Raw genomic sequence first — 144,179 nt, 5'->3', positions numbered from 1 at the left:
TTCAAATATGCAAGCACAAGGTACAAAGAAGCTCACTGCAGCATTATTTATATAGTGACAAGCCAGGCCCAGCCTACCTGTGGAGCAATCTAAGAATGATTAAATAATGTTATAAATATTATGCAGCCACTAAGAGGGGTGCTTCTGAAGAATTTTTAATGACTACTAAATGCTCATAGAAATAAAAGTGGAAAAGCCAGCCTCAAAAATACATGTAAAACAGTGTCACATTGGGTAACTGTGTATGCACATCTGCAGAGAAAACAAAACTCTAGGGAAATGTATCATGATGTTTACAGTGGGGTTTCTGAGGGTGGAAGGACTTTACGCCTGGTTTTTATTTCTTGATATTTTTTGGTGTCACATATTATTTTACATTTGAGGAAAACATTAGGTCATAAAGTCAAAACATTTTTTAATAAAGCATCTTTTAGGGGCAGCTGGGTGGCTCAGTCGGTTGAGCGTCCGACTTTGGCTCAGGTCATGATCTCATGGTTTGTGAGTTTGAGCCCTACATCAGGCTTGCTGCTGTCAGCCTGTCAGTGCAGAGCCCACTTTGGATCCTCTGTCCCTCTTTCTCTGTTCCTTCCCTGCTTGTACTTCCCCAAAATAAATATTGAAAAAAAAAAAACCAAAAAACCAAAACTTAGAGAATCTTTCAGAAGACACACAGTGGACTAACAGAAACTGAACCTTGTGCTTCCTAAATTCCTAGGTATTTTCTGTGGCTTATTTATTTATTTTTTAGCCCGAAACAATGCCAAATAGCAGAGACAGGTGTTGCTACTCTTCAACTTAGTTTGGAAAGAAAAACTGAGAAATTTCTTGGCTAAAACAAAACCAACCAACCAACCAAACCCAAAAACGAGAGAGAGACAGAGAGACAGAGAGACAGGGAGGGAGAGAGAGACGGGCGAAGGTCATGGGGGAGGACAGCAAGGGTTTCCTAAGACACTAGGCCACAATTTGGCACTAACTAATCATAACCGTTGTTTTCACAACATCGGGTAGAAACATCCTTGGCCTATAAGAAAATGGAAAAGAGCCCTCTACCAGTTTTTTTTGGGAAGAAGTTTAAAAAAAAAAGAAATCTGTGGTGAAAGAAAGAAAGAAAGAGACAGAAAGGGAAATAAAGAAAGAGAAAGAGAGACAGAAAGAAAGAGAAAGGGAGAGAGAAGGAAAGGGATAGAGAGAAAGAAAGAGAGAGAGAAAGGGAGATAAAGGGAGATAAAAAGAGAAAGAGAAGAAAGAAAGAAAGAAAGAAAGAAAGAAAGAAAGAAAGAAAGAAAGAAAAACTACCAAAAACAGCACATGAGGCAGGTTCAAATGGACAAGTAACAGAATTCCATGAATTCCCATGCGTCTGCACACAGAACCTTGCTAACGCACCTCCTGTTTTGAGTCCTGCACCTAATGAAAGGTTACTAGGAAGAGCCACACTCTGAAAGGGCCCGGAAACCTCAGGGGCTGTCAGTTTCAACTGCAGGCCACCTAATGCCCTTCACCAGGGGCCCAGGTACTGCGCTCTGCCTGGGGGCCTTGCCCCAGCTGTGTGCTCCGGAGGCGAGGGGGAAGGCTTGTAGGAGCTGAGCTTCGGCCTGAGATGCAAGATTAATAAAATTAGGATTATTTATGATGCTGGAGTGATTTAATAATATTTTTCAAGAACCTGAAGGATTTATGTCGAGGTACTGCTGTTTTAGTAACTAAACCCTTTTGGATGGACTCCAAGATAAACTAGTCTTGTCTGGCTTCCGCCCCGAGCCCCTCCACCTTTTTCCAGTTTCTCTTGGCAAAGAATCTCTTCTAATTCACCGGAGGGTGATGGGCAAGGAGATGACCTTCCTGGCTGCTTTATCTGCCCTTGTCCCACCTCAAAATGCCTCTCAGCTTTTCTTTGTCCCTTCAAATCTCAAAGGAAGAATCAAGAGGGGAGGGAAGTAACATTTGCTGAAGGCCTACTACATGCCAGGAACTGGCAGATACATTACCTCATTCAATTCCCACAAACACCTTGTGAGGTAGGCATAATTATCCCTATTTTGCTTGTTAGGGGATAGAGGAAATTTATTCTTTTAGCAGCTGGTGGAAGAATTCCTCTTGGGGACAGAACCATCTTTGTGGGGAAATGCCTTAATCAGCCTCTTTGGGCTATAAAGCAGGGATATGGGGAAATGTGTGGAGAACTGGGGGCGGGGGGAGATCGGGTGGGGGCTCCTTATTCAGAAAGAAGAGACAGAAGCAAGAGGAGAGCAGGAGGAGGAGGGGAGGAGCACAATACACTCCACTCTCAAGAGTATTAGCTCTTTAAATCTCTAATAAATATGCTAACCTCAGGAAATGCTTGCCGAAAGAGAATTCTCTGAATGGGATTGTTGGCACTGGGTGAAACTGAAGCCCCGTGTGTGTGTGTGTCACCTGAATTGGGGAGAGGTGGTACCAGAAGGATTTGTTTCCTAAATCAAAGAGTAGGAAAGCCCCCACTTGTCATGTGAGCTCCATCAAGGGTTGGGGGACAGGGGCTGAGGCTCAGAGAAGTCTATCGAGGTTACTAAGGTCACACAGCAGCGATGAATACATGCATCACTTGCCGAGAAAGAAATGAATCCAGGTGTGTTTATTGTCAACCTCCTTTGTTTTTGCTCTATTCTACATGCAGCACTAAGACAGGTGACCCTCTCCTCTCCAAGGTCAACTGTTCCACTGCTGTACTCCATCCAGTCCTAGTCATAGCAGTGAGTGTTTATTGAGTGCCTACTATAAGCCAACCATTGTTGCATGCACTTGCTCCATTCAGTCCTCACAACATCACTCTACACTCTACATTCGAGTATAATTGTTCAGATTCCAGAATATGAGAATTTCTCCTTAGAGAAGGGAAGACACTGGCTCAAGGTCCCCCGGCTGTAGATGGTGAAACCAGACTGCTTGGTTATCTCATCTCATCCCTTCCCCACCTCCATCAGGTATAAGTCCTCTAATTAATCTATCAAATTAACTGATTCTTTCCCCACCACCCCCTGGGCTGCACCCAGTGGGGGGTGCACAGGTAGCACAACACTGAACACAGAAGTCACTCTGCTGAGCTCAGGTCAAAGTCATTCTCACAGCTCAGGCTAGTAGGGTTACTCAGGGCTTGGCAAACCTTTTCTCCACAGGGCCAGACAGTAAATATTTTCGACTTCATGGGCCGAAAACGATCTCTGAAGGCAAACTACTCAGCTCTGCCTTTGTAACATGAAAGTGGCCATAGACATAAAGGAATGAGCATTGTTAGGTTCTAGTAAGACTTCATTTATGGACACTGAAATTTGAATTTCATGTAACTTTTACATGTCACAAAATATTCTTCTGATTTTCCCCTCCAACTATTTAATCAGGTACAAACCTGGGCACCTGGGTGGCTCAGTCAGCTAAACATCCAACTCCTGACCCTGGCTCAGGTCACAATCTTGCAATTCGTGAGTTCCAGCCCTGCATGGGGCTCTGCACTGACGGCGTGGAGCCTGCTTGGGATTCTCTCCTTCTCCCTCTCTGCTTCTCTCTCAAAGAAATAAAAAAATATATAGATTGTTCTTTAAAAAAAAAAAGAACAACAACAACAACAACAACAACAAAAAGGTAAAAACCATTCTCGGTGTAAGAGGCACATAAAAACTGGAGGCAGCTGGATTTGGCTTATAGGTCACAGCTTGCTGACCTCTGGTTTTAGTAAATGCTCCCTCCTCTGGGGTTCTGCGTCCAGCTGGGCCTGCATCCAGGCCAAACAGCCTGTGGGCTGGGCTTTGATCCTTCTCTCCCCTCGCCTATAAAACCACACATGTTCAGTTCCTGAGCTTCCGCACATCACTCTCTCATTAGGAGCACTCCTCCACCTCTATAGTTTCTTCCACTGAATAAGAAGAAAGGTGGTCTGCTGTCCCTGAAGGAGGTGGCCATCAGATAAGACAGAACTGCCATTACTTACATGATAGGTGAAGCTAAGCCCCAGGGCAGGTGAAAGGAGTGTTACCCTAAGGCTGTGACAAGGCTTGGGAATAATATGCTTCAAACAGACGAATATCCTAGAAGGAAATCTCCAGGGAGGGTGGAGAAGATGTTGCCAAGAATGTGTCTCCAAGGAAGGAGTCTTGGAGCCCAAAATGGGAATCTCTTTCTCATCCAGAAGGCCACAAGACAAGAGAACAAGGGATGGAGGGCAGGTGAAGGACAGGAATGAAATTCAGTCCACTGCCAGGGGACAGCATAAGTCCAGAGCGGGGAAAAGTGACTAAGAAGCACTAAGGAACAACTGAGGATGATAACTGCTAACATTTATTAACCATCTGCTATGCTCCAGGCACTATATTGCTGGGTTCTTTACATATATTATCTCATTTAACCCTTTTAACACTCTGGTAAAATAGACACTTAAAAAAATTCTCCTTGCGGGGCACCTGGGTGGTTCAGTCCGTTAAGCATCCAACTCTTGATTGAGGCTCAGGCCATGATCTCACAGTTCATGGGTTCAAGCCCTGCATCAGGGTCCATGCTGACAGTGTGGAGCCTGTCAGGGATTCTCTCTCTCCTGTCTCTGCTCCTCCCCTGCTTGCACACATTCTCTCTCTCTCTTAAAAATAAATAAATAAACTTAAAAAAATAAAATAACTAAATAAAAATGCTTTAAAAATCTTCTTGCATTTATTTAAAAACACAAACAAAAACAAATATTTTTGTGCATCTTCTATGTAGCAGACACTGTGTAGATGCTGAAGACAGATGAATAAGCAAAAAAAGACCTTGTACCTGCTCTCACAAAGATTATAATGTAGTACAGAAGTTGGCAATTTTTTGCGATAAAGAAGACAATAAATATTTTAGGTTTTGCAAGTCATAAAGTCTCCACTACAACCACTCCACTCTGCCACTGTAGTACAAAAATGGCCACAGATAATATGTAAATAAGTGAGCTTGTTCCTGCTCCAATAAAACTTTATTTATCAAAACAAGGTGCAGGTTAAAGCTGGCTACAGTTTGCTGATCCCTGGTGCAGCAGTAGACCAACTTAAGCAAATAATTTCACAAATAATAACCATGAAGTGCTATCACATAAAAGTTCCTGATAATAGAAAAGCCTATAATAGGAAGGAGTTTACCTATTCAGGGAAATTAGAGATTTTCTAGAGGGAGTGGGTTTAGATCTAAATGTAGTGATTACTGAAGAGGACAGCAAGAACTATTCCAGAGGAATCAGTATGTGCAAAGGCCCTGTGGTAGAAGGGAGCATGATAAACACAAGCTTGAAATAGAAGGGTGATGTGGTTGGAGCAGAAAGAGTGGCTGACTATAAGATGAGGCTGAAAAAGGCACATAGGGGCCAGACTATGGAAAATCTTATGGATCTTACTAGGGAATTAAGTCTCTAAGTACAGAAACTATGGCATAAGAAGTTAAGTAACATGCTTAAGGCAGTATAGCTAGTAAACAATGAAGCTAGAAGCCTACTCTGTTTACCTCCAGACCCAACTTCTGTATTCTCTTTGCTTACTTTGGTTTTATGTTTGCCTGTGTTGTTACAAATTCCTTTTATGAAATTCCAAAATCTCTTGGCTAAATTAAAAGGAAATGGAATTTTGTCTACACCTAGGCTGGAAGGCTAGCAAAACCCAGACATCAGCTGAAAACCAAAGTAAACCTGGTAGAGGAGTCCTAGTTATAGAGAAGGAAGCACTGGGGATAGCTGTACGTCTATTCTCTTTCATCTCTAATGTCCCCTTACAGGGAGCCTGATCAAATTGTTCTTAACACTTAACGTCAATTAGTAGTCTTCAGAATCTTGCCAAATTCCTTCAACCTGCTCTGATGTCCCTTCTTTTTTCCCTTTTTTTAAGATTTTATTTTTAAGTAATCTCTACACCCAACATGGGGCTTGAACTTGAAATCCTGAGAACAAGAGTCACACACTCTATACCAACTGAGCCAGTGACATGACCCTCTGATGTTCCTTCTTGGTCTAGCTCCTGCCTGCTCTGTCATCACCACTTTGTCACCCTTCCCTTTGGGAAAACTGCATGACTTGATGTTGCATGAAAACTCCCCACTCCCTCTTCAATTCCATACAGTTCCTTCTGCTGGAAGAGCCAGGCCACCCCTGTCCTTTTGTCAGGATACCTTCCCTTCTTCAGGACTTAATCCTCAGGCTTCCAGTTCTGCAGGAAGCCTTCCAGGCCTATTCTGCACCTAGCCTGAATGCTGTGTTCCTCCTCTGTTCTCACACAGTTTCTTGTGTTAATGGTTAACATATCCTAACCTACTGTTCATGGCCAGCCTCCCTCACTGGACCCTGAGTTTGTGAGCTCTGTGACAACAAAGAACTTCTCTGGTAGATATTTAGCATTTTCTATGTAGAGATTGATTTGTTTAACATCACTTTCTATATGGAAGTTAACTTGCTTAACTTGTTAATCTTCTTGCTTCTCTGCCTCCTAATTATTTTCATATTTCTTCTTTGGAAGTCCCAGAATCCCAGTTCTCGAGGTGAGGTCCCTGGTCCAATAGCATCAGCGTTACCTGGGAACATACTAGAAATGCAGATTCTCAAGCCTTCCTCCACCTCAGTAATCAGACACTCTGAGGGGTGGGGACCAGTATCTGTGTTTTTCATAAGGCTCCAGGTGATTCTGATGGTCTCTAAAGTTTGAGAACCACTGCCGTGTAGGAAGTTAGTGCTCATTTAAAGTTTCTTAAATAGTACCCAGAAGACAGTCCCTTCAGTACCCTGAAGCTAGTACCCAGTTATTTTCAATCTGGAAAAGAAAAAGTAATTGAGGAGATGACAATGGAAACTTTATTAGACTGGATTTTTAGAAAAGGAATTTTTCTGACATGATACTTCAAATACATAATTGGTTCAGAGAAGGCTTTCCTTCATATGCCTTAAAAATAAGACTCCTCCAGGGGTGTCTCAGTGGTTCAGTCGGTTAAGCGTCCGGCTTCTGCTCAGGTCATGATCTCGGATGTGAGTTCAAGCCCTGTGAGTTCAAGCCCCGCATCCAGCTCTGTGCTGATAGCTCAGAGCCTGGAGTCTGCTTCAGATTCTGTTTCTCTCTCTCTCTCTCTCTCTCTCTCTCTCTCTCTTTGGCCCTCCCTCGCTTGTGCTCTGTCTCTGTCTCTCAACAATAAATAAAATGTATTAAAAAATTAAAAAAAAAAAAAAAGACTCCTCTGTCTGGCTTGGGTGTGGTTTTGGCAGGGGTCTGAACAAGATAACCCTATTAGGTGCCTTCCAGGGCTCAGGTTCTCTGCTTCTAGGATTTTCTATACACTGTGAAAGAAATATAAGGTATGGGGCAGGGCATTATTAGTAGGGGATCTGGGGCTTTCAACACACAAGGAAGTATATGCTTTTTTTCCCCTTCCTAAGTTGAGTCTTTGCCAGTCTATACTCATAAAAAGAGATGACCAGGACCTTTCGAGAATGGTAATTGTTTGTTTTTAGGTCATAAAAATGAATCCTTGCTTTGTTTTCAAAGGAACACGCTCTTCATGCAATCTATACAAACTGAATGACAAGTAGGTGAGGCCCAAGATTGGGAAGATAAAACTTCATTTGTTGATTTTTGGCCGAGAGCTGAAACAATGGGACAAAGGAGTGGCTTGTTGGTAGAAGCTCTATAAAACACAATAATATTAGTCATGTAAACAGAAGAAAATAGGAGAGGCTTAATGAGATAAATTACACCAAGCCACCACATTAGGGATTAAAATATTCTGATAAAGCAAACACTAAAAGGACCAGAAGAAAGGATAAGGGGAAGAGTGATAACTTTAGATTTAGAAAACAATGGGTCCTTCTATCTAGGGAGCTGACAAGAGGAGTTTTCAGAGGCTGCCTGAGCTGACTGAGCGCCCATTAAGATCCTACTTTTCATCCAAAAAAAAAAAAAACCTCTACTCAAACCACTGGCAGACAAAGCCAACACATTCTTTTCTTCTCCGCTTCCCTATTCTTTTTTTTTTTTTCCTTCACAATTGCAAAGCAATCCATTTTGCTATGTAAGTCTGTGAAGGGAATAAAAGCGCTCACAGGTTTCTCTCTATTTGCATTCGCTAGATTTGTTGGCCTGACTTCCAAAGTGTGAATCGGCCGTTGTTCTCAAGCTCAGAGGATAAGAGCCAACTTATCAATGTTTAAGATTGCCCATGTACCTGTGTGAACAGCAACTTTTTCATAACCGTTTTTATAAGGACATTTGAACAATTGAAGTGTAGTGCATGGATTTGTGCTATTTAAACTAATAGCGGTGCCAGGCCTTGAGTGGATATTACATATTTCTATAGCTGTCTTTATTAAGTGTATGTCAATAACTATGAAGTAGAACTTTTCCCAAAACTTGGAACAGGTAAATTCTCACTAGGTCACACTACCATAAACTTCTTGGCAATGGTGATGAACACAAGGGTGCCAAAAGCCAGTGAGTGTTTAAAAAACAGTGAATAGTAGTAGCTGTAATAATATTAATATTAATAATAATAATAATAATAACCAGGCTACCAGACCTGCCTCCAGGCCAAGAGCTGACATTGCTACTGTTAGAGATAAGACTCCAACTGTGCTTTTCAGAAATATTCTTTTTGAGTGTCAAAACTTGAACCTATGGGGGAAAAAAAAACAAACCTGAGCCTATGGGGAAAAAACAAAACAAAACCACTTGGGCCTAGGTATTTTCACAATAAACTTCTGATGATTTGGTTGTTTTTATTTATTTTTATTTATTTATTTTTAAGTAGACTCCATGCAGAACGTGGGGGCTTGAACTCATGTCCCTGAGATCAAGCGTTTCATGGTTTACTGACTGAGCCAGCTAGGTGCCCCTATTTGGTTGCTATTAAAAGAAGTGTTATGTACTTTTGTATTGTTATTTTTTAGAGAAAAATAACACAAGGGAGGGAGAGGGACAGGGAGAAAATCTTAAGCAGGCTCCAGGCTCAGTGCAGAGCCTGATGTGGGGCTTGATCCCATGACCCTGGGATCATGACCTGAGCCAAAATCAAGAGTTGAACACTCAACCGATTAATGCACCTATGTGCCCCAGTATATATGCATTTGTTGTGGAAAATATTAAAAATATTAAAAATGCAAAGAAAAATTAAAACAGCATTGATCATAAGACCTACATAAAACCATATTTTGGTTTATTTCCTTCCAGACTTTTTCTGTGCATATATTAAAACATGCATACACACACAAATACACAAAAGTATCATCCAATTCAATACCATACTATGATATACTACTGCATTATGTACTTTTTCACTTAAAAATTATACACATTTTCTTGTCAGTAAAAATCTTAAAGCACAGGTTGTAAACTGATAGCCAATGAAGAGGTCTGATTGGCTCACACAGTGGTCAACCAAGTGCAGCTGAGGAACAGCTAAGCCTGTGAGACAAGGCTGTGCTCTCTACTTTCCTGAAGTCCCCACTACTCTATTGTTCTCCATCTGAGAGTGGTAACTGCGATTTCTAATTTCACTTGCACTCTTTATAAATAATAATAATAATGACAGTCTTAGAGGAACGTGAAATAATCCTTCTCTTCTCCATGTCTGCACTTTACATCCAGACTACTTCACTCACTTCTGTTACTGCTTAACCCCCAGGTGTGGGATCCTTTTACTAAAGCATGTTTTATAAAAGCTTTAGAAAATACAGCATTATGTGACTTCCATAATTTATTGAACCAAATCACTGCTGCTGGACATTCAAGTTGTTTCCAGTGTGTTGATATTACCATTAAAAGGGACATCCTTTTACATAAATGTAAAAAAGAAGTTCCTAGAAGCAGAATTGGTTCTGAAGGGCAGAAATACTTTCATTCATTTTTGATATATACTTCCAAATGCCTTTCAGAAAAGTTGCACCAAATGTAACAGGGGGTGACTTTGCTTATTTCCTGTTCTCTGTGCCATAGCATTACTATACATTTTGGTAAAAGTAGTTGCCAATTTGGGGAGTTAAAAGTGGCATTTCAGGCATTACACTAAGTGAAATAAGTCAGAGAAAGACAAATACTGCCTGAGCTCACTTATACATGGAATTTTTAAAAATGGCATTTTAAAAAAATAATAAAAATAGGGGCACCTGCGTAGCTCAGTCAGTTGAGCACTGGACTCTTGATTTCAGCTCAGGTCATGATCTCATGGTTTGTGAGATCGAGCATATTGGGATCTGTACTGACAGAGCAGAGCCTGCTTAGGATTCTCTCTCCCCTCCCCCTCACAATACATACATATATACATACAATATAATAAATATAATAAAAATGGCATTTTTAGGGGGTCCTGGTTGGCTCAGTCAGTAGACCATGTAACTCTTGATCTCGGGGTCATGGGTTCAAGCCCCATGTTGGGTGTAGAGTCTACTTTTAACAAATATTATTTAAAATTTTTTTCTATGTTTATTTATTTTGAGAGAGAGCGAGTGAGAGCATGTACGAGCAGGAGAGGGGCAGAGAGGGAGGGAGAGAATCCCAAGTACTGACATGGGGTTTGATCTCATGAACTGTGAGATCATGACCTAAGCCGAAATCAAGAGTCAGACACTTAACTGACTGAGCCACCCAAGTGACCCCTGAAAAAGGCATTTTTAATATGTATTTCATACTCATTTTTTCATATATAGCCAATTATATTTTCTTTTGGAATTGCCTATTCATGGGTTTGCTCCTTTTCTACTAGGGTATTCATAATTTTCTTTTTTTTTTTTTAAGTTTATTTATTTATTTCTGAGAGAGAAGGGGCGGGAGAGAGAGAGGGGGAGAAAGAATCCCAAGGGGGCTCTGCAATGACACAGGGCTCAATCTCATGAACCGTGAGATCATGACCTGAGCCAAAATCAAGAGTGGGATGGTTAACTGACTGAGTCACCCAGGCTCCCAGGTATTCATAATTCTCTAAATGGATTATAAAAGTTTCGTAAGTTAATGATATTATTTTACTTGGTCATATATGCTACCGGGTTCCTCCAATGTTCATTTTAATGTTTTGTGTGTGTGATTTTCTTTCACATGCTGAAGTATTTAACATTCATGAAGTCGAACCTGGCAATACTGTGTTTCCTTCTTTTGCTTTTATGCTTACAAAGTTCTCTACCTCGTGCCTGGGTAAAATTTGACATATATTTTCTTCTGTTCTTTTACATTTATGCTTTCAGTACCCTCTTGCCCTCTCAGCAACATTGGCCAGGGCTCTGTAGTGAAACTCTGCTTCTTGGTTGTGTGGCACCCGTATCACCCAGAGTTACCTCTTACTTCTCATGCTTCTCTAATTCTTCCCAACTTCCCATAATAGCTCCTTGCATTTTCACAATCCTTTAAATATTTCTTAGACTGATATATGCTTCAGAAAACACTTAGGGGTGGGGGCCGCCTGGGTGGCTCAGTTGGTTGAGCTTCTGACTTTGGCTCAGGTCATGATCTCTGGTTTTTGAGTTCAAGCCCCATGTCAGACTCACTGCTGTCAGTGCAGAGCCTGCTTCGGATCATCTGTCCCCCTCTCCCTGTGCCCCCACCTGTGTTCTCTCTCAAAAATAAATAAACAATTAAAAAAAAAACTTGGGGAGTATCATAAAAATGCATTTGTTCTGCTCCCTGAGGTAGGACCCAGAAAAATACATTTTCATCAAGCATCTGAGAGAATTTTTCTGCAAAGTGATGAAGGAACTCTTGGGCCCTCCTACCAATCTGCACTCTGTCTATATCTGTTTCTCCATGTCTACACAGAGCTACATCCACATCCATATCTGTGTAGTACCCACTGAACATCTCCAGCTGTCTATCTCCCAGGTACATCAAACTCCATCCGAAGCACAATTCACTACCTCTCTGCTCAAAACTGCTCATCCACTAACAACAAGATGTTTCCCTGCTCCAGATCTGAATCAGCCATTTCTTCGAGGATATCTGATATCTTTTATTGGCTAATGGTATTTAGAAACTAAGATCCGGGCACTGTATACCTCCCATTATCTTGCCTTACTTTGAACTGTTCCCTCGGGACACAGTTCCAGCAGTGAGATTATTGGATTAAGGAAGATGAAATATTTTATGGCTCTTGATTCGATATTGACAAAGGTACAACCAGTCCATTTGTGGGCCCTGTTGGGACCATATATCTTTACCTCTCCACCCCCAGCTTGTGTCAGTTGCAAATATTAAAGCAGCAGCATTCCCTAACACTGTCTTCCTGATAGAAGTTTGGGGAAGAGTTCTGACATACAGCTCCTATCTCTGTCTTCTCTAGTCTTCCAGGGATCTTTGCTGTTGGAGAGAACAGACACAACTCTGAACAAGAGCCAAATGGGGAAGAAAGAATTAGCGGGGCAAGTACCCTAACCAGCTCCCACTCAGCGCTCCTTCTCTAAGTCAGTGCGTATCTCATTCGTAGAGGAAGATGGGGCCAAGGCCAGAACCTGTAAGAAAGGCTTCCCACTTGCATTTACCTCCTTGGTCTAAGCATCTTCAAAATGTACTGGGAAGGCTAGCCTCAGGATGGCAGTGAAAAACAGAGATGAATAGTAATAACATCTACCAAAAATGTGTGGTGCAGATTAGCATAGTGGAGGGAACGGAGGATGGAAAGAAAGGCATTCAAGAAGAGGGTAGAAAGGGGGCAGAATGGTGACTTCTCCTAGACTACCGTAGAGTTATCGTTTGTGACAAGGAGATGAGATTCCCTCTCCTAAAGTACTACCAGGCATGCCCTCCAACCACGTTTACTCTCCCTTCCCTGATGTAAAGTCCACATTTGCTCACCCAAACTAACTCCAAAAGACACTACGAAGCTCTTGGAAAGAACAAGACTTGCTATAAGCTATCTCAATATCCTTAAGGACTAGAAGTGAAGAAAGAAATGCCAGGAATACAACACTGTATATTAACTATCCTGGAATTAAAATACTGGTCAGGGTTCTCTACAGAAACAGCACCAATAGGCGATATATAGTGGGAGTGAGTGAGGGAGAGAGAATTAATATAGGAAATAGCTCATGTGATGATGGACGATGAGAAGTCTGCCTGCAAGCTGAAGAACCAGGAAAGTCAGTGTTGGAATTCATTCTGATTCTAAAGGCCCGAGAACCAAGGGAGCTGATGGTGTAACTCAGTTGGAGGCCAACGAGAGGACAAGGATTGAGACGGTAGGAGGGATAGTGGGAGTGGTGATGGTGTAAATCCCAATCTGAGTCTGAGGACCAGCAGTACTGTCAGAGGGTAGAAGATGGGTGTCTCAGCTCAAGCAAAGAGAGCAATTCACCCTTCTCCTACCTTTTTGTTCTATTCAAGCCCTGACCTGAGCTGACTGGATGATGCCCAATCACATTGGTGAGGGCAATCTTCTTTACTCAGGCTGATTCAAATGCTAATCCCTTCCTGAAATACTGCCACAGTTACACCCAGAAGTAATGTTTTACCAGCTTTCTGGGCATCCATCCCCCTTAGTCTAGTCAAGATGACCCATAAAATTAACCATCACAGGTGATAACAGTACTGACTTCAGAGTCATTGTGAAGAATAAATGGATTCCTACGTAAAGCATTTAGAACAGTGAACTCAGGAACAATAGTTAAAAGGTGACAATGATTTCAGCTCAGGTCATGATCTCCTGGTTCACAGGAACCCCAGTTTGGGCTCCGCTCTGATAGCACAAAGCCTGCCTGGGGTTTTCTCTCTCCCTCTCTCTGCCCCTCCCCTGTTCACCCATGCTCTCTCTCTCTCAAAATAAATAAATAAACATTTAAAAAAAGAGAGAAGGTGATGATAATGGCAATGACAGTGGCCACTAGGAAGGTGCCAAAAGGCATCTTCCTTCAACCTTCCAGTACTAAAATTCCCTCTGACCACTGCTATAATTTGAAAGTGGTCCCAAGACCATGTTTCAGGAGCTGGACCATGGACCAAAGTAATGTACTGCTAAATCGAACAATGATAGCCTATCCTGCCCCTTTCTCCACCCAATGCAGACCAAATTAAGTTAACAGACAGAATTTTTAAACTTATATTCTCATCCTATTAGTTTTTACACCTTCAGTGCCTAGTGAGTGTTTGGAAGGAAACAATTATTATTGGAAATGCTCAGAAATGGACACCTAAGCCTAGCTCGATAGCCAGATTATTTTTCATGAAGATGTACTCACTGTTTGTGTTCTAGATTGCATAGGTTTAAGAGTTATTTTCTGCTAGTAAAATTAGTCTTAATTTGTATGAGAGAATGAAATAGGTCAGAATTTAGTTTTGCCCTGGCAAGAGGATAGTAGCATCAAGGTTCACTGCCAGCTCAGAGAATCTGGGTCCCCAAGGTGAGGTACTAAAGGCTTCCTGAGCCATCTCCAGGCACAGAGCTCCTCTACTGGGTACAGGGCTCACTGACTGTAACACTTATTTGAGTGTTAGCATGTACTGTCTTACAGGCTTTTAAATTTTTGTTAATTATTACTCATTATTTAAAGTAAAAGTTTTTATTTCCCAGTAGTACTTATGCTCTCTGAAAGAAGAACCAACTTTTATATAGTTCTTTGTGTCTTCAGTGTCTAGAAGGGAGGCATATTTTTTGTGTATATCCAAATAAACACATTGGTTAATAACCTTTTACCTAGAATGGATCATGCTTCGAAACATTTAACTTCCATTAATCACCCCCAAAGTGAGACGTGGGGTAGCTAAATCTTAACAGTTAAGGGAAAATGTCCACCTACTAAGGACCAACAGCCCATAGTATGAAGTCTGAAGGTGGAGCTTCATGAGTCAGGCATTAGCCCCTAAGAGCTGTTGTGGCTGGGGAAAAAAGAAAAAAAGAAAAACACACAAAAAAAACAACCCGCTCCCCCAAGGAAATGCCACTCACTTTAAAGGCTGGCTGGAGGCCATCACTACCAAACTGTAAAATGATTTGCACTTTTCTGTGTAATATTTGAAGAGGCTGTTTCTCTACTCATTCCCTTTACATATGGAAGAACTGTTTCTTTTGCTTTCTATACAGACCACTTAGCTAAACTCAGTGAAACTAAATTCAGCTTGAGATTCTTATTGGGTATCTGTTGAGACTGCGGAATTATTCAGCATGCTATCAGAACATTTTTCAAGAAATGTGAATGATAGGGTTCACGGAAGGAACATTTTAGGCTCTTTTTGCACTAGAAATAAAGATTCTCACCATCAACCTCTTCCACTCACGATGAACACCCCCTCCCCACCCACACTTTTCCCCAACACCATCTTGGCTGCCATACTCAACCCAAAAGGATGATGGAAATGAGAATATTTCATGCCTAGAAAAGAATCTTCTAATTCTAGCCCAGTGCAATTATGGACCTTCCAGTCCATGCTTGTCCTAATGTCTGTGAATGTATTATTATGTGAACACATGTATTGAAAAACAGGGGTATATTCTGAAAGATCTGCTTGAAGATATTGGATAACACTTAAAGGACTGCAAATTCTTGATATGCTTCTCCATTTGACACTGAAGGAATTCCTATTGAGTGAAATGTAAGAAGAACTGAGTACCACCTTCTCCTTGTTCATTATTCCTTCTTCATCTCCCCTCCTCCAATCCTGGGATCTCAGTACTGTTCACAGAATAAAGACAGGCTTTGTTCTATCTTCCCAAACAGAAGTTTTCCTGAAATGGCTGCCATGGGGGAGGGAAACAATAGCTATGTAAAAGCTGATAGAATTGGTGTACAGGGGCGCCTGGGTGGCGCAGTCGGTTAAGCGTCCGACTTCAGCCAGGTCACGATCTCGCGGTCCGTGAGTTCGAGCCCCGCGTCAGGCTCTGGGCTGATGGCTCGGAGCCTGTTTCCGATTCTGTGTCTCCCTCTCTCTCTGCCCCTCCCCCGTTCATGCTCTGTCTCTCTCTGTCCCAACAATAAATAAAAAACGTTGAAAAAAAAAATTAAAAAAAAAAAAAAAAGAATTGGTGTACATACACAGCAATGTTAAGCATACTGTGTTTTATAAATCATAAGGCATAAGGTTCTTTTTTTTTTTTTTTAAGTCTAATTGGAGTAGCCAAGATTGTTTACTTGATGGTCTAATTTTTCCTTACTGGGAACAGCCAAACCTACAGAGAAAAATCCTTTTTTTTTTTTTTTTTGTCTCTCATTCTTCTTATAAACAAAGGTTTTATATTTCAATTTTTCCCATCTTTCTAAAGTAGGCAGGCCTGATTTCAAATGAAAGATTTCAAATGAAGAAAGACACATAGAAGAGGTCCTAAACAGTCTCTTGGTAGACAGAGAATTGTTGAATTTAAAGATAATTGAGTTTGACTTCTACCATATAACAGCAACCCATGGCCATTAGGATTCTTACTTAGACAGGGCTCATCAATTCTCACTAAACCTTATTCACAGATTTGAGAGACCTTGGCCACCGCTAATAAAATAGATGATGTGAAAGGGAAGTCTCTGGGAGGAAAGTGGAAGTTCCCAGTTCAAAAATAATCCTAGACCAGATCACACTCCTAAAAAGAGTCCCATTAATATCTAACTGACTTCCTAATTTCTGTATGTATTTCTCAAGGTTTTTCCAATGTACAACTTCATATTCATTGGGTGAGATGGCGGGACATTCAAGAAGAGCATACTTGAGACCTAACTCCATTAAGCTCTCACTGGTTAGCTACATTTTTTTTCCTTATTATATTATCTAAATTGGGCAATCCAAGGCATTTGGCCACCAAAAGTAACTGTTTTATGTTGTGATGAACTGTTGTTCATTATTTTTCATAGCCCTTCCGCCCCAAATTCCATTTTTATTTCCCAAAAGATATGTGTATTATTGTTATTTCTTCTTGGGTATGAAACAGCCTATGAATGTAGTGGGGGTGGGGGGGGGGCATTCAAGGTCAATGGCTCCTGCCTTTTCCTGAGATCCACTTACCCTGTCCCCAAGAAGCACATGATGACGTACTTCTTGAGCCCCAGAGGACTGGGCCATGACTGGACTAAAGTTCCACAGAAAACACCTTTGGAATCCATGCTGCACAGTAGCAAGCGTGGTACTTCCCGAGCTCCGCTCCGAGGGGGTAGGGCCTTCATCAAGCCCCAGGCAAAGAAGGGAAAGGGAAGAAGGCTGTCAGGGCCAGCCACGGTGTTAACTACTTTACTGCGTTATCTCAGGTCATCTCTTTCAGTCTAGCAACCACCAGGAGAAACCTGCGCTATCATCTGACTTAATAGGTGAGGAAACTGAGGCCCAGAGAGGGGAAGTGGTTTGTCCAAGGTCACACAGTAGGAAGCTGACTGGAATTCCATTTCAGGACCCCCTGTCTCTGAGCCTGGTACTCTGTTACACATTTGTTAAATTTTTGTTTTTGTTTCTAGGGTTGGGGGTATGTGTGAGCAGGGAGGTAGATGAGGGGTACCATGGATGTGGGGGATGGGATGGGGATGCAGAAAGGAAGAAAAGGGCCAGCGGAAAAGGGAATGACAAAAGAATATGCAGGAAATTCCCTGAAGAGCTTTGAATCCTACTGATTTGGAACTGTGACTAACTTTAAGGCAAGAATTATGATTTATCATTGTAAAAAGTGTAAAGGAAAGAACAATCTTGTCCGAATGTTACTGAGTATTGTTTGGGGTAATGACTTTCGATGAGCCTGAGGTGTTAATTGAATTAAAACATTCCATAGCTGTGATGGTTCATCTTAGGTCAATTTGGGCCAAGGGATGCTCGGATAGCTGGTAAAACATTACTTCTGGGTGTGTCTGTGGGTGTGTTTCTGGAGATTAGCATTTGATTCAGTAGAGAATAAAAAGGAGGAAGGGCAAACTCTCCTTTTTTCCTGAGCTGGGAGGTGAAGCTCCTGGTTCTCTGGCCTCTAGTTTCCAAAACTGATACCAGGAGCCCCTCTGTTCTCAGGCCTTTATACATGAATTGGATTATACCCCTGGCTGTCCTGTTCTCTAACCTGCAGATAGCAGACAGTGGGACTTTCTGGCCTCCATAAAGTGTATGTGCCAATTCCTAACATCGGTCCCCTATTGCTTCTTTTTCTCTAGACAACCTTCACTAACATGACTGTGTAATTTAAAGCAGTGTTGGTCAACCAGGTGTTATATGCTTGTGGCCTGTGTATGCATGTGTGTGTGTGTGTGTGTGTGTGTGTGTGTGAAAGAGAGAACTAGACAGAGATTTAAAAAATGTATTTCTTACTATGGTTCATGGTCAAAGATACTTGAAAGCCATTGATTTTAAGAAGGCTTTGGAGGATAGAAATAAATCCATTTACATTTGATAGGCCAAATGTTTCCAGACGTGTTATCAAGGCCCCAACTGTATGTCTACTGTTACCAGCACATCTCAAATTACTATTAATCACAGAACTATCTTGGTCTCCCTAATTTTGTAATTTTATTTTTAAAAGTGTTACCATTTGTGAAATTGTATATAAGAACAAGTTGCTCTGCTGTTCTAATTGAATGAAGACTTACAGTCTCCCTCATTCCTCTGCTCAGTTGGCTACTGAGCCTGCCTTTATTTGCTGAACTGCAATTTGGGGTATGGATTGGGTGCTGCCAGAAAGCGCACAGCTGAAAGTGACTGCATTTCTCTGCTGGCGGGCACAATTCCAGAGCCCTGAGGCAGCTGTTAGCTCTGTTTGCAGGAATATAAATTCTTTAAGTATCAACCTTACCTCCAAAGTGCCAAGAGAAATCCTACCAAGCTTGTGGGCAAAAGACATATAAACCTTTTTCTATCAGTAGGTCAATGAGGGATGTAATCTAGTGAGAGGAGAGTGAGAAATGGCACTGTGAAAGGGTAACTAAGTACTCAGCTGTGGGGTAGTGGCTCCTAGTGAGCTCTCCCGAGTGCCAGGGTTCAAAACCAGCCCTCCCAACTGTGACTCTGTACTCGGCTGTACTCGGCTTCAGGTTTCTTGTTCCATAAAACATGGATAATGATAGTACTTGCCTCATAAAAATGATGTGAGGATCAAATGAGGTAACACAAACAAGTAAAGCACTCAGAAGAATGTCTGACACATAGTAAGTGCTCAATAAACAATGGAATGTATACACAAATTTAGGAAATGAATAGGATGAGAATCCACTGTAAAACTAACTGGTGCACAACAGAACGGAATCCTATTAACTTAACAAAACTGGCAACATATACATAACATAAAATGTATCATCTTAACCATTTTTAAGCATAGTTTAGTGTCATTAAGTTCATTCTCACTGTTGTGGTGCCCTCCCCACCATACATCCGGCGGACTCTACAGCTTGCAAAATTGAGATGCCGAACCTATTAGGCAGTAATGCCCCATTCCTTCCTCTCCCCAGTCCCTGGCAACTTCAACTTGACTTTCTGTTCATGAATTTGGTTACTCCAGACATCTCATGTAAGTGGAATCATACAGTATTTGTCTTTGTGTCTGGCTTATTTCACTTAACATAATGTTCTGCAGGTTTGTCCATATTGTAGCATATGTCAGAATTTCTTTCCTTCTTAAGGCCTGTTGACTTTTTAATCTATCAGTTGCTTCTTTTCAAGTTTTCTGAAAATAAGATGTCAATATGACAACCCTCCCCCCCAACAAAGACAAATAACTTCTTGAAACACTCCCCTGAGTTACCTGGAGATACCTGTCTCCATAGAAATGCTAATTGGAAAACCAGTTTTCTTAAGAAAGATATTATTCCTTGAGGCAGGCTGTTTACATTAATCAACATTCCTGTAATACTTGTCAGTGTTTTGTAACACTTTTTTCAAGTGCCAATGGTAGCTTGCCAGTTCTTCTGAAGTGTGGAGGCTGAGAATGGGGGAAACCAGAATGGTAACTCTGTCCCCTGGGGGCTTTTTCCATCAGAGTGAAGCAGTAATTTTTATCATATTCATTTTACAGTCATTACTTAGGTGGATGGTGGCTAGAAACACTGGATGGACTGATTTGTCCCTGTGTGAAAAGTCCCGGTGTCCCTGTATTTTCCTATTTTGCCTCCCTATAAGGTACTCAAGGTTTTCATTGAAAGTCATGGATTTCATCTGTTCACACACAAACCAGAATCTGCTTACCACTGTCACAGAAAGTTTTCCTTTCAATAAACATAATGGTGATAGGAAAAACAAAAACACGCTAAACAGCTACAATGAAAGAAAAAGAAAAGATAGAGGGGACATTCCAACTGCGGACTCAGATAATTCCTTGTCACTCTTCACGACTTTCTGGGAAACTCCTTTTAACGCATCATAAATATGTGCTTCTGTGGTTTTAGATAAGCATAACATCAGTGTCTGGGATTTAGTGCTATTCTCATTTCTTTCATGATTAATATTTAAAGGTTAGCATAGAACAATCATATGTTTCAGCATTAAATTTGAAAATATTAAGGAAATTTCAACATCAAACCAATAATTTATAAATTTCACTGTGAAGCTCAAGTGATGAAACAGACAGCAGAACAACTATTTATAATGGGAATTAAGAAATTAAAACAGGGATGCCTGGGTGGCTCAGTTGGTTAAGCATCTGACTTAGGCCCAGGCCATGGTTTTCATGGTTCTTGAGTTTGAGCTGATAGCTCAGAGCCTAGAGCCTGCTTCAGATTCTGTGTCTCCCTCTTTCTCTGTTCCTCCCCTGTTAGCACTCTCTCTCTCTCAAATATAAATAAAGATTAAAAAATAATACTTAAAATTTATTTGCTGCTACCTTATTTTTAATATATAAAGTTTTCTTTGTTTTATAGTAGATTTTCTGGTGATTCTGAGCTTGATGGCCCACAAAACGATGCATTTAAGGATTACTAATGTAATGTGCTAATTTATTTAAAGATTTCCATTTTATATTAATTGATTGCTAAGGTTCATTTGAGACTGTAGAGAAAACAAACAAAAATAAAGTAACATAAATAATAAAAGAACTAAAAGATCCAGAGCAGAGATAGTGGGTAATACTTCGGTTATCAGTATGGCAGCTTTTCCATGATCAGAAAGAAAAAAATACACACCATTTTTTCTCGTACTTTTTAAAACTGGAAACATCATGAATCAATCTTTTCGGAATCCCCTTTTTAACACATGAAGAAAAAGGTGTAACACTGATCTTGAAGTGGTTTTCCCATCTTTTATCATGAAAAATTTCAAACATACAGAAAAGTTGAAATGCTAAAAGGGGTAGCTACAGGTTCTATCCCTACATTCTGTGACTGCAGACCCTCATCAAATTTGCTTTTTCTTTCTGCACACACACTCGTTATTTGTGGTTGCAGACATCACTTGAAGTTACATGCCATGCATCTTCTCAGAACAACATCCTCCTATACAACCAGAATTTTCTCACATCAAGAAAATTAACCATAGTTCCGTATAACCTAATATCTAGTCCACATTCAAAGTGCCCAAGAAAGTCTTTCCTAGTTGCTGGTTTTCTTTTTTTTTTCTTTCTTTCTTTCTTTCTTTCTTTCTTTCTTTCTTTCTTTCTTTCTTTTTTGAACAAGGAGACAATAAAGATTAACATATTGCATTTCCATGATTATGTCTTTGTTTTTAGGGAATACTCTTCCCCATTCCCTTCCCCACACCCATAATATTGACTTTTAATTTTTATTTATTTATTTGTTCTAAAATAGGCTCCGCATCCAACTTGGGGCTTCAACCTAGTACCCTGAGGTGTTTTTTTTGTTTGTTTGTTTTTAAGTTTATTTATTTTGAGAGAGAGAGAGAGAGAGAGAGCAAGCAGGAGAGGTGCAGAGAGAGAGGGGAGAGAGAATCTCAGGCAGGCTCAGCACTGTCGATGCAGAGCCAGATGTGGGGCTCAAACCCAAACCAACTTAACCAACTGAGCCACCCAGGAGCCTCCAGGCCAGTTATCTCATGAAATGTCCCAACATCCTGTACTTATGCCACATGATTTGTTCATCTAGGCATAGAATTTCCAATCTAGAGACCTTGAAGCCAACTGGAATATTGCCTAGGCTTCTAGCTCCTTATCTATTCCCAGAGCTCACCCGCCTTCCACCATGAGGAACACGAAGAGATCAGAGATTAGCTGAACTCCAGCTTCAACTCCTCAAAAACAATTGCTAGTGTCAGGAAGAAAAGTTATTTAAACGATACTGCCAAAGCAAAAGCTTTTAAGGTCAAGAGAGAGGTGTCCCGGTTTCATGTTGATTTCCTAGCAAGTCCAGGGCCTGCAGCAAGGTAGGTCATCACAGACAGCATTCAGGGGTCAAGGTTGGCTCTTGTGAGGTGAACGTGTCAGAAGGACCAGCAAAGGTGCTTCCTTTAACTACTTTTTTCTTTTTTTCTTTTGACTCTTCAGCTTCTGTTGAGCTAAATGGTAAACTGAAATTAAACTTTTATCGGACATTGGAATGGGCTAAAAGAGGCAGGGGCTTGCTAACTTCACTGAGACACACTGGTATGTTATGGTCTGAGCTCCAGGAATTATCTGATCTTGCCTCAAAATACTGTCTTTGCTTTTCAAGGGCAGCTCCCCAAAGACTTGGAACGCTCTGACGGAAAGGCCCTCTGCTTGAACTATTTCAAGGAAAACTAATCGTGAATCTATGAACACATAGGAACGTGCCATCCATGGACATAAGATGGAAACAGGCCGAGGGGGCATGTGTATGTGGGAGAAAATGCTCTAGTGGGGTTTGTATCTGTGCTTCCATGACGGCTTATGGACACAGGCTATTTTGGACAGATACCTCTCTAGAAATACAGACTTAAATAAACAAAAGTTCAGCCTCCACGGAGGTGGTGTTCTTCTGCAGGCCAAGTGTTTTGAAAAACGTGACTGGCCAGCTAAGAAGTTTATCCGCCTGGTGCCTCAAATTCTCAAACAGTTTATTTGAATACCATGTGAATGGCTAATCTCCTACAAGTTTTGGGGCTTTAACAAGGTAAACAAATGAGTGGCTGTGAAAGTAAACACTGCATTTCCTCTCAGGCTCATCCTTGGCTCCAAAATTCTGTTCCCTCCAACCCTCCCACTAGCCCCAGCTTTCCCCTTCCCAAGCTTGGTCTCTTGTACCCTGTGCAAGTACTGAAATTGCAAAAGAGACATTTTTAATTATAAGTACTACAGTAATGAATTCAAGTACACTCGTTTATCATAAAGGGCTTTCCCATCTGTCTCTAAAGTATACTTAAAAAGGCTGTGTATTTGATAACATTAGCACCAAGCATCTTCCACATGTTAATGTTCAGCGTTTTAGATGTTCACTTTCCCCCACTCCCAAAGACAACATGGTGGTTCCAGAAAAGGCACATTGATCTCCGTGTTTGGGAGTGCCTGTGTGGTCTCTTCCTAATTTATTTGTACTCTAATCCTCAGGGATAGCATCCCAATCCCCATAGGCAAAGGGAGATTAGGGAATGGGGCTGTCTGCTACTCCCCACCCTACCAGAGAAGGAAAACAACTTCCTCAAGTCCCTCAAGTTCATCTGGCCACTGTACAAATTGTTCTTGAGCATGGAGGGTTTCCAAAAGCCCTAATTAGCAACTCACAGCAAACATTTCTTTGCATTAGCTAATGATCCGGCTACACTTGTAAGCAAACAGAACCAACATATCTAATCAATGCTGAAAAACCAACCAAATGCCTATTAAACATCTGGATGTAATTTTCTAGTTAGAACAAAATGAAAACATATGCAGGTTCCTTTGATCTGCATCTTAACAAAGAAATTGTTGATAAAAAAGCATACTGGTCAGTCAATGTGTCATTTTCATAAACTCTGCTCGTTTCTCTTCAAATGCTCCCAGTTTAATTTAGTTGGTTTCCTGCAATCTCTAATTTTACCATATTGTGTGAAACCGCAAGAGATTCTTTGGATGTGATTTTATTTGAGGTTTTACTGCTGCATGGATCTGCTACTGATTTTTTTTTTCTTTCTTTGCTTTCTCTCCTCCATGCCCCATGCCCGTACTGCCCTTTTCTTTGGTAAAGAGGTGGGGGAAAGGGTTATATAGCAATGCTGAGAAAATTTCTTTTGGACCCTACATTCTCAGGTTTAAGAAAACCCTCAGTTAAAAAAAAAAAGGCAGATGAGAAAACATATAAGAAATAATTCACAGCTATAAGAGAAAATAACAAGTGAACTTTAGATATTATTCATTTCAAATAAAAAAGTAATAGATTTAAAAGATGCATAATTTCTATGACCAGCATCCACAGTGTTTTCTATTTTGTCCAGAATCTATACTATATACAACATCTAGTTTTTGTAATGACTTGTGCCATTTCATGAGTTATGAAAATTTGATAGTCAGCAACAAATGAATGGAAATATACCCATATATACATCAACGATAAAATAAACAATCTGGCAATCTTTTTGTTTCTTTGCAGAGGATAAAAAGGGGATTGTTTTTTTCAGAGACAATTTTCTGTGGAAGCACAGTACTTAATATCATTTTATGTTAAAACATCACCAACATATGAATATGTTAAAGGTAAAAAAGACTATGGTTAGCAGACTTTAAATAGAAGACTAAAATTATAGATTTCATGAGTAGGATTATTTTCTTCTAAACAGGCTGTAGACAATCTGCACATATATCATTTAAAACATAAGATTAAAGCTACTTGATTGTTTAAACACCATCATTTGTAATGCAGTTTGATGAGAGTTTTGTAGTATAATTATTACAGCATGACAATCACAGAGGAAAATATGACCTTGAAAAGGGGCCCAGCCTTCTCCCTCTGTCAAGGAGGATGGGATACACTCAAAAACCAACCATCTTTATGCACACAATTAAAGGTCTTCCAATTTTAAAATCATTACTCTTTCTTTTTTCCAGATACTACATTATAAGGAATTCAGAAGGCTCCTGTCTCAAAATACACCGTTTTAATTTCTCTGTTTAAACCTAATTACCAGTGTGTGCCAGTAAATCAAAGTAAAGCTTGGGTAAGCCAGGGAGAAGTCTCAGTTGTTTCAGTTGGACGAGCAGGCACAGGCATATTTGTGGCATCCAAGTTCTTTTTACACAGTCCTGAGGCTGATTATGGGATGAACTGACCACAGACTGGCCCACTCAAGAGACCAAGTTTTCGAGGGAACGCAGGTTGCCAAAGTCAAAGCTTAGTTGCCCATGGATCATATTATTTCAAAAAGTCCTATATGTGGAGCAAGCCTGCTTTGAGTCATCAATCAATCTAACTCAGGAAAGTGGGGCAGTGCTTGCTTCCTTTTCATTCTCCAAGTTAGCAAAATGAATATAACCCCCTCCCCAAACCCACTTAATGAGAACACTGGAAAACCGCATGCCGAAACTTGTTTAAGAATTTACTATGGCCTTGTACAAGCTGGCTAAAATTGCTCCTTTAATTTTTCATTTATAATTGATATTTGGGATTGATGCAATTATAGACAAATCAATATCATACATATTTAAAATCAACTCCAACAGTGAAATGTATTATCTAAAATGATTCTTTTAATATTTCAAGAAAAAGGTCTCTGAGAAAGCAAACCTTCGAATAAAATGTATTTCTGTTTAAATAAATGCCTTTTCATAAGTCTCTTGAAAGTAAAATAATGAGGACACGGGGGCTATTAATACCAAAAACGTGTTAAGTATATTCCAACGTAGGATCAATGCTTGTCGATGTGTCTTTCTTATAGAAGAATTCACCACCATTTGGCTACAACACCGTTGTTCATTCACCAATCGTGTGTGTGTGTGTGTGTGTGTGTCTGTGTGTCTGTGTGGCAACAGCTCAACCTAACTATTCTTTAAACAAAAATATAAATGCGGCAATACTGAAGGTTTTCTGCTGGGTGGTATATTTGGAGAAACAGACAAAAACCGGAGATTTACACAGTGTGCCCCGTTTATTTAAAATCTCAAAAAACCTTTTAGGTCAAATTCCACTCATAAGAATTTTAGCCATGTCATGCACCCAACGCTTCCCATTTAGCTCCTTACGCAGCTCAGCCCGGGGAAACCACCCGAAGCATGGGGCTAAGAGTGGGCAGGACAGGTTTCCAGGTCAAAGCTGGTTTATCCCATTGTCTCCCTTTGTTTCTAGTAATTGGAATCAGACTCGTGCTCAAGCTGCTGAGAGGCCCCTAAAACTCTCAGCAGTCCCCTACTCCAAGCCCGCGAAGTCCATACTTTGAAGACAAGGACCAGAGATTTCGAACCCGGGCAAAAGCCTCGATTTAAGACTGGGACGCGCGTGCCTTACCCCGGCAGTAACTTAGGTATCCTTCCCGCCAAACGAAAACAGGCCAACCTTTTTGCAAAGTCCTTTGAAAGGCGCCAATAAAAGCCAATCTCTACCACGTTGGGTGCAAAGAAGGGAGTGAGCACTAAAATTAAAAGCCTAGTCTTAGACGGCCGGTGTACGTACGCCAGCCAAGGCGCTGCCGCATTTTCCACCAAGTGCACAGTCCACGCCTTCTCACGAAAAGGCAGCTCAAGGAAAAACAATCCTCAGAGAAATTTTTGAATGTGACCTCACTTTCAAAAGAGAAGCATCAAACAAGGGGCGAACACTGAAAGACGCGTTTGGCTCGAGCTACCACCCCTCCCACCCCCAACTCCCGCACCCCATAAGAAACTACGCGGTTAGTTGAGTTACTTTCACTGATATTTTAGGATTTCCATTAAAGGGAAAAGTGAACAAGTGGCAAGATTTTTTTTTTTTTTTTTTGCAAACTCGAGCCCCCAGCTTCCGCGACTACACACTCTCTGGGCCCTCCCGCTCGCGCGCGCTCCCGCGCGCTCCCTCGCAGGCCCCACGTTACTTTGATTGACAGCCCAGCCCCGCCGCTCTCCTTCCCACCGACCTTCCCATCCACAGTGCCAATCTCCGCGTCTCGCCTCTTCTCATTGGTTGGTTTCGACGTCCCGCGGCTCCTCCAGGAACAGTTCCTCTCCGAGCCCGGGAGGACGCGGCTGGCGGAGGAGGGGTAGAGGGGTGGGAGGGGAGACCGAGGAGACGGCGGAGATGGAAGCAAACGGGGTAGGAGAGGAGGGGGAGGACGGTCCGTCCGGTGCTCTGCTGCCATAGGCTCCGGGGACGCGTCGCGTCAGCACCCCACGTTGGGCGCGACGCGCGCGATTGGCTGGCGACGCTTCCCTGCTTTCTCCCCCCCCCCAACTCCCCCCGTCACCGCCGGGCCCGCGTCCCCGCCGGCTCTGCGCTCCCGCCCCCCGCCCGCGCGGGGCTGGGCGGGGCCGGCGCTGGTTAGCTCCGGAGTGTGAAACCGCGTGTTAATGTAACCGGCGCGAGAGGCGCGGGCGGCGGCGGCGGCTGCAGAACAGCAGCAGCGGCGGGTACCCTGTGCCCCGCGTCCCTGAGGCGGCCGACTGCGCCACCCCCACTCTCTCACGGCCGGGCGGGACCCGCGCCACCATCCCGGACCTCCGCCGGCCGGTGGCGACCTAACCCCCGCCGCGACTACTCCCGACCCGCCCGCGGAGTTTGCCCGCCGGGTAGGGAGGCCGAGCTTCGGAGCGCACTCCTGCTTTCTTCCCCCATCATCTCGTGGATGTCGCCCCCCCGGGTCGTGAGAGAACTTTGCAGCGGGCTGGAGCGCCCTTTGCGGAGCAGCAGACGAAGGGAAGGAAGGAAAGAGGGCCGAGGAAGGGGCTCGGAGGAAGAGTCCAGAGCGGCCGGGCCGGCCGTGCGGGGCGAGTGCGCGCGGGGCGCGGCGCCCTGATGCGCCCCGGGATCGAGGAGCAGCGGGCGGCTGCGGGACTACCCTCCGTGGAGTAGCCCCGCCGGGCCAGGAGGGTTTGTGCAACCGGGGAGAACACCGAGTGTTGGTCGCACGGGGCGTGCCGAGCCGCCTCCCGGCGCGCCCTCCGCACTTTCCCCGCCTCATCGTCATCCCGCGCTCCTCCGCCCGGGCTGAGGCTTCGGAGCGCCGGGCGCGGAGCCTCTGCCGCTCCCCGGAGCCCGCGAGCGCCCGGCTGAAGGCGCTGCCCGGACCCGCAGCGGTCGGTCCTTAACGTCGCCAGGTTTGTTTGTGTGGTGTTAGCCGGGGGCGCCGGGCCACCTGCACCTCACCCGCGGTCGGCGCCGCGGGGAAAACCCGGAGAGGAGGCGGACCGGGGGAAGAGCGAAGAAAAGCAGTCCGCTTGGATTTGTTTGCCCCGGAAGAGTGCCGCGCACGCGGATCGCCGAGAGGAGCGCGGCCAGAATCACCGCGCCCTCACCTCCCCGCCGGGGCGGCCGAGGCCCGCGGGTTGGATCGCAGCCCCCGCGCCCTTTTCTTGGGGGCCGGCGTCACCGCGCAGGTTCTTGGTGCAGCCGGGCCTGGGGCGCCCCGAAATGTGGCCCTGAGCGAGGGAACCCGCAGCGGCGGGAGCAGGAGCAGCCGGGCGCCAAGTGACCGGTGCGCCCCGCCGAGCGCGCCTGCGTGCGTGGCCAGCGCGCTCCCCGCGCTCCTCGTTTCTGCCTGGCTTCTCGGCTAAATTTTCCTCGGCAGGATTAAAGTTGGAAATTGAGCGGAGAATCGAGTTGTCCGGAAACAGAGCTGCGGCCGCCGCCAGAGCGATGTTCCCGCAGAGCCGGCACCCGGTGAGGCGCGGCAGGGTGCTGGTTGGAGGGTCTGGGCTGTGGGATAGGGGGTGGGGTAGGGATGGGCGCTTTTCCCGAGCTGGAGACGGGTCTCTGTTACATTTCTGGAGGACTCCCTAGCCTCTAGGGGTGCAAGGCTGATTAGGTCCCCTCTTGGGCTGGGGAATGAGCTGAAACTCTCAATTTCCCCCCTTTACTATGGACCCCCTCGAAGTTGATGTCTAGACAGGGCGGGTGGGGGCGCCCGGGGAGGCTGGGGTTTCTTTTTCGAAGCGACATCGCCCCCCCCCCCGCCTCCCTGTGGCGGGTAGGGCGCCCCCACCCCTTTGTTTCTCGTCTCGCCTATTTACATGTCAATGCAGCCCCCGTTCCGGCGCTCCTGGAGATGGCCCCGGCGATTCTGGGAACGGGGAGCGTTAGGGAGTTGTTTTTCTACTCTGATCCTTGGGGTCATTATTGCTCCCTTGGGGGAGGGGGCGGTGTCCTCGATGACAATCTGGCCGGGTGTTCCCCGGCCGCCCGGGAGCCTCTGTCGTTCCAGCCGGGCGACTTGGGCGCACGTAACCGCGACCCGCCCTGAAGCCTGGAAGAAGCTCTGAATCTCTTTGGAGGCTCGAGCACCGGCGAAGGACCACTTCCTGCCTCTGTAAAGTGCGGAGCAAACTCGAGTTCGGGGCTCCGTTTCTTGTCATTTCTAACTATTTTTTATGTCCCACCCACTTCTCCGTTCTCTGACTTACTGTTTTATCTATCTGCCCCCACCCCCGTCCCTCGGTTCCCCTCACTGGTGGCCCCCAGACGCCGCACCAGGCTGCAGGCCAGCCCTTCAAGTTCACTATCCCGGAGTCCCTGGACCGGATTAAAGAGGAATTCCAGTTTCTGCAGGCCCAGTATCACAGGTGCGTGTCCGGCCGCGCTGGGCGAGCAGTAGCCCGGGGGCAGCCCGGTGCCCCTCCTCGCCCTGCCTGGTGGCGGTGGCGGCTGTACTTAGTACTTGCGTCCAGGCGGTGGCGTGTGGAGTCGCAGTTAAGACCTGTCATTCAAGTTACCCCCTTTCCAGGTTCTTCCCGGGCCGCCTCTTCTCTAGTCTCCTCCTCCTACCATTGTTTCCCTTTTGCCCGTTTGCTGCTGTTCCAGGGAGTCTTTTCGAGTATTTAGGAGTTGCATGAGAACCGTCAATATTTGCACTTCGTTTATTTATTTTGCAACAAGCTGAGCTGAAACCTTGGTTCAATCGATGCCCCAGCCCTGGAGTGCAGGTTTAGGGAGGCAGAACCAATGTTGAAATCGCTCTGCTATACTAAAGGATTGGTTTGTCTGAGGCAAAGTCCATCATGGAAGGCTAGATGCTGGTAGCTGTGCCCATCATTGGTGGTGAAGATGGGGGTGGATATGTGTAGGGTAAAGCTTCCCTGCTTTGGCGTCATTCTTCCTTGGTTTGGGTAGAACAAGGGATTCCAGTCTCATTTATATGCATTTTAGGTTAGTCTCTTCACCTGATGAGACCTACTTCAAGAGGTTCATAAATGAAAAATGGTTTAAAACACTTGTCCATAGTGAATTTTCCAGAAATGTTATTTTCTTTCCTTGTTTCTATGAAGTCTTAGCTGATTAGCGCTAAGAGATAACTGTAATGACAGTTTTTATTTTTGTCCTGCTTGAGAAAAAGCACACAGACACTTGGGTGTGAATTTTCTTCTTTTGTCAGAGGCTTTCTGATTATTGACCTTTTGTCTGCTTCAAGATAATTATCTCTGGAACTTGAGGCATACCTGCCCACTAGTGTTTACCAAGCAAGGAGGACTTCAAAGCACTTTATTGCAGCAGCTACTTAACATATTTTGGCAGGGATTTAAAAACCAAAGGTTTTAAAACGGACCAACAATTGTAGAAGTAACTTTATAAGTACAGTTTTCAAACCTAGAGACTATTTGAGTTGGCAAAGGTAGTACAGTCTATGTCTGAGGCTGAGAATTGTGCAAAGGCCAGATTTTGGTGGAGTCCAAAGGAGCAAACTGGTGTGGGGAAGTAGGAGGGAACAGATGACCAGGAGGAGGAATTGGTCTTCTGGGAAGATCAGAGGTTTTTTTTTTGACAGATTCTTCATTCTTGGCATCTGACCAGGTATACACTAAGAAGGAAAATAATAGCTGAATGGATACCCTATACTGTTCACCTTATCCCTTTTCCCTATTAAATGCAAGGACAAAGCTTTTGGATGTTTACCTAGATAGTTTATGGCTTTTCCACATTGGTCTGTGTTTTTACTTGAAGTGCAAATATGTGAGGCAGATGTTAAAACAAGTGACATAATGTTTACATTAAGTTGCATGTTTTGTTTTTGTAGCCTTAAATTGGAATGTGAGAAACTGGCAAGTGAAAAGACAGAAATGCAGAGGCACTATGTGATGGTAGGTATCAAAGATTGTCCTTTTTTCCTTTTTATGTAATATTAGCAAATATGTGTTCTTAACGTTATAAAACATGAGTTAACGAAATGCTTGATTTTTTTCTTTTTGCAGTATTATGAAATGTCTTATGGATTAAACATAGAAATGCATAAACAGGTAAGCTTTAGTTAAATCAAGTTGAAATGAGAAATTAGTGACGATTCTATAAAACTGGCTTTATCCTCAATAGTGGGAGGATTTGTATGCTGGTTTTCTGCCTTGGTTTCGCTTCCTGTGAATTGGTGACAGTGTTTTGCAGCAAGGGTTGCTTCTTGACAATTACAGAATCTTTAAATGACTAGATGAGAGGTGCTTTGAAAATGTGAACCAACCTGTTTACAAACTGATAGAAATTGAGTCTTGAGTTGACTTTTCCACCTGGATAGATTTATTCTTCTCTTGAAAGATCTGGGTATCCTGTAGCATTCTGGAATTCAGAATAGCTAATGTTTTTTTGCTAGTTTGGAAAGCAGTGTGGTCTTTTGGGGGAAAGAAGGATATTTGGGAGTTCCCTAATCAGGTTAAAAAATGTATGACTAACTATGGGGTTCTCTTTTATGCTTTGGGGTTGCATAAAATGACACTCAAGGTTAGTGGCTTATTAGCAGACATCTTTTTGAAAAATTTCTCAATTGATGCGGATTTGGAGGTGAAAAAGCATTCTTTTATGGCCACAGCATATGTTGGGAGTTGCTTCAGTCCTAGTGGTTTTAAAAGCATGAAAAGATTAGTGACTGGAAAGCTCTAGCTATGACTATGAGTTTGCAAGTTCCCATAAAATTCACACTTATGGCTACTATAATGGTGTATAAAAAGAGTATTGAGCTGGAACAAGGCACTAAGGACCTCATAAGAGAAGAAAAGCTAAATGATTGCTCAGCCCAAAGGACCCTCGATTGAGTAGTCATTGTCTGCCAAAGAAAGCATTAATGGCAGGGTGTAAGTATTCTGGAGATATGCTGACATTCACTTTTTCATCAAGACGCTGGTACAATAAGTCTTTTAGAAATCGATTGCCTCTTAAAAAATTATCATCAGATGAAGTTGCACAGTTGGACACATTTCAAAGTGCAACAATACAATTCTTACTTGATGTATATGTGCTATTTCATCTCAAACCCTTGTTTCATTAAATTAAAGAGCATGGCTGACCGGCTGGGGCACAGTGGAGAAATTGATTAGTTCAGCCTTCAGATCTTCCTTATATTCAAAGACTTTCATTAAGCAAGTGTGTTTCAGAGTTGAATTCTGCTTTTGTAACTCCGCACTCTTTGATTTTTAATTCATCATAGATTTCATAATGTTAAGTTACCGTCTTGTACAGTAGATCTGTTCTCAGATATGTTTTTGGAAAGAGATAGTTAAGTTCAAGGCCTTTCATTAATAATATAATTGGGCCTTTAAAATGCTGATTTTATTCTGATTTGCAAAGTTGGTAGCCTAGATTATGTTGGGCTTGTGCCTTTGTTTTTTGTGTGTTTCAGTGGCTAGTGTCTGATTGAGGCAGTTGTAACTTGTTGATAGTAATTGGGCAAGAAGTTGTATGGTCATTTAAATGAATTATGCAAATAAACTGGGTGAAGAGTTGTAACCTGCCACTTTTTTTGTAAGTTACCCTAAAGGCACATATTTTGCTAACAAATATCGTAGAAGGGTAAGAGGAGACTGAGTTTTTTCTTAAACTCATGAACTCAAAGAATTTAATAACTTCACCAACTCCTTTACAAGGAAGCACCACCTCCGTATGATGTTGTATGCTGGTGCAGGATTTATTGGGGAGGTAAAGGAGGTGTATAATTCTTCTGGGTTCCTGTAGGTTACATGACCTCTTCGTTATCAAGTAGGAAAAAGGAAGAAGGGGTGAAGAGGGTCAGGAGCCCCATGGTGTGAAAATAGGTTTCTAATGAGTTTCTATACTCTACTGGGCATTTGTGGGTGTATATTGTCCATCCATGAGCCAGTATGCATTAATAATATGCTGTGTGTAATTGGCTCAGTAATTTGAAAAATGTGAAAAGCTGAGAGATGCCATGTTCTTCATGGTAGGGTATTAAGTCCCCTGAAATTTAGTTTATACTGTAAATGCTGACAGACCCTTAACTAGAGTGGTGTGCAAAGCAGTGCTATAATTCAGTTTAAAGTGGCCTTACATTTGAAAAACATCCTTCTGAATGTCACACATTAATAATAAGTTCTGAGGAGGCATTTGGTGCAGCTAGTAATCATAATTCTTATTAAAACTGGTGACGTCTGGCCCCCAGGGTGTAGCCAGGCTCAAATTGATGCTTTTTGCCGCCTGATCACCAGCATGGCCTAAGTGCTCATTATATTGTAGAGAGAGCCTTTGGAGCTCTCATTAGATTTGACAGGAATTCTCTCTGGGGGGAAACTGGGCATTAGCGAGACTCCTGACAGGCTGGAATTAGTCCTGCTTTATGGCTTATAACCAAATGCTAGCAAGGCATCATCAAGGGACACAAAAAATTGTCATTTCTGACAACATCTTTGTTACTGGAAAAAAAAAAAAAAAACACAGCGATGGGGAAACTTTCCGTGGAGAGAGCTTTAATGTTGTTAAGATTTGTCTGCACTGTGACTACCGCTCTCTCTCCCCACCTTTCAGCGGGTTTGTCGACAGAGTGAGTTGTAGAGATTTCAGTGTCAGATCTCACCACCGACTTTTCCGTCTGGAAGTTTTAAAGTGGAAGTGCGTCCAAATCGAGAATGGTATAATTGTGGTTTCCTTACTTGGTTTTGTGCCCATGGTCCATGTTTATGTTGTGTCAACACTTCCTGATAAGCCTTCCCCTTACTTTCTCTGTTCCCATTTGTGTCTGGTTACTGAAAAGTCAGCGGACTAGGGATGGTAATGGGTACTTAAATTTGTTATTGTAGCGCTAAGACAGTTTTTTGGGTTTTTTTTGTTTTGAGTCTTTTATAGATCTCTGCCTGTGCTTCCTTCTCTCTCCAGGTAGATCATAAATTTTAGGTATATCTCTACAGGAGAGGTGGAGACATCTCATGAAAAATTGAGGCAATTTGATACCACCGAAGTGTTAGGGTGCGTTAGAAAATAGCAGGTTAATGTGAATCTAGTTGTTTTGAGGGCTGTGGCTAGTGTGTTTGGCAGTGTGATCTTTAAAGTTTTGTTTTCTGTCATGTGGTGTGTGGTATTACCTCATTTGATAGTTTTGGAACAAGATTCACTGTAAATACATAAGCCTTATTTATTCTACTTGTGTATCTTTTCAGCGTGCTGATGAAGCCATGCCATAAGTTGTCTTTAGTGGTGTGAATTTATATAGCACTTAACAGTTTTGAAAAGTGATTAGCCCCATCCTGTGATGAGGTATTTTGGGTAGGTGTTTTGATCTGCCTGCAGCTCTGGGCCTGTGTTCAGAGTGTGGGATTTGTCAAGCCCAAGTTTCTGTTGAAGCTGGATTTGGGTCACCTCGTCCCTAGAATTTAGGGCTTCATTCCTTTACCCACCCCGCTGCCATTGGAGGATGAGGCTAGTGATGAAATCACCTTTAGGCCTGTGTGGTGGCCCAGTCTGCCTGGCTGCGTGTCTCTCCTGTTCTCTCGCTCTTTGTGCTGACAGCTTCATGATACACAATCACATCGGGCCTCGGTGCATGTTCTAGGAGTTCGTGAAAATCAGCAGTACTGAGTGGTCTGTGGAGGTCACAGCCATGGGTCGGTAGAAAGTTGTAGCCAACCGAGCAATACTGTCTGCAGGTTAAAATATGTCTAAGAACAAAAGAAAATTTGAAACTGTTGTCGGGACTCCTGGTTGAGGCCGAGCTCACAGCCAGCGAGTGTGATCAGTCACTTTGTCTCTCTGTGCCTCTCTTCTTCTGAAGAGCGGGCAGAGTAGGCATTCGGGGCTCTCCAGGGCGGCCAAGAATTTAAAAATAAATGAAAGGACTCGCTCTGGAAGGAAAGAGGTATTCTGCAGTGCTGGTTGTGGGGTGGGGAAGGAGAGGAGAAAGAGAAAAAAACAGATGAGAGCCTAACCAAGCTCCATGTGATGTTGCAGCCAGCGTGGTGTCTCAGACCACGTAAATTTCGGAGTGACAGTGCTTCCACCGTTTTGATATGTGCTTTAAAGTTTCCCTTAAAAAATAAATTGTTCTCTGGTAGTGTTTTAAAAGTGCTTAGGTGGCCCTGTTAAGGGTTCACCTGTGGGTTAATCCCTTAGATGTGACTTACTATTTGTCTGCAAGTCTTACCTTTCTTCCTGCTTTTTAACCATGTGTGTTCTCTGTCTACTGTTCTCACTTTGAGATTTATTTTTTCTAAGTCCACGTCTCAGAATGGGAAAAGACTAGCTGGAGTACTTGCAGTCAGAGTTAAGCTCCACCAGGTGTTAGTAACCTTGTGATACAGCAGCTGTCATCAAGACTGAAGTGGTCCCCAACTTTACTTCAGTAGCCAGGCCTGCCCTTGATAAGCATCAGTTAAAACAGAGAAAGTTCCCTGTGTATTTAGAACCCACATTTTGAGGCACAAGGTTAGCCTTTGTTTTTTTATTGGCAATCAGGGCGATTCCTCCCTACTTTCTGTCACCCTGCCCGACCCCTTCAACAATCAACTAGTTCACGGTTTCTCTTCAGAGCCTGGACTAGGGTGAGGTGAGGTATGCACTTGCCTTGGGCACAGAATTTAAGGGAGGGTTCACAAAACATAGTCCTTAAGATAAAAATATTTTTAAAATTCAAAATTAATGCCAAAAAACTATGAGGAACCAGGGGTGCCTGGGTGCTTCAATGGTTAAGTGTCTGACTCGATTTCAGTTCAGGTCATGATCTCACGGAACCCCGTGTCAGTCTCGGTGCTGGGCCTGTAGCCTGCTTGATTCTCCCTCTCTCTCCCTCGGCCCCTACCCCTGCAAAACGACAACCCAGAAACAAACTCTGTGAGGAACAAAATATGTGATCTTTATTTAGGATGGCCCTTGGTGTAAAATACAGTTCATTTAGGGGACTTTGATTAGTGACTGGGTGAGTCATTGACTAGTTGCCTGGGCCTCAGTTTCCCTTTCTGTAAATGAGGTTAGACTGGGCAGGTTCTCAAGTATGGCTTCTCTTAGGAGAGGAGAGTCATCCCTCCAGACCTCACCTGCAACCAGTGTTTGAAACCCAGTGCTTGGGTTGTGTATCCATTGAGAAGCGTCTTTGGCCAGAGGGCTTAAGACGTTCCTCTTCTGTGTTTATTAAGAAACACAGAAAGAATCTGTTCCTTTAGCAAATATTTAAGTAAATCATCTTATGTGGTAGTTAAACTAATGATATATTCAGTTTTGGGCTCATGGAACCATTTTAGTTTTCCATAGATTTTGAGTCTTTGCTCTTCTGTTGTTAAATATTTGTGGTCTTCAGGAGTGGATTAAATTGGACGAAACTAAGAAACTGACTGGGCTTCTCATAGGCTTGGATTGGCTGGATTGTCCCTACCACCCCCATCCCTGTTGCTTACTGTTACTTCAGATTTTGAAAATTGAGATTTTTTTTAGAACTCTAGTACCTTTAATGCTGAATATTTGGTATAATGATTTTTAATTAAGTTTTAGGCAGTTGTTTCAGAGGGTGGCTAATAACTGACAAGAGTAGGCATTTATAGATAGAAAACAGTCCTCACCAATGGGATTGGTGAGTTTTGCAATATGAAACATGCCATAGTATTGTTCTATGACTGTAGTTGGGTGTTTTGAGTTAGAGTGCATGCCCGAGTGTGTGTGTGTGTGTGTGTGTGTGTGTGTGTGTGTGTGTAGGTGTGGGCACTCATGTGGGAGAGCTTTTCTAATTTTTTTCTGAGACGTAGCTTGATCTGAAAAATGAAAAAAATTTACACTGAAATGTTTAACATAAATTAAGATATTCATTTGTTGTTATTCACTTGGCTTAACAAAAAAACAGTTTCTAAAATTGTTTGCAAAATGATGATGTTCACAGAATCGTTTAGTTTATAGACCACCCACTTGCCATGCGTTTTATGAAACCAAGAAATGTTGACACAGTGTTATCATACAACCTGTGAATTTGCACAAACCTGTATTTTCATCATTTCACATTTCAATTTTTTTAAGTTTATTTTGAGAGAGAGAGAGTGAGCATCAAGCGTGAGTAGGCGAGGGGCAGAGAGAGAGAGAGAGAGAGAGAGAGAGAGAGAGAATCCCAAGCAGGCTCTGTGCTGTGAGTGTGGAGCCCGACGCCGGGCTCCATGTCACAAACTGTGAGATCATGACCTGAGCCGAAATTAAGTGTTCAACGTTTAACCGACTAGGCCACCTAGGCGCCCCTCACGTTTCAGTTTTTAATCATTACTGAGTTTAATTCTGTTTGCCTGCTTTGAAGCAACATGAAAGCAACTCAGAGCACAATGTTTATAACCTTCCCCCACGCGTTCTCGCACAAGGTATAACAAACAAATCTTGGCTTTTCTGGAAGTATTATTTGCTGCTTAGATGTTCTTTGACCACAAAACGTTAGCCAAGAAAGGGTAGGGTGAAGGTCATTTTGGATATAAGGAAAAGACTGGGAGGAAAAAACAAACGGAGACTTCCATCCATTGAATTTATTTTTTTTTTAACTTTTTTTTTTTCAACGTTTTTTATTTATTTTTGGGACAGAGAGAGACAGAGCATGAACGGGGGAGGGGCAGAGAGAGAGGGAGACACAGAATCGGAAACAGGCTCCAGGCTCCGAGCCATCAGCCCAGAGCCTGACGCGGGGCTCGAACTCACGGACCGCGAGAACGTGACCTGGCTGAAGTCGGACGCTTAACCGACTGCGCCACCCAGGCGCCCCTGAATTTATTTTTTCATCTGCCAAATAGAGAAAACTGTGAAGTGTGGTGTGTGTATACCACCATACATGTGGGAGAGGTAGAGTTGTGTGTACAGCTATTTCCTGTGTACTGGTAGATATTCATTAGATTTTCATTATTCACTTGATGAAGTGGAATCAGTTTTTGAGAATGTAAGTATGTTTGAGTTTTGCACGTTCAAATCATATGATTTGTATAGCTGCCGAAATACATGCAGTACTGTATTGGGTTTGGTATTAGTGCTGTTATTGGTCTAACTGGATTATTAGCCAGTGGTATTTTGTGCAACATGTCAGTAAAACGCTTGAAAATGTATCACCAGACTTATACTTACAGATTTATAAGTTATAAATATATTATGTACTAATATATTGTATACATTTGTAATAAGTGGAAATTTTAAGCCGAGGGGTTAAAATACAAGTTCTCATCACATCCTCCATGCCCCCTATTGGCATGTCCTGGGCGGCCTCTGGCATATGTGCACTCTACTTTAGAGACCACCAGCTTACATCCAGACGCTCATGACTCCAGCCCTGGTATTGGGGCATCTTTAACGTAGTGAAGGCAAAACCCCTTTAGGGTCTCTGGGTATGTTGTTATGTCTGTTCTTTCTGATTTTGACTTCTTACTCCAGTAATGGCCTCTTTGCCTGTCACTCACACAGCTTCGTGTGTCTGCCCTGATCACTGTCCTTGGTAGTCTTACCAGGTCAGCTTTGTCCTCCTCTTAACAAGTCCTTTATTCCAGCCAGTGGGTCTCCTCTTCGTGCCTGAAAAAGTGTTGTGTGTTGTTGTGTTTTCTTTATAAAAAGTCCAGGCCTTTTTGTGAAGCTTCACATGGCCTTTCTCAATATCCTTCAAGGTCCAGTTCAAATAACAACACTCATGTGTACTTCAAGGCCTTCCACGACAGCTCCAACAGTGGCCTGTCACACCACTGATTTTTGCTCCAAGTTCTGTAATCATGTTTTTTTCATGTGTGTCTTTTGTTACTCCCAAGGAGGCTGCGGACTGCTTGAAGCTTGCATTCAAGACTTCCCTCCGTACCCTTGCCAGTGGGTTGGACTGAGGGGGCACTTGTTTTGTAGTGTTTAATGTGCTTCCTATGGAGGGTGCTACTTGTAAGCATTGCGGATCCTGAGCCTGTATGAGAATCAGGTAGAAGTTGCTTGGCAAAAAAATCCCACACATTTAAAAAAAATTTCTTTAATGTTTATTTATTTATTTATTTATTTTTAATGTTTATTTACTTTTGAGGGAAAGACAGAGCATGAGCAGGGGAGAGGCAGAGAGAGAGGGAGACAATCTGAAACAGGCTCTAGGCTCTGAACTGTGAGCACAGAGCCTGACGCGGGGCTTGAACCCATGAACTATGAGTTCATGACCTGAGCCCAAGTCGGATGCTTAGCCAACTGAGCCACCCAGATGCCCCTAATGTTTATTTATTTTTCAGATTACACACACACACACACACACACACACACACGAGCTGGGGAGGGGCAGAGAGGGAAACAGAATCTGAAATCCGAAGCAGGCTCCAGGCTCTGAGCTATCAGCACAGAGCCTGACACGGGGCTCTAACCCATGAGCCATGAGATCATGACCTGAGCCAAAGTCGGACACTCAATTGACTAAGCCACCCAGGCGCCCCCCCAATTTTTAAAAAAATTTTTAAATGTTTATTTATTTTTGAGAGAGAGAGAAAAAAAACATCCCACATGTTTTTATACACAACATAGCTTTCCACAACAACTTTGGCCGTTTGTGGACATCTTACAATCCTTCAGTAAATCTGTGGAATCCAGATTGAAAACTTGAGCCAAGAGTACGAGTCTGGGTCCTAATGCTGAAATTCAGAATGAAATCTCTTTGAGGCACCTGGGTGGTTCAGTTGGTTAAGCATCCAACTTCGGCTCCGGTCCTGATCTCATAGTCTGTGGGTTTGAGCCCCACGTTGGGGTCTGTGCTGACAGCTCAGAGCCTAGAGTCTGCTTTGGATTCTGTGTCTTCCTCTCCCTGTCCCAGCTCTGCCTGCACTCTCTCTCTCATAAATAAACATAAAAAAAAAAAAAAATGAAGTCTGTTTGATATCACTAGATGTTTTACAGGACTTTAGTTCTCACATAACCACTTTTGCTCAGTTGTTTTTCTTTTGGAAAAGTGATTTATGGTCAGAATATCCAGAGGCTTTTAAAAAAATTTTTTTTTAATGTTTATTTATTTTTGAGAGAGAGAGAGAGAGAGAGAGACAGAGCACAAGTGGGGGAGGGGCAGAGAGGGAGACACAGAATCTGAAGTAGCCTCCAGGCTCCAGGCTGAACTGTCAGCACAAAGCCCGATGCAGGGCTTGAACTCACAAACTGCATGATCATGACCTATTTGAAGTCAGACACTCAACCCACTGAGCTACTCAGGCGCACATCCAGAGGCTTTGTAGTGGGGAGTTTCATTATAGTGATATATTTGGGTTTGTACTGAAGAAAAGACCGCGAAAACAGAAGTAGTGTGTGGCCAAGGCCTGGGTTTCTGTGTGAACTGAGTGTGTGTGTGCATCTCTGTCCCTGAAGCCCCTGTGTGTCTCTTCAGAATGACCACAGCCCCTAAATAGAGTTGTGGATTAGTTGCTTGTAATGCATTAAGTATAAAGGCATTTAACTTGCCTTAGTTGCCAGATTTAATAATAATGATCATACCCCTTGATGATTTACTTTTGGCCGCTGCATGGTTCCTTCACCCCACCAAACATTTTATTGAGAATTTCCTTTTTTTTTTTTCATGTTTATTTTTGAGAGAGAGAAAGCGAGTGTGCACACAAGTGGGGGAGGGGTAGAGACAGAGGGGTCATGATCCAAAGCGGGTTCTGCGCAGACAGCAGAGAGCCTGATGCAGGGCTCAAACTCATGAAGTTAGATGCTTAACTGAATGAATCATCCAGGTACCCCTGGAGAATTTCAAATATACAGAAAAGAAGAAGGAAATACAGAGTGAACACCCATGCTATCCCCACTTGTATGATGCCAGGAGTCTATAAATTAACATTTTGTGTTATTTGCCTGTTGCATACCTTACAAAGAGCTTTTGCTCCCCTTTCCCCAATAGATAAGCAAATAACTCTGGAAAACTTGGAAGGATTTGTTGGAGGGCCAGGCATTTCTTTAGCTACCTACCCTGTTTTAGACTGGTAGATGAAGAAGGGCTTTTCTCCAGGTACATTTTAAGATTTCCATCTCAACAGGTGTTTACAGCATTTTATAGTACTTTCTCCTGGACTCACCCTTTGTGTTTTGGCCTGGTTGTATTAGGGGGATCCACCATTATATGGTGTTAGGGTGCTTTCTTTTTCAGCTGTCACCTGGAAGCAGAGATTTGCACTTAACAGGAAAGCCAGACTCCCTTTCTCCCCAAGCCTTCCTACTTTTTAGTCTTTTGTAATGTACCTTTAAGGTGCCATCAGCATGTTTGCAGTGGGGAATAGTTTGAGCGTCCTTAGGTAGGAAACCAGGAAATAATTGTGCTAAAGGACTCTGATTTTGAACTTTGTATGACTGGAAACTGTCCTATTAGAGAGTTTAAGTTGGCCTCAGAGGCCATGGGTGGTGCAGGGATAAGAAGTGCCAAAAAACAAACCTCTTTGAGGACCCCAGCGTGAGGAGGAGGCTCTCCAAGGCTGGGCCCTCCAGGAGCACAGTCTTTGTCTCTCATAGGCACCTACTTGATGCCTTGAGCAAACAGCCGGTCAGAGCCTCTTACAAGTAAGGTGACCAGCCAGTGTATTGACACGCACAGACACGATAGAAAACTGCATTAGGAGGCAAGCCGTTGGGATTTGCAGTAAATATATTACAGAACACAAGTGACTTGCCGATACTGCTTGTTTAGCAGTTTGCAAGGGCAATGGCAGTATGGATTTTTGAATTAGAAGGGAAGGGCTGTTCTTTCTCTGTGCGGGAACATCTAGTTGATGGCTGGGGAGAAAATTGATTTAGAGCACAAAATGCAGCCGCCTTTATTTGTGCCATTTGAAAGGCTTCTATGGATTAGTGAGTGAAAATAAAAAGGTTGAGTTCAGTTTAGGAAAGGAGGTCTTAACATTGATCTGCATCTTGGTCTGGAATGGAGAGAAGGAAGGTTGGGCCACCGGGATGGAGGAAGGGTATCCAGTGTCCAAGCAGCCTGCAGCTACAGGTGCCCACTCGGTTCCCAGTTGTCTTTTTCAGCGCTTTGGATTTCAAAAGTCAGCATCTCGGGCTGATTGTTGTAGAGTAAGCTGATTTGGGACATCAGAGTGAGCAGTCACGGCTCCCATCCATTGAGTGCCCATGTACCCTAGGAGCTGTGTATAAGTCCTCCCAGCCTCCTTTTGTGTGGTTATTATTCCTGCTTACAAAAGAGAAGGAAGGCTAGTGGGGTGGGGGATGGCAACAGTGCCTACTCCATGTAGGTTAGTTGTCGGGAGTGAGTTTCTCACATGGGAGCAATTACATTGGTGCCTGGCACTTGGACACTTTGAGGGAAGAACACCTGTTCTTGAAATTGATTATCTAAATATATTATTGGTCGCTTTGAAACTATACCCTGTTGTTGGAATTCTAGGCCATGCTCCCATCTTGTTTTTCCAAAGCCCAACAGCTTCCTTCCTCCCTACATCTGAATCATTCACTTCTCATTATTTCCCTCAATTACAAAGGTTTTTATTTGTTTCCTTCTAAGATCAGAAGAATTTATCTTTAGGCTCAAAAGGAAATGTTTTTGTTTTGTTTTGTTTTGTTTTAAGTCACCCATTGGTAACCTCTGTTGTCTAAGGAATCTAGAGGAATTAAAATGCCTTATTTAGGCTAAGCAGCAAAATGTCTCCTTGCAAGGCAACGGTCTTAAGTATTTAATACAGCTACCATTGAGAATAGAGTTATGTGGAGTTTTTTTCATTTAAGGGGATGGAGAAGAAACAGAGAGGATTTGGTTCATTTTGTGGAAGTGAGTTTTGGGGGAAAAAAAAGGATGAGAGCTTCATTTTTTAAAAATTTTTTTAATGTAGTGTGAAAGTTCATCTCTTAATTGGAAGAGAGATTTTGTCATCCTGAAAAAAAAAGGGAGGTCAGGATTACCAGGTTCAGTTGTTGCTCGGTTTGAGAAGGAAAAAGTCACCAGCCTTGGTGAGGTATACATACAGACCAGTGTCCTTTCAGCTTGAGTAGACACTTGTCTTATTTTCTCCACGTACTCCTTGGGCTTGGGATTTTTGTGGACTGTCACCTTCATAGCTGCTGCTTATGTGCTGGTATTTGGGGAAGCAGGAAAAAAAAAACACATGAGGGGAAATCAGGGCCATTGGGATTAGACACAGTGGAAGATTAGGCTGTTGGCTCTTACTGCCAGGCACGATGCAGTAGAAACTGGACGTCATCATAAGTGTCTGGGATAGAGGAGGGCACTGCTCAAATTGTGTTCCAGTTGTGCCATTACCTGCTCTCACACTTAATTCAAGGCTCGGCCACCTGCTGACATCTGTGTCCTGAGAAGCCCCATGTTGCTATCTCTGTGTTGAGCTTGAGAGAAGCAGTCCTGAAGTCCTGAATATCTGCAGGGGAAGCACGAGGTTCTCCACAACCCATTCAGCCTGCCAGTTGGCCTGGGTTCTGGAGCCTTTTCCATTTGTGAGCCGCTGGCTCTTTTACAGTGCTCGGGCCACGAGCTCCTGCCTGCAGAGCCAGTCTCCTTGCACAGCTACCCAGAAGATTGGAATTGGACCGCTGAAATGTGTCCAGCTTCTGTAGTTTTTAGCTGACCAAAGGCCAGAAGCATACCACTAACTCAAGAGGGGAATTGTTGACTTTTGAATCTCCTAAGAAATCTGTATTCCATAATAGACTTACCCAAGATGCTGTAATATTTGTACATTAACTGAAGTACAGAAAGGTGTCACTTTTGACTACATGTTTGGCTTTCTCTAAGGGTACAGAGATTTTTGAGCTAGTTGTTGAATTCTGTATTCATTCTTATTCTTGACTAATGCATCAAATATGGCTTACCCACCTAAAGAGCCCAGACAGATCAATGTCAGTGCACTGATAGAATCTTGCGTAGCTATTGTTTGGTTATTATTTTATCACAAGGTCAGATACCTCCAAAAAGCTGTGATTTTTATTTTTATTTTTTCTGATTAGCTTGTGGAATTACTCTTGTCAGTTTCCTTCCAAGTACTGAAATTGCTCAGGGTTTGTGTGGAATGAATCCCAATTGTTGCTTCTCAAATTAAAACAGTATAAAAGAGAAGGAGCTTTTGAGTAGACTTTGCACTGTGAGAATATTGGTATTGACACCATTTATAATTTGGAGTATAGTTTGAAGACCAGATTCTACTGTTTGTCGCATACTGGTTAATATGGCTGTAAAGAGGAGATGAATGTGGCTACTTTTCCAAGTCTATTACTCAGGAGGACTGTAAATTTGATTGGCTGTTACAATTCTAGCAGAATCATTCGATTTGAGAGCAATAGAAAGATAAGATATCCAATTACCCAAATGATTTGCAGGGTTAGCCAACGTTGTCATGGAGACACGAGTTGGAACAAATTAAATTTTAAGCAATAAAATAATCTTAAAGCCCGTCTGGGAACAAGAAAATTTGGCAGTGGCACTTACCTGAATTGAATCTTAGCTTGACACGATGTTGTTTGACATTGATATACTGTGGGGGCCTAAACTTATATATGGTGCAACATTACCTTAAAAAAGGAGCTCCGCCAAACCAGTGAAGCGGGGAGGGGGTGGGAGGGGTGGGTATTAGTATAAAGTCAGGATATTAATGTTTATTCCATGGCCTAAATGATAATTAGGGTCTGCGTTCCCAGAAATATTTTGTATTTAAGGATTGAAATGCCTTAATAATGATTAAGCAGCATTAATTGGACACTTGGAAAAAGAAAGATTTATTTCATAGCAGCCTGCAGTTTCTGGAACTACTGCTGTTCCCTCTTTGTGTGTGTGTGCTCGCAGATGTAATAGAAATCGTGTGGATGTCTTTTGGTGGGGGTGGAGGTGTAAGTATGCATATATTTGCATGTACAAACAAGGAGATTTTGGCACATGCCCCTGCACTGCAGAGGATTCTCCGTATTCGTTAAAATTTCTACTTTGCAGTGCCGCGTGCAGACTGGAAAATTGCGTTCCAAACTTTAGCCGATGGCCTAAAACCTGAGTAAGCGTCGGTCTGGGGCTTAGGAGGTTATTTCCCCTCATTAATGTATTGTTTAACTGGTTCCTGGCTTGTGCTGCGGATTTGGAAACAGCCGAGTGGCCCAGAAGGAGGGAGGGGGAGGGCCTTTTATCCACATGTCTATTAGACAGATGGAGATGAAAATTGGTCTGAGGTCAGGCCATTTGCAGTGTTCTCTCAGCCTTCGATTTTCCTCTCATCCTCACCACAGATCATCTCAAATGATTCAGTAATGACCAAAAGTGCAACATTGACCTTTATTCCCTGGTGGATTACTGTTTCACAGTCCAAATGGCAGGAAGTCTATTCTGTTCTTCCAGAAGGAGCTCAGCATTATTGAGGCAGCCCAGCCTGGTGGGAACCAGTGTAACAGAATACAGGGTTCAGTTTGGTTTCTGCTGCTCTGGGAAACAAGAATTGACATGTCCCAAACCCACATAATGAATGAAAGGGTATCTGGGATGCTTTCTAAAAACACACATAAGCATATAAATTGATTTGTCCATTTGTAAAAGAACTGGTGAGTTACAGGAGTAGTGACTTCTGGTGGCCTGTGGCTTATAACTTGTTTTCACATTCATGGCCCTGATTGTTCCCCCTTCTAGGTAATGCTTCCTCAGTATAGCTTAGACAACACAGTGACATCATAACGCTGGTTCATTTTCAAATTACAAGTTGGCGTGACAACTCAGTATAAGGGGACTCCGGGTTTTTCTTTGACATGCTTTTAATTATACATATTTTTGGTCAATCCATGTAACCCTGAATAAAATATCTCTCATGCAGCACCCCTACCCCCAAAGTGTCTTGATTGTTGTTTTGAAGAGTTGGTAATTTTTTTGTTGCTTAGATTTTTCCACAGATTGCATTGTGATGCTATGGTCAGGGTTGTTTTTTTGTTTTTTGGTTTTTTTTTTTTAGTAATTTAATTTTATATTTAAAATGATATTCCTGTTTGCCTCCACTTGCATTGCTGAGTAAATACTCTGTGAATCTTTAATACACTAGTGAAGTCTGTCATCTAGAATCCTTGTACTTACCCTCTTCTAAATATTTAAAAACTTTTGCAAAAGGAGTATGCGTTGAAAATTTTCACCAGCATCCCACATTTCATTTTAATCATGATCTAAGATGCTTTTCAAGAAAATAATTTGTTTCTTGACTGTTGATTTCACTGTGCACGGTTCTTTTTCTACCTCAGTGGCTCCCAGCCTGTGATGGCTCCCCCTGCCCCCCATACTTGCTGCATTCTGGAGCTTTGTGGGCTTCTTCGATTGTGGATTGGAAAGAGAATCCCAGGTTCCAACTGGGAAAGGCCAGGAACCTTGTCTTCCTTCCCAAAGGACCACCTTTCCAGTAGCTCAGCCTGTGAGGAATAAAGCCCAGGGGTGGGACTTCCCAGTTGAGACTGAATTTGGGGCTCTGAAGGCTTTGCCTGGGTGCTCACCATCACAAACCTGTATCTAACTTGTGGCCATTCTGCTGCCATGCCACATGGCACTGATGGGCTAGGCCTCCCGGTAGGGTAGCTGCTTTCTTTCCCTAAGAAGTTGCTTTGGAAGAAGAATAGCAGCCGTCATGCATGTGTGTGGGTCATTCATCTGCAGCATGCTTTTTAAAGTTTGGGAATCCCTGGCTCATGGTCACCCCGGGCTGGAATTTCCTTTCCCACTATCTGGATTGGCTAAAGATTCCAACCTGTTTAGGGAAATACTCAGTGCCCAACTATTTATTCAGTGATCTCCAAACAAGATGTGGGAAACGAGGCAATGGTTAATGGTAAAGCTAATAATGATGGCTAGGGCTTTATACAGTTAATGTGCACTGGTTGTTTGCTTTGTCGTGACGGAAGACGTGGAGATGGTGATTGTAGACGGTTGGAAGTCAGTACCAACCAAAGACAGGTTACACAGTTCTAAAAGGTAGGTGTTACTACATTCTTTTGGGAGGAAAATAATGTTAACAATTTTTGAAAAAGAACAGCCTCCTAAACCCCATTTTCAGAGGTAACTGGATTTTTGCATATTCCTGTGCAGTCTTTGTCTTTACATAGGCATGTTTTATTTTCGTGATTGTAATTTTAGCCTTCGTGCCAGGATGATGTAGTCTGCTTTTCCTCCCACTAACCCTGCTATTGTATGATATTATCTAATTTCTCATGAGTTCCCTAATGACTAAGACCCATGAAGAGGGTGAAAGGTGTGGGCTTGCTCTGGGTGTGTTCCAGGAGAGGCTTGTTCTCTTTCCAGAGCGAGAACAATAGGTGGTGACTTCATGGTCGTGTTCTGTGATTCACCCCACGGAATGTATCTTGAAAACCTTCTGTGGCATAGCAGTGCATTTTCCTTTAAGGGCCACCAAAAGCTGTCTTTTTCCATCACGGGACAAGTCCGTACTATTTCATGTGAGCAGCACTTGCTGAACTCCGTAACAAGGGTTTCTGAATAATGGAAATGTGCTGTTTGAGCCCTGAAACAGCTGCGATGCTTTTGTCAAGGATGCATCTTTACCAAAATGACAAATTAAAGCCCAAATGCTCTGCTTGGCAACAGTTGGGTCAAAACATTTAAGTCATTAATTAGAAGGAACTGAAGGGGGAAAATTTTTACACAAATACACAGTGTTGCAGACTCAACTTCATCTTGGAAAATGCAACTGAATTCTTACAAAAAAAAAAAAAATGAGGGCAGCCCTCAAGTGGGGCCTGCCAGGCTTGTCATTTGCAAATAAATCAAAAGACCATCATTGCAGGACAGAGAACCAATGAATAGAGTTGCTTTGTCATTCTTTGATGGGCCCCACACTCAAGCCTGCTATTAAAAATGAATGCATTCAAGAGGCTCTGCATTAAGAACATAAACAATTAAGGGCACTTGAGTTGCTCTGCTGAGAGCTTTCTCCGGAGATGCAGGCCCCTACAATCTGCCTCACGAGGAGCCAGAGAATGGGAGCAATTAGTGTTGCTATCTCAGCCCCAGCAGCCTTCAGCAGGGGTTTTTTTCCCCCTCCCCTTCCTTTTAACCCCTCCTTGTTTTCAGAGGAGCGGGGAGTGTGAAAGATGGGGAGGGGGGAGGATGGAGTATGCGCCCAGTTGGAAAGGGCTCAGGTTTAGAACACGGTAGGAGCTGCCAAATGAGGGGGAGGTAGGACATAAAAGTTATTATCTGCCAGTAATTGGTGACTTCTGTTCTGATTAATTGAGCCACTAAAGGGTTTCTGTCATCTGGTACTCTTTGTTTTGTTTTAATCATAGGGTTTAAGCAGGGGCGAGACTACATTGCCAGGGATGGAATCATTTAAATGAATATTGTTTGAGGTTTCCCACAGTAGGCAAATGTGCTCCTACATACCCCCCCCCCCCCCGGTTGTGTTCCTGTCTTGCTCTAATTTGGTAAAATTGAGTGGAGAAGGGCTCCGTGGCTTGTGGCAAGGCCTTGGGGGAGAGATGGGCCTGACCTCCCTACCTGCTTGTTTCTGACCCCAGACAGGTTTTGCTAACCTTTCAGCCCCTTCTCTCTGGGAACCTGTACAGATTGACAGGTGTGAGAGGGTCGGCCCTGTTTGTGCACTAAGCAGTTGTCGCTGCAGCCACTGTCCTGGTGGACCATGTTTTCAGCGTGGGTTCCTGGTCTAATAGCTGCAGATCATCTGGGAACTTGTTAGGAATGCAGATGCTTGGGCTGCAGACCTCTGGACTCAGTCTGGGGGGGGGGCGCCCAGTCATCTGTGTTTTAACAAGGCTTTCATGTGATCTCACTGCACCCTTAAGTTTGAAAACCACTGACAACCTCGTTAAACCATTAAAACCTCAAAGAGACACCAGACCCTTTCCATTTGGATTTCCCCAAAATGTGGTTAGTCATTTATCTACGTATTTATATTTTAAACAGAAAGCTACTCTGATTCATTAGAATATAAGATAAAATTATCTTTCCATTAGTATACCTGTGAAGCAAGGTGCCATCATGCTGGGATGGCATGTGGAGGTCTGCTAAATAGCCGACCTTCTGAAGAAGGTCTCCAGGCAAGGAGCCTTTCTCCTCCTGTAAAGGACAGGGCAGAGTATTGAAAGATTGTTTACAGTGTTTTGCATATATCATTTTAGGTACGCAGTTTTTATTCAAACATCTTGAATTTTTCTTAGGTATATCAGATGTCATATTTAGGATTATAGAAATGTATTCGTGGATGTGTTTTTGTGGAGTTTGCTTTATGGTGGAGCTAGATTGTCTGATGTTAGGGCTGATGCACTGATTCTCTCTGCCTGTGAAGGGGAGGATGAAAATGCAGAGTGGGGCGGCTACTCTTTATTTGCAATTTATTAACGGAGGTCCCTTATGAAATTCCTGCTCTGCCTTGCAGAGCACTTCTGCCGTATCAGTGACAGACTGGGGCCACTTGTTGTGGTACCATTGTTGGCTGAGGAATAACACGCTCTTGGCTTTGAGCTGCTGTGGTCCTGTTTGGCTGTATTGCTTAGCAAACAAGGCTGAGTTCATCAGCTTTGTTTCCGGTTTTGAGTGTGTCCCTATTTCCCACTTCTACTTCTTAGAGAAAGGACTAGGCAGAGAAAGTGGTTTCTAATCTTGCTTTATGATCCTGGGCCAATCATTTCCTTTAGACATTGGTTTTTCCATGTGTGATAAGAGGGTTGTAAGAGGCTGGGCACACCCCAAGGGTTTCAGGGTTTAAGTCAGTGCCACTTGTCAGTCACAGGAGTAGTGAGTGGGTCTGACCGTTCTTTTCTCCCTTCCCCATGTAATCATACACTTAAACAGTAAATCAAGGGTGGTGTTCCCAAGGCCACTGGAGGGGGAAAAAAAGTTACAGATAACCCTGCCACCCCAGCATAATTACTGTTTTTATTTTGGGTATCAAATTACAGTGCTTGGCCACATGCGTTTTTTTTTGTTGTTGTTGTTTTTTTGTTTTGAATAGGCAGCCTAACACCACATCTTTGTTCTTCCCCTCTTGCTTCACCTGGTAAATGTGTTGGCCATTTAAGCATCATTATCCATAAAAATGACTTTAATGGTTGCTAGCCATGCCTTTGGGTTGATGTAGTATATTTAAACATTCTCCTAGTATTAGACAACTGATATATCAGGAGGGCAAATGTTAAGTTTTTCAAAAACTCTGCAGATGGTTGTGATGTGTTGAACTGCTCTTATATCTTTACCTGGCTTTTTCTCTTTTGCTTTGAAGCGAGTGCCGCAGTGAACAGCTTCATGCATGGAATGCTTTTCATCTGAACTATTTCCTTAGGATAAATTCTTAGCTGTGGGAAGCTTTACCAAAGGGTTTGAATAATTTCATGCTCTTGAAACACATTGCCGAGTTCTTTCCAAGACGACTATACCAATTTACTCTGTCATCAGTAATGTTTGATTGTTCTGGCTTCCCAGAGGACGCATCATTGTTGGGTTTTATTAATTCTTTTTTTTTTAATAAACTAACTTAACTGGTGCAGAATGACCCACCTTGGTTGTCAGTGAGATTGAACTGTTTTTTGTGGGTTTTTTTTTCTGTATTTCAGGTTGTCAATTCACACACTCAGAAACTTCCAGTCATAAGGGATTTAGAGATTATTTCTTTTTTTGTATGCTTTGTTTTCATGTTCTTGCCCGTTTATCTGTTGCCAGACACTTCTTACCAACACTTTACTGTGTTTTTCTCTTGGCTTCCCGCTTGGTTCAAGGAAACCAAAAGATCAGTTTGCCAGCCCTCAGCACAAGCAGCATTTTTTATGATCCTTCAATTTGCAATTTAATGGTGGTGGAGTTTCCCCTCCCTAAGCAGACTTTGGGCAAGGTGCCATTCATTGGATTGCTTGGAGACCCATGGACAATTATTCTTAAGCAGTCTTCGCCCTGTTTTGTGCTTCAGACAACACTCATTCTGTATTACTCTGTGTAGTGGAGAAATGGACAGACGTTGGGGAGTGGACTCTTCAGGCTAGTAAGTAGATGGAAGGTATAAGGAGTATGAAAAACTGGAGAGCCGAGCTCTTCGGAATCATAAGATCCTACAACTTTTAAGTTCAGATGCCCGGAAGAACATGTGTTCAGTTCAAAAGCCCTGCAAAGATACACCAGGGTTTGGTTCATAGCTGGCCTTGGAAGTATTTGACCATATTTAACTCAGTCAAAAAATACATGTACGTGGATCTTCTCCTTGCTTAGATATGATTTCTTCATGTGAACAAAGCCTTATTCAAACACTGTTCAGACACATCTTATCTGGTTGCATCTTGGTCATTGAGTTTAGGGTGTATGGAGATTCCATTTTAGTTTTAGTGAAACATTCCTTTCAAAGTGTGTTGAATGTATACCGTGTGGTCAGTGTTGGTGGGGCAGGTATGGTGAGGAGCTGTGTCCCTGTTCAGTGGATGTCTTGTTCTCATGCTTCCCATCTTGCACGGAGAAGACTTTAATGCCAGAAAAGCTGGTAGGAAACTGTACAGAAGCTTCATGTAAATGTGATTTTAAACATAGAGGCTTGGGGCGCCTGGGTGGCTCAATCGATTAAGCTTCCACCTTTCCGCTCAGGTCGTGATTTCATGGCTTGTGAGTTCGAGCCCTGCATCAGGCTCTGCTGACAGCTCAGAGCCTGGGGCCTGCTCCAGGGTCTGTGTTTCCCCTGTCTCTCTGGCCCTCCGCCACTCCTGCTCTGTCTCTCAAAAATGAATAAATGTTAAAAAAAAATTAAAAAATAAATTGACATAGAGGCTTAGTTTGGTAAATGACAGTAAATGCTGTGGAATATCTTGAAGGGCCTAGACAAGTGTTTTTGGTGTTATGGGGCAGCTTCTGACTGGATTTGAGACAGGCCTTCAAGAGTTGGGGTAAGAGTGTAACACTTTGTCTTTTTTTTTCCTTCAAGTTTGTTTATTTTGAGAGAGACAGAGAGCAAGTGGGGCAGGGGCAGAAAGACAGAGGCTCTGAAGCGGGTTCTGTGCTGACAGCAGAGAGCCCGATGCAGGGCTTAAACTCATAAACTGTGAGATCGTGATCTGAGCCGAAGTCAGATGCTTAATCAACTGAGCCACCCGGGTGCCCCAAGAGCATAGCACTTTGTAGTAGTGTAGCTATAGTTGACATATTTGCTCACTTGATTCTGATGAAACACTAAAGCAGGTTGGCAGAGACCTGGGGCGCAGCAGTTGAAGTGACTTCCCTGAGGACACCTCCTACTCATTTGCTGAGATGCAAACCCAAGTTTTTGGATTAGGAGAGCCAACCCTGTTATAACCAAATCAGTATGGGGAGTTGGCATTGACAAGGAGAATTGAAGATCTTTCTGGACAGGCAGTTTGGATTCCTGCTTCCTGCTTGCTGCTTCAGTGTGGCAGCTGTTCATGAAGTAAGGCTTGATACTGGAGCCTTTCACCTGCTGGTTAAGCTTCTGGGCACTAAGTTTCCTTGCAAATCTGGTTTGGGGAAAGCTCTTGAACGCTGACTTAATGTTGTTGCCTTATGTGGTGTCAGAAATACAAGCACAGGGAAAGTTTATTTATAAGCGTTATGACTATTAGCAGGGACCGAATATAATCTTCAGCTTTGGGCAGGAGAAGGATTTCTAGGTGGAAAATATGGTTAGCCTTCAGGTTCCCCCCTTCAACGCCCTCCCCCCCCCCCCCCCGGAGTTGTCCAGCCCTCGGAAGATGTAGAAGGCAGTCTTGAAAGAGTCACAGAACTTTCTCAATCCCTGCTGAAGCAGGGTCACACGTCCAGTTTAACCTGCTTGCAAACTCTGTGGTTAGGAATTAGAAGCACAGGTGGAAAACTGCACCTTGTTAATTTGTGCTAAATGAAAGGTCTTATCAAGAATATCCTTGCATTCAGGCAAGAGGTAATACTGAAGAATTATTGTCAGTTTTTATGCTATCATCCACACTGTTTTATTTAAGGGCTGGGAAGAATGTTTATGAAACCGTCCTGGGGTGGGGGTGGGGGGGATATTTTAGAACGCCCAGAGCATACTATCAGGGAAGCAAGTGGCATCCTCGGGAGGGTAGGTACTCTCTTTGTGGAGAACCAGGGCAGCTGGAGGAATGTCAATAAGTCAGAGGTGAGATCTGAATTCAGCTTCATGGCTCAAAATCCAGCTCACGTGTCAGAGGATAGTTTAAGATGAGGGCTTTGAGACCTGGCGGAGGAGGGGACAGCTAGGATAAGAACCTCCTCTGTTTTTCTTATTTCCATTCTTTCTCCAGATCATTTATTGCGAATTCCCGGGGCAGATGGTATGGCTTTTGATGTTTCTTCATTGGTTTGAGCTTTGATCTTTAACCTTCTTCTGTTTTCGTTCTTACCTACTCTCCCCTAATTTATATTGTCTCTGCTTTAATCTGTACTTTTCTCCTTTTGTGTTTAGTAACTTTGATATTATTAAAGGTTCGTGAGTTCATTCCATTCAGAGTCTTAACTGTCCCCTGGCAATTAAGTTTAGTTCTCCCTTAAAGCCATTTTATGTAATAACACATATAATTATTATTACAAATTACATCTTCTTAAACAAAATAAATTCCATTAACAGCCCTAGAAGAAAATTAAGAATGGCTTCTATAATTTTGGGGTGTTCTAACCCTGGCCTGAAAGCCAGGAACACAGGAAAAAATTCTTTATTGTGACCACATAAAAATTTAAAGTTACGTACGGCAAAAAAATCCATAGTAAGCAAGGTTGAAAGACAAGTGGCAAGCTGGAAAAACTATGGGAAAGGGTCAGTATTTGTCATATGGAAAGGAGTATTACAAAAAGTGATGAAGAAACACCAAAGGAAAAATAGAGAAAAGGACATATAATGTGGATCAATAAATAATATGAAAAGATGTTTAACTTAAGGGAGAATCTAATGCAAATAAAAATGAGGTCATTTTTTAAAATCTACTAGGTGGCTAAAGATTTTAGAAAGGTCAACAAAACCCAATATTGACATTGGGTAGGAGAACAAGCCCCCTCATAGACCAATGATACTGTAAATTGTAACCTTCTCTGCTGGGTACTTTATCAGCATGCATTACAATGTAAAATATGTATACACTTTGACCTAGCAGTTTCACTTCTAGCGATGCCTTTTGGAGATCTATGTAGCGGGTTATTCCACACAGAGTTTGTAATTACGGAAAATTAAGTGAAGTATGAATATCTACAGATACCAGGAGTGCTTAAACACTAGCATGCTTGTATAGTGGATGGTGTTCTTTTTTTGTTGTTGTTTTTCTAAGTTCATTTATTTATTTTGAGAGAGAGAGTGCCAGCGAGCACATACAAGCAGGGGAGGGGCAGAGAGAGAGGGAGAGAGAATCCCAAGCAGGACTCCCCCACCCCACCCCCTGAACTGTCAGCGAAGAGTCCAACACAAACTGTGAGATCATGACCTGAGCCGAAATCAGGAGTCAGATGCTCAACCGGCTGAGCCCCCAGGCGCCCATCATATGTGTATTTATTGAGTGGAAAGGTACCCATATACGTTTTTTTTTTCCTAGACATAACATATTATGGAAAAGCAGTGTTTATAATGGGACCTCTTCGTGTAGAAGTAGCTGTTTCCCCTCTGGGCTTGTGTGCACATATATAATGAAAGTCTGGAATGATGCTTTCCAGAATCACCAAAATGTTAACTAATCATGGATGATAGACTTAAGGTTATTTTAACTTTCTTTTTTATTTCTGTATATACAGCTGTGTGTGTGCCTGTGTATGCTCAAAGTGAGCATATATCATCTCTAAAAGTGGAAAATCTTAGGAGAAATTTTGAGAAGGGGAAAATACAGAATACTGTTGGAATGTATGGAGTGGAGGCTGACGACCTACAAGTCCACAAAGGGCATCCCTACTCCTTCACACGTACCCAAACATATAGTGCAGAACCCTGTTGTGAAAGAAAGGGAAGCCCGCCCATACTTTCGAGGAGAACCATGACCTTGAGTTAGCTTGAGTGTGTGTCTGTGATCAAACGAGCTGGGTGGGGCTCACCCAGTTCTGTTTTTGCACCTGGTACAGCTTCAGCCTTTTTGCATAGATCTATTTGCCCCGCTGGTTAAAGCAAGGTCACGGGTTTGCTCTCTGTGCTAGTCATTTCCCCCTTTCTTCCAAGGCAAGGTCTGTATGTAACCCTATCTCATTGGTGGTCAGGGAGAATGGTTGGGTTGGCCTAAATCCCATCCCATAAAACCAAAGGCCTTGTTGCTCATTTAACTGGAATCATCTTGGAGGACAAAGGCAGCTCTTTTTAATGTACTTGATTACACAGTTCCCGAGTTTTCTACTTCATCTTACTTATTCCATTCTCGCTTTCTCAAGGGCATGGTCTGTGCACTTCATAATTTTCTTCTCCTCATGTTCCTTTTCATTGCCTAATTCGGTAATAGAGGTGGCATTAGTAAGCATTGACAGAAAATGATGAAATAAATAAGGTCAACGCTGGGACTCTTTTAAGATGACTTTTTTTTTTTTTTCCCCAAGCGGAACTGGTTCTTCAGAGTTAGAAGAAAGCATGGCTGCTTTGCAGTGCTGGAGGATGTTGGAGGTGGGGTGGGCAGGTAGATTCTCCCCTAGGCTGGAAGCAGAGCACCTTTATTTCTTCTCTTGGCCAGTTTGTTCCTTAGAGCAGAGGGACTGCTGTGGATTTGGACTCGAGGCGGGGACTTCTGCTTTCTTTACAATAGTCTGTGCCACAGACACTCAGGACACATTTTGTTATGTTCAGCTGACCCTTGGGCTCAGTCAGGGAGGTGTTTGCATTTGATGCTGAATTGTGGGCAAACTTGACAAATACCTGGAACATCTCAATATGACCCTCATGTTGGACTTGGGTTCTGTCTCAGCAATGTTTTTCTTGGCTTGTTTGAGACAGCGAGACTCAGTGAAGGCTACTAACGTTGAAGTCGAATATGAGTTGTATAACAGGTGGGACAAGCAAGGGGGCACCTGGGTGGCTCAGTGGGTTGAGCATCTGACCTCGGCTCAGGTCACAATCTCACAGTTCATGAGTTTGAGCCCCACGTCGGGCTTTGTGGTGACAGCTCAGAGCCTGGAGCCTGCTTCAGATTCTGTGTCTCCCTCTCTCTGCTCCTCTCCTGCTTGTGTTCTGTCTCTCTCAAAAATAAACATTAAAAAAAAAAAAAAAAAAGAGTGGGGACAAGCAGGAAGGAGGTCTGTGGGCTCCTTTCTTCTCTCTCGCTCTCGACTTTGTCTTGGAAGCTAGATGGTGTTTGACCGGGCCCCTGCCCCGCTGGCCTCTGACACCAGTAGGAATAAACTTGCTGTAACAGTGTAAATGTGTGTTGGTACACCATAATTGAATAAGCGTACAAGGGGCTTGGCAGTCACCAGGTTAAAGGATCATACAGCCTTAAACCATGCAGATTTCCCAACTCAATTAAACTACCCATTATCTTTTCTTTAAGTGACCAATAAAGCGTGTGGTTATGTCTTACTTTGCAAGTGGGATTAATATCTGCTGTTTATCTCCAGATAAATATTAGCAGCACAGGCCGGGAAAAGCCAGTTTTATGCCCTTGAGAGTGAGGTAGTGGAGGGCTCAAGTGTTGGGCATGAAGTTTTATCTTTCTGAACTGATTATGAAGTATACTAAACATTTATCTGGCTTTGTCTTTATAGACTGAAATCGCCAAGAGATTGAATACAATTTGTGCACAAGTCATTCCATTTCTGTCTCAGGAAGTAAGTAAAACTGTTCAGCTGTTAAAGTGCAATTATGTTGCTTCTCTGTTTGCAAATTAGCTAGTTTTAAGATGTTAATTTTATCACAAGGAACAAGTGTGAAGAACATCTGTTACAGCTGAAGTGTGTAAACCCCCTGCTATTCCATCTCACAGATCTGAGGGCACACTGTAAAAGTGGTGACAATAGCTCAACCCCAAATTAATTTTTTTTTCCTGTGGAAGACTGCAAAATGACAATCAAACAGAACAGCTTTTCTTTTCTTTGACGAGTAGTATAAGCCTGGTAGCTGCTGCTGATTCAAGTGTCCTTCCTCTAGAGAGCTTTTCCTTTGCTGCGTTTTCAGAATAGTTCCATCAGGGTTGACTTGACCACGAAAGCAGGTGTCTCATTGGTCGGTCCTTGTACCTCAAGTCAGGTTGACTTCATGCTGTCCACGAAGGAAGCGGATGTTCATACTCTTCAAGTTTACTTTACTTTCGGATACATGCCGATAAATGCTAAACTGTTTTAAGTGTGTACAGGATGCATGTGTCTTGAGACAGAAAAGCTGTAAAAGCTTTTTGGGCCCGCAGCTAGAATACTGGGTGTGTGTTCTTGTTGGTATCTGCTGCTCCTTGCTGGATAGCACCCCTCTGCCTTTTCCTGCCTAAAACATCTACTTGATGTTACAAGTTCGATTTGTTAACCTTTGGCATCATGTTGTTAGACTTGAGTAATCCTGGTTTCTGCTAAAGTCTCATGCTTCCCAGAACAAAGATGTGGCTTTGTTTTTATTTGTGGGTGGAGTTGGGAGGTATGCAGGGTGTTTCCAGTGTGTGAACTAATTGTTGAGGGGGGGGTGGGGGGTCCTTCGTTTTCCCCTCAGGAGGATGAAAAATCTAAAGGCTAAAGAAGGAGAGGAATTCCCAGAGTTCCCAAAAACTGCTGGTGGGTTGAGATTTGTTGGCCAGAGAAGTAATCGAAGATTTCAAGTTTAAATTTTCAGTATAGAAATGGGGGTTTTAAACTAGCTGTAAACTTTACCTGTTCAAACTTACAACAAACCCCTTTTGCAGGCCAGGGTGATCTTCCGAATCCCATACTATTGATTTTCTAAGGCTTCGGGTTATCAGTTTGGATATCCTTTTTGACTTTTCTATCATTCCAAGCCCCAAATTCCCATCTGAAGTTAAGCGGGGACTAGTGTTGGTTAGAAATAGGGAAGTGCCCTTCTCTGTTTTCCTTTTCCTGCTGTACTTGTGTTCTGTGAAATAGCAGTAAGTGCTTGAGAACCTTCACATTTGAATCCATAGTCTCCTTGATCTGCATTGCATGTGCCTTTGTGTTTTTGTTGTTGGAAGGTACAGTGAAGTTCTTTGCTAACACTTTTTCTTCTCTTTGTTTTCGAAGCATCAACAACAGGTGGCCCAGGCCGTCGAGCGTGCCAAACAGGTGACCATGGCAGAGTTGAATGCCATCATCGGGGTACGTGGCCTTCCAGGTCTACCTCCTACAGTGTGTATAACCAGCTTTCATTTCTTATTAATTTGATGGCTTAATCTGTCTACCTATCTGTATAGTGTTATGTGGTTTAACATTGGCCTGTTTGTTAAGTATGGGGGAGGGGGGCTTAGGTATGGCAAGGTGTGTAGGGGAAATACAGAGGAGCATAAGGAAGGTGATAGCAACATGTTGAGGAGGGGAAGAAATACCTACTTTTCAATGGGAACATAAGTGCCGTGTATCCTCTGACACTTAAATCACCCTTGCTCTATTAGTTAAATCAGAGCTTCAGGTTAGAGTTGTATATACTTCCCTTACTTCTGGCTTTTTTTATACCTTTTTTTATACCTTTGGATCACAGAGAGGTCAAGACAGGTCTCAGAATTATCCCTTCTTTGGTCATCTAGGGTATTAGACCCAATGTAACTGCTCTTTCCCTTTCTTGTGCCTCCTTCATGAATTTTTAAGTGGCACCCCAATGAAAAGAGCGCTCTCTTGCCGTTGAAGAAGTGATAATTGTCTGCCCCAGTGCTCTCTAGCCTTTCACCAGGTTTCTGCTCTCCTGCCTTGAGTTCAGTTAGCACTCCATGCTGGCGACTGCTTGTCAATCACAGGTCATTTGCTCTGCGTTAATGAGCCCAGTGAACCATGCGGTCCATCCCCTGCATGAGCCCTTCCCCCGCCACTGCAGGACCCTGGATGGTTCTCATGTTTGCTGCCCTTCCAGACTAAGCCAGAGAAGTAGCTGAAACAAGGGACCATCCTTTCTGATTTTATTCATATGTGACTGCCTTGAGCGGATTCAAATCACTCATTTATCAATTTATGTTAATTGCTTGTGAGAAGATGCCCTGCTGGTCTTTATAGTTCCCTCAGACACTTTGTAATGATAATTAGACATGCTGCTGTACGGATTAAGAGTGCCATAGTCCAATGACGGCCACAGACAATGGAACCAGTTAATCCATCAGGGTTTAAAATTACATCCCAACTGGAGATGGAGAAAAAACATAAGAGCCAAGGAGGATTAAAGAATGAGCCTCAGCTTGAAAACTCTCCTTTCATCAGTTTCTCAATTGCGGATCTGCAGTCGGGTTGCCTGTGGTAAGCTATTGGCAGTCAATTAGGTGAAATAAACTGGGAGGGTGACCTTCATTTCCTTTTAATAGCTTTTTCCTCCCCGAAATGGGGAGCTTCAGTGGATTTTCAGCTTAAATTTTATTCAAGCTGCTTTATTACACTTGACAGCTTAGCTCTGCATAAACAATTCTCCCCTCCTCCTCTTTCCCCCAGACCCAGGCTCTGCCTTTCTCCCCCTTTAGATCACATTTTTGACTGTTACTTAGTGGGCTCTCTAATCACATTTCAACAAAAAACACAATTACATCTGCATTTGTCGGCTGCCTTCTGTACCCTTTTCTTGTGTAATGAATTGCTTTATTTCAGAGATCAAATCAAATATTCGCTGGTACTTTTGCATGTACCGTGTTTGATTAGCAAAGACTAATAGCAAATTGTACTTGTAGCTCGAGCACAGAAATTTTTTAACCCAAATGAATGAGGATGGAAAAGCCTGTTTTGATTAAAGAAAAACATATGCAAAGCAGTTCTCAAGTACCCAGTTAAACTTTGTGGAACATGTTTGTTTTCTGATAGTCTCTCAATTTTTACATATCATCCTCGTACCTACAAATTCTCAAAGGCACTGCCCAGTCCTCCACATTAGAAAGGAGGAAATTGTATTAACCAGATGTTTATAGGTAATACCCACTTTGAATTGAATCAGAAAATAAAAATAGCAGGTTGCTCTAGAAGGGCAGATGAATCGCTAATTTTATGAATGGCTTTCATCCAGGAAACATGTTGTTGAGATTATAAAGGCAGATTAGCTCTGATAGCTAGCAACAATAACTCAAATCAGTGAATTGGGCCTAGCACAAGACTTAATGCCAATTGCATGTCTCCAGCATGTGCAGTTTTTTATAATTGTAATTTTTGGCTCAGTATATTAATTTATGTCAGAAGGCTCTTTTAAAGTTCGTAGTGATCAATAATTATCCTGCAACCGTAAGTTTCATGCTCTGGCATATGCTTGATTTTTGCTTGAAAGGAATTGTGCGCGTCCCGGAAAATTGAAGTAGCATAAAATTGGGTTGACAATTCAGTGGACCTTTGCACCCCTTCATTGAACATGCAGTGTGTCAACCTGTCTCCCCAGAGGGGAGGAGGCTCCGGGAGGCTGTCTGTTCCTACAAGCAGCAGCTGCGCACAGAGTAAATGCAGCCCGGTTTGATAGCAGCTGTCAGTATTGTTCAGGAACGACTCAGGATGAAGAACAATGGGAGAGGCCACGCTCTTCGTCTGCATCGACTTTCAGGCTAAGAAAAGAAATAGTAATTTAACGGTTTAGACATCTATTACAAGTGTGAAAGATCATGAAAGAGTAGCCTTTAAAATGCAAATGAGCCGAAACATTCTCATTCCCTTTAAGGTACAATCAAGGGGGCTTACTGCTTGCTTGGCAGGGCTAAAGACATTTCTCTTTAGCAAACCTGGAAAAAGTGAAATCTTCTCAAGGACACCAAGCTTCTAACGTAGGCTCAGCTTGTGTCCTGGGACTCTGGATGGTCTTGGAGAAGGACGAGAGAGGTACAATTTTTTGCGTCCTTGTTGAGTGAATTAATGACGCCCATTTCTCAGCAGCGTAGCAAACTTAGTTCTCGTACCTGACAAAAAACACTGAATTTTAAATCTTTTCCACTACAGATAGCACCTGCCTTTAACTTACAGATTACTGGTATTTAAGAAAGATAAGTCTCTTGGATACTTGATATTTGGAGAAACTATTGAAATAGTTTGGCCATACTTTTTTTTTTCTCAACAGTTTCACTGATAGTGTATTTGATAATTGGTGGAATAATTGCAACCCTGATTCCTGAATTTTGCTTTTTATAAGCTCTTTTGCTATTAAACAAGTTATGTTCTTGTAGCAATAGAAAGTATTTAATAATGCAGAGATCTTAATAGGCACAGTGTTTATTTGGTTTGACACAGCTCACTTGTGCTTTAGAAAACAGGTGGGAAGGGAAACTTACTGGAGGCCTTGATTTTTTTTTTTTATTTAATCAATTAAATGTATTTATTTTTTACATCAGGACAGTCTCCATGATGTAAGCAGTCTTCCTCAAAAGATTTTTTTTCTTTGGGGCACGTGGGTGGCTCAGTCGGTTGAGCGTCCCGACTTCAGCTCAGGTCATGATCTCACAGCTTGTGAGTTTGGGCCCCACATCGGGCTCTGTGCTGACAGCTCAGAGCCTGGAGCCTGCTTCACATTCTGTGTCTCCCTCTCTCTCTCCCTCTAACCCACTCACATTCTGTCTCTCTCAAAAATTAATAAACATTAAAAAAAAATTTTAGAAGATTTTTTTTCTTTTTCCAATTTAGAATTCTGTTAAAAATGCTCAAAACAAAATAGGTTTTTAGATGACAACAGTTTTTGGAATAGTTAACGTCCCTGAAGGCAGGGAAAATGATTCAAGGACTCTTCAAGATCACCTTTCCTTGTATTATTTGGGGAGTTTGGCACTAAGAACTTTTCTTCTACTTGCTATGATAATAATTGATTTTCATTGAGATTAGTTTCCAGATAATTAGTGTTATCTTTTAATGGGTTTATGTCACATGTAATTAATATAGATCACGAAGATACATATATATTTGTACATATGGGCTTTTTAAAAAATTGAGGTATATTTTATATTGTTCTAAATTGCACCAATCTTTTTTTTTTTTTAATTAAAAAAAGTATTTATTTTTTGAGAGAGAGTGAGTCGGTGAGGGGCAGAGAGAACCAGGGACACAGGATCCCAAGTGGGCTCTGTGCTGACAGCAGCAAGCCCGATGCGGGGCTCAAACTCATGTACTGTGAGATCGTGATCTGAGCCAAAGTTGGATGCTCAACTGACAGAGCCACCCAGGTGACCCACACCAATCTTTTTTTTTGTTTTTTTTTTAAGGTTTATTTATTTATCTTAGAGAGAGAGAGCAGGAGGGGCAGAGAGAGAGGGAGATGGGGAGAATCCCAAGCAGGCACTCTGCTCTCAGTGCAGAGCCTGACTTGGGTCTCACACTTAGGGACCATGAGATCATGACCTGAGGCAAAATCAAGAGTTGGATGCTTAAACTGACTGAGCCACCCTGGTGCTCGTGAATTGCACCTATCTTACACATATAGATCACTTTGGTGTGTGCACATACCCTGTACCCCACACTACTTTTGCAGTGCAAGTTTTCTCTTTCACCCCAGGAAGTTCCCTTGTACTTTTTCTTAGCCAGTGTTTCTCTACTCCCAAAGAAAGATGGTTTTTGTTTGTTTTTTGTTGTTGTTTTTGTTTTTTTGAGAGAGGAAGAGAAAATCTAAAGCAGGCTCCTCACACAGCATGGAGCATGACTCGGGGCTCCATCTCACAGCCATGAGATCATGACCTGAGCTGAAATCAAGAGTCAGACGCTTCACCAACTGAGCCAGCCAGGCGCCCGGTTGCTTTTTGATTGAAAAATAAAAAATGATTGGCCAAGTGTAATTTAAAACAAAACAAAACAAACCCTGCATGATTGTATGTCCACTTCCATCCGAGTACTGGCTGCCCAACTTCATGGTGTTCTGTACTCATCTTTCTAAGAGCATTTGCCTTGTGTTACCTTGGACAGAGCATAGGTCTAGGATCAAATGGACTTAAGTAGGACACTTGGTGCTGCCACTCTGTAGCCTTATGACCCTGTACAGTCAGTTAACCTCCTTTAGTGTCACCATCTATAGATGGATAATACCTTCTACCCTGCATGGCTTTTGTGGGGATAAGACCTTGACTGGCAGCCTTTACCCAGCATGGTGTCCTGACTCCTTGAACTGCAGTTCTGTCTGCCTCGTCTCTAAGTACCTGCAGCAGATCTGTGAGTCCATTTGGCTAAGTGCCCATGAGGGGTGATGGCTGCAAGTAGTGGGTCACCTCCCCTTTTGTCTTCTCTAGTGGTTACATGGGGTGTCGGTGTTTGAGATTAGACCCATCCAGACGCTCTGCTCCTGCCATTCCGTTGTCGTGCATGAATGGCTTTTAATAAGGAGGCAGCAGTGAAGAAATGTCAGCTATTTGACTTTAGATGAGCAAAATTAAGGTTCAAAACAGAGGAAAAAGTTAAATTTGGGGAACAGATGGAGAGAAAATTGAGAAGCAGAAGTGAGGATAAGACCCCGTTGGCTTCCTTAAGAGGAAGGGAAACAAGGCTTTTGCTGGCACTGAGGGATTGCACAGATCATTGTGATGGAATTGGAAAGAGAGAGAGAAGAGGTGACCAGATGACCGGGGCGGGGTTGCCCTTCCCATACCACAGAATGCCTGATATTTGATAGCTGCCCGAGTGCTGACGTGTTGGATGTAAGAACATTTGAGCAATTTCCCGTAGCAATGCCTGTGAACTTCAGGAACTCCGAACATTTAGGGTTAATGTAGGCCACCTTGTTTTTCCTTTCTTGTTTATTTGGATCTTGTCTGACTTAATTTTCCATGAATAGAACTTCTGCCAAGGCCTTTGAAGCTGCAGTTATTGGTCAGATGTGTATATTCCTGGTTCATAGGCAAACTTATAACTCTCTATATTTTGAAACAACTCAGTATGAAACGAGAGAAGTCTGGGGGCTTTTGTGATGTCTGACTATCTATGTTTGTGTAGGGGATGGCTATGAATACAAACTCCTGATGTGTCTGTAGTAGACTTCCTGTCCTTAAGAGATTGAGTTGTAGACCTACAGGCTCCCCATTGTTGCATGAGGTGATTGGTTTAAGGATTAGTAAAATGTAGGATTATTTTTCTCCTCCGGCTGTAGCTGTCAGCTATCTATAGGATTGTAGTGTGTGAAGTTTAAGAGGATGAGGTTAGCCTCTTATTCTTATGAGTATGCAGTTAATCCCTGGAAAGCCCATCAATAACCCAGCTGTAAGTTTCTTTATAAAGCAAATTTGCCCTAGGAGAATAATGCATAGCCTGCTACCAAGAGGAGAAAATGAAATGGCTACAACAAGCATGGATCTTCTAGCTCTGCTAACTTACATTTAGTGATATACCCTCCACCTAAATTCTAGTGGTCCAGCCCATTTATTAATTTTCCAAGGAGAAGGAGCAATATTGCAAAGTCTGTTACATGTATCCCACTTCTTTGGTTCAGGTTAGATTTTTACTGAGAGTTGATGTAGGTATGTCTGCCAAATGCAGGGCTTGGCTTCAAAGTCTGGGTTCTTCCGAATAGTCTGTGTGCTTTTTAGTTATTAGAAAACTTGTTGAGGCATTGTTTACTTTTTCATTTACCCGCATCTATTCATGTGATCTGTACTTGATTCCTTGGAAGAAGACATCATCATGTTTTCTCTCTTTTCAGAGTAGAAAGTAGAGCACCCCATGTTAAGAGTTCGAATTTTGAGCAGACGAGGTAGCCGAGTGGTTAAGGCGATGGACTGCTAAGAGTTAGATTTTGGTGTTTTTTCAAAGTTGATGTATAATTTACATACCATAACATTCGCTCTTTTAAAGCATACGAATCAGTGGGTTTTAGTATATTCACAAACTTGTGCAGCCATCACTGCTAATTCTAGAACATTTTTATCACTTCAAAAAGAAACCGCATGTCCATTAGCAGTTACTCCCCATGCCTCCCACCCCCCAGTCCCTGCAACCACTGATCTTTCTGTCTCTATGGGTTTGCCTGTTCCGAACATTTCATGGAAAAGGAATCCTATAACATGTGGCCTTTTGTGTCTGGGTTCTTGCACTTCGCATGAAGTTTTCAAGGTTTATTCATGTAGCATGTACTGTAACCCTTTTTACTCGTGAATAATATTCCATTGTACCAATATATCACATGTATTAATCCAGTCATCAGTTGATGGACATTTAGGTTGTTTCCACCTTTTAGCTGTTACGAATAAAACACAGTGAATGTTGTGTACATGTCGTGTGGACGCATTTTCTTCTGTTGTGAGTCTAAGCCTACAAGTGTGATCGCCGAGTTATGTGGTTACTCTGTTTAACTTTTTGAGCAATCGCCAGATTGTTTCTTAAAGTAGTGGATGAGAATTCCAGTTTTTCGACATTTTCTCCAACATTTGTTCTTGTCCATCTTTTTGATGCTAGCTCTTCCAGTGGGTGTAACATGGTATCTTGTTTGTGATTTAGATTTGCATTTCCCTGATGGCTACTGACATTGAACATCTTTTCATCAAAACTTTACATGGTTTTAGAAGTGGATCTACCTAGGGGTGCTTGGGTGGCTCAGTCGGTTGAGCATCTGACTCTTGATCTCTCCTCAGGTCATGATTTCACCAGTGATTTATGACTTCAAGCCCCACGTTAGGCTCCACGCAGCGCAGAGCCTCTTGGGCTTCTGTCTCTCCTCTCTGCCTCTCCCCAACTTGTTTTTTTTCCTCTCTCTGTCTCTCTCTCAAAACTAAATAAATAAATATTTAAAAAAAGAAGTGGATCTACCTAAATAAACATGGTGTTTTAAAACTTACTCTAATTCAGGCCTTTCAGTCCTAGTGCTCTCTGAGTATTGTCACCACTGTAACCGTCATCTAGGGCAGGTGGGACGAACAAGTAAGTTGGTGATGATGCAGGATGAGTTGGCTTTTGTGGATTCTCTGAAATGCAGAAAAAATAAAGATGAGTTCAGATCCTCTTTAGAAATTTCGCCCTTCATCCTGGTGCCTGCCTTCATATAGGCTGTCCATTTTGCCTGCATCATTTTCTGTGCGCTCCTGCATTGAGATGGGGCCTTGAAGTGGATTGGGTTTTGTTGTTGTTGGTGGTGGTGGTGATGGTGGTGGTGATGGTGGTGGTGGTGGTGGTGGTGGTGGTGTGTGTGTGTGTTAAACTGTGTTCAAGTGGCTTGAGAATTCTTGGCCCCACTAAGCAGTTTCTGCCTGTTTATCACCCTTGCCCCTCTTCATGAGAGAGGCCATTCACATAATGGGAGGATTTCAGGTGGCTCCTATAGTAGTGTCCTTGATGCTTCTGCTCCCATACAGCTCTTTCCCACTCTCCCTGCTTGTTTACTGTAGCATGCCAATTTTCTTTTTCTGCAGTCTCCCAAGATAAGAACTGAGTGTTTTAAAGAACAGGGAAATAGAAATCGAGGAAGAATGATTTGTAGAGAACTGTCAACAAATGCTACTTTTCACATTTTTTTTTTCCCTTTAAAAGTGTTTAAATACCAAACACCATAAATGCCACTTACTGTCACGCTTTTAGCATTAGAGATGCTATTTTGGGCCATGGTTTTAGTTCTGGTTGGGTTCAGTTTGTGATCTTGTGACGTGGTTTTCCCTAAGGTTATAAAGCAGGTTAACTTTCAAAAATTCAAGTTGATTCTGTGGTCGGTGATAAAGAGCTTAGCAATCTGGTGAGGTTAAGGTGGGCGTTAGCCTTCTTTTTCTTTCTGGGTGTCCTTTCCAGTTGTACAGGCAGCTCTGTGGCGATAAAGCATGTGCTACAGCTGTTTCAGAAAGAAAACTGTAGAAACCACTACAGCATTACATTAAAGCTGGGAATGTAAACAGCAAAGTCAATTTCATTATAGTAACATAATTGACCCAGGCTGCACTAGGTAAAATGGGAATTAAAATTCTGAGTGCGTGGCTGTTGTTTGACATGGATGAGGTGACTTTATTCTTTGTGGGTTTTCATTATCATTAACTCAGGGTTTCGTGTTTGTTTTACTTGTCTCGCTCCCAGCCTGTCCACATTGTTTGGGTAAGAGCAAGTGCATGTCTCTCCTTCTGTCAACACCAAAACCTTTACAGAACCACCTGAGAGGCGCAAAAACACCAGTATCTGGAAGTTTCCAGTGTAGCTGTTGTACCTTTTTTTTTTTTTTTTGCCTTTTTTCCCCCCAGTGTAGTTTTTTAAAATTGTTTGATGAAATGTGAACTTTTTTCCCATTGTTTTATTTTAAAATACTAGTCAGCTCTGGGAAGCAGATGCTTGTTTTGTGAGTTTTGACAGGGTATTTCATGGCGATGAAGGGACAGTGAACAATTGAATGCTGGAAAGCGTTTTTATTTTTTTAAGCAACAATTTGTCAGGTCACTTGCTGTATAATAACATGAATTCTAATGTAATGGGGCAGGATTCCAGCTTCGATCTAGACTAAAAGTTTTCAGCCTCTGCACGGTTGACATTTTGGGCTTGTTAATTCTCTGTGGTGGGTGGGAGGGGGCTGTCCTATGCATTGTAGGATATTTAACAGCACTCCTCCCACCCCCACAATTCCTCCAGGTGTGACAACTGTAAATGTCTCTATACATTGCCAGATGTCCCTAGGGTGGGGAAAGGAGGGTGTCAAAATTGCTGTTTGAGAACCACTGGTTGTCTGAGAAACCACCTGCGTTGCTAAAAACGACCATTGCTCATCCAAAATATCTTTTCTGGTAGCTTGACAAGCTTTTTGCCTGTGTGTCCTGTGCTGTATAAATCTGCAAGCATTAACTAAAAAAAAAGAAAAAAAAAGGTTTACTAATTAGTATAAGGTAACCAGGAAGTGGAAGGTTGGATTTTCTCACCCTTGCTGTCATGTTGAGAAACATCTCAGTTTCCCCATTGATCTGTGCAGGTTTGGGTCTATGGAAGACCGTTGCATGTAGGTTCCTGTAGTTGGTAGAGCCTTTGGGGTTTTTTTGTTTGTTTTGTTTTTTTGAGGTTTTCCCGGCTGTATGGCAATGTCAGTATCACTTTTGTTGTAAAATACATTTTTCAGGTAGCATTCATGCTATCCCATTCCCACCCCTCCCCCCCCCCCCATTTTGGTGAAGGTGGCGGTCACTGGATTGTTTCCAGTGAGCCCTGTTGAGAGAAAATGTCCTTTCAAAGACACACGGTGCAGGTGGGCTGCTCTTTTGGACTTAATTGTTTACTCTCCTGGATGTGGTCCTTGTGTGCATTCCAATATGTGTGTGATGTTCAGAAATAACACTTTTTATTTGTTAAGCATCTTCTTCTGCAAGAAGCCGTAGCTGCCACTGTTCAGGCTTGATTCTTTGCAAGCTTCCTTGGAAGAGAGCTGGAACAAAAGAGATCCTTCTTTTTCAAACACAGGGATGGAGGATTGGGGATTGGAGACTAGAGAGTGGGGCTCATGAGGCACAAATCTAAGAACACATTTCCATCTGTCACTGCTGTTAAGGCTTCATGGTAAAGGTGGATTTATCTCTGGTAAACGTCCAGTGGTGAAGGTGGATTGTCTCAGGATATGTGGCATTATATGCCCACAGGAGCATCCCCTTACCTGGGAAGGGAGAGACATGGGAGGTCTTTGTTGGAGGAGATCACCTCTTCCTTCCTCTTGCTTGGGAGAACACTCTATCTAACTGCTTGTGAACAGGGCTGGGCTGCTGGATCATAGGAGAAATACTGTTCTAGGGAATGAAAGGCTTATAGTCCTCATGGCGGCTGTGAGCCCCGTGTAAGCCACTCTCTTCTCTGTGAAATGGGATCTGTGATGCCCACCCTTCTTGCTTTGGGTGTGTTCTGAGCTGAGGCCATGTAGTGGACACGAAGATGTCTAGGAGTGCTGCATGGCAGGAAAAGAAGTAGAATGTGAGGCCACAGAATCCACGTTCCCTGGATCCACAGCATCTTCGGTAGTTGTGATCCATCCTGTCACTGCTTAGTACTCCTTCCAGTTTGATAAGGATTTTGCTTTAAAAGAGGGAAGAAGTGTGGCTAAGCTAGGGATGGAGGAACTTTGTTGCCTCCAGTAATGAACAGGGAGCTTTCTTCAAGAGGAGGGGAGTTTCCCTGGGGCCTATTAGGCTGTTGGATATCCCTGTTGATAGTTATTCGCTTAAATGTTGGGTTTAATCACGTGGGTCTACTTCACAGCTGTGGTGAAGCCCCTTTATTATATAAGCTAGTTTTTCTTTTCACTGATATATCAGACAATGCTTTCTAGTTCATCTTTCTCAAAACCAACTTGGGTTTGGCAGAAAAGCTCTACTTCTCGGGTATCCAGACATTTGTTTCAAGGATGCCTTTGCTGTGACATAAAATCGCACCTCCAGGAACATCTTTTGGTGACTCTGTTCTGGATTTTTGGGGGAACGGGGTGTGCAGGGAGGGGTGAAAGGGTGGTGGCCTCCACCCGATAGTTAAATCCCTTCCCCTCTGCTTGGCCTCTCTCATCTTGTAATCCGTGCCGTGCTTAATTACCCCGTTGCACTTGCTTGTGTATGCATCATTGCCTTTCCCTCCCAGAAGCCGGACATAGCTCTTATTCTCCAAGTAATGATAGCAATTGCTGGTAGGGCAGACCTGTTCCTCATCCTTCTCCGAGCACATTTCTTATGGCAGGTGTCTAGTTCCTAATTAAGCGCTAATGAGCATGCCTAGTGGACCATGAGCCTGCTGCCAGCCCCTCCAGTTTTATGTCTTGCTGTTGCCAAGCTCTTAAAAGGTGACAGAGCAAGAATTAGTGTCTTTGGGATGACAGGAAGGTGATTTTATGCATAAAGAAATTGTTATTATGATCTCAGATGGTGAATGAGGAGTTTATAAATACTTTGCAAGGATACTATCAATGCCGCCTGCTCTGACCTCTCCCCCTTTCCACTTTTCCTCTGTTTAGCACTGTGCTCCCCTCGGAAGGATTGGGAGTGTCAAGAGAAGGTTGGCTCCCAAAGATTTTTTAAAAGACGCTAGGAGTGGTTGAAAATTTATTGTAAACTGACTGAGACACCAATTTCTGGCTTTAAGATGCTGTTTTCTCTCACTCTGGAGGGCGGGAAGCATATTTAGGATTCAATTAAGGACCAGTGGTCTGGGTAGAAACTACTGAAGATCTGGCGTGAAGATTTAATGTATTCAGTACACGCGAGGGGGTAATAAATAAACGAGTAATTGAGTCCCAGGGAAGTGAGCACAAATCAGAATCTTAAGAATTTTCTAACATTACACCTTAGAAATTGAGCTTTAATCGTTTTTACTGTCTCATCAAAAATAAGTTTTATGTTGGACAGCTGAAATGTGGCCAGATTTATGGCTCAGGGGCCATTTCTTGGATACTTTTTCATTTACTACAACATGCTCTTAAATATAATGTATGAGAGTAATGGTACTTTTCAGTGTGAACAGATTTCTAACTTCTGGAATGGGTTAAGGGATAGAGGCAAAGGCATTGGGAGTGGGGGCTTGGGTCACCGTGGGTAGAGTCCACACAACAGGGGAGAGTGTGTTCCTCATCAAGGCCTCTCAGTGTCGTCCTCTGTGACACTACAGGGGTGGGTTTAGGGAAAGGAAGCAATAAACAAAGTCTCATGCTATGGTTTCTTCCAGCTATCACAGTGTGGCCCTTGGTGCCTCCCTCTGTGTGTGGTGGGATGAGGGCAGCCTTGAGGGGCATTGCTACATGACCACACTCCCCTCCCGCCTGGTGGGACAACCTTGGCAGTTCAGTCAACACCCTGAGCCTCCGTTCCTTCTGTGAAATGGGAATGTCAGTACTTCCTCCTACTTGTGTGAGGGCTTGTGAAATGAGGACCCAGGAGTACTTGGGAGGGGAGGGGATATGCCTAAGATGCTGATTCTTTCTTCAGCCTTCCATTAATTTAAGGTAGTATTTTGGTTATGTCTCCTCATACCGCTGTGGTAATTTAGCACAAGAATATTGGGGAAACAGGGTCACCCCATGTCACCAGTCCCTGGTGACTGGTCGAGAGTAGAGTTACGGTCTGCGGGGTGCACATCTGCGCCTCCCCTGCTTTAACTTTCCTGAAATCAGGAAGAGTCTCACCTTCAGCAGCACACTGGGTTTCGTCCCTGGAGGCGTGGAGAGGTGGATCTAACATTGGAGTGCCTACCCACTAGGCCAGCTCACTGCTGGTCATCGACACTGTGCCAGGAGGACCCGTGCCAGAAGGAGGCAGTGTAGATAGAGCTCCGAGTCTGCTTGGGGAAGATGGGGAGAGGTAACTGTATAAGTGGAAGCTTTTGATGAACTGAAAACACTAATCACATTTTTTCCTTTTCTCCCTTTTGTGTCTTTGTTCTTTTCATGTGTTTGTTGAACCTCCTGTTTTGTTTCCTCCACTCTCTCATGTCGTGGGTATTTGTCCTCTGGATGTTGCTGTGCCACTGCCACCTCTTCCCTCATCTTCTCCCCCTTGCTGTCTCATCACCTCTTCTCCTTCCTCTTCCCTCTCCTCCCCTTCTTTTCTCTCCTCCAATCCCTTCCTCCTATACTTCCTCTCTCACCTCCTCCCCTTCCTCACATCTCTTCCTTCCCCTCCTCCCTCCCTTCCTTCCTTCTCCCCTTCCATTCTCACCTCCTCCCCTTCCTTCCCCTCCTCCCCCCTCCTTTCCCCTCCTCTTATACATCCTGTCTCACCTTCTCCCCTTCCCCATCACTTCCTTCTCCTCCTCCCCCCTTCTTCTCTCACCTCCTCCCCTTCTTCTCTCACCTCCTCCCCTCTTCTCTCACCTCCTCCCCTTCTTGTCTCACCTCCTCCCCTTCTTCTCTCACCTCCTCCCCTTCTTCTCTCACCTCCTCCCCTTCCTTCTCCTCCACCTTCCTCTCTCCGCTCCTCCTCTTCCTCCCATCTCTTCCTTCTCCTTCCCTTCCTCCTCCCCTTCATCTCTCACCTCCTTCCCTCCTTCTCCTCCCCCTTCCTCTCTTACCTTTTCCCCTTCCCGCCATCTTTTCCTTCTCCTCCTTCCTCCCTGCTCCTCCTCCTCCTCCTCCTCCCCCCCTTCCTCTCTCACTGCCACCAACAGCAGCAGCAGTTGCAAGCTCAGCATCTTTCTCACGGCCATGGACCCCCAGTGCCCCTAACGCCTCACCCCTCGGGACTTCAGCCTCCTGGCATCCCGCCCCTCGGGGGCAGTGCTGGCCTCCTGGCACTGTCTAGTGCTCTGAGTGGGCAGTCTCACTTGGCAATAAAAGATGACAAGAAGCACCATGATGCAGAGCACCACAGAGGTGAGAGGCCGGGCAAGCCAGATTAGGACTTGGTCCTAACACTCATACAGTGCTGCAAAGTTGTGTGCACCGCTAAAGAGAGCCCCACCCCATGCAGAGAGCAAACAATGAGCTAAGAGGAACTGTCGCAAAGCTTGGCCACTGAAACACAGTCCTCCCTGGAAGTTTTCAGGGTTTAACGTGGGCATCTGTAGATTTCCCGATCTCTTTAGATTGCAGGCATCTTGACATCTTGGCAACTGCCTAGTTAATGCCAGTGGCCTGTACCATATTATGGAAAACTGTTAACTGCTTAATTGGGTAATTTTCAAAGAAAGTAATGTTGTTAAATGGGGCGAAATAAGAAGTTAAATTTGAAAGTGAATGTGTTCAAATGAAAGGTTTGATAATTGCATCTGTTGCTACTTAGTTTCATAGGCTTTAATTCTAGTATGCATAAAATATTGGGCAAAATTGCACTTGACTAATTTTTTGAAGAAAAGTAATTTATTCTGTCAAGAAATAAAAAAATAGGCTTTGTGTATGGTTAAACTGTAAATCTTATGTTTACAAAATACTGTAATTTTCAGGAAATCACTGTATTAGGAATGTGCAATGACTTATATAAATAAAAGCCATTTTTAAAACTGTTTGGGGCTTGTGTTCTAATTATTCCCCCCTTTTTTTTATTTCTGTTCTTGCCTCTGTGTCTGAACGGGCATGTCTGTGCGTTTCTTGGTAACCTCGGGAGCAGACAGAGAACCGGGCACAGTAAGTACTCAACCGCCTGCTGCACATAATACATTTCCCTTCCTCCAATGCACCCCAAGCTGCCTTTTGTGAAACAGGCACAGACACGTATATTCTCCCTGTCTCTCTCAGCGACCTGGTTTTTTTCTTTTTCTTTTTTTTTCATAGGACTATCCCCCATTTCCCCCTGCCTTTTGTCTTTTATTTATTTATTTTTTTTTTAAATAAAACTTCCGTTAGGTGAGAGGGACATGATTTGGAGGCAAAGCTGTCTGCTATGATTACTCACTTGGAAATATGCTTTGATCTGTAGGTGCTCCGAACCCACTTTAAAAATATGTTTATCATTGCATTCCGAGTCCAGGTTGCCTCTAGTTTAAAAGAGTATTCATTTTTATCTTAAATCAGTTTTACAGGCAATAGGTCACAATCCATATGTGAAATTGGTTAGTAATGTGTTATTTCTACCTAAACCATTCATTATCCTCTACAAATGCATCTTAGTTGCTAGGTTTCCATATCTGGTTTTCCTTCCGTAATTGTCCTTGGAGGGTGAACTTGAACTTTAATTTATTTTCAACTGAAGAACCGTGTGTCTGAGTAAGTTCTTAAAAACAAGGAAATTCAGTGGACGGAGGTTCTGGGCTTCTACGGTTCCATTTTTTCACCAGCCTAAACCTTAGCCATTTTACATACTGCACGTTCAATCTGTACATGCACTTGCCAGTTAGCTGTGGGGAGATTTGTACCTAAAATGCATCTCTCAAATGTTGCGGAGCAAATGGAGTGAGAAATTGGCCCCTTTCAGCTGGGATGACCTACAGTTTTTTGCCCCCTTTCCTTTTTCCTTCTAAACACGGCAGTATTTTGGCCATGTTAAATCTAAATAAGGTAGCAAAATTGGGATACTGAACTTTTAAATCATTCTGATCCTTTTTTTTTTTTTTTTTTTTTTTAAATGAGTTTGGGGGAAGATATGTAAGTCATTTGAGTTTGAAAAGTTCCCCTTACCTCTTCTGTGTAGAATAGTGGCACTTTTAAAATTCTCTTTGAGACTGATCTCAGTGTACTTTATGTATCAGGATGCATTGGGTATTTGGGTAAGGGTGAAAGGGTGGGGTAGCTAGTTTTAAAATCCTTGTACTATAAGTTTTCTCTGGAAAACGTTGGGAAGGAAAGAGGGAAGGAAAAATTACAGCTAGGGAATAAAATATCCTACTCCCAAAGTACAAACCTAAGTAAACTGACTTTGATGGAGGTGACCTTTATGTTTGTTGCTGGTTCAGTGTCACTGTAGGTTGTCATTGTTATAGTTTTTTATACCATGTTCTTTTAGTAGAGTGTCAGATTAAAAACCCTAATCCTAGACCAAAGAACAGAGATGGCAGGAGATGTTGAGAAAGCTCCTGTCCTGTAGTCTGCTGCAGGTTTTAATTTATTGAGCTTGTGCTACGTTTAGAACTATATTTCTAATTTAGCTTTCTGTTCTCAGGACTGTTTCATCTAAAAACCAGTATATATTTATTGAGTACTTACTATATATGTAAGGCTACATGGGAAATGCAGCTATAGTTAGAGATATGTAGGCACACATATTACAAGCCTTTTCTCAAAGAACTGAGGAAATGTGACAAAAATACTACAAGATTTAAGCCTGTAGAAAGTTTCAGCAGGAGTTCTAGACAATTGTCAAAGGGGTACCATGGTATGTATCTGAGATGCCGTCGCAAGACTGGTGTTTTCCATACCGCTGCGTGTGTATTTTTGAGTGTATCGAATAACTTCCTATTTATATTTTTGGCTGACAAATGTAAGCAAGAACTTAATTCATTGGGGAAGTGAGGGTGGGTGGAGGAAGGGTAAGGAGTTCTACCCTCCAAATACAAAACAGTTCTTGAATTTCAGACAGCTGTGGATTGTTTCTAGGTCCTCATGTTGAGTTCACAGTCTGGACTGTTAAGTCAAAATATGGTGGATACATTGCATAAACTAATCTATGCAATAACACAAAATAAATGGTTAATGTGTTGTTTGCATATTTCTTTCACAACAAATTTTACACAAGTTTCTTAATGATAATTTTAATGGGTATTTTCAGAATAAGTATAGGTACTGTGTTTCCTGCCTAATTCCTACAAGCATCTCTTGGTGATGATGATATAAAATGAGAAAACGACACTAATTTGTAACCTAAACATTTAATTCAGTCTGTAGAGAGGAATGAAATTGTTCACTGTCCACATAAGTGGGATTTCGCTGCAGTTGTATAAAATGAAGTAGCTCTTTAAACTTTGTGTAAAATTGAATATGAAAAGCAATGGATAATGAGATGATGTGTACTATTAGTTGCCTAAAATATTGTAGTACTTACTTATTTAATAAAGTGGTTTGAATTATGAAGTATTTTACTTGGCAGAAAAAGTCAGTTGATCACCATATGGTGGCTGTGGTTTGTTTTTTTAATTTTTTGTTTTTTTGCCCCAACCAGTGAAGGGTTAAGGGCAGTTGCTACAGGGCACTGGTTTTCAAACCTTATGGTCTCAGGATCTTTACATCTTAAATTAAAATTATTGATGACCCCAGAGAATTTTTGTTTATGTGGATCATATATTTTGAAAATTTTCTGGAAATTAAAAAAAAAAAATTAAAAATCACTTTAACAGGTAAAGAGCTACTTAATTTGGGTTACCGTAAATAACATGATTAGTGAAAACTATTTTCCAAAACAAAAAATTATAGTGGGAATAATGGCTTTGTTTTGCACGATTGCAGACATCTTCAGTGCTTGACTAAAAAGAGGATAGATATATTCTCGTCCACATCTGCATCCAATCTTTTGCAAGACATTGTTTTGGCTGAAGTATAAGGAAGAAAATCTGCCCCCATAGAGATTTGTAACAGTCTCTGGGAACCTCAGGGGGCCCTTGGACCAACCTGAGAACCTCTGTCATAAATAAGGCTAAGGAGTTCTGAAACATCCCACGCTGGTATATAGTCTTATTTTTTTCCTGCTGTTCTTTCTGTATTGAACAAATACGATAATTATATGTGTCAAGTGCAGAAGTCAGGGACTTCTATAGATCCAGAGGGGATGTGAGTATGTATGGATTTTCATCTGTGAGTCTAAAACTGGTTTGTAGATAGTTTGTTTGTTTATTGTTAGTGACAAAATTATTTCATTCCCTAGTTTAAAGTTTTGTTGGTAGGAAAACAAATGAGCCCTACTGTGGCCTGTTTGAGTGTAAAACCTAGGAAATGAAGGTACTAAGGACAGTGAAAATATGGACACTATTTTTTAAGTTTCTTCTTTTTGACAGGGATGAATGATAAAGGTGGTAACTTTTAAGAGGGTTTGCTATTTGGCTATTGATTTTAAATTAAGATTTGACTACTGTTTTTATTAATTTGCAAAACTTGTTTGCTTTTTTTTTTTTTTTTAAACATAAGGCTGCTTCTCCGAATGCTACAGTTGAGCAAAGAAATATGACCTAACAAAAAGGACTTTATTTCTTACGTAGTAATAAAAACTTGAGATATTTCAATTAATTTAAAGGTGAATTGTGTTCAATTTTGGTTGAAGGAAGTATTTAATAAGTCTGCTTGAAAGATCTGGAATCAGAGAATTGACAAAACGTTGTATGGCTTTTGAAAAAGTATGATAGAACATGTGTTTATTTTTTTTAACAAACATTCATTGAGCACTTTCTATGTGCCAGGCACTGTGTAAGGCACTGCATGTACAGTTAACAACATGGGTTTGAACAATGGATTTTTGTTGATAAACACAATATAGTACTTTATATTTTCTTCTTCCTCATTATTAACATTCTCTTTGGCTTACCTTTAAGAATACAGTATATAACACATATACAATGTATGTGTTAATCAACTGTGATCAGTAAGACTTCTAGTCAGCATTAGACTATTAGTACTTAAGTTCTGGGGGAGTCAAAAGTTAGGCATGGATTTTTTACTGAGATGGGGGCGCCCCAAATCCCCATACTGTTCATGCGTCACCTGTACCTGCTGCCATTTTGCAGTGATGCCTTTTAATGTCACAGTCCAATATCTGTTGAATGAAAAACACTGGGATACCTCACACATGTGATCACTATTTGGAACATTTGGGGAAGGGAGAAGACGATGGTGATAGGTGTCTGGGAGAGACTCCAGAGCAGAAGCAGAGTCTTGGACTTAGGTGGGGCACACAGATGGGCTTCAGAAGGTCCTTGAATCCCTCTCCAGTTGTGTCCACATTGTTCTGGGTTCGTGCTCTACTTTCATCAAATTCTCAAAAGGGGCTCCTGGTCCAGAAAAGCATAGTCATTGTGGATCTGTTTAGAGGTCATAACGGTGCAACACCATCATCTTACCGGTAAGACACCAAGCTCAAGGAGGCTAGGTGCCTCTAATCGCATAGTTAATTAATGGAGGTAGAGATTAAGATTATGTCTTCTTGCCCAAGGGACTGTTTTGTCACTCTCCCATAACTGACTTCTGGAATTACCAAGTTCATCTTTAGAACTTATTTAAAAATAATGATGACAGCCATCACTTTATTTCCTATGAGGTGGTGTCTTTGTGTTTCTTCTGTGGCTGTTGCACTTAAGTAGATCTCAGTGGAATTGTCACTGCACAGGCAAGGTTTTTCATCCTTTTGAACATTCCCCTAGCCTCATCTGTGAATTGGTGATGGAGTCTGCCTCACAGGGTGAGGGGTTTTAGGGACCACAAATGCAAAGTCATCAGACATAGCATAGCTTTTAGGAATGTTCTCCCTGTCCTCCCTACCTGCAGAGTAGCAGGACAGCAATAAATGCATTATTAGTCATGCTCAATGTAGTGACTATTGGTTTCTTTTCCTTTTTTAAAATGTGTGAGGCATGGGGCTCCTGGGTGGCTCAGTCGGTTAAGCAGCTAACTCTTGATTTCTTTGGGTCAGGGTCATGATCTCAGGAGAGATCAAGCTCTGCAATAGGCTTTGTGCTGACAGGGTGGAGCCTGCTTGAGATTCTCTCTCCCCCACCCTCCCTCTCCTCCCCTCCCCCAGCCCCCTGCCTCTGCCCCTCCCCCACACATGTGGGCTGACTCTCTCTCAAATAAATAAACTTTATTTAATTTTTTTTTCTAATGTTTACTTCTTTTTTGAGAAAGAGAGAGTGCAAGCTGGGGAGGTGTAGAGAGAAGGAGACACAGAATGCAAAGCAGACTCTAGGCTCTGAGCTGTCAGCACAGAGCCTGACACGGGGCTCAAACTCACCAACCATGAGATCATGACCTGAGCTGAAGTGGGACATCTGACCAACTGAGCCACCCAGGCGCCCCTTAAATAAATAAACTTTAAAAAATGTAAGGCAGTTGTGAAGATGTGGGCCGTTACTGATGTTTCTCAGTGTCGAGATAAGACTGACCTGAGTCTATTATGAACTTGATTGGTTTCATGCTATTCAGTTCATGAAAGGAGGAGGTGTTTCCACCTAAACGTTTATGAATTTATGTCCTGGCATATTTCAAGGGATTGCCTGGAAACTAAGGATAAAACTGAGATGAGTCACCTAAAATCTCAATATTTAGGCACTGTGGAAAACACTTAAGTTTTCTTAAGCAGTTGTCTCAGCAGATTTCCTTTTTGGCAAAATTGAAAACTATGTGCTTAAAAAATCCTCTGGGAAAACTGCTCACTGCATCACTGCTGTGGGAAGGGTGAACCCTGAAGAATGGAAGGCTCCAGCAGTTTCTAGGTGGTGGGGAGTGGTCCATCCCTGTACCGGGCGGAGGGGTCTGTCTACCGTGGATGCCGTAACTCACTGAGTGGGTACTAGAGCCTGTGTGTAACTAGAGAAATGTTCAGGTTTTATCTCACTGTGCTTACAGTGAAGATCGGCCATCAGGCATCTTTACTCTAAAAAACCAAAAAGCAGATGGAGAATATTTCCTCCCTCCAAAGCTGTTTTCAGACGTCAGTTTGTGCTCTGCAAGTAGGAAACTTAATGCCCATCATTTCGAGTAGGTTTTTGAAAATTTTATTTTCCTTTTGGCCCCATGATCATTTTTACCATTCCTTCTGAAACGTAGTAAGCAACAAACTGTGTGTCCGTCTTTCAGATGAGAAGAGGTGGATGTGAGTGCCATCAGATATTTAGGTAACTCACAGGCAAGTCCTGACCCAGTGCTTTCTAATTTCTTATATTAGAAAGTACCTCATCTGGGACTGGAGAAGGAAGGGGGACATTAACAGCTAAGCAGAGCTAAGTGGCTGTACAAAAAGTGTTTTTAAAAATGATTTGAAATACGGATTTGATTTTTGCTGTCACCAGGGTCCTGATCAGGGGGAATGAAGTTGTCATGAGGGCATTTAAAAGTTACTTTGAAATAATCGTATTTGTTGTGTACGCGTGGTGTGTTTTATTTTGCTTTACCTGGAGAACGCAGTAGTGGAAGGGCAACCCGGGGACTTAGCAAGAGAGGCCAAGGGTGACTATATAGTGCCTCCTCCAGACCACGTATTTACTGGGTGTGTGGGTCTTCTACCTGGCCACCTTCCTTTCTGAGAGTTCTCCTGACTGAAGCGCTCATCTGCCTCCGACAGCGCTGAGTTCCTAGATCGAGGTGCGAGAACACGCGGCTTCTTTCCCACATTTTGCATTCAAACCCTATGAAAAATGGACGCATACCCTTCAGACCCTCCAGCGCTCCTAGGGCGCGATGAGGGTGCCAAGTGGACACATTTCCACACATCTTCACTTTCTTACACTTCTCGCCGTTGACAAGCGGGGATCCTGTTAGTTTTAGGGGTTAAAAATGCATTTGTTGAAATGTCAGGCACAATCTGTGAATGACCCGTTGGACTGCCGCAAAAAGTACAGCGGCAGGGTGATGGCTTAATTGGCACCAGGTGTAGCTGGAGAAGGCACACAGATGTGATGGGGGTGCGTCACTACCTAATTGTTTTAATGTTCACCGAGAAGTTAATTGTCAGTGTAGAGTGTGCTAGCAAATTAGGTTCCCACTGCCTTAGTGTAACTGAGGATAAATGAGGTGTCATGAGTTTCCAATCTGTACCTCTGACACAAACACTTTTCCTGCGGGGAGGAGAAAGTTCCCAAGGGGAATCAGCATGGCAGCTCAAGAAATCCATTTGAATAATGTGCATTATTTTCACATTAGGGAAAGCTGTCTAGCTTTTGCTTTCTCCACGAGTGAGTTTTCCTTTCAGATTTGCTGCTGGTGGCTTCAAGGTTTAGACACGGTTGGCAGAAGAGTTGCTTTGAGGTCTCAGAATCGATGAAGGATACATGAAGGCTCTGTAACAAGTGTTCTGGTAACACTGACAGTGTAACATTCCATTAAACTCGCTTTCTCTCATATTTTCTGGAGTTTACCTTCCAGAATATCCACCGACATGAACAGCCATTACTGTTAAATTGCTAAAGAAAAGTGCAAGTTTTGGAACAAAGGGTATAAAGACTGGTTTTCATCTGTGTTGAAGGATCTGGGTCTCTGTCTTATTTTTGAGTAGATATTTAGAGCATGAAATAGAAACGTCATTGTCCAGGGTGGTGAGAATAAAGGTCACACAAAGTCCAAATCTTGATGTACTTGTTTGATTCAACTGAATGAACAGTCTCCAGGTCAGCAGGCTCTTAATGCTTAACATCAAAAGTTCTTGAATGAAGGCATGGTTTAATAATTGCATGTGGATGTTTATTTTTGATTTACGAGAATAATACATTGTCCACTTCTCCCCACGAGGTTCAAACACTCTGCCAACTCTCTAGGTGCCAACTTGCACCCAGAGAGCTACAGCAGGGAAGAGTCCTGGTATGTGTTTTTAGAAAACGTGTTTCACCCAGTTGGGATGATGGGATCAGGCTCCAGCAGCTCAAGGGAGTGTATACCACTTGTAATAGATCTGCCACTTTTTTTCTTTTCTTCTCTGAGTAGCTCTTTGACTCTTGTAACTGTTCTTAACCATCACATCACTGAATGGGAGGAGAAACGACCCTCAGGGAGTGTATATTAATTGTAGTGAACAACTCGCCTGTTGTCAGGGAAGGTGCACACTGAGATTTTATGTTCTCCAGATTTTTTAAGAGGGAGAGTTCCCTTGGGGCACATGTTTTCTTTGTCCCTGCACCTCATCTATTTATTTCATGTGTAGTTTTCTACCTGCAGATGGAGAGAACCGTATGCCATGGGGCTGACAGGTCTTGTGGACCCTCTTTCTTCTGACTGGTGGTCAGCATTGGAGGGGGATCTTTTTTTTTTCTCTAGAGACCTGTCAGATGTACCTCTCCCTTTACTGTTTTCCTTGGCTCTCTTCTCATAAGTGTGTGCCACATGTACAGAAAATCATCGCGGTTTTAGAATTTTTTTTTTATTTTTAATGGTTTTTTTAAAGTTTATCCATTTTGAGAGAGAGACTGGGGAGAGGGGCAGAAAGAGGGAGAATCCTGAGCAGGCTCCGTGCTCACATGGGAGCCCGATGCGGGGCTCGATCTCACAAGCTCAGGTGAGATCTCTACCTGAGCTGAAATCAAGAGTCAGACACTTAACCAGGGTGCCTGGGTGTGTCATTTGGTTAAGTGTCCAGCTCAGGTCAGATCTCACAGTTTGTGAGTTTGAGTCCTGCATTGCATCGGGCTCCGGGCTGACAGCCTGGAGTCTGCTTCGGATTCTCATTCTCCCTCTCTCTCTCTCTCTCTCTCTCTCTCTGCCCCTCCCCCCCACATGCTAGCTCTCTCTCTCTCTCTCTCTCAAAGTAAACAAACAAACAAAAAGTCCGACACATAACTAGCTGAGCCACCCAGGCACCCCATGGTTTTAGAATTTCAGTTTGTTTTGAAGTCATAATGTGTTTTTCGACCTTGATTTGCTCAGATTTGTAATCTCCCCTGTGGCTGTGTAAATCTCCCAATTTCGAGCTCTTGTGGAAGATACAGAGTAAATAAGATGATTTTGTTTAGTTAAAACAGAATTTTAAAAACAAAGGGAAACTTACATGCAGTCTCAAAAATCCCAGACCTCAGGACATTTGTAATAGAAATTTGCCCAGTAATTATCATTTTTGAAAATTTCTGGCAGATATTTAAATTTTACCAGCTGCAAGGTGAAATAAAACACTGAGTTTCTTGGCTAGAATTAGAGTATATCAGTCCATGTGATAACCCTAGTTCTCATGAGGATTAAAAAAACTCTGATTCGCAATTAAATATTTATTTGGCAGATTAAATGTTTGAAAATGAACTTTACGTGATGAATGCTGTTTAATAGATTAAAGCCTTTCAAAATATGAACGCTGGGAGAAGTCTGGTGGCAACTAAGTCTGCACAGCGGCTAGTGGCCGTGGTTGACATCGCGTGAAGTGATGCTCTGGGTCCCTGGACTACTTTGAGTTGCCCTCTGCCGACGCCTGTTTTAGTTTGCATCTTGGGTTGCAAATGGCAGGATTCGGGAGTGGAAAGGCAGGAATTTGGGACTGTCTTGGGGTCATTTTAATATAGAATGTAATTTTTTAAAACATGTTCACAGTTTTTGTATGGTGGCATAAAACCAAGTGTGTGTTTGTGTGTGTGTGAGAGAGAGAGACAGAGACAGAGACTGTTAAGGAATCTGAGTGTGGGTGGGGGGGGGTTGTCAGAGAAAGCATGCAGCTTGCATTAGGTATTGTTCTGTCATATTAGAATGTTAAATGGGTAGGGGCGCCTGGGTGGCTCAGTCAGTTAAGCAACGACTTTGGCTCCGGTCATGATCTGAAGGTTCATGGGTTTGAGCCCCACTTTGGGCTCTGTGCTGACAGCTCAGAGCCTGGAGCCTGCCTCAGATTCTGTCTCCTCCTCTCTCTCTGATCCTCCTTTGCTTGCACCCTATCTCTCTCTGTCTCTCAAAAATAAATAAACGTTAAAAAAAAAAAAAAGAATGTTAAATGTTAATGGTTAACAGAGCCAGTGTGACTTTTAAGTGATAAGTATGTGGGGGAAAGTATTCAGTGTACATAAGTTACATATAAGAATCACTCCTCTGGGAGTGGAGACACTGACTTAATAGGAAGAGCTTTGTGACTTTAGATAAATTGCCTCCCCTCTCTGGTCAGCCTCCAGATAAAAGGAGGGGGATGAAGAAGATGAATAGTAAGTCTGTTTAAGGTTGCTTTGGCCTCTTCAAAGGTTTGATCTAATTACCATCTGTATTTCCAATGTACAAGTTTAAAAAAACAGTGAAGCAGCCTTAAGTTTCGTTCTTTGGCCTTTTTCAATGTTGATTAAATGTTAAATGTTAATGTTGAATGTGATACTATCTTATCCAAGTCCAGATCTAACAAATCAAGATAGAACTCTAAATTTTGAGAAAGCCAAATGATACTCAGTCACTACCCAAGAATAATCTTTTTATTCTTACAGTGTGTATAAAATGGCTCCTAATGACTATTACTCACCCTTGAGCTGTGAGGAACAGAAGCTGGTGTGTGAGGAAAGCACAGAGCTCTGGGGGGTAGGGGGAGCTTATGGTATCACGAGACAGCCACTAATACCTGTGAAGTCACTTTTGGGTTTCTGGGGAGTGCACAAGGGGACCATGAAGATTAGGGTCACCTAGGCAGTAGTTTAACCAAAACAGCTGTTGTTGCCGACAGTGAAGTTCATTAGGCTGGAACTGTTTGCTGAAATCAGGAAAAACAATGAAAGCAGTGTCAGAGCTGGAAGATGTCGGGGACAGTTACACAAAGGAGACTGGGTTCATGGGAACAAGGGTAAAAGGAAGTGGTCTGTTTTTGGTGGGGTTGCGGCATGAACCAGCTACCCCCTGGCTCCTGACTGTGGCTCTCCCAGGCCTTTCCACCCACAGTCTTTGGGGCCTTGTTTTGAATCCATTTTATGGCATCAAAGGTACCATGAGACATTGTGTTTCGTAACTTGTCTGAGTCTGCCATTTTGAATGGAGCCAATTTTCACATAAGTAGGGGTGCTAATTACTAGCTGTGTCCAAATTTAGAGGAACTTCCAGAGCTTTTCAAAACCTATTCAGATTATAGACCTCATTGAAGCCCTTCATGCGGGAATTACAGTAGTAACTTCTAACGTGTAGAGAAGCAGAGGTGTCAAAGCTTGACAGGCTTATGGGTCCGGCTGTAGAAATGTCACTGTTTCTGACAAATTGCATTGTTGCTAACAGAAGTGTAGTTTACTTTTATGTTTACAATACCACTTGACATCATTAAAAAAAATAATAGGATCCTTAAAAAACTGTCTATGAATGGCTGAGCGGTTTGTATGTCCAGTGCTGGTTATAGCAGGAAGGCTATGGAGAGACTTAACTTTAAAATTACATGTGGACACCAAGCCTATGCTGCATTCTTCAGGGCACTGGGGCAGCTGTAAAGTTGAGTGTGCTGTGGCACTGCCCTTAATGCATCTATCTGGTCAGTGTCTGGACAAGGAGACTTCAGAGCTGATAACATCGAAAACACAGGCAGGTGCATTTATTGGACGCTGTTTACACCTGAGCACAAGCTGCTCCTCCCCTCCATGGCTCAGCTTTTAGGAATACGCATTAACACTTTCAGGAGTTTTCTTAAATCTCCTGTGTCCTATTGGGGGCGGCGGGGGAGGGGGGGTGGCGATGAGTCTGGGTCGGAAGGGTTAGTTTTTAGCAGACATTTACTAAGGTAATTAGTTTAGGGATCCAGCCAGCTCACCTTTCAGCCCCACACACTGTGCTAAAGACAGTACTCGGAGCTACTCTGTATTGAATTGCATGGGTCCCTCCCTCTGCTTTTATGAAAGCCTCCTGCATTTGTATAGCTTGAATGGTCATGAATCAAAGCTCAGCTCACTTCGGTGTCAGCCCCTGCAGTGGGCAAAGAGGCTTCAGATTGCCTCCTGGTCCCCAGTTTTGATTTCCTCCTGTGTGTGGTTGAGCTGGGAATGCTCCCATGGTGAAGTCCACAGTTTTCACGAGGAGGCTTTGAGAGCCAGCCACCTGGCTATCATCTTGGACTGGTTAGGAGCGAAGACCCCCCCCCCCCCCCCCAATCCCCCACCCCGGCTTTTAAAAATTTGTTTCTGGTACATGCCATTGCATTAGGGGTGGTCTGACTTAAAGGTTTTCCCCAGCCCCTTCCATTTTACATTGTGGCAGAGAAAGGTTACATAATTGTCTGTTGGCCCTGGACATCCTCTTGTTAGTTCTCCTACATCTTGCAGAAATTGGGGTTATCTGGGCTTTGTGAAGGAGATTTTTGCACAGCTCCTTCAGTATTGTTCAAGGCAGTAACACATCACTGAACAAATTGCCCCCTTGCATATGCTAATCCCGTACTTAAAAGGACTCATTGTAACTTGTTCTGATGCTTTAGCCTGAGGGGAGATGGGAATTGAAGGGATGGCAGATCGTGTCATGTGACCCCCAAATACCTAAAATGCTTGTTTTCTTTGGGTCAACAGTTCCTACTTGGCACTTGCGAATGAAAGTCTCCTGTGTGGTTGGTAGAAAAGATTAGTCCTTGCTCCTGCTTTTGTGTGGGGGAGCTGGCCTAGCTGTTGAAGATTCACTGGCTGAAATGCCCGCTTTGGGTCTTAAATTTCAGTGCTATTGGCAAGGAACACCAAATCTTATTTTCAACAGTAAATTAAAAGAATTCAAAAGAGTTCCTTCATTGTTGCTGTGGAAAATGTGATTTGCCTTTTAGGAAGCCACGCTGTTAATCTCACCTCTCTCGGTGTGTGTTTTTTGAGGAGCACACATTGACTGTTACAGTCACAGAATACGTCTAATAGAATAATCTCAGGTTCTGCTCATAGGCCATTTATATTCCTGACCAGGAAATCGCAGTGGGAAAGAATAAAAAACACATCCTCATGTAAACATCAAGCTCCCATTTCTCTAACAGTAAAAAGAACGGAAGAACATTTTAAGTGAGTAGGGCCTGAAGGATCCACCAGGCTTCAGATGGTTTGATTGCATAGTCAGGGTCTCTCTTTTAAGTGCTTGAACCTCCATAAATGTTTGCCATCAAAGTCTTCAGCCAAGATGAATTAAATGGAATGAAAGGCTGTGTAGGTATCACCTTTCTAATATAGCTGTCACATCCAGGTTGGGTTTTCATGTGTACAAAGAGACCTGGGAAGGAATCCTTGATTTTTTTTTTTTTTTTTTTTTTTTTTTTGTCTTGCAGAGTAATTCCCTCTTGGTCCCAGACAGTCTAAGGGGCACAGATAAACGCAGAAATGGGCCTGAATTTTCCAATGACATCAAAAAAAGAAAGGTGGATGACAAGGACTCCAGCCACTATGTAAGTAAATAAAGGACTTGAAACAGTATTTGTTTGCTTACTTCTAAGTGAACATACAAGCGTACTCTAAGATTTTAGTAATAATCTCACATCCTTTAAATTTCTAATACTATAAAGAGAACAGATTCTTACATTATAAGGTACTGTTTCCCTCTAGAGCTGTAAATTATGCTCTGTCAGGCTCACTATTACATTTTAGGCTTTCTGCCTAAGTTCCTCCTAAGAGGGGATTTAAGCATGCAGGACTACCTTTGTGGACTTGAAGCCTGTGCTTTTGCATAGGGCCCTGCTCTTAAAGGGACCTTGCCCTTGGTTTAATGCTCTGCTCTCATCATCTTCAAATTCTCAATTTTTGAACAAGGGCCTGCATCTTCTTTCTGTCCTCGGCCCTACAAATTCGGTAGCCTGTCCTGCTAAAATAATCAGGGTAAGAATTTCACTGTTACAGAATACCTTTTGGGATGCTGTTCTGTTGATGTATTCAGACTCCTATTCGGTCTTGAGGTATAGATCATCCTCTTGAACAGCAAGCAGTTTAGCGATGTAAGTCCGTTGGTGAAAATGGGAAAAACTCTGAAGGCATCTAAATCAGACCCTGCAGACTGAGAACACAGGCCTGTGGAGGGAGGGCACTTGACTCAGATCTAGCTGCAACCACATTCACAAGGAGAGCAAACCAAGCCACATGGCGATTGGCTCAGGTCCGAGGGTCATAAACTGCAGCTGATAGATGACTTGGCGTTTTCTGTGTGTCCCTGAGTGTGTCTATTTCAAGATGGACACATTCCTGGGAACAGCATGAGACCAGAATGCTGTATTAGGCCACTTCTTGTTGCTTGTGGAAGAAGTGTCCGCCTCTGGCTGGCATGCAGGTTATATGGGGGTTTACACGCTAGGCCTCTCGGCCTCCTTCTGGCCGGCTCAAGCCAAGAGCCAACAGTGGGTAATATTTCCTGAGCAACAGCTTGTTAGTATCAGGTACTGTGTGCTTTTACATGGATTGTTTCATTGGGCTCTTAACTCTGTGAGTTCAGTGCCATGACTTCCATTTTAGAGGAAGAAACTGAGGCACAGAGCTTGTAAGTGATTTGCCCAAGGTCAGAGTTAGTGGCAGAGCCTGGAGGCAGTCTAACTCCAGAATGCATTGTCTTCACCAGGCTAAGATTCCCAAACTGAGGGTCTAGGAATGGATATTTTGCCAGAGGTCCTTGTATTGGTACACACTTTGCACTATGATAACATTCCCAGGACATGACATGCAGAAATTTGGAGGTTGCCGATAATACAGTTTTGAGTTCTGCATGAGGCTTGTGTAGATATTTAGTAGCAAGTGATCGAGAACAGAATCCATAGCTGTGCCTTACTGTTTTATAACCTGCTTATATTAGGTATGGCCGGTTGTATAGGTAGTTCAGGGTGATGTGTTGACATGATGTTGGAGAGTCTGGGGCGAAGTCCTCAGACCTTAGCTCTTTGATGACCTTCACACTGTACTGTGAAGGCTTAACATTGGCGGAAGCGTCCAGTGCAAAGCTGATTGAAATTACAGACTCCTTAAGGACTTCACAGGCTCATTGTAGTAAATGAGTTATTTGCTACTTTTTGCCAGTTTGTACAATATGTGAACCATTTTTGTGATTGTTTTTCTAAAAGGGAAAACCTTTTGGCTTCTATTTTTCACTGCCGCTGTCTTTGGGTTCTTAACGCCTGAAAAACATTTGTGCTTTTCTGAAGTCTTTTACTAAGAGAGAAAGCAAATTTTCTTTAGTATTAACTTTTTTTTATTATTACATAAAAATATTTCTTTCAATAGGCTGTTATTTTGAATTATCCAGGCTTCCTCACTGGTTATAATTTTATGTTGTTACAGTGAATTGCATGGTGCTTTAACAACAATGATTAAAGTAAATCTAGTAACACACTGTTGGAAGAAAGTAAATTGGGTCTTCCACATGTAACATTCTAGGTACAGTTAGAAAAAAACATTTAAGGGGCTCCTGGGTGGCTCAGTTGGTTAAACAGCTGACTTCAGCTCAGGTCATGATCTCACGGTTCGTGAGTTCAAGCCCTGTGTGGGGCTCTATGCTGACACCTCAGAGCCTGGAGCCTGCTTCGGAGTCTGTGTCTCCCTCTCTCTCTCTGCCCCTCCCCAGCTTCTGCTCTCTCTCTTCCCTCTCTTTCTAAAAATAAATAAACATTTTAAAAAGAAGAAAACATTTAAAAGGTATGAATTTAAAGTTGAAGATAACTTTCTAGTTGAACATAGAAGCCCCTTAGAAAGCCATTGTGGCTAATATTCGCCCTCATACTTATTAGTACAAATTGTCAGACACTTGTGTATTCGTAATTAACAGTGACATCAGGAAAAGGATTGTTTAGATCATAAATTCGTCACCAGGGGCGCCTGGGTGGCGCAGTCGGTTAAGCGTCCGACTTCAGCCAGGTCACGATCTCGCGGTCCGTGAGTTCGAGCCCCGCGTCAGGCTCTGGGCTGATGGCTCGGAGCCTGGAGCCTGTTTCCGATTCTGTGTCTCCCTCTCTCTCTGCCCCTCCCCCGTTCATGCTCTGTCTCTCTCTGTCCCAAAAATAAACAAAAAACGTTGAAAAAAAAAATTTAAAAATAAATTCGTCACCTACTACTTTTTGAGAACCGGGACCCATGGCAACATCATACTTCTTTCATGCACCCATTGTATTACTCTGTACTAAAGGACGCGAAGCCTTTTGGCTAAGAAAGTAGACTTTTTCAGTCTGCCCTAAACTTGATGTAGGAATGATAACATAATTGAATAGCCTTTCTGAAGCTTTTTCAAACTTAGTGCAACCTTGCAGTTTCCTTGATTAGCAAATTTTATGGCTTTATGAAGAGAAAATAAAAGCCCAAGGGCAGGACTCTAGCGCCTCCAGATTTTGCCGTCCTGTGTTCCTTCCATCTCTCCAAAAATATTCCAAACTCATTGCCAACAAGGTTTATTCTTAACATGTCCTAACGTTATTCCAGTTGAGTGGATAGCTTTGTTGTTTTTAGTTTTTTGCTGTTTTTTTTCCTCAGTAATTAGTAACCCAATGGGAACATGGTTTAAGTTTGTCTTTGTAATTACAAATTGTCTATGAACACGAGATTTGTTGGCTGTCTTCAAGAATGATACACACAAAGCAATGACATGAAATTGTATTCTTAACATCCAGTGGGAAAGAGTCCTCTTATACTTATAAAGACACGGCGGATTTTAGATTATAAAAGAGATTCAGCTGTTACAAGCATTTATTGAGCTCTTACTAGGTACCCAGTGTTTGCAACTTGCGCTCACCAGTATGATATGTAGCAGGTATGCAACTGCAACAGTTCCTCGCTGGAGCTTTGCGTAGCCCCAGGTCAGATAAGTAGCGGGGAGGTGGTGTTAATGACAAGGGGCTGGCAATCTGGAATGGAACCTGTAGGCATGTCCTAGGCCATTTTTTAGTCTGTCTGCTACCAAGAACTCTTGAAATTTAACTGGGCCTCCAACCCTTTAATAAATGGCATTAAAATGTCTTTTTCCAGGACAGCGATGGTGACAAAAGCGATGACAACTTAGTTGTGGATGTGTCTAACGAGGTAACCATTCATTTTCTCAGAGTTTATGTTCAGAGTGACTTGAGAAAACAGAACGGTGGAGCCATGGTGTTTGGTTTCTTACAACTTTACACGTTAAAAACTTAGTGGCTATGGGGCGCCTGGGTGGCGCAGTCGGTTAAGCGTCCGACTTCAGCCAGGTCACGATCTCGCGGTCCGTGAGTTCGAGCCCCGCGTCAGGCTCTGGGCTGATGGCTTGGAGCCTGGAGCCTGTTTCCGATTCTGTGTCTCCCTCTCTCTCTGCCCCTCCCCCGTTCATGCTCTGTCTCTCTCTGTCCCAAAAATAAATAAAAAACGTTGAAAAAAAAATTAAAAAAAAAAAAAAACAACTTAGTGGCTGTTCACGGGTGGAACGACAGTGGTCTACCTGATGAGAACTTTTGTTTCCTTTAAAAAGAAAAATCTGTTTTCCCTATCATTTTGGATTTGTATGCTGGATATCTGGTGCTCCTTTCTTTCCTGTGCCCTCTGGGCAAAGTATGAGCATGAGGGGAGGATATGATAGTTCCTAGAAAACTTCCTCTGTGCTGTCTTCATGGGTGTGTTTGCAAATACCATCCTGGTAATGATAACAACATTGCACACCCCCAAGTCCCCCAGATCTAAAGGACTTAGAGCGCCCTCCTTTAATTTAGAGAATTGGTGTGGAAATAGAGTCTGTAAAGCGCAAGGTCCGTCCATTGTAAATGAAATCACGAAAACTTTACTTATGCTTGTTGAGGACCCTTCTTCTCCGCGAGCAAGCCCTGCCCATTCACCCAGGGAAAACGGGATCGACAAAAACCGTCTGCTGAAGAAAGATGCTTCTAGCAGCCCAGCATCCACAGCCTCCTCGGGAAGCTCCACTTCTTTGAAATCCAAAGAAATGAGCTTGGTAGGTCATAAGAGCCATCACTTGCCCATTTAGCAGTTTACTTATCCTTTGTGGTTCAGAGGACCCTCAAGTATTTGAAACGTGGGGATTTTTTTTTTTTTTTTTTACTGAGTGAGAGTCCTGTTTTTAAGTGTTTAAAGTGAGTCTGCTCCTCGTACTCTTTGTCCCACACAGTGTTTTCCTTTCTCCCTCTCAGTAGGCTCTTTTGGGCCATGATTAGAGAGCTTCCACGTCCATTACCCTTTTACTGGACAACCTCGTAGGTCCTGAGAAATCCTCATTTTCTTAAGCTGTCCATTTTGCCTTGTATTAAACTGACCCATTGTGTCAGGGCATGTTGGAATTGGGTTGGGGTCAGAGTGGGGAGGTACTCAAATGGCCCCGGGGCCCAGGGGAAGCCTGGAACTGGCATGGGGAGGGCAGAGCCTTGGAGCCTGTTCATGCTTTCAACCGTTCAGCAAATACTGGGGAGCGTGTCATCTCATAACTCACAAAAACCGAGCCATAACAACCCTGTGTTTGATTCCTACACAGTCTTCCTAGGCATTATCCCATTTCACTGATGGGGAGGAAAGCCTGAGGAGCTTGCCAAGTTTACACAGCCCATCAGATCCATGGCCAGAGGGGGCTGGGGTCTCTCCCTAGCCCGTGCATGCTCTTTGCTACCCCACAGCACTTCTCAGGCCTGGATTTAAAGAATGAAAGGTTGAGATGACGAGGATGATGCCCTGTAACCCCGTTACTGACTCCTGAAGGCCTCTGTGCTCGCGGGTCCACACCGGTTATGTAGGCAAGCGGGTGGCCGTGTGAAACTCCACACACATCTCTCAAACTGATAAGACTCCTTCTCGGGCTTTTGCCTTTGAGATGCCGGTTTGCTTCTCATCAGATCAGTGGCCCTGCTGCCTCTCACCATTCATCTCAATTCCACTGCTACTAAAAGGCAAGATTAGAAAATAGAGATCCTCCCTCTGACATTCTTGGTGACCGGGCCATTTGTTTCTGAGTGACTGGGAATTTTTCTCTGGGTGGTCATCATTCTAACTTGGCCCAGTTCCAAAGTCCACACGCCTGATGGAAAAATACTTTTTAAAATAAAATCTGTGGAGGAAGAAGTGTGATCATGTTCTGTGTCTCTAGCTAGAGTTTTAATTCTGGCAGGAAGAGGAAAGGTCAACATTTCTCGCTCACAAGTTAATGCTGTCAGCATTGTGTGGATTTATGGAAATTGGCTGAGGGAGTAGCTAGAAGGTGCCCAGTGTCCCAGCTGCTGTTGTGATAAATTGTGTAATATGGCTTGGATTAAAAATAATACTCATTTAATTTGTTTAATGATACCAGCATGAAAAAGCCAGCACGCCTGTTCTGAAATCCAGCACACCGACGCCTCGGAGCGACATGCCAACGCCGGGCACCAGCGCCACTCCAGGACTCCGTCCAGGCCTCGGCAAGCCTCCAGCCATGGACCCCCTCGTTAACCAAGCCGGTAGAGCATTGCTTCTTGTTGTGCTTTGTTTTGTTTTTTCCCTTTCCCGGCTTGGTTCGTTGTCTGTGCACTCCTGACGCCATTTCCCCATGAATATGAAATGCACTTACTGCCTGCCTGCCTCCTTCCTATCCCTGAAAAGCCATGATAAGAAACAGATGTTTGTCCTGAGAGGTTCAGCAGCTGCACCCTGTTCGGTCTCCGACTGTTTACATTTGGCGTTTTTAAAAAATTTATTTCCAAATAATCCAAATCCTAGGAACTTCGATGAAGTTTCCGATAATAATTCCGCATGTAAGCTCCTTCCCGAACTGTCACTGTGTGTCTGAGTTCCCTAACTCTGACTGAAACGGGTGGCCCAAGTGTGCTGCTTGCTCACGTTACTTGGCGGGTTTTCTGCCGGCTCATCCCTCAGGAATCACTGGTCTCTCTGGCAGGAGAAATTGGGAGGGTTTCGCTGAGAGTCGAGCGAATAAATTGGTAACTTTTGACTTTATCTTCCTTAACATCTTGGGCCCAGAGGAAAATAGGCCCCAGAATATTCCTCCTGAACCTATGCTTTGGCTTACTAAACCCAGGGTCAGGTTTTTGTTTGGAATTGGTACCAAGGAGCGGAAAGTTTGAACTGAAGGAGAAATCTTGGATTTTATCCAAACCTTCTTTTGGGATTAAGTCAAGTAGACAGGTAGTGTGTGGGCCTTGGTTTGCCATCTATGAATTGGGTACGATACTGCTGCTTCATTTTAATTCCCTGATTTCTCAGTGGTGCCAAGCCTATACCAAGGAGGAAGTGCGTGGGCAGTGCTTTCCTTGGGGTCTCTTTTTCCCTGGAGAGGACTTCAGCCAAGTTGGTGGTGATCAAACCACCCACCCAAGCTTTCCCGGCTTGTCCTCGCCTCTCGTGAACGGCGCTAGAAGGGACCCCGGAGCTGACAGTCAGGCTGGACCACAGCGGCCGGCTGAGTCACGTCACGCGCGCGGCTTGTGCTTCCTTGCAGCGGCCGGCCTGAGGACGCCGCTGGCGGTGCCCGGCCCGTACCCTGCCCCGTTCGGGATGGTGCCCCACGCCGGCATGAACGGGGAGCTGACCAGCCCCGGCGCTGCCTACGCCAGCCTGCACAACATGTCCCCGCAGATGAGCGCGGCCGCCGCCGCCGCCGCCGTGGTGGCCTACGGGCGCTCCCCGATGGTAGGTGTCCCCGCCCGCGCCTGCGGAACAGAGCCCCAGTGTCCCGGCGCCTGCTGCCCTCAGCATGCCGCTTCGTGACGTTAGGGCCCACCGCGTCTTGGATCACTGTTTTTGTGGGTGAAATGAGGCAGTGTTAAGGAGCTGCTTTGATGGCTCCGGGGACGTCCGATTTTCTCCCCCAAGGTAGATTTTTTTTATTTGTTTATTTTTTGGAAGGTGATGGAATGACTCAAATAGCTTACAGACGCCTTTTCATGCATTTTCTTGAGGTTTCCCCCCCCCCTTTAATTATTAGGAAAAAATATTTGAGAAGCTGTAACTTGTTCTTTCTGTGCCTTTATTATTCTTTAAACCCAACAGTGTGGCTCAGGTATAAGCAGGGATCTCTCAGAGCAACAGGGAGAAAACAGGGATGACTGAAGCCTTCAGGCATGTTGCCGTGTTCTTGCCCTGCCTTTTGCCACTGTGTAAACCACCTCCTTTTTGATCCAGAAGATACAAAACTGCATGTAAAGGGTAAAATCAACTGTAATCCTTGACTGCATCGGAGAAAGGGAATAGATTATACCGAATAGAAGTCCCGATATATTCTCTTGACCGGAATATGTTGTGTTCATATTTCTCCTCTCCCCTCTTCAGATAGCGTTACCTCCAGTAGTTGGGGCTGAGAGTGAAGTTTGTGTTTTTTTCTCTTACATTGCACTAGTAGGAACGGCTGTGCAGTAGAGGGCAAGATAGTTTTTTTTGGCTTTTTTTAAAATTACTTTTGACGGGCAGGGGAGGGGCCGAGAGAGAGGTAGACACAGAATCTGAAGCAGGCTCTAGGCTCAGAGCTGTCAGCACAGAACCCAGTGTGGGTCTTGAACCCACGAATTGTGAGATCGTGACCTAAGCCGAAGTCGGACGCTTAACCAGCTGAGCCACCCAGGCACCCCGAGGGCAAGATAGTTTAAAGCAAAGTGGGCAGCCAAGGGGCTAGGTATCTTCGTTAGGGCGCACAAACTAGGGAACCTATGAATGTTTAAGCAGTAACTGTGAAACTGGGAGGTTATTTTGCCCCCTTGGGACATTTGGTAATATGTGGAGACACTTTTTACGATCAGTAGCACTGATACTTTTGGTACGTATTGTGTAGAAGCCAGGGGTGCTGCTAAACGTCCTGCCATGCCCAGGACAGCCCCAAACCATCCGGCCCAAAAGCATTGATCGTGCCAAGGTCAAGGAGTCCTGACTCAGGCAGCATACTGCTCTCTGCACTTGTTTGGGCAAGGCAGGCCATCCTAAGTCCACAGGAAGTATTTACTGTGGGAAGCTGGATCTCCACGTACAAGTAGACCATGCTCCAGCCCACCTCCCCAAAAAGATGCGTAGCTTGTCATCTAGAGGTGCTTGTATTACTTCTTGCATTATAATTTTTCTTTTGAAAAATGTTAGCACATGTTCCTGTTCCTGTTTATGTTGCTTTGGAGATCTAGGAGTTTCTAGTGAAAAGTCTTTATAGATGTTCACAAAGTGCGTACGCTATATAAACTGAGTCTTCAATGCCTTATTTTGTTTCCAGGTTGGGTTTGATCCTCCCCCTCACATGAGAGTACCTACAATCCCTCCCAACCTGGCAGGAATCCCTGGGGGGAAACCGTAAGTACCTCTAACTCCTCAGTTTTGTTTTAAAGGCAATTACTTAGTCATGGGTATTAGAAGACTAGAATTCCAAAGGGAGCACAGGCTTGGGCGTTTCCAAGGAGATTTCTAGTGCCTTTTCCTGAGGAGTGTTAACACTTTCTATAAATAGGCACCTTGTAGGTGTCATGCCTCTGTCTTCTCACTATGGGTGATCTCATGCATTTAGTTATTTCTGGAGAGAAGCTGTTGTAGACAGGGACCAGGAGGAAGGCAAGAACCGGGGGTGGTTGGCCCTCCTTGCTTGACCCTTCTTCAGAAAGCTGCCCTGGTTTGCCTTTGGTCAGAGGGTAGCTGCTGGAGATTTCCAACAGGACTGTGTTGTGAGCAGTAAGCTGTCACAAACTCTTGAAATCTCAAACTTGAAACGAGTTGTCTTTTTACCCAGCTCAGCGCTACCTTTTTGTTATTTTGGTGGAAACTAGAGTTGTGCAAAGGGTAGTTGTGGCATCTGGGCATCTGTTATTGGACCTCTCCGCCCGCCCACTGAAGTTTGGTGCGTGCTTTACTCTGAGAGGTCCAGAACTACAAAACACAGAATGGCTTTGACAGAAAACAAGAAAGATAGATTAAAGGGGCAAAAGAGCATTCAGAATTTGGAAAACCCTGTTGGTTATTCTCCCAGGGTCACTTAAAATCACTTGCTTCCATATGTTAGTAATTAGAAATGTGATTTTAAAGAATTCCGAAAGTTCTCAGTTTTTGTACAAAGCAGAGTAAACTACGGGTGTCTGTCTTATCTGCCATCATGCACTCTGCCTTTCTAGGACCTTTTACAATTTTGGTTTTTCCAAATAGGGTTGTGTGTCATAGGCCTTCAGTTCTTTTTCTTTTTCTTTCTTTTTTTTTTTTTAATGTTTATTTACTTTAAGAGAGAGTGAGCATGAGCGGGGGAGGGACAGAAAGAGAGAGCGAGAGAATCCCAAGCAGGCTCTGCGCTGTCAGCTCAGAGCCTAATGTGAGGCTTGAACTCACAGACCGTGAGGTCATGACCTGAGCTGAAATCAAGAGTCAGATGCTTAACTGACTGAGCCCCCCAGGCGCCCCCAGTTTATTTTTCTTATACTCTCTACCTTTGTGTGGTTGCTTTTAGCTTTTATTTATGTGTCCACTGTGTATTGTATATTACATTATTCTGAGTGGTCCATTCAACCACCTGCTCATCTTTGTGTGATTTTGATTGGAGCCTTTCTTCAAATTAACCAGCAGCGTGAGGAAGAATGGAATTCCTTACTCCCATCACCTGCATTTTGGAAAGCAGATTTCCATGGCTGTACTTCACATGCATTGTAATGTCTGTTTCATGGTAATTTGATTCATGACGAAATGAGAGTTTTGTCTACAGTAGGAACTGGTAGAGTTGTTAGGAATTTACAGTGACATCTAGGCCCAGGGAAGAGCAGGACTGGGGCAGGGGGAGGAGTGTTGCAAATGCTTTCTTACCTGGTAGATCTCTTCTGATTGAATAACCATGAACTGCTATGTCATGTATTTTGTTGGGTATGCCCCTCTGCATCCAGCCTGAGATGCCCCAGGGCACATAATGGGTATTTATCTGTTGTCTCTGGCAGTGTGGCTGTTGTGTGTCCTACAAACTGGTGAGAGGATAAAGGGCAAATGAGTAATGTGAATAAGAGGCAATAATTAATAGTAACTGATGAATCTTCAGGGGAATAATCCACAAGTAATGCCAAGTTCAACTGACCAGTAGGGAAAGCCGGTTTCAAGAGTTGGAGGTGTGGGGGTACGTCTGGCTGCCAGGACCCCACCCTGAATGGGATATGTGAGGCAGTTGGGGTGGGGTGACAAGAGCAATGAGCTGTCATGATGGTGTTGGAGGTTGCTGTGCAGAGGACTATTAACTCAGACCTAACTAGGTCCTTACAGTGGTGTGTGTGTTCATAATGCAATTAGACACCAAGTTTAAACCTTGTGTGAATGGTAATACTGGTGTCATTTACTAAAGCCAAAATATTCACGTCCTTGGCTTGTGAGCACCTTGGATTTCTTTGTGTTCACAGCTCCATTATAAGATACGACGTGTTCAGGGACAATGACAGTGGGTTCAGCAGCAGAGTTGTGAGGGCGAGTCTCTGGGTCCGAGTGGTCACTGCTCTCCAACACAGTGAAAATACATTTTTTAGGATTTTCTTTTAAGTTTGAGGGGAGCTATATTATGTGAGGATGATCGAGTTAATATCAGAGGGAAAAATGGGAGTTCACCATTGTCTTTGGGGTCTGGGCTATACATATTACTCCCCTTGTTTTGGTCCATTAATTAGCGTGAGAGGACTTCCTGTCCTCATTGTTGAGTAAAGGAATACTTCTTGAGGCAGTGCTTCTCCAGTTTTTTCCCAACATGACCAAGATTGGTACTCTGGTAACAGACAAGTACAGATGAATAGGGGAAGAAAGCTAGAAAATACAAGCCCAGGTTTTTTATTACAAGAGTCAGCTGTCAGGAACTGACTTTGTCAAGCTGCTGTAGAAACGTTTTCAACACCTACTCTCCATGAGTGAGCTGATGTCAGTGCAGAGAGTAGCAAATGTTTGCAGACCACACTTTGAGCAGCTTTGGTGTGAAGCACTTAAGAGAAATGGTGGAAAAACCAGCATGGCCAGGGTGAGGGTGGACAAGGTGTGGTAAAAGTTTGCAGGTGTCACCCTCTGAGAAATACCAATTGAAGTAATATTTGGGTAGGGTGATGGATGGCTGTCCGTGGACATTTAAGCAAGATCCATGTGTCAGACTCTGTGCTAGATGCTGGGCAGGCTCTAGGAAAGAGAATGTTCATCTTCCCTGCCTTTGGGGGCCTACTGATGTGGAAACATTAAAGGGACAAATGCTGTGATTACACTTGTGAGAGGTGCTGTGAAGGCAGAGCAGTGTAAAGAGTGACCACAGTTAGGATGGGAAGGGCTTCCTTGGGGTGAGGGAGATACACAGAAAGCTGAGGCTTGTGCAAGAGAAACAAGCCCACAGGGCAGAGAAAGTGGAAAAGGTGGGCCATTGTAGGTAGAGGGGACAGCCCATGACCTGTTCCTAGGGATTCATGTGCAAACGCATGGGTGCCTCCCGAGAGCGGGCAGTACAGCCAGAAGAGTTCAGTTGGGGCTGGAGGGACCTTCAAAGTGCCTCTAGCATAAATGTCTACCCGTGCATCAAGTCACCTATATAGCCTCTCCAGGTGGCTGTGTGCCTCTGACCGAGCATGTCTAGTGACAGGGACTTGCGGGTGCCTGAAGGAAGCCATTTTCCCTGGCTCCGTCAAAATTGCTCCAGCCCTTGAGCTGAGATCTGTCTCCTTGGAACCTTTATCCATCAGTCCTGGTCCTTTTCTACCCCTGGAGACCACACAGTGCACCATTAATCCATCGTCCCCACAATAGCCCTTCAGATATTTGGAGACCACCAGCTTGCCATGAGGCTTCTCTTCTGGCTGAATATGTCCGTTGCTTCAGCCCTCTCTTGTGGGATGTGATTTCAGGTCCCCACACCATCTGCTCACTAAAATCTAACAGTCACCTCTCTCTTGTCCCCTCTTTCATAGATTTCATTGAGACCTGCTACATAGGCATGGGGGACCCTATTGGAAGCTCACAGCTTAGTGATGGAGAGACTACATTAATCAAATAATCACAAAAATAAGTGCATAATCATAATTGAGAGAAGAGCTATGACTGAGAGGAACACTATCCCATCAAAGCATGTGACAGGCTGATCCTTTCTGAGAGGGTCAAGAAAGAGTGTTCTGAGCTGCTTTAACTCCATAGGGGCTGGACTTAAACCTCTAGGCTGAGGAACCTGTATATGCAAAGGCCCTGTGGCCTTACTTTTATTTTTTTTTAATCAAAGTGGAATAGAGCAAGGTAGGTGTCTTGTGTTGCCACTGTTCTGTACTTGTTGTTGGTGTCACAGTGATGTAAGATCTCAGTAGGGTTTCCCAGCCAACCTGGTCATTTTCCCTGTCTCCCTCACCCCCATAACAGTGTCTCCGAACTTCAGTTTGTTAAAGGCATCTTCCCCATTCTCTCTGACATCTGGCACAAACTGTAGCCTGTAATTCTTCCTTTTTTAAGTCACATTTTACCAATTTATTCGTTAAAATCCCCACTTATTTCCTACTCACTTTTGTCAGTAAGATCCTAGGTGAGTGCGCCCCCTTTTTATTTTTTTAAATGTTTATTTATTTATTTTGAGAGAGATTGAAAGAGAGAGAAAGTGAGCACAGGCAGGGAACGGGCAGAGAGAGGGAGAGAGTCCCAAACAGATTCCATGTTCAGCAAAGAGCCTGAGGCAGGGCTTGATCCTACAACCCTGGGATCACAACCTGAGCTGAAACCACGAGTTGGACATTTAACTGATTGAGCCACCCAGGCACCCCAAGTTTTCTCCCTTTTAAAGTGCTTACCTGGTTAGGTCTTTTCTTGCTTCAGAGATCTTCAGGAGTTGCACATAAACTCATGATGGGGGACATTCAAGGCCCTTCTGGTAGTATTACCCCCACCTGGCTTTTCTAGCCTCATGTCATGTGTTCCTTGCATCTTGTGCTTGGGCTGAAAGAGATAACGTTCCATTCCCTGAAAGCCTTTCCTTTTTCTCTGGAGCAGTGACCCTTCTACCAGTCTTACCTCTTCCTGTGGGAATACTTCTTGTCCTTCCTGTCTAGCCACTTCTGTTGCGGCCTTAACTCGAAGCCTTCACTGGTGCCTTGTTAAATGTGAGCCCTCTCCAGGAGCACCTTGTAACATCTTGTGACATGTTGCACACCATGGCCTTGAGTTATCATCATGTGTGCATGTCATACTTGTACCTGCTTCTTCCCCAGTAGAATTGAAGCTTCTGAAGTCCCTCTGTCCCTCTGAGCTCATATACCCAGTAAACACATATTTGGTGCATTGAGTAGGTGGGAGATGAGTCCAGGATTGTGTAAGACTCTATGATTCATCCTTTCCAAAGGAGATTCACATTTTGCATTTTAGAGTTCAGCACTGTTGATTTATAAGAGGTAACCCCGACTGTGTTTTCAAACCCTTGAGGCGAGATTTAATTGGTATTATTTGGTCAGCTTTATGTGAACTCACTTTTAGTTTTAGGAAATGTGCTCCCCTGAGCTTTGTGGAGATCCCCGGTAAGAGAAATTCTCAAGGTTAGTCAGGTTAACATCTCTTTGCTATGCTTCCCACTGCACTACCCCCAGGACGTCATTTTGGCCCTGATGTACTGGCTTCCTCCCCATAAATACTTGGGAGCTGGGCTCTACCTGCCTCATGTAGTAGCACCTAGAGGTCAGTAATAACTCAGACTAATAATAGTTTGGCTTAAGATTCCAGCTTAGTTCCAAGTTCCTTCACCCTGTGTTTTAATGCTAGACATGTAATTGAGAAATCTTACACCCACTCGTTTAGTGTTTAAATAAATCTTTAAAGTACCTTTTTGGAGTTGGAGCCTAAAGAGGAAAGAAAATCTTAACTACATATGGGGTAAAATTGCCTCTTAGGAAAACATGTTTTGCAGCAGTGAATAGAGGCCATCCCTGCTGCTAGCCAAGGAGACATTTCCGTGGTCAGTCCCCCCTCCCTCCCCAACTCCGTTTTCCATTCTTGATCTTGCTTCTGGTTCCTCTGTTGACGATGTCTAGATGTCTAGAATCCACAACTGGCTTGTTTAGTGGATTTGAAAATTAATTCAGCCCTCTTTTTACTTGGCATGGTTTTTGGGTATTTTTTGTCTATTAAATGCTGAAAGTAACTTGCCTGTTTTGTGCCATATTATCACCATTGGGTTTTGGTTTATTTTACGTATTTATTTTATTTTTTTTTTAATTTTTTTTGTAACGTTTATTTATTTTTGAGACAGAAAGAGACAGAGCATGAACGGGGGAGGAACAGAGAGAGAGGGAGACACAGAATCTGAAACAGGCTCCAGGCTCTGAGCTGTCAGCACAGAGCCCGACGCGGGGCTCGAACTCACGGACCGCGAGATCATGACCCGAGCCGAAGTCGGCCGCTTAACCGACTGAGCCACCCAGGCGCCCCACGTATTTATTTTTAAAGTTTATTTATTTATTTGGAGAGAGAGAGCACGTAAGCATGCGTAAGCAGGGGGGAGGGACATAGAGAGAGAGAGAGAATTCCAAGCAGCCTCTGCACTGTCAGCGAGGAGCCCTTCATGGGGCTCCATCTCATGAACTCCCAGATCATGACCTTAGCCGAAATCAAGAGTCGGACACTTAACCAACAGAGCCACCCAGATGCCGCATTTGGGTTTTGGTTTAATTTCTATTTTTATACTATTTGATCTTCTGGGATTGCAGAGTTAATTTCTTGAGAATCTGTTGAAATGTGAGGCCCTTTATTTTGATGTGTGTTATGTTTAGTTTCTAGACAGTTGTCCTCCCTGCACATATCTCCCTTCTCCCTCCTCACCTCCTCAGAAATGCCTTTCAGTTTATCAGATAGAAATGTAGTTTATTTCTTGCTCAGATAATGCTTCTTTGCCCATAGTAGTTGGTTCCTCTGCTAGACTTTTCAAATTCAGCTTAGAAATGACTGTATTTTAAACTTTTCTTTGTCTTATTTTTCATCCAGGAATCTCTCGGTTTGAATCTTTGCCCTGCATGGAAGCCTCGTTGCTCCCCTAACACATTTACACATTTTGAAACATTTAGTTGGTGGAAGAAGTAGGGCCTGGAATTCAGAATCATGAATGCTAACTTTGCTAGAGAATCTCCTAGTTTTATCAAGTAGCCAGTCTCCTGTTTTCTCTGTCTAGTGATTTTCCTTATCATGTCCATTCTAAGAAGTTCTGCATTTGCCTTTTCAAGAAACGAGAATGGCCATGTGTTAAAGTAAATAAGGAAACAGACAAAAAAGGCTCTCATCTTAATGCTTTAAGTTCACACCGTGTAATTGAATTGTTAGCAAAGCCCTCCATTCATGTAGAAGTGCTGTCTTCCAAATAGGGTACGAATTGTACCCTGATCTGCATATTTGCTGTTTGGGAGGAGGCCAGGAGGCCAAGCTGGAAAAATTCTGCATTTTATAGATGTTATGGGTGAGAGATGCAGACCCTAAGAAGAGTTAAAGATCCACCTTGTTATATTGGCGGTGAAGGAGATTTTAACATAAATAGATGAATTATATTCCCAAGGACCTGTTTTTTTTCCCCTGAAATCTTAGAATAATATGGCTCTGATTTCCTTATGACCTCACATTACAATCCCCCCAGTCACCACCTTCATTGCACTCATTCTTGAGGCTAAGAGTATCTCCACCATCATAAATTAATTATTCTCATCTACCTTAGAATGACCCACATGCTCCAGCCCTCAAAGCCTCCAGTGCCAGGACTCTATAATGAAATTGCACTGGTGGCATTGACATGAAGGTCTCTTTTGTGTAAGTTACATGTTTCTATCCTGATGGGCATGTGTTCTCCCTCTTCAGGGGAAGGTGTCCAAGGTAGTGCCAATGTGAAGCTAGGTCGAAGATTAAAAGTTCTACGTTTGTGGCAGGCCTTCCCTGGGTGCCCTGGACTTGGATCTTGGCTTTTCCATTTACTTTTTAAGTTTATTTATTTTGAGAGAGAGAGAGAGTGAGAGAGCACGCACGTGCTTGTGTGCACAAGTGGGGGAGGGCAGAGAGGGAAGGAGAGAGAATCCCAAGCAGGCCCCACTCTGTCAGCAGAGAGCCTGACTCGCGGCTCAAACCCATGAACTATGCAATCATGACCTGAGCTGAAACCAAGCATTGGACACTCAACCAACTGAGCCACCCAGGTGCCCCTACTTAAAGCTATGCTTTTCAGTGGCCAGACACAGGATTGCGCTTTTTTGCATGTGACCTATGGCAGCTTCTGCCGTGTCTTGCTTTGGAAGGAAGGGTCCTGCATCCACTGGGCTCTGCTGACTTAGGGAAGGGCCATGGACTTTACTCCGTTACTATAGTTGCTTTCATTGTTCTTTGTTTTGGTCCAGAATACCTCTCTAGGGACCACTTTTCCCCTCCCCAGGAATGTTGATAGCATCTCCCAGCGACATTTGGTACGACTACTGGAAAATTCTTAGGGAAGGTTGGTTGGCATAACCCAAGTGGCTAGAAGACCCTCCTCCACTTTCTTGTAGCTTTCTCTCCTTGCCAGAGCGACCTCTCGTGCCTCAGTTTAATAAGTGATTAGGGTAGCGATAAATGACCTGGGGAATTGAGATTCATGTACTGAGTGCCAGCTGTATGCGAGCTGGCAAAGTCCACTGAGAAAAACAATGAATGAGAAGTGTCAACACGTGCAGTGGTCCACAGTTCTGATACGTGCCATAGTTGAGATTTACAGGAAGAGCTAGGACCCTGGAAAAGAACCCTCCTGCCTGCAGAAGTTGTGGCCCACCGAGGAGGAGAGAGAACAAGTGCCCGAGCACGTCGGAGGGAGGCGGTGCTATTCTAAGCAGGAGGGAACAGTTTGTGCACAACTCAGAGATGTGACGGCATATGATATTTTAGGGGACTGGCCCATCATTCCACATGGCAGGGAATTTAGGATACAGGACGGTCATGTGAACTGAGGCCCAGTGACACTAAACCTGGTAATACAGCAAGAGAGTCCCCGCTGAGAGCGCCAAGTCCACAGGCAGCAAGGTCTTGGCCACAGCCATTACCTCCGGGGTCCATGGTTCTCCATCACTGTTGACCGGATCATGCTGCTGTTCCTATTTCCAGCAAACCAGCAACTCTGTAAACACCTGTTTTCCTTTGGTCTCAGAACACAGCATAGTTTTATTAGCAGGAGTCTATCTGCTAGGAAAAAACCTGCTTCTCCAAAACACAGTCTTGTTTTCTAGCCTGCCACTCCCTGTGAGGATTCCCAGTGGGGACTCTGAGTTTGAGTTCCCGCACCTCTGCTGTGTGTCCAATAAAGGAAGAGTCATCCGCTCTGGAAGAGTTTGATTTTATTCCGTTTTTACATTTGTGCTGTCCAGGGGGCTTTATTCTTTTCAGTTCTCCCGACTAGATCACAGGATTAGGCCCTCATCAACAGGTGTTTGTTCAGAAAGCTGGGTTGAGGGGGGTGCTCAGTTCTGTGCAGGTGGGTGGCCCCAGCAGTGTGGCCTCTAACAAGAGCGCCAGGGACTTATTCTTTCCACTTCACAGTTTGCCCCAGTCCTAGCTAAACATTTTCCTCTCCTCTTTGCCAAATACTGTCTCCCCATTCTTGTCCTTAGGGATTTATGGATTTCCTGGTTTTCTTTGCCTAGTCACTGCTGTATGCTTTCTCGACTCCCATCCGCACCTTCCTCCCATTGTGCATTCCTGGCTCGTACACTTGTCCACTGATAAAAGAGCCCTTGATGGAGCATACCCTCACTTTCCTCTTTTTAATACCAATGCTCCCATTTTCTGAAGGCCCCTGCAGGTGTGGAGTGTGGTGTTCGATGTTTTATGGTTTTGTAGCTCCTTTCATCCTTACAGCAATCCTTGCAACCCTTCTGTTTTGTTAACTATCTTGTGGATCAGGAATGGACACATTATAGGCTGCAGATAGTTAGGCTGGTAAGGACGACCACAGTTAGTGAGGTCAGCGAGCCAGGCATTTCCTGTATATCTAACAGTAGAGTCAGGGCTCTCGACTTGGCTGTGGACTCAGTCTACTTGATCATGGGTCCTGAGCCCTCTTGACTTTTTCTTGAATAAACAAATAAATCTCACCTTTATCTTAAAATTGAGATATATACATAAGGGTGCCTGGGTGGCTAAGTTGGTTAAGCATCCAAACTCAGGTCATAATCTCATTGTTCATGGGTTTGAGCCCTGAGTTGGGCTCCATGCTGACAGCGTGGAGCCTGCTTGGGATTCTCTCTGTCTCCCTCTCTCTCATCCCTTCCCCCGCTCGTGCTCTCTCTCAAAATAAATACATAAACTTAAAAAAAAACTACAAAATATTAAAATTGAGATATACCTATAGAAGAGTGCATGAATCATATGTGTATAGCTCAGTGACTTTTCACCAGGGACACTGACAAAGCCCCTCTCACGTTCCTTGCAGTAGCTGTGGGGAGTCACCACTCTGGATTAATATTACAGATGAATTCTGCCTGTATTTGAAACTCTATAAATCCAGTCATTCCATGTACATTCTTTGGTGGCTGGCCTCTTTCTGAATTCAGGCTTGCGAGGTATTTATTAAATCCTCACTCTCTATAAATTCCCCTTCCTGGTTGATTTTACTTTTCCTGGTTCTTCAATAAGTAGGAAATCTAAGTTTCCTTCTGGGAAGTCTTTAACGTTGCCATGATATGCCATCAATGTGGCCTTTTCTCAACAAGATTCTTGTTCTTCCTGTAGGTGAATAACTAATTCCAGGCTCTCATTTGCTCCCCTCATTTTTCCTTCCAGTTGATCCCTCTTTGAGACCTATCAGCCCTTTGCATCGTTCTGGTTTGTTCATTTGATTAGGCTTTCCAGCACAGCGGGCAGCACCAGCTTCCTGCAAGGCCCCCTGTGACTGATGTATTAACATCCATATGGGTTTCTCCTGGGACCAAGCAGTGTTTACAGCTTCTGGCTGCAGTTCACTACTCTGTGAATCCATTTTAAATTGCCTCAGTATGATATCACAGCCCACCTGTGTGGTTTAAAGAAGGGGACACCTGGGAGAGAGGCGGGTATCTTCCAAAAATGAATGTACAGCTCTCTGTCTACACTTTGTGCATCGATTTTAATCTGGATCATTTAACTCTATAATAAGTGGGCTTCCAGTTGAAACAAGGTAAAATTGTCTTCCCCTAAAAATCTAGAAATGCTATAATGGTGCCTGATGGAAAGTTTGCCCACCTGGGGGCACCCACCTTGATTTATGGCAGACCAAGAAACTAACCTTCACACAGCGCCATTATTCTCACAGCATAGAAAGCTTTAAGAGGCAAGTTCTCTCCCCACGTCAGCCATTGTTCTAACCAAATACGTTCAGTTCAATTGTTTTATGAAAACGCTCTGGTCATTTCTCTAAGCTTCACCTGGCTGTTTGTTATTTTCAGACTCAACTCATGGTACCTGATGTCTGGGTCACACAACTTACTACTGGACCTTGAAGAATTCTTCCAGAACATGAATAGAGTTAATCTCCAGTTCTTGTGGTCCTGTCTTCAGGGCAATACAGTGAATGTTATTTGATTCCAACCCCAAATATCTTGTAATAAATAGCATAGGTTCAATTAACTACAGTGTGCTTGTATTAGAATTAGAATATCATGTGGGCTTGATGTGTTACTAAGGACACCAAAGGATACCGTTGGGTAAAAAACAGGGAATTTAGTCGTGTGGTGTTGTAAGGGCTTGGAGCTGTAGTTGTTTTGTATGCATATTTATTTTCTAGGACATTCTGTAGGGCTCCCATTATGTGTGCTCAATTATTCAAATTAAGAGTAATGTTAAGGATTTGGTTCAGCTAGCCATTTAAGATTAGTTACTGGAACCAGTCTGTCAGGAAATAACATATATCTAAGATTGTGTTGTTTGGTTTGGGGTCAAGGCAGTTCTTTTTCAAGCCTTCCACGTATATGATATTTTGCGTTCATAAAGAGAAAATAATAGCCTAATTTTCTTCTCAAGCTTAGGGAATTATGTGGGTTTTATGTGCAGGCATGTTGGAAACCTAATAACCTTGTATCAGTTTTCAATTTTGTGCGTGCTAAGTTATTTTACAAAATTTGAGTGAACGTTTAAATGAAAATTTGAGTTCTGTGGTAATACCCATGGTCTTTAGATCTGTAAAGGGAATGTAAGGTGCCAATGACAAGTTCCAGAAAGTGCCCCAGACTTATCCCAGAGGGTTATGGAAACTCTACATCCTTTATTTATTATATATGCAGACCTATAGAAAAGGCTTAATGTTGAACTTCTAGACTGCCTAGTGATGTTTCAGATAAGAAGAAAGTGAATGTAGTGGTCTCTTCAAAAGTGTCATGTGCATAATTCCATCTGCTTGGATGCTGGGGGCGGGTATTAGCACTTCTGTACCTTCCACCTTCTTTTTTTTTTAATGTTTATTTCTTTTTTTGAGAGAGAGAGAGAGCACGAGAGGGGTAGGGGCAGAGAGAGGGAGATACAGGATTCGAAGCAGACTCCAGGGTCTGAGCTTGTCAGTACAGAGCCCGATGCAGGGCTCGAACCCACGAACCATGAGATCATGACCTGGGCTGAAGTTGGACGCTTAACTGAGCCACCCAGGTGCCCCTGCATTTTCCACCTTCTAAAGTGTCTTTTCTTTGTGCATGTTTTATATCTGTAATATATTATTGCTTGGAGTTTAAATCATTAGATCACAAAACATAAAATATGCCTTAAGATTTTGAGGTGGAAATAAATATGTACTGGGATTAGGTTTGTATTTTACAGGAGAGGAAAACAATAGCTTAAGCAACATGAAGGTTTATTTCTCTCTCCCATAAAAGATACTGGCTGTCAGTAGCCTAGGTCAGGTCTCACAGCCCCACAGTGTCACAGGGCCTCTGCGTCCTATCTTTGTGTTCTACTTCCTTCAGCAATTGATTTCCATCTTCAGAGTCACCTTGAAGGTGACCCCAAAAGGCTGGCTGAGCAAGGCACCTTGCTCATAGTTGAGGCAGTGGAAGGAGGAAGAAAAGAGGACAGGAATCCTGATCTTCCTCACTTAAAAATTTTTTTTTTTCTTTTAATTAATCGCCTTTGTTTTTTAGAGCAGTTTTAGGTTCATAGCAAAATTGAGCCAAAAGTACAGAGAGCTTCTGGATCCCCTGGCGTCCCTCTCTTTGAAGTTATGAACCACATGTCCCCAGCAGTGCATGTATGTTGAGCATGTACCTCTTACTGCTGAAAACGTGGCATACCTAGCCAAAGGGAAGCTGGGGAGGGTACCAAAGAGTACTTTGCTGCCTTAGATAAAACTGGGGTTTGTGGCCAAGGTAGGGAGATTGTTGAGGAGAAAACTTGAAATCTGTCATAAAGTTGGAGTGCCTGGGTGGCTCAGTTGGTTAGGCCACCAACTTCGGCTCAGGTCATGATCTCACGGTTCGTGGGTTCTAGCCCCGTGTCGAGCTCTGTGCTGACAGCTCAGAGCCTGGAGCCTACTTCAGATTCTCTGTCTCTCTCTCTGTCTCTCTCTCTCTCTCTCTCTGCCCCAGCCTCCCCCAAAATAAAAATATACATCAAAAAAAAAATCTGTCATAAAGCCAATCTTTTATTGGGGCACCTGGGTGGCTCAGTCAATTGAGCATCTGACTTCGGCTCAGGTCATGACCTTGTGGTTTGTGGGTTCGAGCCCTGCGCCGGGCTCCCTGCTGTCAGTGCAGAGCCTGCTTCAGATCCTCTGTCCCCCTGTCTCTCTGCCCCTCCTCTGCTCACGCTCTGTCTCAAAAATAGATAAACATTAAAAAAAAGAGAATCTTTTATTATTTTTTCTTGATTATGCAAAAGAGTAACTTCAAGCCTGAAACTGGTACGTTTAGAACTGTTTTCATATGTTAGTGTTGGAATAGAGTGTTTACTGTGTGAAATTATTATGAGTTCTTGAGGGCTTCATCTGAAGCATAAAAAATAATCATTTAAAATTATGGTAAGAAATCATACAATTATACAGGGGTGTTGGGAAGGAGGTATTTTATGTTAATTAGGAAGCGTAGTTAGCGTCGTAGATGGGATTTGAAGGGATGCTTTCTGGAATGGTTAGGCACAATTGAGAAATTTCTAAATATTTAAAAAATACAGTTTAATATACGTACACCCTAGACTTCTGCTATTATGTATTTTAAATTTGTTCCTTCGGTAAATACTTCAGCTTCTGTTGATTTCAGAGAATCATGAGGAGAATCGTTCTTTCCTCTTCTTCCTCACAGAGGCTGCTGAGGTGATGACTAACTGCTTTATGATCTGTGTTTTCTCTGTCTCCTCTCCTGTCTCTATCTCTCTCTAACTGTTCCCTTCCCCAAAAGTGCATACTCCTTCCACGTCACCGCGGACGGTCAGATGCAGCCCGTCCCTTTCCCCCCCGACGCCCTCATCGGACCCGGCATCCCCCGCCACGCGCGCCAGATCAACACCCTGAACCACGGGGAGGTGGTGTGCGCGGTGACCATCAGCAACCCCACGAGACACGTGTACACGGGCGGGAAGGGCTGCGTCAAGGTCTGGGACATCAGCCACCCCGGCAACAAGAGCCCCGTGTCTCAGCTCGACTGTCTGGTGAGCGAACAGGAACTGGTGCACAAGGGTAATGTCTCCCTGGAGACTCAATAAGGAAATAGCTGTTTGGGCCTGGGTTTTATTCCCATTATGAGGAAATGGAAGCCCTTTCTGTTTCCTGCGTTAGCTATTTAGCCCCCGCACCACCACCACCCCGCCCGAAATGTGAAGGTTTCATTTGTTGCTGTTTCAGTGGTTAAATCCCAGAGTTGATGGATTTCTTTCACAAAATATTTTACAGTGGTTTACAGAAGCTGTCCTTGTTTGAACGTGTACTCAGAAGGGGGTTTCCCATTGAACTAGGCCTGGACTCTGAGCCCTGCGGTCCACTTAACTTGTGATTTCCCTACAGCCTTTGCATAAATATTGAATGGTAAACATTTCATAATGTGGCATAAAAACCGTTCTGAACAGGGCCTGTGTTTTCAGGGAGATCTGGGAGGGCTGGCTGGGTTTTATTACCTTAACTTCGGGAAAGGTTAATAGATCACACTGCAAGGAAACAGGGTGGCTATCTGCAAAACTGGAACGGTGAGAACGCTTTCCCAAGGCACCCGAAGCCACCTCCTCCCAGAGTATGAGAATGCCATTTTGCATTTTTCAGGATCCATACGCCATGTTGGGACATGTTCTCTTCTCTGAACTGTAACCCCAGAATTTACAGACCACGTACCATTGGCCCTAAGCAGACTAAAGGCCACCTTGCCCCTGATGTGGTGTTTGCTTGCACTTCGCCGTGATGGGTGGAACAGTTCACCCACTGCGTGCCTAGCGACTGGTGAGGATTCCAGAGACAGTGTTCAGAAAGAAGAACGGTGTTTTTGAGATACAAAAGCCTTTTTTGGAGTAGTTATTGATTTATTTTATTTTCAATTTTATTTTTTAATGTTTATATTTTTGAGAGAGAGAGAGACAGAGTGCAGGTGGGGGAGAGGCAGAGAGAGAGGGAGACAGAATCTGAAGCAGGCTCCAGGCTCCGAGCTGTCAGCAGAGCTTGACATGGGACTTGAACCCATGAACCGAGAGATCGTGGCCTGAGCTAAAGTCAGACACTTAACCATCTGAGCCACCCAGGCGCCCCATTGATTTATTTTTTAATCAGATAACTTTATTTTTATTTTGATGTTTATTCATGAGAGAGCGAGCGCAAGCGGGGGAGGGGCAGAGAGAGGGAGACCCAGGATCTGAAGCAGGCTCTGTGAATCGGATGTGAGGCTAGAACTCACAAACTATGAGATCATGACCTGAGCCGAAGTCCGATGCTCAACTGACTAAACCACCCAGGCTCACCAAATCAAATAACTTTAAAAAATCTCCATTAATGAAATTGAAACACGCTGAAACATAGCCGGACATTCTAAAATAGTAGGAGTGTTTTGTAATGTTCATCGTCTCTTTTGAAATTTATGAATGATAGGTCAAAGCATAGTGAAAACTTCAGCTCGGTCTATTTGGGTTGAAGAATAGCAATTACTTCTTTCAGGGAGGGGAGGGTTATTTTAGGTCTCACCTTACTTTTTTAATGTGTGTTGCTTTCGATAGGAAGATGCCATCTTTTATCGATTTCTTTGGACTGAGAGGCTTGAATATGGTAGCAGCCATGTTATCGCTTGAGAAAGCAGCTCTGTTAAATTCTTAATAAGGATCCACATGACTAGTGCAAGCCTTAGGTAGAGATTTAACAGTAACGAAAATCAAAACCTAGGCAGTAGGTCTGCAGTTTCCAAATGGTAAATAATGGAGGGTGATGAGGTCGGACATTTATAAGCTAGCTTTGAAAAGTGGTTTCTTCATAGAGAGGTACATGTACACCTATCTTGCATCCACTGATCATTTCAGTTCTTTCTACTCAGCAGGAAACTGGACGTCGGGAACAGTTCTATCCAAATGTTTGCACATGCCCGAGCAAGCCCAGGAGTTTGTTTTATTTACCGTTTCAAAGGGAACAGTTACAACTCGATCCCAATTTTTACAACAGAACTCTTGCTTTATTAAATAGTGTCCATGAAATACTATTTTTCAAGTCAAAAGCCAAGATAGCAGTTAGAGAACATGGTATTGTTAGTGCTGGCTAATGCATCATAGCAATTGAATTACATTTATTTCACAGAACAGAGATAACTACATCCGTTCCTGCAAATTGCTCCCTGATGGTTGCACCCTCATTGTGGGAGGGGAAGCCAGCACTCTGTCCATCTGGGACCTGGCGGCTCCGACCCCGCGCATCAAGGCGGAGCTGACGTCCTCGGCCCCTGCGTGCTACGCCCTGGCCATCAGCCCCGACTCCAAGGTCTGCTTCTCGTGCTGCAGTGACGGCAACATCGCGGTCTGGGACCTGCACAACCAGACGCTGGTGAGGTGAGCAGACATGGTTGTCTATGGTGGGGGTTCCCTCCTTAGCTACCTGGGCCTGAAGGCCTCCTGTCCCCTCTGTTTCTCTGGCTGCACCCAGGCTCTCGGCCCATGTTCAGAGCCTCTTGTGTGCCAGGCTGGGAGTTCCAGGTATTGGGAGTATGAAGACAAAACTGTGGCAGTTGCCCTCTGGGGGGTTTACAGTCTGGCTGCTATGCTCAGTGTCCCCCACAATTTATATTTACCTCCCTGATGTCCCCATTCTTCAGCCACTTACAGATGCCAGACCTGTCCAAAAAGTATTCCTGATTTTTGCCAAGGGGCAGCACGTGCACCATGGATTACCTGGCAGTATCAAGGGTCCTTAATACTCGATGTTTTTGGCTTTGGCTAGAACTTTGTGCAAACAGGAGCCGAGTGATAAAGGAGAACAGAAAACCAACAAAAGGACATGAGAAGAGGAGATTCCATGAACTTTACTCGCAAAATGATTTTATTTATTTTTTTCTAAATGTTTATTCAGTTTTGAGAGAGAGAGCGTGAGCAGGGGAGAGGCAGAGAGAGAGGGAGACAGAGAAGCTGGCTCTGCCCTGACAGCAGACAGCTCAACGTGGGGCTCAAAACCACGAACCGTGAGATCATGACCTGAGCCAAAGTCTGACGTTTAACTGACTGAGCCACCCAGGTGCTCCCACAAAAATTATATTAAAGTATACATGTTTCTCAGTAACTAAATCAGCCCTTTCCAGGGGTTACTCCACCCAGGAATGGGCCTGGCTTCCTGGAATCATTCCTCTGAACTGTTGACAGCTGCAGTCCTGCCATCTCTGTGTCTCTCCTCGGCTCTGGCCACCTCATTCCCTCTGCCGAAGTCGAAGTCCACACTTACAGCAAAGTCTTTGTGAAGGGAAGCGCTAGCTAAACATCCCAGGGAAAACCTGTCATCTTTTGCTTTTTTGTTTTCTATTTCATCTTCACTCGGAAATGGTCTTTGTTGATATTGTGATTTTAGGCGTGTAGATTATTTAGCAGGGCTCTTCTAATGCTTTGGGCCCAAGTGCCACAGTGAAGGGGACAGACTTTAGGAGTCATTATAGCAGCTTCGTCTCCCTTCAGACCTCTTCTGTAGAAATCCAGTGTCACCAAACCAGGCTCTGTCCCTGCGTACGGGTGGCACTCTGGTAGTAATTTTTCCCTTGTAGGGCACTGGGCAACTCAGAATGAGCAAAATTGACAAACGTAGCTAGAGCTGACAGCCACTTCAGATTTTTTTAGCCTAGCAAGTGTTTGTTGTTTTTCTTTTCTTCTTCTTCTTTTTTAAGTTTATTTGGTTTGAGAGAGAGAGAGAGAGCGTGCAGGGGAGGGGCAGAGAGAGATGGAGAGAGAGAATCCCAAACAGGCTCCACACTGCCAGCACAGAGCCTGATGCAGGGCTGAAACCCACGAACCATGAGATCATGACCTGAGCCAAATCCAAGAGCCAGAAGCTGAATGACTGAGCCACCTAGGTGCCCCTCTTCCTCTTCTTTTTTTGAAAAAAATCTTAATAAATAGCACTTTCAAAATTTTAATTCTAAGTGCTTTTTAAACACTAATCCTTTTAATCCTCATAATGTCTGCATTGTAATTATCCTAATTTTATAGATGAGGAACCCGAGGTACAGAGAAGGTAAAAGTCAGCTTGTCTGCTCACACATTCGGGCGTGGGGGAGATGTGATGGGGTGCAGGCGTGCTGCTCTCCTGTCTGTGCCCTGAACCCCTGCTCTGTGCCGGCTCCCGGGAGTAAGCACCTGCTGGATACAATGGGGTAGTGCTTTACAAATGTCTTGCTCAGTGTGGGCTGACCACATGCGGCTAGTGGCTACTCTGTGTGAGAGGGTAGCACAGAGTCTGCTGAGCATCTCAGTATCTACTGAGACCCACCACAGCCTGGACAGTCCTGGTATCTGCCTTCTAGGAGGCTGAGGTAGTGCTGCGATGTGCGGACAGGGGGGTGGAGGAGCCACCACCAAGCACCTGAAGTCAGAAGAGAACAGCATTTGTAGTCAAGGCGAGAAAGTATTTTATGACCTCTAGAGGATGCAGAGGGAGGTCACTGGGTTTCCAGAGCAGTTTGATGGAAAGAAGAGCAAATCAGCTTTCAAAAGCTGCATCTGGGACTGGCGTGACCCGCGGGGGAGTCTCGGAGGCAAGCTGGGGTGGTTGGGGGAACGTGTGTGTGCATGGGACAGGGGTGGGGGCAGAGAACTAAGATGGACATTCAGAATAGCTTTTGGAGGAACAATTTTTGAAATGATAGCTCTCACCTTGTCTCAGAATTCACAGCAAGTGGTGCTTTTGTCTCATCTTCCATGCTCTTTAAATTCCAAGCCCAGTTTAAAAGTTTGGAGATCTGTGGGAAAAAGAATAAGGGGGGGAAGGGCACCTAGAGGAAGGACAGACATAGAAACCTTCCTCTGAGTGTTGAAATTCCCAAGCCACTCGAATGCATCCCGCCTAGTTCACCATAGTGATTGGGCCTGTTCTGGTCACTTCCCTGCCGGTTCCCTGTTGGCATGCAAAACCAGGTCCGGGACCCACAGATCACCAACCCTGCGGTAGCTCACTTTTGCCTACCCCTCAGCAAACCCTGCTTTGGCCTGGCAAAGCATCTGTGCTCAGCGAGTCCCTGTTGGTTGATTGGTTTTGGTAGTGTTTTCCAAAGCACAAGGTTTCCCTTTCAGAGAACAAGCATGCGCTCAGCTTCCAGGCAGGGTCCTGCAGAGGTGCCCACGGGGCCGCCTCAGCAATTAGCTCTGACTCTGTTCAGCGCCCCTAAGTCAGGAGGCCAGCATGACCCTTTGTCTCTGGGAGTCCAGATTTCCTAATGCAGGGCTCTTTCTAATACAGAAAGCAAGGTTGAGTAAATACGTGAGCTCATGCTTTGTTGGCATGAAGGGCATTGCTGTGTTGATTCACTCATGGAAAAGGAGTGCTTCTGGACCCTGAGCTTATAATGTAGTGATGGAGGCCTACCTCTTTCCTTACAGAATACACGTGGGATTTTGTGTGTTTGTCCTTTTTCTTTTCTTTTCTTTTTTTTTTTTCTTTTAACACTCAAACACTTTTTCCAGACCTGGGAGGAATTTTCCCTTCCAGACGGATTTGTAAGAAGAGCTGTAAGAGTGTATTTAGCTTCTCCCGTATGATGACCTAAAGTGGCATTCCATTTCTTTAACGCTTGGATTGCGAAAAAAGAAAATCCGCGAGTGCTGTTTCCTCCTCGGGGTGGGGGATGTTAGTTTGATCTTGCACATCAGAAGACACTGAGGAGATCACACACACACACACACACACACACACACACACACACACACTGAGTCCAAAACTAACAACACAACAGTGTTTACCTTGAGCTCTGGCAGGAAATCATTATTCAATCTGGTTTGTTTTATCAGGCAATTCCAGGGCCACACAGATGGGGCCAGCTGTATTGACATTTCTAATGATGGCACCAAGCTCTGGACGGGCGGCCTGGACAACACGGTCAGGTCCTGGGACCTGCGCGAAGGGCGGCAGCTACAGCAGCATGACTTCACCTCACAGGTGACGGGCTTTTCCCCACCAGGAATCTCTGTGTGGGGTGTCCTGCTCCCTCCCTTCACATCTCATGGTAATAACAACTGGGCCAACGGACCAGGCTTAAATTTGAGATACTGATTAAAAACAACAACAACCCACAGACAAGCAGAACCCCTGAAATGCTTAGAGTGGTTTCTAAAACCCTACTGGTTAAGACCTGCTAGTTGTTTACTTCTACAGGAGTTCACTGAAGGAATTTGTTCAGTGAAGAATAGACGGTTGGACCTGTTGTACATGTTCCCACCATCTAATGTGGGGGTGAGAGAAGATTATTTGATTCACATATAAATAGAGCTTGAAAAATATGCAGGGTTATTATAAGGAGTAGAGAATAATCACAACAGCTCTGGAGTTAATTCATTTCCCTTGCATCAGGGAGCTTAAAAAAGACAGCAGTATCTCACTGGAGGCCCATTTTATTATTCAACCCTTAGAAAATGGACTCAATGGCTGACTAGATTTATGGAAGTTTGAAGTGATATAAAATGGCAACTTTATGGATTGTGAAGACTATCTAGATGTGGAGTATCTGAATCTGAATCTAGACCTGCTTTGGGAAAGACATTGCCTTGTTAAGTGCCTTCTGTTGGTAGAATTGTTCTTTTGATTACGACTTGTTTACAAGCATGTGTTTTACTAAATTTCATGTCCCTGTTAATCTTTTGTTGAGTTTCTTATAGTCTTCCTCATTCCAGTCTTTTTCCAAATATATGGAGGGTACTATTTTTGGTCTGCCTTTTTTTTTAAAGCTTCTTAAAATGCCCATCACCCAGCTTTATAGTTTCTAACCCATGACCAGTCTGGTCTCATGTATCATCCCTGCCCCCAAACACTGGATTATTTTAAATATTGGGTTTTTTTTTTTTTAAGTTTATTTTTATTACTCATTTTGAGAGAGAGAGTGCAAGTGGGGCAGAGAGAGAAGGAGAGAGACAGAATCCGCACTGAGAGTGCAGAGCCCGATGCGGGGCTCAAACTCATGAACCATGAGATCATGACCTGAGCTGAAATCAAGAGTCAGACACTTAACTGACTGAGCCACTGAGGCACCCCTGCACTGGATTATTTTAAAGTAAATCTCAGACACTATCTGCAAGTGTTTCAGTTAGTATGTGCAAAAGACAGGGACCACTTTAAAATGCCATATACACAAATGCCATTATTATTAAGGATAATTTCTTAACTTAATCACATGTGATAAGTGTTCCAAGTTTTCCGATTGTTTCATAAAGGTTTTCCACACTCGGCTTGTCTGGGTTCGGTCTCTTGTGCTGTGGACTATGCTACAATCTGGAGTTTGCTGATTACATCCCCCTCTTCTTGCTATTTTCCCCATTTCTTGTTTATCACTTCTCAGTTCATTGGGCAAAATCACTAGTGAGCCTGTTCTGCTTCCTACAGATATTCTCCCTTGGATACTGCCCAACTGGGGAGTGGCTGGCCGTGGGCATGGAGAGTAGCAATGTGGAAGTTCTTCACGTAAACAAACCCGACAAGTACCAGCTGCATCTCCATGAGAGCTGTGTGCTGTCCCTCAAATTTGCTTATTGTGGTGAGTTTAGCGGAAAGGAAACGGGAGGACACCGATGGCCTCAATGGAAAATACTTCTAAAAAAAAAATTACAGTAGAGATCATGTCTGGAAAAAATGTTCTCTGAGCAGCTGGATGCAATCATTCTATTGTCTTAATATGTCCCTCAGAGCATAGTGATGTCCGTTTCGGCCTGTTTTCGTAATGGGAGAAAGGTCAGCAGGTGATGCAGTTGCCTAATATGATGTTTTGACACAGATATTTTTTTTTTTCTTTTTTTTTTTTAGCGGGGGAGTCTGAGGCAGAGGTGGAGGACAAGTAGTTACCACTCTGAAGGGGGGCAGGATTTATAGAAGCCTGGGGCAGCCACGTTGGAAGTCATTATGGACTGAGGAGGAGAGGGAAGTAGGGTCAGAGAAGAGAATATTTTTAGCTCCCCCCAGACCATTATACTCTGCAGTGAAGATGAAGAAGTTCACGTAGGGTCAAATATTTGTTCTCAGGATGGATGGAGAGATGTGTAGCCATTAGTCACTGAGCCCATTCTATGTGCCATGCGTCATGTCTGGCATTTTACTTAAGTTCATCATTTATTCCTTCCTAGTCCCGTTTCATCAAGAGGAGACTGACTGAAAGAACAGCAGCTTCACTGATTCACTATTTGAGGACCCGCTGTGTGCTGGGTGTGATGCTACCCGAAGTGTATCCGTCTAGTGGCTAATGGGGCTGACACGGTCCCTGCCACTGCTTTGACAAAACCCAAGACCACAGATGGTTCATAGTGGAGCCCAGATTCAAAACCTGCTCTCTCAAGTTCTAGCCTAACCCGTTGGACATGATAGTTCGTGATTAGAAATGCGTGGAGTTCAATTAAGTCCAGGTTGCTAATAGTATAGCAGGAATTTTAATATTGTTGAACTACATGTTCCTTTGCTAATTCTAGGTAAATGGTTTGTGAGTACTGGCAAAGACAACCTCCTCAATGCTTGGCGGACCCCCTACGGAGCTAGTATATTCCAGGTAAGTCAGCTCTCCTTACCAAGAATGACAATTTGATCACGGCATTCGCCGTGACTCCAGGAGCGAAGGTGCCTTCAGAAGCCTGGGGGGGGAGCAGGGCCCCTGAGTATCTCTATTTACATTAAACGTGAGCCTGTTGTTTTCTCTTCCAGTCCAAAGAGTCCTCGTCCGTGCTTAGCTGTGACATCTCTGTGGATGATAAGTACATAGTCACTGGCTCAGGGGACAAGAAGGCTACAGTCTACGAAGTCATCTACTGAAAACATTATGTGGTTTCACATTTATAGTTGAATTGGGCCAAAATGTTTTGAATTTGTAGAAATAGAAAAGTTGTAATTTTAAAAGGAAAAAAAAAAAACAACGTGAAAACCTATTTCCAAACTTTGACACAAAACTACTTTGAGTCTATAAAGAGGAGGCGACGAGTCCATCAACTGAAGGTCACCTATCTACCTAGACCAAATGGAGCACCGAAGCAAAGTGGGCAGAGGGGCCAAGGGGTAGGCAGAGCCTGTTTTGTTTTTTTTTCTTTCTGTGTGATCTGCCGAGATTACCTTTCTGTTCCTTGCAGTTCCCCTCAATGTTCTGTGCTTGGTAGAGCAGTGGTGTCTCCAATGAACTTGTTTCTTGGTTTTGCATCTTGTGAAATGTTTTTTTGTATTTTTGTTGAAGGTTAAACATTTGTATAAATTGTAAATATATTTGGTTTATTACAGTAAAGGCTTTAGTACCAATAAGTGGTTTTCCTTTTCCTTCTTTGTTATTTTTAATCAAAGCTTTGGGATCATTGATGGGGGTTTTATAAGCAAAGTTCACACATTTGCAGAAGAAGTTTAAAATGAATGCACCTCTTAGTTTATAAATATATTTGGACGTCGCCTTGCATCACACTGGAACCTAATCAACACGCCTGAGTTACCGGGAACTCAAGACTAGGAATCCTCAGTAATTGAAGGTTTACTAATGGCAGTTTTATCTGGGAAGCTAAAGTGACTTCATCAGGATTCATGTTTTTGCTAAGATACTCTTGTGATTGGAGGTCACAGATTAAAGCTCTCCTTTTTCTTGGCGAATCCTTGGGAGACAGAACATTGTCTTCTGAATGAAAGCCCAGCATCTTCAAATTTTTATTTTCTCCCTTGGCAAGCATCACATCTCATGACATGTGGGTGACTTGGGTTTAGTGTTAAGACTGACGATATTCACAAAGCTATGGAATTCGTTAACCTGTAAAAGAAAGGTTGGGATGCCAACTGGTTTTGTCTCATTAATACTCATTATAATTTGATCTATTATATGGAATGACTTAGCCAACCACACCTAGCACTGAGCCCCGTTCTTTTCCTTAAGGCTTTCCCTGAAGCTTCTAGTCATTTCGATCTCTCATTAGTGTGGTCTTCCTCTTTGTGGACAAGCTTTCATTGATTTGATTAGATGAAATCTGTAACCCCAGGCTTTTAATAAGTTGATTATGCATGTTCCTTCCCCAAAATGCTCCATGTCTCACTCTTCATATACCTATTATTTACTGTTAGGTTTTAGGAAACAATGGTGAAAATTTTTAAACCAAGTTTCCTGGCTGTTTAAAAATAGAACCTAAGGAATTTTTAATGTTCTTGTTTTCTTATGATCCAGCAAGTTGTTGGCAGTTTGTCTTAATATTTTTCGTTTGTTACCCAGACCTTCTTGTTTTTATACATTTAACAGTATTTTGTTTGCTTTTTACCAAAATATTTGTTTGTACAGTTTGTTAAATATTTTCTCTTCTCGTTGAGTGAATGGCAAAGCCCTAATTACTGAAGCTGATTTCTCTCTCATCCTTTCCTAATCTAATGAAGTAGGTTTCTATATTATAGACGCTGATGACTTATTACTGTAGTATTTATCTTTTCTGTTCTCTCTCTCCTTTCCTGCCTTACTTCCCTATATTCTGTAATAGAAGGGGAGAAGTCAAGTTGCTAGAACAGAGACCCAACTATACAGTGGCTCAGAAACCACAGGGGCTTGTGTCTCACTTAGAGGCCCAGGCCAGCAGTACAGCTCTATGCTCTCCTGCTTCTTCAGTCATCACCACTTCCAGCCACGAGTGGGGATAGTGAAAGTCCAGGGGGACAGATGTGCTTTCCAGCAGATAACTTAATAATTTGGCCATTATTTCCATTGGCTGGGACTTAGTCACGTGGGAGACTGGGCAATGAGGTCTCTTGCTTGCTGTGCAGCTCTGTGCCCATTAAGAAGAGCGGGGCACAGGGGCATCTGGGTGGCTCAGTCGGTTCAGCATCCAACTCTTGGTTTCAGGTCAGGTCATGATCTCATGGTTTTGTGAGCTTGAGCCCCACGCCGGGCTCTGCACTGACAGTGAGGAGCCTGCTTGAGATTCTCTCTCTGCCCCTCTCCTACTCATGCTCTCTCTGTCTCTCTCAGGATAAATAAATAAACTTTAAAAAAAAAGAGGGGGGCACATGTCAAAGGATTCTGGGTTAAAGAAATAGCCCCATTTTCTGTTGGTGTATTTTTTTCCTTCCATGTTTTCTTGTTTCCCAAGTTTCTGATATTGTTTCTCTAATGAGATTTTCTGAGGATTTAGACTTTGTCAACTCCTCGATTATCTTGGATCTGAAGAAACCACTTGTATTTGCTAGTTTGGTGCTGGAAGAGACATTCCAGAGCTAGTTCTGCTCCTCGAGTCAGGGTGTTTGGAATCTTGGGGAATTGTGGAGACAAGTACTTCCCTACTTGTAAAATGGGAACAATACCGTAGTCACGCCTGCCTCTCAGAGTCCTGTCAGAAGCAGGTATGTGAAGCGGGACTGAGTAGCAACTGTTTCACAATTGGAGGATGTGAGTGGGAAAACAATTTTTTCCTAAACTGAGATTAGGAGTCACAGTCTTGCCTCCAAGGAGACTGGAATCCTGGGATTGTTGAAACCCTGGTGAACCAAATGTTAGTGTACCCCTTGCCTTGCATATGGATTACAAATTTGGGTTCAGTGAATTCGGATTCAACTAGACATTCATTGATCATCTGTATTTGCCAAGACCTGTGCTGGTGGTTTCACCTACAAAATGTTAGGAAATGATTGTTATTATCCCTAGATGTATTTAATCTTGGTTTTTTATCACTCACAGTCTTTGCATCCTGTAATGCAGATTTCTGCCATGTAGCTCTCCCATGGAATGAAGTTCACTGGGTAAAAATTGAAATCCTGGTAAGATTAGGTTTGGAATGCCTTTTTCATAAATTTATTTTGAGAAAGAGAACAAGCAGGGGAGGGACAGAGAGAGAAGGGGAGAGAATCCCAAGCAGGCTGTATGCTCTAGCGCAGAGCCTCATGTGGGGCTTGAACTCACAAACCCGTGAGATTATGACCTGAGCCAAAATTGAGTCAGACAGTTAACCAACTGTACCACCTGGGCACCCGAGCGGATTTTTTAAAATGTTTTATTTATTTGGGGGGGGGGGTCACCATGGGGGGGGGGGAGACAGAGGATCTGAGTGGGCTCCACACTGTGGGGCTTGAACTCAAAAACCACGAGATATGACCTGAGCAGAAGTTGGACGCTCAACCGGCTGAACCACTCAGGTTGCCCCGAGAGATAGGATTTTTGATGGCCCGGGTTTTTTTGTTTTGTTTTGTTTTTTTAAGATTTCATGACTGTAAGTAGCATCTGGTTCTAAAGCCGTAGAGCATTCATACAGGGATTTTCAAATTGTACTTTTGCTAATGGTACACAGAGGTGGTGACTTTCCCAAAAGTTTTCCAACAAATCAGAGAGAGAGATCAAATTTTTCAGCATGCTGTTTCATGCCATCAGGAGACTGCTGCCTCTGTCATCAGCTTGAAATCAAGTGATGACATTTCAAACCCTCCACTCTACTGTGGATCCATGGATTGTTTTCTTCTCTGATATCTTCATTCCTCTCTCAGCAACGAAATGGTCAGGTCACCACAGTTCTGGGCTGGCACTTAGTTAAATGTTTGTTAGTTGGGTTCCTGTTTCTAGAAAGAGTTGTTCTCAAACATCAGGCTGCATCAGAATCGCCAGGAGGATCAGATTCAGATTTCTGGGTCCCGGTCTGTGAGGTTTTTTTTTTTTTTTTTTTTTTTAAATTTTAATGTTGTTGTTTTTTTTAATTTTTTTTTTCAACGTTTTTAATTTATTTTTGGGACAGAGAGAGACAGAGCATGAACGGGGGAGGGGCAGAGAGAGAGGGAGACACAGAATCGGAAACAGGCTCCAGGCTCCGAGCCATCAGCCCGGAGCCTGACGCGGGGCTCGAACTCACGGACCGCGAGATCGTGACCTGGCTGAAGTCGGACGCTTAACCGACTGCGCCACCCAGGCGCCCCTGGGTCTGTGAGTTTTTGAGTCAGTAGATCAGGGTGGGACCTGAGAATTTGTATTTTTCCCAAGTTCCCACTTCGTCATGAGGCTGCTGGTCTGGAGACCACACTTTGAGAGCTGCTAATGTAGAGCAATAATCTTTACAATAGAACTATCAGTGTTTTCAAAAACTATTAGAGTATATTCATATTCTCTTAAGACTGGAACTCTCCCATCTTTGTTGGTGAGGATAAAAAGTAAAATGATAACAAAATGCAAGACATACTGTTTTGAAGTGGCTGTTCTTGCATTAGTCTTTGTTCGCCAAACTAACTTTTAAAGCTGACTATTACAACCCATCTAAATGCAAATTGAGTTCTTTAAAAAGTTGCTTTTTTTACTTAGTCATAACTTAATCTGAGTTATGTGAGTCTCCCATCAGGGTTAGAAAACCTACCAGAATGACCTAATGTAGTGGAAGCCATGCTTAATTGGAGTGGTGATGCATAATTAAAAGTTAGAAATTGTTCTTTGAAAATTGGAATACTTGGTGTGTGTAGAACAATAAACTGCTGACTTTATAGAATGTTTTTGTTCTTCAAATTATCCTATTAGATTCAGTCAATCAGCCAGCATCTACTAAGGATGTGAAGTCGGCACGGGGCAAGGTGGCCACTGGGGCTGGTGGCTAAGGTGCAGTTTTTTTAATGAGGGTTGACTGGGGAAGAATCTGCTGATGGTAACGGAGAGGGATATGGGTGAGGCGCTGCCTTAAGGAAACCCAGCAGTAACAGATGGACAGGCAGCTCTTAACAGTCTTGGATGTAAATTACTCATTTGACATCAGCTGTCTGGGACAACCAATTGTGCCCTTCCAGCAAGTGTTTGGAACTGTTGTGTGCCAGGCACAGGGCCAAGGGCTTCCAGATGTTCTGACATGATAATTTTTTTTTTATTCACAAAAGTATCATATACCTCTGATTTCAATTTGGAAAATATAGCAAGGTACAAAGAAGAAAAATAAGCCCCATAATTGTGCCACTTAGAAACAATATTTTACCATTTTCCTACCAAATATGTTCAATATAATACAGATGATTCAGAATAACAGACATTTGTTGGGTATTTACTACATACCAAGGACATTTGAGCAATTTGTGTTATCCCACTTAATCTTCAAAAAAGCCCAATGAGGTAGTTACTGGGTTCATGCTCATTTAACAGATAAGGAAACTGAGGCACAGAGATGCAGTAACTGGCTGGAGGCTCAAGGCTAATTGTTAGTCGAGTCAGATTTTAACCCATTTGGTCAGACTCTAAAGCCAATTGTTTTAAATCTGTTCTGGGGCATCTGGGTGGCTCAGTCGGTTGAGCGTCTGACTTCAGCTCAGGTCATGATCTCGTGGTCTGTGAGTTTGAGCTCTGCGTCGGGCTCTGTGCTGACAGCTCAGAGTCTGGAGCCTGCTTCAGATTCTGTGTCTCCCTCTCTCTCTGCCTCTCCCCTGCTCATGCTCTCTCTCTGTCTTAAAGATAAACATTAAAAAAAATTAAAAATAAATCTGTTCTACCTCCTTGTCCACATGGTTTTATAATGTGTTTCTCACTTTTCTTGTTTTTAGCTTGAAGTGTAATGGACAAATTAAAAATTGTAGGTATTCAAAGTGTACAGTGTAATGATTTGATATAAGAATATATTATGAAAGGATTCCCTCCATCAAGTTAATTAACATATCCGTCACCTCAAATATTTATTTTGGGGGGCTTAGTGAGAACACTTAAGTTCTACTTAGCAAAATTAACTTATACAGTACAGTATCATTATCCTCAGACGTTATTCACCTTAAAACGGAAAGCTGGTACCCTTCACCAACCTCTGCCTATTACCCCCCACTAACCAGCCCCTGGCAATCACCGTTCTACTCTGTTTCTAGGAGTTCAACCTTCTTTTTGTTAATTGCACATAGGTGATAGTTGATACCATGTAATATTTATCTTTCTCGACTTATTTTGTTTAGTATAATGACCTCTGGATTCATCTATGTTGTCACAAATGCCAGCATTTCATTCTTTTTAAAGGCTGAATAATCACTCTGTGTGTGTGTGTGTGTGTGTGTGTGTGTGTGTGTGACATTTCCTTTATCTGTTCATCTACTTATGGACCCTTAGGTTGTTTCCATACCTTAGCTGTTGTGAACAGTGCAGCATTGATATGGGGTGTAGATATCTCTTTTGAGATAGTCATTTCATTTCCTTTGGATATAAACCCAGAATTGGGGTGACTGGATCACATGATAGTTCTATTTTAAATTTTTTGAGGAGCCTCCGTACTGTTTTCCTTAGTGTCTCTACCAGTTAACATTCCTACCAACAGTGCACAAGGGGCCCCTTTTCTCCACATTCTTGCCAGAATTTGTTATCTCTTGTGTTTTTGATAATAGATGTCCTAACAGGTGTGAGGTGGTATCACCTTGTGGTTTTGTTTTCGATTTCTTTTAATGATTAGTGATGCTAAGCACCTTCCCATGTATCTGTTGGCCACTTGTATGTCTTCTTTGGAAAAACATCTACTTGTGTCCTTTGTCCCTTTGTTCTTGTTTTTGCTAGTTGGTTGACTTTATTTTTCTTCATTAAAATTTATTCACAAACAACTTACAATGTTGGATTTACTATAATTTGCTCATTTCTCATTTGTTAGGTAGGTAGGCTATCTCAAACATTGAGATATTATTATAATCCTTGGAAAGAAAATGTTCATATATAATTTTCTCTCCTTATTTCTGTCCTTTTCCTTAGGATTAATCCCGAGGAATGGAATTACGACATCAAAAGATAAAATGTTATTTCAGATCTTTGATATACACTGTCAAATTGCTTTCCAGAAATCCTGGGCCTATTTATGTTACTCCCAGCAGAGCATGGTAATGCTGGCTTGCCTCAGGTCAGACACATTGTTCTTACTCTGAAAAGTATTTGCTAATGATAGGCAATAAGTGATACCTCATTTTCCCATTTAGTTTTGCTCTAGCTTGGATTTGTTCTTTGAAAGGATCGTGACGAGGTCAGCTCATTGACCATCCGAGCCTCATACTTAAGATATCTGTCCATTAACGGTTCCTAGGAAACCTTTCCTAGAGCCTTGATAGCTTCTCTTAGACACCTAAAGTGGATGTCCAATTTTCTCAGGATAGGTTTCTATTATATAAACTTATGTGTTCTATTTTCAGTATTAAGAAAGTGTGTTCATTATTTTTCACCGTGTTCCTTTGCTTGCTTCAAAGAGGTAATTTACAAACCCCAATGATGGTAAACCTTAGTAATGAGTTAAAAGTAGGGAACTATAACTTGCTTCTATATTGTTTGTGTTGTTTGAAATGAAAGGCTCTTTTGTAGTTGCAGGTGTGATACCCTACTTGTAAGGAGAATGTGAACCGGAAGTAGCCCACCGGGCATGGCGATGTGCTAGAAGGACGCCAAGTTTGGAATCTGGCACAGATCCCGGGCGCGATATGTGTTTATCATTTGTGTATGGCCCTGGGCAACTTCCTTAGCCCCTCTCAGGACTTTTCGACAACTATGAAAATGGAAATAAAAATACCTATCTTACCAGGGCTGTTGAAGGGATTAAACAAGATACCATTTTCTGAGAATTTAACAATTTTAACAAATTTGAGAGTTTCTGAACAGTTTTAAAGGATTTGTATCTTTTTTTGTTTTGTTTTTTGAGATTTTAACAGTTTTGAGAATTTAACAGTACTAGCTGTGTTTTTCTTTTAGTTGCTGCTTTAGGTCCAGTTTAGCTGACCATTGAACTCATCAGCTGGCTTTTAATTGTGAATGCCTTGAGCAGAGAGTTGATGGTCTCGGGGTGGACTTTAACAAAAGCTTGTACATCAGTAACCACAACAGTAACTGGAGGCTCCAGTTCAGTCTGTTCAGGTACATCTGTGTATCTTGTCAAGTCAAGCCTCTGTGTCCAGGACCCTCTGAACTGGCATCTTTCCCTAGAAATAACCACACTCAAATGTCACCTTCTGAAAAGGCAATTTGTAAAGAAACTTGGAATTGTTTTGCAGCATGCTCGGACTGGGGGGCCGGGGCGGGAGGGGGCCATGCTGTGGGTGTTTGTTCACTCTGTGCTCTGGAAAAAGATGTTGATGGTGCTGATGAATGAACTTTAGCTTAATGGGTTAGTTTGGGAGGGTTCTCTTCATGTTTTTGGAACACTGATCATTCAGACCATGCTCTCTAGGAGGTGAATGTGTGTTTCCATGTCCGTTAGAGTTTGGGTGGTATGTACCTCTTGCCATTTTAAAGGCTCTATTATGCATTTCACCCAAAAGGAGTGAGCTATGAGGCTTGCATAATTTCCACCTGCCCCATGCCGTCAAATGCTGTTCCACTGAGTTATATCCCCACCACTCTACCTGCCCCATGAATTGTCAGTGTGTCAGCAATGTTTTGATGCATGTGGCCATTGCCCTTGCTGTAAGCAGAGCATGCTATTATTTCCCTACTTTCCTCAGTCTGTGTCTGATTAGGAAAGTAACCAGTGTAACACCCAGCTTTACTGTATGCTGTGAAGCTGAAGCCATAAGCAACAGCCAATGTGCAAAGCCACTTGCAAAAGTGAGGTGGGAAGGGTCCAAAAATCAATTACTGCCTTACATATATATGTATCATTGAGGGAAGGGGCTACAAAGCATCAAAAAAACCCCAAACCCCTCCATCCTAATGTTTCTATTTTTAATGTGTTTCCCATGCATTCATTCATATGCGAGCACAACGCTCCTCCCATTTCATATTCTGCTCTTCTCATTAAGCTATCACGAGTCCTTTCTTTCCCCATATTTCTGGGTAGTCTTCAGTTCTTTTCATTGGCTCCATCAAATGATACACCACCATTTATTAGACTCCTCCTACAATGTTTCATGACTATTTTTTTTTTACCACATTTTAACTCTAATAACTACTGCATTAAGCAGCTTCACAGATAGAACTGCTTTCTTCTTCCTTTGAACTATTTCCTTGGAATCATCTCAGGAATGGGATTGCTGGATCGTAGGGTGTGAATGTATTAGAAGCCCATTTTTCATTTCTGCAGTTGGCTTTCCTGTTTGCACAAAAGTAAAATCTGTTACCTCCACCCAACACAAGCATCTCAATCAAGAGTTTTATTTTTATCAAGCATTTCGGGTATAATATTTCACGGGAATGTTTTCGATGGCAAAATTAAAGAAAGGAACACACTGTTTCCTTTCCCATAATACAAACCATCAAGCACTCATATAAGGTCTACGTGCTGAAACCTAGGCCCTTCGGCTTTTCTTTCTGATACTGTATGAAGTGACCCATATCCTACTTGTGCATAAAAGACAGTTGATGAGAAAGACAAAGCTCTTGTTCTTTGGGTGAGTGATTCATTGGTTGATTGCCTAGAGTTTTCCACTTGGGAGCAAATTCCTTCTGTGGTTTCCAGAGCTTGAAGAGACATTAGTTTGCTTTTCAATTTACATGGCCATTCTACTGAATCCCTGCACAGCACTCTGCAATTGTAATAGCCCCAATACATAACTTCACATTTGGAATGTAAAGTGCAACCATTCTTAATAGTTTAGTTTAATGGCCACTCTTTTCTTTCCCCTATGGTTTCTTGTGTATTATTTTTTTTTAAGCAGACGGCCATTTCAGTGCCACCACATTCTCCACTGAACATACCCTCTGCGGTGAAAATCCTTTTAAAAACAACTTATAGTCGCTTAGAAAGCAAATCACTTAGGATGAGAAAACATTGATCTGTGGGGGAAAATGATCCAGTGAGTCCTTGTCTGGAATTTTCCTCCCTTTTTGTTTTTTTCCCCTCTGAGAAAAATGAGCATGATGTGTATGAAAATGCATGAGCAGGCTGTCTGAGCTACAGGGAGAGGAGTTGTGTAGACCAGCGGGGTTTAGGTAGTTACCTCGCGTGGCGGCAGTTTCTAAGGTCAATGGCAGACCACTACCTGTATATTTGTTTTGCTTGAATGACTAGATCCTTAATTAAAGAAAACCTTGTATTCTTTTTTTTTTTTAACCTTAGGAAGTTACAGGTGACTTCCAATTCTTTCCACTCCCTCAGCTGATCCCAGGAATCCTCGCCTTGCTGGCTTTCCCCTTCAGTGCTGTCTTCTGAGATCAGCAAAGAAAGAGTTCTTGCTCTCAGCTCTTAGGGGGCGGCATCCCTGTTTCTGTTACCAGGGAAACCAGTTTCAGATGGGTGCAAAGAAGGCAAAAGGTTCAAACATCTTATTTGAAATAATGAAATAAGAATGCAACCTATAACTCCCCCTCTCGCCAACTATCTAATGTCAATTTCCATGGCAACAAGATCAGAAAGGCCCCTGACAGCCAGCAACTGACAGTAAACTCACGTGTCTCTCTAGGTGGCAGGCATCCTTTTGATAACCGTAAATGCCAATTTGTTCAATCCCATGACATATCATTGGGCTGGAAAGACTCTTATTTGAAGAGTGAATAAAATAGAATCCACCTAGCCAAGATGTCTGTCCTTCTAACTTCTCTCAGACAAAAAATAAATCAGGCATACTGTTCAGGTGATTACTGTTGCTTTCGTGATAGCCACTTTGTCAATGTGCAAACCTTGTTTGTGTCTACCGTGTTTGTCTTTCTAATTTCTGGACTAACATGTAACAGCATGATGAGCATCTCCTCCGGGCTGTACTTGGTTAGATTGGATATTCTGACCCTCAATATGTGTGGACTTTCTGGACTGTTAGCATATAGAATGTAAATGTTAGTGTTGATTTTAATCTCTGCAGTGGTGCCTAAACATTTGGTCATATTGTCTACTAATGTATATCCATTGTGGATGTTTTGCCTTCTCGAAGACATGGACTCTCAGGATGAAATAGTTGGAAATTAATGTACACATCTAAATAGTTAAAAAGCTCTACGTGGTCACTAGCATATGAGGGGCTGAATCCCTCACAGGTAAGCAACATACTATTCAAGAATGCTTTGTCATGGCCATAATCCAACTGAACATTTCAACACAAGATGGCTATTTCTTAACATGGGCAAAGTAGTAGCAGAAGGGACTCTTTAAAAGGAATAGAGGGGGGCGCCTGGGTGGCTCAGTCGGTTAAGCGGCTAACTTTGACTCAGGTCATGATCTTGCGGTCTGTGGGTTCGAGCCCTGCGTCGGGCTCTGTGCTGACAGCTCAGAGCCTGGAGCCTGTTTCAGATTCTGTGTCTCCCTCTCTCTGACCCTCCCCCATTCATGCTTTGTGTCTCTCTGTCTCAAAAATAAATAAACGTTAAAAAAAATAAATAAATAAGTAAATAAATAAATAAATAAATAAATAAAAGGAATAGAGGGCTTCAAAAGGATTTCAGCCCTTACCATTGTGTAGAGATGCTGGATCACTTACATTATGAATTTTTGCCTTTTCCGTTGGCTTTTGCTAAAATCCCATCCCATCTTCTCTGGGCTCCCATCCCATCTTCTCTGGGCTCCTCTAGTTTCGCATCCCATCTTCTCTGGGCTCCTCTAGTAATATTAGACTTAAATTATTTAGACTGAATCAATTAGATGTTCACTAAGTTTTAAATCAATGGATTATTTGCACTTAGTAAATATCAATTGCTGTTAATGGTGGTATGAAATATATAAAACTCTTAAATTTTTTAGCACATACCTGCCTGTCTGATGAAACACATCTGTAGAGCAGTCCCAACGTATGCCAAGCTCAGCCCTGGGTCCGTGCTGCCCTTGTCAGCCACGTTCCTCTTAACATTCATAGCTAAGGGAAGCTTTCCCATTAGACAACTCAACACGTTTTCTGGGGGTGAGGTGACAGAGAGTTAGTTGAGTTGGTTCAGTGACTCACACAGGAAAAGTGCTGACATGGATTTTGGTGTTGGCCTTTCTCCCCACTCCTGGGGACAGAGAAACATTAGGATAAGACACCAGTAAGCTGATATTTTCACAAGCTAAAAAAAAATTAAGCTTGCCACTTTCTCTGTTCTCCTCCTCTATCTTTCTTCACGTTGTGTCATGGGCAAGGCTGACATCCCACCTGGGCTTGACTGAAGCCCTTGACACACACATGATTTCTTTGAGTTAGGTTGGGAGATATAGAAATGCGTATAAACAAAAAAAAAATGTGTTTGATTTGAACAGAAATTTCATTGTCTGTAATGCCATGGTTCCTTATGTTGTCAATCGACAGCTGTTCAAAGCAGGTTATTAAATAGCTTACCTTGTGCAATTGTGAGAACCTTTGGAATAACTTCTTGGCACAATCACAAAAATATCAGTGACTATCCAGTTTGAATGGGAAATGTTTCTCCTGGCATTTCCATAGACTATTTCACAAGATTCTCTCGTCATTATTTTATATTCTGAGCTACTTTGGTTTATGGCGATTTCAGTTTTAGGAATTGTAATTCTGTACTTTGCCAGTAATTGAAAGCTTCTACGTCCTTTGGATCAACATTTCAATGATTCTAGAATGTGAGGAAAATCATATAAGAAGTAAATGCTGATCAAGTAAAACTAGAGTTGATAAAAACATTAGAGCAAACCCTAAAGTCAGTGCTGAATTACACTTTAGTTTTTGAACTTTAAATAGAAAATAACCACAGTGACATGTAGCCATGTGTAAGTGACACTGCCTGGGGCACTTTTTATTGAATCATAATGTTATTTTAATCACCAGTAGAATCCCGGAGCAAATACCTATCCACTTTGCACTCCATAACAAGAAAGGCAAAGGAAACCAGGTTTTTTTTTACAGCCTGGATAGAAAATATTTTCTTTTTTCCATCCAGAACCCAGTGGAAGCATTTACTACCTAAAAGCAGTAGATTTGATTTCCAGTGTTTGAAATGTTAGAAGTAAACATAAAGATGTGGACAGGCCCCAAACACCAAATCTGCCCAGCCTGACAAAGCAGACAATAGCGTACTTTTAAAATACATGAAAGTTTAGAGGATACTTCAATTGTATGAAAAGCCATACTTCATTCAATAAACATTTACTATGTTCAGGTAACTCTGAAAGGCTATTTGAGGGACATAATACTATGGTTAACATTTATTGAATACTTACTGTATATCAGGTACTTCACTAAGAACTCTATTTGCCAAATTTCATTTAAAAATAAGACATGGTGGGGCACATGGGTGGGTCAGTCGGTTAAGTCTCTGACTTCAGCTCAGGTCATGATCTTATGGCTCATGATTTCGAGCTCCATGTCGGGCTCAGTGCTGACAGCTCAGAGCCTGGAGCCTTCTTCGGATTCTGTGTGTGTGTGTGTGTGTGTGTGTGTGTGAAAAATAAACAAACATTAAAAATAAGACATGGTTTCTGCCCTAAAGGAGCTGAGTCGGGGCCAGCACTAGGGTAGTTGAGGAAGAACTATTCTTGGGCTCCCAAGTTTAAGGTGGCACCAAAAAACTCAGTGATCAAGATAAATAAGGTTTTGCTTTAATTTTTAAAATATCAAAATTAGTGCAAAAAAAAACTGTGATGATCTGAAACAAGAGGGACTCTCATTCATTGCTGGTGGGAATGCAAAATGCTACAGCCACTTTGGAAGGCAGTTGGCAGTTTGTTAGAAAACCAAACATACTCTTACCATATAGTCCAGCAATCAATGCTCCTTGGTATTTATCCAAAGGAGTTGAAAACTTATGTCCACACAAAAACCCACACAGAGATGTTTATAGCAGCTTCCTTCAATATTGTCAAAATTTGGAAGCAACCATGATGTCCTTCATTAAGTGAGTGGATATGGTGATTAATTTTATGTGTCAACTTGACTAACCCCTGGTGTGCCCATATGTTTGCTAAAACGTTATTCTGGTGTGTGTGTGATGGCATCTCTGGATGAGATTAGTGTTTGAGTTGAATAAGCTGAATAAAGCAGATTGCCCTCCCTAATGAGTGGGTCTCATTCAATATTTGAAGGCCCAAATAGAACAAAAAGACTAGTAAGAAAGAATTCACTCTCTGCCTATCTTCAAACTGGGACTGTCTTCTGCCTTCAGCCTCCGACTTGGATTGGCATTACATCACTGGCTCCCCTGGGTCTCCAGCTTACTGACTACAGAACTTGGGACTTCTCCGTCTCCATAATCACATGAGCTAATTCCATAAAATAAATTTCTCTCTCTCTCTCTCTCTCTCTCTCTCTGTGTGTGTGTGTGTGTGTGTTTACATATATCCATAGATGTATATATTACCTATTGATTTTGTTTCCTTGAAGAACCTGGACCAATATGGTAGATGAATAAACACTGGCATATCCAGGCAAAGGAGTATTACTCAGCAGTAAAAAGAGGTGAACCGTCAGGCCATGAAAAGTCATGGAAGAAACTTAAATGCACATTACTAAGTGAAAGAAGCCAATCTGAAAAGCCTGTGTACCCTAGGATTCCAACTATATAACATTCTGGAAAAGGCAAAACAATGAAGACAGTAGAAAGATTGTGGTTGCCAAGGTGGTAGTGGAGAGGGAGGGATGAATAAGTGAAGCAATAGATTCACCAATTGTAACAAATGTACCACTTGGGTGTGGGATGGTGGTAGTGGGGAGGTATGTTTGTGTGGGGGCAGCAGGTGTATGGAAAGTGTGTACTTTCCACTCAGTTTCATGGTGAACCTAACACTGTTCTAAAAAATAAAGTCTCCTTAAAAAATCCATAATCAATACAATATGAAGATTTTAAATCAAAGCATATCTAACCCTATCCTTGCATAATATTGCCCCCTACCCCTCACCTTACCCTACATTTGATCATATTGGATCCTGGCTTTGCTTAAAATTTTGACACTGTTCATTATGGATTTTTTGCATCAATATTTTATTTTTTTATTTTTTTATTTTTTATTTTTTTTTTCCAACGTTTTTATTTATTTTTGGGACAGAGAGAGACAGAGCATGAACGGGGGAGGGGCAGAGAGAGAGGGAGACACAGAATCGGAAACAGGCTCCAGGCTCTGAGCCATCAGCCCAGAGCCTGACGCGGGGCTCGAACTCACGGACCGCGAGATCGTGACCTGGCTGAAGTCGGACGCTCAACCGACTGCGCCATCCAGGCGCCCCTGCATCAATATTTTAAAAGTACTGCTTTAAAACATTTCTTTTGATTACAGAGTTTCCCGACACCTCTTTAAATTTTGTAGCCACGGTGAATGCCTCTCACCCTAATTTCAGCCCTGAGTATGACAGATGTCATACACACAGCTAATTATAAAATAAGGTAATAAATGATATATTCCATTAAGGTAATTGTTATAGTCGCCAAAGAGAGGTATGAAAGATGTTCCGCCAGAGGCACGGGAAGGAAATATAGCGTCAATTATAAACATAGATTTACTATTTACATACATACATGGGTGTATATACAAATATTACTACTTTGATATATATTCTTTATAAATTTAAATAGAGATATTAATTGAAGTAGTATTTATTTACTTATAGAATAATAAAGCTTACTGATATTTAAAAGTAGGTTCTAAAAGCAGGTTTAACATTATAATCCCTACTGAGTCCATCTATGTCAGCAGGCCGTGTGTCCCATTCAGTTAATGAGAAGATGCGTCAAGAAATGGCAGGGCCAGTGGAGTGTGGGTTGACCGTGGTGTCCTCATAGCAAATTGCAATGTGTTGCAAATTCCATGTTCAGGTGAAATAGATTTCTGTACAAATGCACCTAATTTTAGCCAACTCACTCTTACCAGTTGTAGAGGTGACTTTACAACCTTTCAGCAGTGGAGCTGGAGGTTGAAAGTAATATTAGTGATACAAACATGCACAACCCAAAATGTCCGTGCTGACCCTTTTTCTGCTTGGAATATTTTGAACTCTTCGTCAGATAAATTATGAGATTAAAAAAAAAGAGGGGGAATCTCACAAGAAGTTTGTCCAGAAGGAAAATTCAAAATTAACAAGAAGACTCTTTGAAGAGAGAGGTTAACATCTACTCTGGTTAAGGATGTGCCTTAACCTCATGTGCTGCGTTCTTGTGTTAAATGATTCAAGGTGGGAGTACATGGGAGTTCTTTGTCCCCCACTCCACCCCCACATAACCAATGGGGGAGCAGGTCATTATCATAATGGCCCCATGCTTTATTGCTCCCTGTGACCTCTTTGCACTGTGATGTTGCTGCTAGTCCCATCGAGTGTCAGCGTCTATTTTTCTGTGCCCTTGAATTTGAGGTGGTCTTGGGACTCACTCCCTTTGACCAATATATAGCACATGACAGAAGTGACATTGAGCTAGTTTCTCTGCAGGCCTTTCAGCTTCCATTCACAGTCTGAGAAGCCCACGATCATCATCTATGAAGAATTCAGAATCCAGCCTTCTGGAGGCTGACTGTTCACACGGAGGATGAGGGGCTCCGCTGACAGCCAGCACCAATAGCCGCAGTCAAATCACCAGACTACCATACCTGCATGAGACCAGCAGAACAATGGCCCAGACTTCCAACCAACAGAATTTTGAAAACTGATAAATCATTGCTTCAAACCACTAAGTTTGGGCTGGTTCATCACACAGCAACAGGTAACCGAAGCAGGTGGTCTGTTAGAAATGGATGCTGGTCTCCAATAGAATGTGCCAACTTTTGTAGGAAAACAGGTTCAAAAACATCACACAACCCTTCTGGGCTGGTAGTGTCCCTGTTCTCTGTCCTCATAGGTGTTCTGAACAGCATCCTGCATGAAAGGGTCCACAAGTCCTCCAGTTGGATCAGGCAACGAGTCCTTTCAGGACCACATGGCATTCTGGACGTGGGGAAGGTTCTGAAGTCGTGCTGCAGGCTTGATGTTTTGTTCCTGCAGGATGGTGGTACATGCATAATCATAAGCTTTAACACACTTATTTCCCCAGTGAAAAACTTAAACCTAGTCTCTCTGTGCTAATTAAGGAAACTTGGTGCTGATTTAGATAGTATTTGAAGCATTTGCAGAATCTGGAGTATAGACTCTTGATTAGGGTTCTTTGCTTCCTGATTAACTGCCCCTGGAGTAGAGATTCCTGAGTAGGGTTCACACTCATGGCAACCAGGGAGATTGCCATTAACCTACATGGATGTGTGGATCACTGATTTTATCGGCCTCTTTTTCCAGATAGCAACCTCAAACTTACGTGTAACACTGTCCTATACAAGACTGCTGACCTGAGAGAGGATAGGAACTCTCCAAGGGAGAAAGGCAGGGCAGACAATGGAGGTTGTGGCGGGGAGGGGGGCAACCAGGGGCCCATCCAGGAGGAGTTAGGAAAAAAGCAGAAGGACTGGTCTGACTTTTGACTCTCACTCAGTGTTTGTTTGTTTGCTTGCTTGCTTTAATGTTTATTTATTTTTGAGAGAGAGAGAGACAGAGAGACAGAGCACGAGCAGGATTGGGGCAGAGAGACAGGAAGACACAGAATCTGAAGCAGGCTCCAGGCTCTGAGCTGTCAGCACAGAGCCTCACACAGGGCTGGAACCCACAAACGGTGAGATCATGACCTGAGCTGAAGTCGGACGCTTAACTGACCGAGCCACCTAGGTGCCCCCCTCCCCGACTCTGTTTTTAAGTAATTATTTCTTAACCTCCTTCAGGCTGTGGTACATGCAGAACAGGAAAATATTAATAAGATACAACGAGGGAACATAGAGTGAGCTGCTGCTGAGTATCACAACCACTGAGGGGACGGTGGTTCCCCCGAATGTGTTTCAGGGCAACCAGTGGGAAGATCTGGCTATTTGTTAAAAACAAAACCAAAAAACTTCTTTTTATGGCATGTATATGTAATTACAGTAGATAAAAGTTGACCTTTAATAATCTGTACGGTATTTTTCACTACCGCTTGAGATCACTGGACATTCTCTAGACTGGGCCCACCTGGGGCTGTGAGTCTACACCCTGCCACATTTAATCACAAGAGCTCAGTAGGAATAAGCCACAAGAGTGTAAGAGAAGAGACAAGTCTAAATTTAAAATTGCATACTGTAGAAAAAAGATTCTTTTATTACTTCCATAAACTCAGCAAATTAGATGCTAAAATCTCAATAGCTACTCATGGGTTAAATGAGAAGAGCTATCAGAAGAACTACCATTCTCAATTAAATTAGGAACAAAAATGTCCCAAGTTGCCAAATTAGCTGTCTCAAATTAGTTGGGTCTAAATAAAATCTAGTCACAAGGGTAAGGATGGAAACTGCATTTACTGAGTGACTACGGTGTTCCAGAGACTTCTGCATCTTACCTTTCAGCCCATGCAGGCTGACCTATCTCCCATCTTTAAACCAAAAACCAAACTCAAATCCCAAAGTCAAAGCAAAACAAGCTCGCTGAGCTCCATGCCCCCGAGGGACTGGCCATTTGTCCTCTCTGTGTCACCTCAGCTCTTTTCAGAGTAATTCCATACCATTTGCCTCCCTTTCTTCATGTCCAGCCTCGGCTTAACACACTCAGGCTTTTAATCCCAACCATGTCTTGGAAACTGCTTGTGACAAGGTCTCTGGTGCTCTTCCTGCTAAACCCATTGACCAATGTTTTCTGTTTGACTTGTTCAAACTCTCAGCAGCTTTTTTTTTTTTTTTTTTTAGTTTATTTATTTATGAGAGAGACAGGAGACAGAAAATTCCAAGCAGCCTCCGTGCTGCCAGCGCAGAGCCCGACGCAGGACTCGAGGTCATGAACCATGACATCATGACCTGAACTGAAATCAAGAGTTGTATGCTTTAACCGACTGAACCCCCCACGCGCCACGCCCCAGAAACTAGCCATTAAAACAGTTGATTACTCTGTCCTTTTAGAAACTCTCTTTTCTCAGTTTTGGAGACACCAAACTCTTCTAGGTTGCCATCTATCTTTCTGGATGCTGGCCTCTTCTCACTGGCACTCCCTGTTTCTATACTACCCTCCAGACACACTTGCTTTCTTTCTGTTTCTGAAACACATCGAGCTTGTTCAGGTTGGTCCAGTGCCTTTGCACAAACTGTTCCTTCTGTCTTGTTGCCGCATGGAGGTGTTCCTATATGCCATTCAGCTCTACTATCATTACCTCAGAGAGTCCCCCGACTTCATTATGTAAGGTCACTCTCCCACTTTGTCTCCTTCTGTTATTTCTTTATGCACGTGTTTGTTTCAAATCCTTTTTGTGAACTTTACTATTTTTCTTCCCTTCCTAAGACGTTGAATTCCTTGAGAGCAAACTTACTATCTGTAGCAACCAGAAGATATACATTATAATAGCTAGCCCCCAAGATGGCCTCCAGTTATCCCTTTTAGGCCCTGTGTAATCCCTTCCTATACTGAATCAGGAATATGTGACCAATAGAATACTAAGGAATTGACAACATAACATTTTCTTTTGGGTGGCTTCCTTTGGGGGAAGCCAGCTGCCGTGTTGTGAGGGCACTCAAGCAACCCTATAGAGAGGACGTGAGGGCTGTACTAACATCCAGCCCAATTTGCCAACCATGTGAGTGAGCCAATCTTTTTTTTTTTTTTAATGTTTATGTATTTATTTTGAGAGGGGGTGCGGAGGGCCAGAGAGAGAGGGAGAGAAAGAATCCCAAGCAGTCTCCACAGTCAGTATGGAGCCTGACACAGGGCTCGATCCCAAGACTGTGAGATCATGACCCGAGCCGAATCAAGAGTTGGCTGCTTAACTGACTAAGCCATCCAGGCACCCCTCGAAGCAGATTCTTATGGCCCAGTCAAGCCTTTGGTTTGCTTCAGCCCACCCTTATCTGACTCCAACCTCATCAGAGACCCCAAGCCAAGCTAGAACTGCCCAGCCAAGCCTGCCCTAAATTCCTGATTCACAGAAGCCATGAGAGAATAAATCAGTATTGTTGATTTAAGCCATTAAAGTTCTTCTTGTGGTTTGTTATGCAATATTAGATAATGAATATAAATACCTATATTTTATCCATTTGAAGAGAATGCTCAAATTAGCAACCAAATTGTTACCCCTCACTGAGTCATGTTTGGCTTCACTATGAATCCACATTATATCATCAGCCTATCAGCAAGTATTTATTGATCACTTGGTATATGGCAAACACTGCTGAGCTGGAGATAGAGCTGAACAAAGTACAGTCCCTGTTCTCAAGTAGCTGTTGAGATAGCTTGGAAGACAAGACAACAGTTATTGATATAATTTAGGAGACAAATAAGGGCATGTGAAAAGTTAAAAGGGAGGTAAAGGATGATGATTTCAGAGGAAGGCAAGAGATCTTAATGTTTGCTTACCAAGGGAAGTTTTCATGGTAGAGAAGGGCATGAATGTATGTGAGAAAATGGTCTAGATCTAGAAGGTTTGTGGTTCCCAAACTTGAGAGCACATCAGAGTTACCTGGAGAGCTTGTTAAAACTCAGATTTCTATACCCTCTATCCAGAGTTTCTGATTCAGTCTGTCTGGAGTGTGGTCTAAGAATTTGCATTTCTAATAAGTTCCCAGATGATGCTGATGTTTTTGGTCCAGGGAGAACACACCATGAAGCCTGCTACTCAAGTGGGGTCTGCATACCAGCATCATCAGTATCTCCTGGAAGCTTGTTAGAAGTGTAGATTCTCAGGCCCCACCCTGTACCCACTGACTCAGAATCGGCATGTTAACAAGATCCCCAGGTAACTCATGGACACGATAAAGTTCGAGAATCACTGCTACAGAGGAAAGAGGTCATGCTCTCTTCAGCAAGCTGGGCGAGTGCTGGATTTGCTAAACATATCTGAGGTCAGGCACGGCCTGTGTAGTATATGAGAGAATTCTTCTCTATGGTCAGCCCATCTTGGTTTCATTGATTTTCTCAGGCAGATTTTTTTTTTTTTTTTTTACTCATTGATTTTTTTTTTCTGCAGCTTGAGTCTTCCTCATCAGTTCTCTGCAGGTAATTTCAATTCATTTTGATTCATTTCCTCACCAGCTTGGCATTTCTGCCCTGGCACCAGACGATGCAACTTAATTGTGCTTGTCTGTGAGTGTCTAGATATGACACAATTGTGGAAAACCGCAAAAGGTCAAGGGGATGCTGCCCTGTGGAAAAGCAGAGAGGCCTGGATGCCTTCTGGAAAGCCAGAGAATTTTAACCAGGGCCAGGCTTTTTGGGGTCTGGTGGTGTTTGCGCTGTTTGCTAAGTGAGAAGCAGATGACAACATGACAATGTCTGTGGCAGTGCTTTGAACACATCTGAAAAATTCTATGCTAACTTGAGGAGGAATGGGCTGTTTTCCACTGGTGATTATGAGATAGATGTGGTGACATCAGCTTCTCTAATGTTCAGCCCAGGAAATTTTATTTTGAGCTTTTTGTGCTGAAAGGAAGAAGGCCAAGCCATGCCCACGAACAGAGGGGTCTGTCGTGTCTGCGGTGTCATGTCAAGACACAGGGAAAGAAAACCCTACTACTCAAATCTTCTGGTCCCCAATTTTCTTCACTTCCTTTCTCATCTCTCTTGTGGGTTTTTGTATTTTATCCCATTGGCTGAAATCATACCTTAGCTACTTTCTTTTGTGAGTAACAAGCTCCTTCTACAAAAAGGAATATTTTTTGGTGATGATGGTTTCACAGGTATATACTTATCTCCAAACTCATCAAGTTGTGCACATTAAATATATATAGCTTTTGGTCTGTCAACCATACCTTGATAAAAGCGGTTTTAAAAATAAATGAGGGGCACCTGGTGGCTCAGTTGTTTGAACATCCACCTTTGGCTCAGGTCATGATCTCATGGTTTGTGAGTTCGAGCCCCACATCAGGCTCTGCACTGACAGAGGGGCATGCTTGAGATTCTCTCTCCCTCTCTCTCTCTCTCAAAATAAATAAACAAACTTAAAAAAATGGGAGTTCATTTTTTTTCTGAAGGTGTTCCTGAGATGCTTTATCCCGATCAATTAAAATGTTTATACATTTAAGGTCTCCAATATTGCAGAGTAATTAATTTTGTTGGTTTAGAATTTTTTGTCATAAATTCATTTACTTTGTTGTACACACAGTAAAAAGAACCTATCAAATGTCAGCTGCTGAATTTTTACATAGATGAACACTGCTGACATTCAGACTGGGTAATTTACTGTGGGAGTTGCTCTGTGCAATGTAGGATGTCTGGCCTCTACTCTCTAGGTGCCAGTAGCATGCCCACCCAGTTATGACAACCAAAGATACCTCCAGATGTTGACAAATTTCCAGTGGGGCAAAATCACCCCAAGTTGAGAAGCACTGGTCTACACACCCATGTAACCACCATCCTCAGTTTGCCAGATTTAGCAAATACAGATACAAGAGACCCAGTTAAATTTGAATTTCAGGTAAACAATAATTTTTAAAAATTTGTCTTCGATTTTATCTGGCAAGGCTTCACCACCGAGGTCAGGGTATGCAAATGCTTCCGGAACCACGGGAGACTCCTTTGCGCCCTGTCTCCGTCAATATCCCCGAGGCAACCACCGTTTTGGATGAAGTCGGTTTTTCCGTTCTCGCGAGATCTGCCGTAGCAGTTAACGACACGTTCCTCCTTTATGCAGTTTCCCTCTCTCCTCTGAGAGGTCTGAAAGCTTCTCTCAGCTCACCTGAAGAATCTCCTGGAACCCAGCCCTCGTACCTTTTCAGTTTCCCTCCGGGTCCTCGCTGTCTGTGACCTGTAGCAGCCTGTTCTGCTTTGTGCCTTGCACGTCCTCTGCGCGGGGGGAGCACGTCTGAGGACGGATCCCCTGGCAGACAGCTTTCCGCATTCCTGTCGCCTCTCACGTCGTGCCTGCTGCACATTTTCTGCATTCTGTGTCCGCACAAGACCGCGGACTAGGCTCACGGAGACAGACCTTTGTGTAGGTAATGGGTTTGGAGGGCGTGTTTGAGAGAAGGGGAAGACAGGTGACGCTGACCTGTTCGCACGGTGGCACTGGGGGCTGACATCATTTCTGGAACCTTGGAGGCTTCCCCCACCTCAGCCCGCTTTGGCCTGTCCCCTTGCGTCTAACTGTGGGGTGAGACTAAAGGACACGGCCTCAGTGGCCCTTTGGGAGTGCGAGCGGGAACCTCCGCGTGTGGGCTCCACTCTGCCGCGCACTCCTTTTTTGACTTTTGTTCACACACTGGGTTATTTTTTATTTCTTGATGCACAGGTGTCCTTCCACGCACATTTTATAGTTGGCCTTTGAAACAATTTGGTCGAATTTGCAGAAATCAAGTGAATGTTGCTGGGAGTTGCTGTTATGAACCAGGTGAGGGTTTGGTACCAAGCAGTGAGCTGCGATCTTTGCTGGGTGGATGTGAGTCAGGGAAGTTGCCAGAGTAAGTGATGCTTGAACTGAGATTTTGAACTCAGATTTTTCTAAATGGTTGTGCGTGAGGAAGTGTGTTCTAGGTTGAGTTGTGAAAGTTTAGAGGAAAGGTAAATATTTCAGTATGGTTCTGGGATGGAAGAGGGAGGAACAAGGTTTGAGTCCTGGGCAAAATGGTGGGTGTTTGGGGAGAGTGGGGATGCAGATGGAGTGAGGGTGGGAGCGTAAACATTTTCTGTGGGTCACAGGGAACCATCAGAACATGGTCAATTTTGCTTTTTGGACAGATCATCCTGGTATCACTGTGAAGGTGGACTAGAGGGTGAAGGTCAGTTAGGACACTTGCAATTTAGGTCAAAGGGGTCAGTCATTCACCTCTTAGTATGAATTTTTATATACCTATTGCTTCCCTCCAAAACTCTAAGATTAGCGGTAAAGACATGGGAGTTTTATTGAGGTAGTGAGATGACAACAGGATATTTAGAGGCAGTGGTCACAGGCTTGGTGGAGGGGTGCACCTCACTGCACAGGGTTGGCCTCTGGCAGCTTTTAGTCATCGACCACGTGAAGTTGGGGCAGGGAGGCAAGCATGGAATTAAAGAGAGTGGAAGGGACAACGATGATCCATGTCATGAGTCAGCTTGGGGTTGGCATCAGCCACACTGATGGGTATACCAGTATGGGATTGTTGAATACTCTGAGAATCCAGAGTTAGAAAGGTGTGACATCTCCTGAACATTTGGTCATGTATTTATCAGTGTGTCCGGGAATGAGTCCGAGATTAAAAGAACAAATAGTTTGGAGATTAAGTCATCAAGTATTCAGCTGTGGCAGTCCCTGTGGTGCCTTGTTTGATCAGTTTAGTAGAAGCAAGAGACAGTGGTTTACAATTGTGAAGCACAAAGCTGCTCTCCCAGAAAGGCCTGAGATCCGGGTAGGGGAAAAATGAGCTAGCAGGCTGGAAAGGTCACGAAGGGAAGTTAACCCATAGCATGGAAAACTGAAAAATGACTTGTTACATCCCTTGTCATGGGTCTAATTTGTTTAAAATCAATTCCATCTGCTCATTTCACACCCTTTGTTCCACTTCCTTGCTGCAATCCACAGTGGATTACTCCATTACTTTAAAAACTGGCTGCACTTACAATAAGCTAATAACTTATTTTGTGGTTAACGGTGTCAGAGATATTCTGGAACATGACCAACATTTATTCTCCCACCTCTCTCTCTTTTCTTTCTTTCTTTCTTTTCTTTCTTCCTTCCTTCCTTCCTTCCTTCCTTCCTTCCTTCTTTCCTTTCTTTTCTTTCTTTCTTTCTTTCTTTCTTTCTTTCTTTCTTTCCCTCTCTCCCTCTCTCTCTCCCTCAAGAATGAACTTCTTAGTGCAGCACATTGACTAGGAAATCCTGTAAGTCTCCTTCACCAAACATACTGTTTACAGGCCTGTGGAGTGACACAGGTAGGGGAAAAGGTTCTATAATTCCACTAGACCTTCCTTTTACTCCCTACATAACCTTCAAATGCTCATTTCCCTCCCATGCTCCATACATTACACAAGACTTCTTGGCTGGATTGATTCTGTTTATGGTCTCCAAATCTTAATTTCAAATGAAGCTTGCCCCTTTTCAGGAAAGAATTATCTTCTATGCAATGAACCAGAGTCCCCTGAGGCATTCATTTGAGATGCATCCATTCCCTTAAGGTCTCCTAACCCATTAAAATATGTACAGTATTTCTGGTTAACTAATGGATCATTGGAAAAATGGGATTGCATGCAAGATATAATTCAAAGAAATGCATTTGGAGTTGTTGGCCAATCCATTCATAGGAACATTTGCTGATTGGGAAAATATTTTATTTTTTTGGCTTAATCCTTTGCCAGATCACACAGACTAGTAAAGGTCGTTATTTTTGATTTGTTGGACCTAATTCTGAAGACAGAGCAGCAATGGAATTTGTGATTTTGTCACTGTTCTTGATTAAGAAATGAGTGGCTGGAATTTAAACTCAGTTGAATCTGTACAATCTGTGGATATTACCATTTTTTTCTTTGCTGAGTGCAAGTTATTGCTAGATGTTATCTTATATTCACTCCTGTCTTTTGAAGGGCCAAACATTTTGGAAATCTAATGTTTACGAAATTAGATATTCAAATGGAAAGTGGTTTAAAGCTGAGGAATGGGTGTCGAAAGATCCCAGAACATGCACTCACAGTAATTTTACATTTTTCATTACTGAGGTAATTAAAAAATTCCTTAGGGCTGAATTATAGTAAAATTTTATGTATCTTTCCACTAAGCATAAACTAATTTTCTTTCCCACTGGACAGTGTTAATTTAAGTAGGAAATATTTTTAATTCTGTCTCATTTATACATATTACAAAAAATTTCAAGCTTTACTAATTTTATTTAACATTATTTCTTTCTGAGTATTCTTAGATTCAGTAACTGATGGCCATTTAGCATTAAAACTTAAGTAGAAATGAAAGATGTAATTTTGTTGTCTTACTAGTGACCTTTCCTAGTTCATTCCTGATTCTTAGGTGGCCCCATGAAAGTCATAGAGTCTGAACCCTTTATATCTAAGTCCATGAAGTTCATGAAAATATGCCTGTAAGTTTTTCTTTAATGTTAACATCAGGGAATATATGAAATGTTGTGTGATCTTGGACAGGTCCCTCACTTTAGCTATGAAGGAAATTTACTGACCTAAATTCTCTCCCTCACCTAATTCTTCAAGTA

The 144,179-nt window shown here is 43.0% G+C and overlaps 1 protein-coding gene across 4 annotated transcripts; it reads left to right on the top strand.

Moving 5' to 3' along the window:
- Nucleotides 1-27,133: 27,133 nt before the first annotated feature.
- Nucleotides 27,134-118,563, top strand: TLE1 (TLE family member 1, transcriptional corepressor). Of its 4 annotated transcripts, none has more exons than XM_049648690.1 (20): nucleotides 27,135-28,534; nucleotides 29,333-29,433; nucleotides 30,882-30,945; nucleotides 31,057-31,101; nucleotides 56,658-56,720; nucleotides 58,113-58,217; nucleotides 72,021-72,225; nucleotides 72,959-72,975; nucleotides 86,129-86,245; nucleotides 89,790-89,843; nucleotides 90,583-90,735; nucleotides 92,077-92,221; nucleotides 93,220-93,410; nucleotides 94,972-95,048; nucleotides 109,052-109,301; nucleotides 111,412-111,659; nucleotides 115,092-115,239; nucleotides 116,677-116,827; nucleotides 117,750-117,826; nucleotides 117,979-118,563. In XM_049648690.1, exons 1-20 carry the CDS (start codon nucleotides 28,511-28,513, stop codon nucleotides 118,084-118,086), a joined length of 2,343 nt encoding a protein of 780 aa, XP_049504647.1. In that variant the 5' UTR covers nucleotides 27,135-28,510; the 3' UTR covers nucleotides 118,087-118,563. The 4 variants fall into 4 exon arrangements, with proteins under 4 accessions (XP_049504770.1, XP_049504647.1, XP_049504817.1 ...); XM_049648768.1 differs by having other exon boundaries at nucleotides 27,137-28,534; nucleotides 58,113-58,187; XM_049648813.1 differs by lacking the exon at nucleotides 56,658-56,720 and having other exon boundaries at nucleotides 27,134-28,534.
- The last annotated feature ends 25,616 nt before the right edge of the window (nucleotides 118,564-144,179 follow it).

This window comes from Panthera uncia, chromosome D4, assembly GCF_023721935.1.
Source record: "Panthera uncia isolate 11264 chromosome D4, Puncia_PCG_1.0, whole genome shotgun sequence".
Classification (NCBI taxonomy): Eukaryota; Metazoa; Chordata; class Mammalia; order Carnivora; family Felidae; genus Panthera; species Panthera uncia.
This window is presented reverse-complemented; position numbering and strand designations above follow the sequence as displayed.

Bases quoted from the DNA above. Each gene is read 5' to 3' on its own strand.
- TLE1 (XM_049648690.1), top strand. From the start codon at position 28,511: ATGTTCCCGCAGAGCCGGCACCCG. The intron at 30,946-31,056 runs GTAGGTATCAAA...TTCTTTTTGCAG, and splicing joins TGCAGAGGCACTATGTGATG to TATTATGAAATGTCTTATGG. The intron at 93,411-94,971 runs GTAGGTGTCCCC...TTTTGTTTCCAG, and splicing joins CCTACGGGCGCTCCCCGATG to GTTGGGTTTGATCCTCCCCC.